General features: G+C 39.2%; 3 protein-coding genes and 1 long non-coding RNA gene across 18 annotated transcripts; 2 read left to right on the top strand and 2 right to left on the bottom strand.

Moving 5' to 3' along the window:
* Positions 1-23,596: 23,596 nt before the first annotated feature.
* On the bottom strand, positions 23,597-64,347 carry LOC147871957 (ryanodine receptor-like). Of its 9 annotated transcripts, none has more exons than XM_087359814.1 (13): positions 64,210-64,347; positions 63,829-64,029; positions 62,297-62,575; positions 61,626-61,846; positions 60,583-60,673; positions 59,996-60,136; positions 58,322-58,491; positions 56,082-56,251; positions 55,579-55,716; positions 51,479-51,602; positions 49,729-49,805; positions 35,647-35,778; positions 23,597-26,883 (listed from the first exon to the last, which is right to left on the bottom strand). In XM_087359814.1, the coding sequence occupies exons 1-8, from the start codon at positions 64,210-64,212 to the stop codon at positions 56,152-56,154; spliced, it is 1,206 nt and encodes a 401-aa protein (XP_087215940.1). In that variant the 5' UTR covers positions 64,213-64,347; the 3' UTR covers positions 23,597-26,883; positions 35,647-35,778; positions 49,729-49,805; positions 51,479-51,602; positions 55,579-55,716; positions 56,082-56,151. The 9 variants fall into 9 exon arrangements, with proteins under 9 accessions (XP_087215940.1, XP_087215941.1, XP_087215939.1 ...); XM_087359815.1 differs by lacking the exon at positions 23,597-26,883 and adding an exon at positions 36,263-38,074 and having other exon boundaries at positions 30,778-35,778; XM_087359813.1 differs by lacking the exon at positions 23,597-26,883 and adding an exon at positions 30,778-32,580.
* LOC147871956 (uncharacterized) lies at positions 35,772-65,450 on the top strand. Of its 3 annotated transcripts, XR_015538144.1 has the most exons (5): positions 35,772-35,913; positions 36,751-36,822; positions 52,325-52,466; positions 58,338-62,837; positions 65,103-65,450. It is a non-coding gene; the product is annotated as an uncharacterized LOC147871956 (long non-coding RNA). The 3 variants fall into 3 exon arrangements; XR_015538142.1 differs by lacking the exons at positions 58,338-62,837; positions 65,103-65,450 and adding an exon at positions 53,784-54,128; XR_015538143.1 differs by lacking the exons at positions 58,338-62,837; positions 65,103-65,450 and adding an exon at positions 53,784-54,128 and having other exon boundaries at positions 51,494-52,466.
* Positions 65,451-70,350: 4,900 nt separating this feature from the next.
* On the bottom strand, positions 70,351-83,387 carry LOC147871955 (uncharacterized). 5 transcript variants are annotated; one of them, XM_087359822.1, is made up of 13 exons: positions 83,278-83,387; positions 82,659-82,819; positions 82,309-82,447; positions 82,027-82,203; positions 78,273-78,985; positions 76,085-77,189; positions 75,785-75,964; positions 75,295-75,411; positions 74,747-74,979; positions 73,827-73,980; positions 71,077-71,169; positions 70,657-70,719; positions 70,351-70,400 (listed from the first exon to the last, which is right to left on the bottom strand). In XM_087359822.1, the coding sequence occupies exons 7-9, from the start codon at positions 75,852-75,854 to the stop codon at positions 74,768-74,770; spliced, it is 399 nt and encodes a 132-aa protein (XP_087215948.1). In that variant the 5' UTR covers positions 75,855-75,964; positions 76,085-77,189; positions 78,273-78,985; positions 82,027-82,203; positions 82,309-82,447; positions 82,659-82,819; positions 83,278-83,387; the 3' UTR covers positions 70,351-70,400; positions 70,657-70,719; positions 71,077-71,169; positions 73,827-73,980; positions 74,747-74,767. The 5 variants fall into 5 exon arrangements, 3 of the variants coding, with proteins under 3 accessions (XP_087215948.1, XP_087215947.1, XP_087215949.1); XM_087359821.1 differs by having other exon boundaries at positions 77,046-77,189; XM_087359823.1 differs by lacking the exon at positions 76,085-77,189 and having other exon boundaries at positions 83,278-83,386.
* LOC147871954 (uncharacterized) lies at positions 81,641-95,570 on the top strand. Its single transcript, XM_087359811.1, has 4 exons — positions 81,641-81,685; positions 89,500-89,899; positions 91,797-91,916; positions 92,298-95,570. The coding sequence occupies exons 1-4, from the start codon at positions 81,641-81,643 to the stop codon at positions 92,426-92,428; spliced, it is 696 nt and encodes a 231-aa protein (XP_087215937.1). The 3' UTR covers positions 92,429-95,570.
* Positions 95,571-110,730: the final 15,160 nt, after the last annotated feature.

Genomic DNA, 110,730 nt, shown 5'->3' with positions numbered 1-110,730 from the left:
ATTGCGACAAATCTGTACTTAAGCAACAGAAATAACCAATTCCTAATAAGGATATAGAAGACAGCGACAGTTGTAACAACTTGTAAAACGCTTAGAATTTCAGATAATACATTTTATCTTTTTGTACTAGTCCAGAATTCTAGCCCGTGGACTAAACTGCATCTCGTATTACCTAAGTATGACGTTCGTAAAACAAGATTTGCAAAGCTCGAAACAAAGTTGTGTAGATATATATCTTATAAATTACGTACACCAAGTAATTCGCGATATAAATACAAAATAAAGAACTTTAAACTATTCTACCCTCTCTCTAATAAATTTGCGATAAGAACAGCTACGAGCATTAAGAACGCAATGGCGCAATGGACGTATGTAGGAACTGCGTGTACTCCCCAAAGGAGTGCACCCTTCCAACTTTCTTATGTATCTTAAAAACATCTATCCCGAAATGTCGCTGATAAGAAGACAAATGCTTATCCGCCTTGAGCCCTTCTAGCGTACAGCTTACAGAATATGATAATCACGAAGACAGACGACATTTTTGTCGTGAATCGACCCCTAGATCGCGTAATACCAATCACTCAGCGGCAGTATTCGGCCGTATTTCTCATCCACAGCGAACGACGTGAGTCTGACAAGGTAGCTGACGTCAAAGTGACAGACTTCAACAACTACGAGGACTCACAGCCACGAAGAGAGCCAAGGGCAACCAACCAATGGACAGATTTTTACGAAATACTGCACGACCTCAAAATCGTAATTTTTAATATCCTACGAGTGGCGATAACAAAAGGGACGAATGAGGAAACTCACGAGGTGTGTATTGAGATGCTGCAATCTGGTCGCCATATTTCAAATTTATTTGTTTCCATGGTCACTATTAGCAAACAGAGTTACGTGTTCTTTAAACGTTTACCGCGGCTACTGTTGACGTAATTGTGAATCAGCCGAAGGGTTAGTGCATTTTAAGATTTCTTTTGAGGCAGGTTAGGTTAGGTTAAAACATATTATTTTTGATTAGGTTATGTTAGAATTTACAGTGGTTGAATTATGTAATTTTAATTAAGGATTTTTAAAAAAATTAAATTGGAAACTTAGAAAGAATTAAACAATTTTTAAATTTCGAATCTTTAAAGGAGATGAGACTGCTACTCGGGATATCTAGCAGGAAAGGAGAGGATAACACAGAAATTAACTTTAAGTGAATATCCTATGACGATGTGGACTGGACTCAAGGTCTTAGGGTAGTGTCCAGTGACGCAATTTTCTGACGTGGCGATCAGAAGCGAGGCGACCATCTTCACCAACTGAGCCAGCTTATGCAGAAACATGGTTAGTTAGATTTTAGCTTCATGCAAAGTACGAATTATATTTGCGTGATGCGAACAGGCCTTCTCCCGACAACGTTTAGCGTAGACACCAATAAGAAATATAAACAAAATAAGTTGATTCCTTTCGGAGATGAAACATGCAAATGCACGGAGGCAACCTCCGCATATTTTGTTCGTATTACAGTAGAGCCTCGTCCATTGAGTGTTTGTCCACCGCGGATTTGCTTATACACACAAGGACAAGCGAGAGGTATCAATCGACGAATTCGGAAAATTTAAATATATGCAAATATATATAAAGCTCGACATGTTTGTACTCTTACGTATCTCACAGGGCCCTTCCCTTGGAACAGTGAGTCGCCACACTTAAATATCCCTATTTGAGGCACGGGTTTCGTCCACCGCCGCGGATCTACCCGTCGCAAATTCTAGTGTACGAGGGTTTACCGTACGCAGCGAAATGCGTGTGATACGACAAGTACTTAATTCCATCACTAAAGCTGTTGGAACGTACAGTTGCATTGCAGCAATTCAAAGAATCTTCGCTCTGATTTCGTATTTATCATTTCATCCTGACAATTACGATAAACTGCATTTCAGATTTTTCTTTTTTTTTGAAATTCGATATATGGGGATGTTTCGCGGTTTGGAATAAGTGTCATAAAAAGAAAAGTAAGGCAGAGGATCCTCTCAACTTCACGCAATAAAATGGGGCAGTGGCAGAAGAGACGACGAGGATTTGCTACGTGTGGGTTTGCAACCGCGAAACCTTCGTCTGTTTCTCGAATTATTCAAGACTGAGGTCTCCCGGGCATTATCACGCTTACGTGTCCGTGGGCCTTGCGCTCATAACTCAGCAAGCCGAAGGAAGTTAAACTGACATCACGTCCTTGTTTCTGTCGTAAGTAAACAAGCAGCCAGAAGCACTCGGCATTCATTTGACCGCGGTGCAAACCAACGACACGTGCTGGAGGCTCGCGGACGGGATGTTTCGAGTTCGATTTCCGTTCCGAAGGCCGGCCACGGCAACAGAAAATTCCCGTGGTTTTCTCAGTCCCTTCAGGATAATGCAAACAGAGTACTTTCAAGTACCTCGCGACTAATTCCACATCCTTTCGAATTCGTCCTTCACCAGACGTCGACATTTTCCTGCTGCGTCTTCATGGAGTTACTCACAAAATCCTTCTACTTCCGGCGTGGTTCTCCACGATCTAATGAATGACACTGTTGGCCATCGTTCACACTATGACGCCGTATACGGCAGGGGTAGCGGCGCTGTCTGCCGAACACCACGAAACATTTATTGTTTATGGTTCCGTTTGAACCAGAAACAACAACATTGGCGACATTACAATTAAACTCCGTAACTAAATATGCTGTAATAACAGAGCAAAAACACGCTTATCAGGCTAGAAAAATCGTTAAAACAAATTAAACTGACTTATGAGCCAAATGCCCTCAGAAGATATCACGTGCGATATTTGAGAACTGAATTTACCTTCTGGAGACGTCGCTAGAAAATCCTGTTTCCCTCAGATCGCTACGACGTTGAGGAAGTGAGAACATTCTGTCCCTTCCCTGGGGAGTGCGCAAAGAACGCCACATCTCGGTTTGAGAGGGGGAATCACCAAGGTGTAGCCCAAAGAACAGCAGTGTTCCCGTGCAGAACGCTTTGGGAGAAACTGGTACAGGCCCTTCATAAAGCAATTTCTTCCCGTCGCTGCATCGGAGTCTCTCAGCAGCGTCGAATCGCCTGTGCTCTTCAGTTCGCAGCAGGAACTCATTTAAAAAGCAACTGTCACTTTTACTAAATGCCCAATTAAAAAAGTAATTCAGCGATATGCTAAAGACAAAGCACAACTACCTTAAAAGAAGGCGTTCAATGAGATTCAGAAGAGATTAAGTAAATGAAGAACTATATCGACTTATATAACATCACGACAAACTTTGCAACGAGGTTGCCCCTCGTGTGGTTGGACATCGAAATCGAAGAACCTACGAAAGGCGGAGAACGTAGCCCGAATGCTGTAGACAAATTTATGATTGCAGAATTTTGTGGGAAAGCATTTTTAAAAGCTGGCTACGTCGAGATGACTCTTTGAAAAACGCAGCTCGGAACGACGTTTCGTGGCAAGCTCTGGTACAACAGATTTACCGACTTCGTCAGAAGAAGAAATATTTCGATGGAAATTACAGACGGAACTCAGTTCTCCACGGGACTGTGCCACGTGTAGCCTCTGTGCTGTTCAGTTGCTCCCAATGCCTTGATCCTCCAACGCGAAGATAAAAGTCCAATGTTCTATTTTAATATCTAGAGAACAAAAACCGTCTCCTTTAATTAAAAATACACAGAATTCAGGGTTACTATCTATAACGTTAATCTTCTTATTATTATTTATATTTTATTTAGTGTTCTGTCTGACGACAGGTCCATATGAACAGGATACTTCCATTCTTTTCTCGGACTGGGACCTGTTCATATACGTTCTTGGCAGATGATCCAGAAGTGGTTTGCCATTGCCTTCTTCTGTGTGTGTGAATGGAGTAATTGTTGGGATGCCACGGAGGAAAACTCCGTGTTGCCTAGACCACGGCCTTGCCCAACACAAGTTATAAATTCGGGCACCGCCGGGAATCGAACTCGAGACCCCCAGGATTACAAGACCAGCGTTCTAACCGCTAGACCTCATAAAAATTTCTCGCCTCCCTTTAATTAAAAATGTAATCACAAAGATATTCTTTGGTCCCTGAAAAGTGGTAAATCCGTCAACTGTGGATTCTGTACCTCAGACAGCGTCCAGAAATCGTGTTGTCTGCCACCACGTACGAAGTCCTCCTTCACGAGCAAAGGGTGCCCCGTGTGTTCGCTGGTTCCCGATTTGTCGCAGCAGTAGTTTTCACACTTAATGCTACTTAGCATACATTCTTCGACCTGTTTTGTCAGGAACTCACGGGGTTAAAACTAAATTTTGATCGACTTCACAAACGTAAACATCGATCTAGGAATAATCTGATTCAAGCGACGCAAGTGAATGAACTATCGACAAGAGTATACAATCGGAACATGACATGGTCTGCATTGTGACCAAAGTACATATTACGCTGTGCAGAGATGTTGAATTGCACAGCGCAAAATGCGTGGTCTTACTTACAGTTGTAAAGTCACCTTGGAAACGTCCAGTTACATACGACACCTCCCGCCTCCCCCCTGCCAATGTTAAATCGCGAATCGAGCAGCTAGCCCGAGCAAGCGTATCCACAGACTGGCGAAGTTATTGGGGGTCAACGCAAGCCGATTGCGACTTAAGACATTTCCTATAAATTCGTTTTAACCTAACCCGAAGCCACACAACGCAGTAAATGACTATTATTAAACCAGTAAAGAAATTAAATTCCGCCAAACTTATTCCTTCTTCTTCATTACGTGCGTAAACGTACGGCACCGCTCAGATTTCTATCTAATGTGTACGAGGCTTACCAAAAATATCTTCTCCATTGACTGCTTTCATAACTTTTCCCCGATAATCTGTCTACAAGTTCTGCCCACTTCTGTCACTGTCGTGTATACGCACCATCTTTTTTCGTCCGTGAGCATCATTTTACATTTTTCCAAAAATAAATTGTTCCTTGCTTCTTCGGAATCTCTCCACCAGAACGTAAGCCTCACTCTACAAAGTTGAGTAACACCTCTGTACTTTTCAAGTGCTTTGTAAAACTGAAATTGTGCCTTCTTCCTTGCTGTACGCTTTGCTTTCTCCAACATTTCTAAGAAATAACCGATTAGCAGTGCATTCTACTGTGTATAATTCGTCGAACCAATAAATTACGAAGACAATAAGATACACCTAATTATTTATTCTACCCAAAACCCCATAATATTTTAAACGGGCGATGTTTAATAATTAAACGAAATTTATTAATATAATCACGGAATATTCAGACAATAAAAAGTAGACCTAATATTGAGTGACTCTGATTTTGGTTATTCTTCGATAATTTGACAAATACATTTAAATACAGACGACACGTGTATTAATTTTTACGTTGTTTAACGACGCTTAAAAGTGCCGGTATTATACCGTCGTTGCCGTGGACGCTCTGAGCAAAACCACAAAAAATATCAGCAACTTTCTTTCCCAGAAAATATTCAGGAAGTGTAGGAATCAGAGTTCAATCAAATCATTTCATATTTTCTATTTAATTTTAGAAATCAGCCAAATTCTAATAAGCAGACATAAGACAATTTCCAGCCATAGAAAATAATATCAGAACACAGTTACATCCTAAGAAATGCAAATATTTGTAACCCAGAGACAATAAATTTGTTCCCAGACGTTAATAAAACGATTATCTTGCGCTGCGTGCGTGTCTGGATACGAACCGCGTGCTCTATTGCGAGATGCAGGTTGCTTTTTTACACTTTGTCTGTCTAGTGTACTAAACCGTTGCTTAAGATTATTTCACTGTTTCACTACGACACATCACGTGATGAAACCTATAAAACCAGAAAATATCTGACAGGGTGCGTATGAAGGGGGAATCATTCGCCGACTATAAATCGACGTCTTCCAGGAGGAACTAAGAACATCCAGAGACAACATCGGGCAAGACAGCTGGACTACAGGTGGCATTCGAAGCAGGCAGGCGAACGCCTTACCGCTGAGCGAACCTGCTATGAGATTTGGATTTTACGCCCAGCTACGTGACGTACGGAAACATTCTGAACGCTAAGAAGTGAACGCAAAGTCTGGAAACATTTGGATCTACGAACAGAAATGAGAAAACACTAATTTCATCGAAGACCATCGCCTCGCATGGCGAAACTGGAGGAACCGGAAGTTGCATTAACTGTTGCCGCGTTTCATTCCGTTGCATAATATTCAACAGTTTCCATTCCGATGACCTGTCATTCATGACATCAGAGATTCGCAAATTATAACATATGGAAAAAGTTCCACAAATGATTTGTATGTATGATTACGATCTGCCTCTTTGCAAATTATCGCACATGTCAAGCTCAAATGGTTCACAATCGACCGTCATCAGACACAGACAGACATACAGAGCTACACTTGTTAATTCTCACCTAAGGGCGCGCGACATAGTAGCAGCATTGCCACGTCATGTTCTTGCCACTGCTCCGTAGTTAAGTCAGCATAAAACATTTTTAAGTACTGAAAAGAATAACACAGGAACACGATGATTTTATCAAGACGCCTCGCTGTTCCGGTCTCACAATTACAAGAATCACTGTACTCAATTTTTGTTCTGAGCTGCAGTGGCCTCCTTCGGAATAGTTCGCTCCTGCGGCTATAGATGATTTACGACGTTGTTTCCGACTGTCGAAGCTTTTCCGGAAGTAATTCTGCTGTAAGAACTCCAAACCGGTCGTCGTAATCTTCCGAATCTCTTCCGCGGGTTTAAAATATTAGCCCTTCATATAATTCTTCGTGATAGGGAAGAGGGAGAGGTCGCACGGAGTGAGATGTGGTGTTTCAGGACCTCGATTGATTTTTCGCCAAAAACTCCTTGACGGAAATCACTGTGTGCGCGACGCGTGTTATCATGGTGGTGAATCCGCCTGTCAGGGAACATTTATAGTCTCACGCACTGAACTCGCCGTCTCAGATGCTCCAAAATTTGGAAACGAAACTTCTGGTTGGCAATCTGGTCAGGTGGAACAAAGTCCAAAAAAAGAAAAATTATGACTTTTGATTTTGACAACTGCGCCTTCGTGGGGGGTGAACCTACAGATTCACATTTCCGCTTATTCTCAGGGTCATATAAAAACAGAATTTCCATCCCCAGTTTCATGTTGATTCTTTGTTCAAAATACTTACGATATCTCCCACTTTTCATGACACTACTGAGACTGAAGACTAATTTTCTAATACGCAGAGTTCGGACGTTTACCTGTAGCGCCCGCCATCGACCACAGAGTGACTCATGCAACTCACTTTAGTCTGTTTTGCGCGCATCGAGTCACTTCGGCATAAAATCCGGTTACACACATTCGTACGACGGGCAGAATGTTTATCGCAACACAACTCAGAAACACGCAAACCTTCTGGTCCGACTGGGATTCGCACCCAATACGCAAGTCTTCCAAGTCTCTTATGCCACACGCGTCTTCGATAAAGCGGCCACTGAGATCGACATATCTCGTTTCTTTCGATGTACTGTTGATTTATTTATAGAAGCAGCTTCCAGTTGCTAGGGGAGACTCTATTTAGCATAAAACAGTGGAGCAGTGTTCTACAAACATTCTACATAGGCGGTGGGTGGGCCCCAATTTGTCAAAGACACATGACGGCACACCGCAAAACTTCACTTGAAAAAAGGGGGGTTATGAAACTCTACATGACCATAAATATATATCTACATATAAATCCCTGCTCTTTAAAACGCAGGCTTACGAAAACAACACATATCACAAGCGGAATAAAACTATTGATGATGAACCAGCGATTACGAATTCTTGTAACGTGTATATATATATATATATATATATATATATATATATATATATATATAAAACGAAAGATAAGATATTGTCTTTATCTGTAACGTGCGAATATATAATTTATTAGAAAAATTCGCGACACGCCAGTTGAGGAGCACTGGGAAAGAAGGAATTAGTGAAAATGTATTTTTGTTTGTGGAAAGAGGCGATCACCGCCAAAGTTCACGACGCACAGTAAAGATGCGCCTATTTATACCACCTAATTCCAAACCCATAATTCAGTAAGCCCATCACAAAGTCTATTGGTTAGGTTTCCAGAATAAGATGCTTAATTTTCCTCACGATTATTAATACAGGCAGGCTATTTACATTTCTAACATCACCTGGTGATCAACCAAGGCAGCCCTTTGCCCTGCCAGTGAACAGGCGCCAGCGCATTTGATTTGCAAGACACTTTGCTCATCCCAACATTTCCGACGTCAACAGCATCCATTCATTATCCATCTCAACAAAATTTATGTTTTGTGGTATAAGAAGAAAAGAGCGGCAGATGTTCCCAAGGCGTTGCAAGATGATTGAGACAGCATCTAAGGGCCAACGGAGCTGGCCACAGACAACATGATTCTGCATTCCGATGATGACTGTCTTCTGGGTTGCAGCGCCGTGTAGTATGGTAGAAGTTTACCAACGTTTCAGAGGTACTTCCTACCTCCATCATCAGGGCGATTAACCTCTAAAACGTAGGTAAACGTTAACCAGGCTACACGGCGCTGCAACCCACAAGACAACCATCACAGGTCTCACCGGCCTAAAATCTAAGATCTTACCTGTACTCCGAATAAAAAGGAGAAAAAATTGAATATTGTAATAGAATTTACATTTTATGGTTTGCTGAAGACCTTGACACAAATGCTGAAGAGAAACGGGTCTAGTTATTCATTTATAATAATATTATTAAATTTGGCAGAATTCAAAAGGCTAATCTTAAACAGCGCCTTTATTCCATGTGTGATTGGACAGACAACATAAAGACGATAAAACGGAAATTGCCTCATTTTTAAGCCGCTGTTATAGAATGAGATGAATTTATATAACCCGAAAGCGAAGACCAACCAAATGTACACAGAAATAAGAATGTTAATTAGCCGAAGACGGATTGAACGCGACATGAAAGCCGTTCATCTTCCTTAATGAAATCAAAGGAATCCTTGAATGAGTTCGTGGAATTTACGAACATCAGCAGAAGCAGAAGCAGAATAAGAAGAAGTGTGACGTAATTTGGCTACAAGAGACGGCTCATTACTTCTTCAAAGACGAGAGACACGTCGAACTCTCATTCAGACCACCAGTTAACCGTAGTTCGTCGTAACTTCTGTGAAACAGGCAGCAACATGGCGGTCTAAAGCGTTTGTTCACGAAGAGCGGGTTTGAAAACGAAGATTAAGTTTTGTATGACTGACAGCTTAAGTAGACATTCTGCTGTTTGACTTCTAATTATGCCGTGTAATCAAATTACCTTTATGTTCTAACCTAACCTTCACTCAAATTACCTCGTATGTTTCAGGGGAAAGGTTAACCGAGAACAGATTTTTTTTCCAGAAATAATACAACTTACACTGTTAATCCGTCAAAATGATGTTTATCTTTGTTATTACACTGCATAACAAAAATAGAATGACATCAATCACTTTCAACTACACGCGAGGAATCGGACGTAAATTTGAGAGCAGTTGTCTTGAACAGCTACAAGTCTATTAACTCACACGTTACGGATAACGTTGATTATAAGACTGCCTGAATATAATTTTGGGATTAGCCAGTGATCACAGCCTGATATAATCTCATATGCGCGACGTTTCGGGAATTTCAACTTCTCACAACTTTAAGTAATTAAATGCTTGCCTACATTTGAGCATTTTCATTAACTCTTATTCTGATATGAGTGGCACCGGTTGAACACAAAAGCGTGTCTTCTTAAATATTATGATAATATTAAAAACGAACTGGCTACGATAAGAAGTCCGTCGGGAGGCCTATAATGACGTGACAGGGATAGGACAAACACCTGAAACGTTTTGTAGGCATAAATGGGCATTGTGCAACATAACTTCTGTAGACGACTGTCTTCTGGGTAGTAAGTACCTCCGAAACGTCGGTAAACTTCTACAAGACAACACGGCGATACAACCCTGAAGACAGCCATCTTCGGACTCAGCGACGTGAAAGCGTCTGATTTGGTATTGAGTCACTGCCATCAAATATTAGAGAATGATTTTTTTAATTCTGAAATTCTTAACTGTGGAGCAAGGAATCGAGACACGTGAGATCCTTGTTGATTGCGTGTTTAATTTTTGACTTGCAACAATATCATTCAACGGTTCAGATATTTGTTACAGAGTTCAAAGAGTCGATATTCTACAGTTTCGTTTGTTATATTGCAGATGCTTATACGTGAATTGTTGAATAATTGTAGGCTATAAGTACAATTAGCAGTGAGTACAAAGACTTAATTAACTTTGTGTCATCATGTATGGATACAGAACTGTAACATTACAACAAAATATCCATTAGGATTGGAAAATGAATTAACAAATCCTAGCCTCTATTAAGTTAATTGTGTAATCAGAGAAAGAAGACATTGTTGAGGGGGGGTGGAATAATTGTTTGAAATTACAGTTAATAATTAATTAATTTACGTATTAAGGATTATTGGAATTTCATAAAGTATTACGCGATGAGACACAGAGAATGAAAATGTTGCTTAATAGCAAATCGAGTGTTAAATCCGCATTAGAAAGCTGGTGTGAACCATTTTACTAGCCAAAATACTGAATCCAGTAATAACTCAAAATTGAATCCGGAATGAATTTAAGAACGGACTGAATTCGGCGAAAGTGTCAATTAATAACATTCAGCCTCTCTTTCTGTCGAAAAACTTCAGCGATAAGATATGCAAATTTATAATGTTGCCTGTCGTTCTGCAAGGTTCCCTCCACAATGAACCCATTTTCACAATTTCATAAATATCTGGACTTTCATCTGCATTCGTCCTTATTTTGCGACAGGAACACTTTCTCCATACCACAGACAGGAGACGCAAATTTAATAAAGGCCCGTGTTATCAAAACAACAACCGAATAGTTCGTTCCGCCGGTCTGCGGTCTGCCGACCTCTGGGGGGCAGTGCATGTATGTCTCTGAGGTCTGAGGCCTCCACGGTCTTCCGGTTCGTGACTCAGTCTCTTCAACCGTGAACACATTCGTATTGTACGCGAAGGAACATACGAAACTCGTAGGAGGCACTGCGTACAGAAGAACTCTAGCTGGCATTAGACAAAAATTGTTTTCGCTGTTTTGAACGCCACGAACTGAAAGAAATGTGCAAAATTCACGCTGTCCGCTCATTACAATTTTGTAGCTCACAGATTTTTGTTGTCCTTTTGCGGTGCATAATGACGTTCAGATCTTTACGGGAGTTTATATTTCTTTGGGATTGCAGGTGTTTGAGAATCGGGTGTTGAGGAGGATATTTGGGCCTAAGAGGGAAGACGATGGGGCGTGGAGAAAACTGCACAATGACGAGCTTAAAAATCTGTACTGCTCCCCCAGTATTGTGAGGGTGATTAAGTCGAGAAGAGTGAAATGTGACATGTAGCGCGCATGGATGGGACAAGAGGTGTGCACCGGGTATTGGTTGGGAAGCCTGAGGGGAAGAGACCTCTGGGGAGACCTAGACGTAGATGGGAGGATAATCTCAGGCGGGATCTATGGGAGATAGGAGTTGAAGGCGACTGGATTTTGTTGGCCCAGGACAGGGTCCGGTGGAGGGCTTTGGTTAATTCGGTGATGAACCTTCGGGTTCGGTAAGCCATCTAGTTGGTTAGTTAGTTAGTTGGAAAATGTCATCGTTAATCATTATCTCCCGCAAAGCTTATAGTTTTAGACGGAGGTTATGCTGAGGTCAGAAAAGGGCCTAATCTTCGAATGAGGTTCCAATCCGAATCCTAGAACACGGGGAAAGAACAAATCCCAAAAACGCCAATAGCAGGCCTAGAATGTCATCGCCAGAATCTTGGAGAACTGAAATGAACCTTTCAATTTCCTGAAGTTTTATTATGAAACCTACGAGACGGGCTCGTCACAAATGCGATGATCCAATGACTAGCTCAGTTGTACCAAATCTTCGTATTGAATTCTCCGGGTTTACGTACCGGCTGAGGGACTGGAGCCTTCGACTGTTTTTCTCAAGTTTCGCCAGGTAAGATCCATAGGCCACAAAATCCCTTATCTACGTATTTATCCTATTTGTATTCATCATTTAAAATAATCCGTGGTGTGACTGGTTTTACTTAAGCGGCTGAAAGTGAACTCAAATATGCTAATAATTAATTTACGATGGAACAATATTTGGCCTGCTCTATAATTGCGCCGAAGACATACAAAGCATCTCTGACGAATCCATACTCATACTTTAATTTCTAAGCAATTTTGAGTCTTCTCACAGGGAATTCCCTCATCAGATGAAAACTGCCTAGTGGTCCAGGTGTGTGTGGAATTATTTACTTTGTTTGCTGGCTGTTAGCTACACAAAGGAAACATATTGGTGTAATGCATAAAGCGATCTACTTGATCATATAACGATGTGGTTAGTAATAAATATTATGCGAAATGTCAAACCCTCCACAATCTGAATTTAACGACAGGCTTTAGGAAGATGGCTTATTGTTTGTTTCTTGCCGTTCGCTAAGTTTCATCTTCTAAGTCTTCCTGCCATTTAACATCGTTTAGAAGTTTATTTAAGAATAATCGGTACAATATGCACACATTCATTAGAATTAAGTTATAATTTCTTAATTAAGTACGCTTGATTTAGGACGAAGAATGGGCACTTTGAGTGCGTTAATTATGTTTGCACGACGGTGAGCGGATGAACAGGCCCAGAATAATTCGTGGTATTTTCTTGTATTGTTTATTTTCTTCCGTGCTACAAAGCCACAGCGCCGTGAAAAGGACTTCCTGGTTTCAGAGATAGAAAAAGACCTCGTAAAACGGCTATCCTGGTATATTAGGAGCCCACCGTAATCCACTCCTCCAACAAAGAGAGGAAATTGGAAACATATGAGGAGCGGTAAGTCATCGCCCACAAAAGGCTAATGACAAGCCCCGTCCATCGATACGAATTAGAACCAGAGAGAATCATAATGGAGTATCCATCGATTTAGCTTACTGTTAAGCCCGGAAGCGCGGAACAAGGCATAAACTAATTTACAGGACTCAGCAGAACCGGCTGAGCTACGGTCGTCGTAACTGTACGGCGGGCCTTCGACACGAGGAGGATTAGGGGCTCGGACACGGGTAAGTGGTCAACGAAAGAAGTAATTAATAAGCCCGCCCGCAAAGACGTGGAGGGGGGGGTTGGAGGTATGGTTCCATGTATTCTTAACCTCGTCACAGGTACTACATGCGTTTATTCGGCATTGTCTCAAGAAACATTTATGGATTAAGGTTTAAATGCGTCATGTTTGTGTTTTATAAACAAAATATATAATTTAATTCAGGTCTATACACAAACTTTATTTACAGATGTTAAAATTTAAAATTTAAAATTTGCGCTATTCATCGTTACAACGATGTTACAATACTGCGCCTTCATTTACTACATGTTTCGATGCGAAGCATCATCTTCAGACAGTCAACCTGCTCAGACGTAGATACACCGTACATCACGATTCATGGTATGTTATTGTGTTCTTACTTTTACAAATATAGAACAATATTCCAAACTTATTTACATATAAATAAATAACTCATATGTTTATTAATTTTATTCACAGAATAATGAAAAACAAACATAAGATACATAAAATAAGAAGATCAACAGAGCACATACTATAATAATGTACAAAACGGATGAATAAATTGAAAGACTTGCATTGTAATATAAAGTAGTTTTAAAGGAAAAAACCTGAAGATGATGCTTCGCATCGAAACATGTAGTAAATGAAGGCGCAGTATTGTAACATCGTTGTAACGATGAATAGCGCAAATTTTAAATTTTAACATCTGTAAATAAAGTTTGTGTATAGACCTGAATTAAATTATATATTTTATTTATGGATTAATCAGTTTTCGAAGGAGAATCGAAGGGGAAAACCAAAATTCCTAACCACTGTCCTGTGTTGCCTGAAGAATTAATGCCATTAGACTGGGAGGAAGGGACGAAATGGGTTGACGAAACAGCCCACGCCTCGCTATTCTATCGCGACTCAGAGCGAACGCTCACGAAACTGCAGTAAATTTTGGTGGAGGTTCTCAACGTTCCTTGTCAGACATCTCTTCGCAGCTTTTACAAATTTTTTCGTACGTAGCCTTATCAAAGTGTTATGGACGTCTGCGCTTTCGAGAATGAACGAACTTTACAAGCTGTAATACTCCTGCACTAGATGTGGATTTCAACCACAGCGCCTTAAAACTCTCTTCTCGAAGGCGAAGCAACACGTGGAATTTGACAAGACGTGACGTTTCCATTATCAAAATAAGAACTTCGACGGTACAAAAGTCGTTTTAATTCATCTGACACTCGATAAAAGGAAGACCATTCTTCGGACGTCATGTTTAACAAAATTTAATTGATTAACTCAGCTCTGACAAAGAGAAGTCTTAAGTCTTCATCTGAAGCTGCTGTTGACTTCATGCGACTCACACGAGAGAAAATTATGCAAATAACTGCACAATTAAATGAAAACAGTAGATGTTAATCCTTCATTGTGAATATTCACGAAATTTGAGTTTTAATAAAATAGGTCGTCGACACGTATCGATTCTGGCTAAAATCGGACAACAATAATCAGCACTTCACATGCTTTGCTTGAGGGCACATATCACTGAATGGGCTAAACACGAGCTGCCTTCATTACCATGGTTACTATCGTTATCACAACTAAAAGTCAAAGGTCGAATCCTCTCGAATGCTCCAGAACTGTTACGCTGTGCGAAGGCAACATTCCTAACTTGTTTAATGACGGTGTTACATGTTCAATTCCATCAATATTAAGTCTTATACGAAGTATAGTATTGCAGATATTTGCGGTATAGTTTATTGGCAAAATAATTATTTATAAATGGGGCATATTCCAGTCGAACGGCATAAGATTGCAATCGAAGGTGGGGAATGAACCGACGACCTTCTGAATGACTGGCCAATACGCAATTGTACAGTGGTCAGGAAACTAAACTCCGTAAAATCTGAATTCGTTAATTTTTCCAAGAAATAGTTTCTGCTGAAGAAACAGAACACGATTAAACGCGGAAGCCTCCACTCAGGTGTCGCTCTTCTACACTAATTCCATGCGGCAGAGACGTTCTTAAGAAGCAGCTAACCAAACATTTCCCTTATTTTATGAAACCCGCAGTTTCATTACCGTGTTCACAAGAGAGCGCCACCGGTCTCTATTTTCAGCCACATAAATTTAACCCAGAACCACAAACCCTATTTCCTCAAACACATCTTCAAATTATTATCCCTTCTACGCCCAGGTCTTCAGGGTTATCTCTTTCTTCCAAGTTCTCCAATCAAAATTTTATAAGCACTGTCAGCCTCGCCCATCTTCTCCTTCTTGGTTCGATTATCCTAATAATAATTAGCGAAGAGCAAAATGTATGAAGTTCTTAAATTACGGAATCGTCCTTTTACTATACAACTTACAATTTAAAATATTCCCCAAAGCCCCAAGCCCCCCCCCAAAAAACCCCGCAATATCCGCTCCTCCCCGCTGACCAATTACGTGTTTCCTTTTTTAGGGGGGGCTAGGGTTCTACTCAATTAATACCTTCAATCGAGCAAAATAATATAAATCTCATTAAATTCATATTACAAACTAAACACGAAAACTTCACACAATCGAACAACGACCATTAGGGAAACATTTTCCACAAAAATATGAAGTAAATCCTTATTCATAAAAAACACGCCTGATTCATATCTGTCCAACAATTCCAACAACGTGTGAACTGAAGGGGAGATACCTGACGACGGGCAAAGCAGCCCCGAAACATGTAATGTTACATTAAGGACACAAGGAAAGAACACTTGCGTTTTGTGTAAAGGCAATGACAAACACTTGAATCCACGGTTTACGTGTGACGTCTTCAATTGACTGCTTCCTCTTTGTCAAGTTGGCCGTCGCGTACGAAATCTGAAATTCCGGACCAGAACGTGCCTGAGGAGGACACAGAGTCCCTTTCCAGTACTAATCAGTCCGAACTTCCACTACGCCGGAGAGATGAAAAATCTTGATTCAGCATTGAACATCTGCGGTGATCCTGAAGTTTAATGAGTTTGAGTTAAGAGCACGAACGCAAAAGAACGAAGATTCGTCATAAACGAGAGTAGACAGCAAATGTTAAACAAGCAAGTGACTGCCTAATTAAACTAAATACATGGAGCAAAGATCTTCGTGAAGAGAAACCGACAGTCGCCCAACTAGCGAAGAAATCCTCCTCAGCCTCTCATGGAACGGAATGTTCATTACAGTGTCGACATGAATCTGGCGCCGTTCCCTACATTAAACCAAGATACATCCCTCATCCCATTTTAATATTATCTTCCCATTTACACGTAGGCCTGAATAGTCGTCGACGTCGGGCACCTCAGTCAGTATACTGAGTCACTACGGACTGGCCGACCGAGGTTCGATCCCCGACGGGACAGAGGATTTTTCTTCTAGCCTCCAGCGTCCAGACTGGCTGTAGGGACCTCTAAGCCTCCTGCACAATGGGTACCGGAGGTCATTTCTGTCTGGTTTTCCGCGTTGTGTTCGCTGTTATAAGCCGTTTAGAAAAGCAAACAACGATAGGCACTGGTAACCTGATTACTCTTCCGCGCCTGAGCAAACATTCAGACGAAGGGGTGGGGCTTCAGCAAGGAAGGCAGAGGTAACTGAGATGTCCAGAACGACGAGCAGGGCACGCATATAATCTCATCCTCACCCCCACCCCGGAGTTCCCATTAATCTCGAGACCTTGCTCCCTCGCCTTGCCAGCGCGAAATTCCCTGCACCTGTCTCAGACCGGCCGGTAATAAAGGGAGCTGCCACGCTGTCACGTTCTCGTGACCCCCAGGAAGAGCTGCAGCCACGCACGACACCGCAACCGAGAAGTTAACTGCATACCACAAATCCGAAAGAAACATAAGATGAAATTTCGTCAACCAAGCATAAGGACGAAAGTGGACGAGCGTCAGTGAAAGTCGGAATTAACCCAGAAGCATCTGATTTACTTTGAGTTGAGTAGCCTCCGTGCTTCAAACTTCCTTGATAAATGGAACCCCCAGTTTTATGGAACGAAAACCACGATCTTGTTGGCAAAAGCACGTCATTAAACCTTATTATGAGCTACGTGAATCCGCTCCTCACCATCGTACGACATTTCTCCAGGATCCATTTCAACATTTTCGCCTATTCCCTCCAATCTAGGTCACGGTCTCTCAACTGGTACGTCCCCCTTCACGATCTCCGAATTGCATTAATGTGCATCGAATAGCAGATGTAACACGTTCTGTAAGCACGCAATTTCATCTCTTTATCTTATTAAGCCGCGAAATTCTCAGATAACGGATTGTATTTCTGTAGTAGGTACAGAATACGCCAATCGACAAATCTTGCAACTGATTCCACTGTTCTGTACTCAGAGCCTGTGTACCAGTTTCATAGTCGACCTCAGCTAGTGTTGGGGTCTTACGAGAACGGCAATGAAGGCGATAAACTTCATTATTATATGAAATTGATTGTAGTATCACAAGAAAGATTCTGCAAATGTGATTAGTTAGTTAATTACAATTAAATGAGTTCACTCAGAAACAAAGAAGCATCTGTACCTTAGGGACGAAACACTTGCAAGAAGAATTCGTGACGAGCAGAGCACTCCCGGGTTATTGATTTCAAACTGCTCTCTGCTAGTGGTTACTGGGGTAGAACTTCTGAAATGATTGGCGCCAATTTGACCTCTGGTTAGAAGAAAAGTAAATAAAATGAAATAAAAAAACATAGGAAATGACAGATACAAGATGGAACTACCGTAGTACGGTGTCTGACCCAGAGGGACGTGGCAAATGTCTATTGATTGTCCACGCTCAGGCCAGTTCAGTGCCCTCGGGAACACCACACGCTTGTCACTTCAACTTCTTCGAGGAAAACTTATTACTTTCTCTGCACTTATGTTTATTTTGATCTCGTGCTGGAAAGGAAAACTTATCAAAACGAATGAAATTTATTTTAAGTAATCTCCTGCTTGAGGCTGAAACAACCAAGAACTTGGTTAACAGGTGTAACAAATGAAGTCAACAGCGAAGAAGCGTTCTCATTCTGATATAAGCCCGACCACGTCCTTTTATCATCTGAAAATTAGATTGTCTGACGTAAAACAGGATTACTTCAAAGGAAATGTCTCCTTCCCCCCCCCCCCCCCCCGAGTTCCAGACATGCCTAACTGAATGGAACGGAGCACATCTTGAAAAATTGATATTCTCACGGCTCACCAAATACTTCCTTGCAGTTTATGGGACCAGGTTCATTGCCTTGCTCAACAGCAGTCCTTATCCCGTGTCATATAAACATATTGCACACCCTCGTATCACGTTCCTTTAAGATGCATTCAACATTATCCTCCTAACTATGACCGGATTTCCTCAAGGGTTTCTGCATGCATAACTCACGTCTCTTATGCGTGCTACGTGTCCCGTCAATCTCACTCTTATTTAGGTTAGGTTAGTCGTTCCTGAAATTCGTATAGACGCAGTTCGCATTTCTCTCAAATGTTGTGTTCAAAAATGAAGAGAGGTCTTGAACAGAAATGTTTGATGTACGACGTATTTGTACGGTGTTCTTCGTGGAGAGAATTGCCGTGTACAGGGACGATATAACAAAAATACGTTCTACGGGATCAGGGCAGCAGAACGCACAACTCACATTGGTACAATTTTCTTAAGGGCCAACCTTACAGAACCACAGTTACATACACAGGCTTTTGCCTCCAGATTGCGAAGTGAGATTACGATATTCTAGGTGGTTTCAGAAATCCAAATTCAAAAGACTCTTCGACCTTAAATTACTTAACGTGTGTATGGACACGCTGAAAAAAATAAGTGTAATGCAGAATTCGCTCCCTTTCGAACAACTTCAAGCAAATATCAAACACGAAATTTCGTATTTCACCACAGCAACTTTTAAGCGCGTATAGAAATATATTCTCACTACGTGAGGCATGTTTAGAGGCAAAGGATCGTCACTTCGAGACTCTTATATTAAATTAGGGAAGTTAAACCATTAGACAGCAGAATAGCGGGCTGCTGTGTGAGAATGCTTTTGTGTCAACTGTGGGATTCAGCATAACCATCAAATGTTTCCGCGTTTCGATGTGGTATCTCGCTACTGTGTTCTTTGTCCAAACAGGAAATTAGCGGCTACATCCGGAGCCAGTTGAAGCTCGGCTTTCAGTAAGTAACTCACGTTCACTGTCAATACAAACGCAGGGCCAGAAACAATACACTTCGCCGCCTTCAAGGGCTTTAAGGACCAAAGGATTCGACCTAAATGTTTACACTCCCATTAAATGCAAGCCCCCGAGCACAAAGTTACAATTTAAATTTCAAACGTCCTACGTTAAAGACGGGCGGTTTCCGTGCTGTCCTCAAGCTCTGATACATGTTTCAATATTTCAAGCGTACTTCAGGCTCCTGAGTTTCTTGAAGCTGTTCACAGGAAAACCACTTCATGAAGTTATGATGCCTATATTTGTCACACTGCTTCAGTAGCAATGGCAAGGCTATAAAGATTGAAATCAGTAATTATAAAATGTAATTACTCACTTATAAATGTAATTTAATTGAATAAAAATTTACTTGGATATTATCCATCGTCTAGTAATAAAACGTAAAACGACGTTTCGGAGATGGGGATTAGCTCTATCTAGTGGGCCCAACTGAGTAGGAACCTGAAGACGGAAATAGAACCCCATCTCCGAAACGTCGTTTTACGTTTTTTACGTTTTATTACTAGACGATGGATAATATCCAAGTAAATTTTTATTCAATTGACTCTTCACCATCGTCAAGAAGTTTTAGATTTGATATATAAATGGAATTTACTCGTATCTTAGGAAACAGGCTATTCAGACTTCATTAAACGTGCTCGCCAAGATACTGAAATCCCCCAACACAGACATTTTTATTACTAACTAAGAGCAATTTACTTTTTATTTATTTAACAGGTTTTACGATGTCATGGAAATCTTTCTGCGTTAACTTCGAACAGACCGAACAGAATGTACAAACACAATTTTTCTGTCCTCCTATTGTCTTCCTAGTCACCTTCTTCCAACTCATTCTCCCGCATCATTCTTGATACTTCTTGCATAATAATGCACAGAATTTAGAGGTCCTATTTTCGTAAAGCCCCCCCCCCCACAAAACTTTACTCGCGATTTTCTGTATAGCCCTAAAGCGAAGGGGGAGAAACGATTTATGATGGAAGACATTTTGAAAAATAAGTTGAAACTTCATAACTACGAACTGGACATGAAGCGTTGTTAACGCTAAATACAGCACTTACGTAAGATCGCTTTAACAATTTAACAGTAGAAATCGTAAGTAATCTCTGGCAATCGATCTTTGTTTGTAGTGAAATGCTGCTTACTGGTAGGAATTGTGTTTAAATACCCCAGAACAATTAGAACAGAGGATCGGAGAAATAAAGTACCTACGGAGGAGGAAGGAGACTCCGAGGACCTTCCTGTGTCCTGTTTTCTGTACACTGTACCAATTCTTACAGAAATTTTGGCACATTTATATCATCGCTAAATGGTTTTTCAATTCTAATTTCATTTCTTAATTCCTCCCAAACTTTTCCCTCGCAGCTTCAGATCATCCATGAGGAGCAAATGGCTCGTGTTCCTTCCGGTCCCACGAAATCGGCATTCACATTTGGACCACATTAACTCATGAATTAAGCGACAGACAGTCGCCCTGAAATATTGCTCTATTTATCTTTATGCGCCCTGATTGCATCAATTCCTCGTTTGCTTTCGACTGTATTTTTTCTGAATTTCTCCATAAACAACTTGCAGAATTTAACAATTTTACTGTTCACTCCTGTCAATTCCATTGACTTTGCTATCCAGCTGTGAGGAATACTACAAAGTGTCTTTTGATATTCAATCCATGCAATGTTTAGATAATTTCTTCTCTTATTGCAGTCTTCCAATTTTGATTTTGATATCAACAGTTGATTCTTCAAACCTTTATTTCCTAAATGGAACCCTTCTGCCTCACCTGGTAATAAAGTACCTTCTTTCATTGTCAAAATACTTCTGGGTTCAGTCTGAAAGAACCTTGTCGAAGACAGACATTTTCGGATTCACCGCCGTAAAAACCAAAATTCTACAAAAAAAAACCCTTAGCATTATTATTATTATTTAGCGTTCTGTCTGACGACAGGTCCATATGAACAGGATCCTTCCATCCTTTTCTCGGACTGGGACCTGTTCATATACGTTCTTGGCAGATGATCCAGAAGTGGTTTGCCATTGCCTTCTTCTGTGTGTGAATGGAGTAATTGTTGGGATGCCACGGAGGAAAACTCCGTGTTGCCTAGACCACGGCCTTGCCCAACACAAGTTATAAATTCGGGCACCGCCGGGAATCGAACCCGAGACCCCAGGACTACAAGGCCAGCGATCTAACCGCTAGACCACCGTGGCGGTGTTCCCCTTAGCATTATTGAACTATTATTGGGGTTATTTAATAATACTGCATTTTGGCGCGACCTGACATCTAAATAGCGCAAATTCTCTACTCCGGGCAGTGCGTAGTCCACCCATATGTTACACATATTTTAATTAAATTCAGTTACATAACTTACACCCTCGGGACTCCATTTCTACAGAGTCGCGTGTGAAATTGCTGCACTGGGGCGGACTGCCCTTTTCATTCAATCAGAAATTCAACCATACGTGAGTATAGTCTATTAGCTTGCTCACACTCTTCTATTATACCAAGTTCTGATACGTCTGATGTTTTGAATGAAAGGATCTTAAAATAAAATATAGAATTTGAAATATATTTTTAAATACAGTCATATATGCAAATCTGTGTCCCATTTCGTATATAAATATTTCTGACTTGATTGAAGGCAAGACTAATAATAATACTTTGAGTAACTAAAATTTCTTCCGTCGTCCTAACGCAGTCTATGACTCGGATATCCGCAACAAAATACGACTGTGAAGGGAGAACATAGACGTATCTACATAAAATCACGTACGTAATGTTATCTTATATTAAATTTATAAAATCGGTCTCAGTGGGAGTCTTTGAGGTTATATTTGGAAAATTTAAAATAGCTAGTATTTGTACTAGTGAAAATTATACATTGGAAATTTATAATTAAGCTTCAATAATTGTTCTGTGTATTAAGCATCTGAAAAATTTTGGCGTCGTGATTTATTCCTAGAACTTATTTCCCTCAAAATCTATTCAGAGCATTTCAGTTTTGCCTTGTCTGTATTTATTTTGATCCAGGGCTCAGTTTAATTTTGAAGGTGGCTGAAATCGACTCACAATCGTGTTGAGTGACTTAATTTGGGATAAGGGATGTCGAATCTTCTGGTTACGGGATTACAAATGAAGATGTAAGCCTGTAACATTTTAATCATCTGCTGTTATTCTTGCGTTGGTTGCAGATAAAACACAATGGCCTATTTACAGAAGGCAGCTCAGACAGTAGATCGATTTAGAGTAAACGTTTCAGCTGAATGTCAGAATTACCTCATTTCTGTCTTCTGCCGAGGGACTACATTTTGCATCAAGAACAAAGGACAATTGAGATCTGACTAAGGAAATTTAAAATCAGACTGGCATCAAGATAAAGCAGGCCACGTTCAATCAGCGCGACCCATGAACTCCTGTTATTTGGTGAAGTGATGTGATTCGATTACTGGAAGGAAATCTTTCAGATCCTATTGATATATCCACTACTTCGGAAGGAAACTGGAGTCAATGCTCAAGTTCCTCCTTTATCTTCGATGTCTTCCACTGCTCTGCATGAAGTTCCAGCGAGAACCCATCAGGCAAGATATTTGGAAAGAGCGCACGAATCGAGCAGAGGACGAGGCTTGGTGAGAGGGTTCATTCAGTAGCGACAACAAGAAAAATCATTTTGAATATTCAGCTAAGAGCGGTTTGTCCTTCACTTTATGATCCGAATCTTCCGGTAAAGATTTCTGAATTCAAAGAGAACGAAGCCCTCCTTATCTTACGAGTGACAAGGCTCTATTTTATCCATTTTCTTCTGCTCTTGTCAATACGCATTGAAGTCTGCACACTGCTCGCTGGCTGATGGCGTCCCTGAACACCTTCCATGGTTTCCCATCCACATTAAAATATAAAGCACTATTAACTGGTGTTTTGTGTGGGTATGAAACTGATTCGCTCGCCTTGAACATAAACTCTGTTTGACGGCGTATGAGAGGAGATTGCTGACGACAATTTCTGGACCGAAGTAAGAGGAAGACGGAAGAATGTTTCACAATCTATACCTTTTACCTAATACTTATACTGAAACAGAACGAGTGCAAGGTTGGCGTAGTACACTTCTGGCATGGGAGACATAAGAAATGCGTGTAAAATATGAGTTGAAAACCTAAAAGTAAGACATAACTTGGGAGATCTAAGCCATGATGGAAGGATATTAAAAAAAAGGATCTTGAAGAACAGGGCGTTTTTTGATACAGACGTTTATCTCAAGAAACGAGACCTTTTAAACAATATATTTAAATTCTGAATTTTGTACAAAGCGGGAAAGTTATTAACCAGATGAAAGACTACCAGTTTATGAAGAAGGGCTCCCATCTTATTCTTTTTGGTTTGATAACTCAGTGTTAATAAGGTTAGGTTCCAGAGCTCTGAATTCCACACTTTCATTTGTTTTGTTGCTTACCAGTTCCTTCCCGTCTTAGATCCAAATATTTTCGAGATCAGGCTATTTCGAAACATCTTAAATCCGTGCTTTCATCAGCTTTACCTGCACGAAACAAACTCCGTGGGGCTGAGTCCTTCTCGAAATCCGAATGGTCGCTCAGCTAGCCAGGAACTACGAACGTTTATTTATTACCGTGTTCACAAGAGCCAGCCACCGGCTCCTGTTTTGAGTCAAGATGAATCTAGCCGACATCCTCACACCATATTTACTGAGACCGATCTTAATATTTCAAATTTTTACCTTTCGATTCTGGATTTGGATACATTTCGGCAACCATCAATAGAGCACGGCGACCGGCTCGATGCAACGTACACAGACAGCGCCGATCTGTCGCTTCAGCGTTATTAAAATGAAAAAAAAAAATCTTGCTCCACGTAGTCGGAAATTATGACTCGATTAAACGCATCATGTTTCGAGAGGCCTCTGCAATATTCTGGCAGTGCCCGTAGGCCGGATGAACTGACGCAGAAACTGTTTCTACGCTAAAAGCTAAGCGTCGTCTGTCACATCCTGCGGAACGCGCTCTCAAAAGCCTTATTTAACGTGCATTCCGTCATCGGAATTACAAACACTTTGAAATCCCTCCATAATGACATCAAAGAACCACTTACATTACAACAGACGTAAGAGCAGGAGAGGCGAGGTACAGGTAGCGATCTTCAGCACTAAATTCAGGTAATGTGGCCTTATTTGGACGTCACCAGATGGCCAATGGCCACAGTTTAACTTCATGTCTTAACCGATATGTTGTGAAATACATGCAATGAGACTCTCTGTGCAATTTAAATTACACTGTTAAATGGTCTACGAAATAAAGTTAAAGGGGCCCGGGAGGGGGGGATACCAATGGCAGCTTCAGAGCCCTTGCGAACCACAAGCCTGAGTGCGCAGAAGTTACCACTAAGTTTCAAATGTCGTGGGTGCAGGGAACATAAGTTCTTGTAACACGTGTAAAATAAATATGGCGTCAGTCTGTCCGCCCCCAACTCACCCTGGGGCAGTTACTTTGGCCCTACAATGCGCATGACAGACTTCAAAATATACCCACGCCTCTTTGAGTGACAATCTGTTAAGGTCAATTGTACCGACACATTTGCTTAATAACCTCAAACACGTCTTATTTTAAGATAGATCCGCAGTGAAACATGTTTAAGAGATATATAATGCCAAAACGAAACATTTTTTTTAAGATTCGTTATTTTGAAATTATCGAAGATATTTTATTTTTGTAAATAGAACTCTACAGAATTTGTGTGCGAGGATTAAAATGAAATTCGAGAAGAGCTCAATTTTCCTATCACTTTCATTCCGATAAACCTCTAGTAAGACGTCTCCTTTTAAAGCACTATTTTGTGAACTAGAAATTGGGAAGCACTTTCAAAAGTGCTGTTAAAATAATGTCTTGTACTTTTGTTGCCAAGTCTTGACAAAGAAGTTTTAATAAACACCTCCCACACCCAAAAAGATTTAGAGACCCTAATCAACTGATGAGCATAAAATCTAATTTAATCCCTGTTTCTTGAGCCATATTGGAGATAAAACACGCGAACCGACACGTCCTGTTCATTGCCTTGAGCAGTTCTTGTGAATAACACGTGTCTGCTGATGCAAATGATTTTGAAATATAAAAACCACAAATTCTCACGTGCTTTCCAATTATAACAGAAGGAAGGCACACAGACATAAAACCCATTATGAACGTACAGTAGCGCGTAATAAAAGTTACCAAATCAACAATTCGCCTCATCAAATATTCAACATTCACAATGTCTGGTTCAGATACACAAACCTCTCAGTCAACAAAACCACATCGTTGACACCTCAAAATTGTGAATGTGTCACCTCTAATAATGGTCTGGAAGGACCGAAACTCGTTTGGCTAAGTGAATACACGCCTAAAAGAGCAGGTAAAAGTTGCTGATTTGATAATTTGTTGCTGTTATCACTGACAGTTCGCGCCTCGAAATCCTGCGGCAAAAACTGGAAACATTCTTTTAAAGTGTCCACTTTGCAATTCAAAGCTTCTTGTCTCTGAAATGTAAGGATTAATTAGCGCACGCAAACAGAAATCAACACGTGTACATGAATCGCGTAAAAACTGGAGGGATTTACTAATTTTGCGACGCTGTATCATGTGCAGAGATGTGGTGTTCAGTCAGACATATGAAGATGTAGAAACAGCGGCCTCTTCAGGAGGATTCGTGCCAGAACGGACTGACGAAAGGCGAGAAGTACAGCCGGCCATTGCTCGGATATTCCCATTCGATGTCTTGGTTTGAACAGTAAATGAATTTGTTTTCTTTTACCCGCGAACTAGTGACGTACTCGAAACGCACAGTTTCGTCCCGGCTACTGTAGAGTCCACGTTAAGCGCTTGAATTGGTTCCCATCTGGTACGAAGCCCCACAGCGCACAGATGCGCGTATTTAACGTGTTTCAACTTAACCGCAGTTATTAACACGAGCAGAAATATTACGTTCGGTTTGAAAACCATATTTGGTGAGTAAACAATAATACACGATTTGATAACACATCTGCCATATTTCATAGCTCTTTGTGGGGGGTAGGGGGTAGGAAGGGTAATTATTAAACACGAATTGCATGGGGTAGGCTGAAACACCACAACGCACCCCAATTATGTCGGATTAGCCACGTCACGTGTTTTAAACTCGCATACAGCGTATTGTAGCAAGCGATAGGAGCGTTTAAACATGTTTCCCCAGTTAATCCGTCGTTTGCTTATAAGATACAACTCCCTGAATTATTTGATTGTACAGCCCTCGTTAAAATAGTTTACTTGAAAACGAACCTACGGCAGACAAGAGTTAGCTGATACACGGGCGGTCTTTTTGAAGTACAAGACAAACAGCCAGGAAATACATACAAGCCCACGATGTGGATCATCAGCTTTACTGCAAATTCCATTTCTCCCCTCTCCCGTAGTCAGAGATGAGGCAGCGGGGGCTAAATCTGCCTCGCCGTCTTCCAGCACGCGAACAGTAAAATGGATTCTTCTTAATTGGTTCCTTGTCACCGTGGTTGAGGATGGCAGTGGTTTTCTTCAGTGCGACCGGAATCAAGCCACAAAAGAGGAGAGGCAAGGACTACATTAGAAATAATTACTTATCGGATGTGATAATTGTATAACCGGACTGGTTCCGCATAAACCCCCATGGATGTTGTGTCCTTTTTAAAGAGAAAACACTCACTCAGATAGTAAACAAGTCTTCCGCAGATTTTGTAGCCAGAACTTTCATTATCGTGCTCACAACCTCCCACGCTGCACCCTTGAGATTCATTTTAATATTATCCTCCCACCTGTGACTAGGTTTTGAAAGCCGTTTCCCACCTTCAGATTTTCCGATCAAAATCTTTTAAGGATTTGCCTGCTCCTTTCTGTATGCCCAGCCCACCGTGTTTCTTCCTGATATCAATATCCTAATAGTATGAATACAGGCCTACTATTTGTCACGCGTCTGGTTTCTGCTTGCAGAAACAAAAGCCCGCGTTCATCCCGCATTGAAACTGCTCTGTAATGCGACTGAAAGACATCCAGATTCACTCGTGAGCTCCCCCGCAAACTGTTTGAGAGAAAATCAGGTTAACGACGCATTTACAGAAACAAACGCATCGTAATCCAGCAAAGTGCTTCAGTCTAAAGCGGGGATCATCAACCTGCGGTCCGCGGGCAGGATTCGGTCCACAGCACCTCTCCACGTGGCCTCTCCAAAGTACAATACAAGGCACAATGTAATGTACTGCGTTTTACAGAGGGCGCAGGTCACGTCAGAATGTCTTCAGGAAAGAATCCGATCAGCGTTCCTATGCACTGTGGACAAGTTAACGTGTTACTCACTTGTTGGTGTATGTCGCTGTGAGCTCGACAAATCAAATTTTGATTTTCGAAACATTTGGACAACCTTTGTACAGCTATCAAATAATTTCCACAGATTATCTTTCCTTATGAATACTTAAACATTTTATCACTCAGTCCAATACAGGTCTCAGGTTATTCATAGAACTGACATTCAAATAACTACTAATCCGTTCCGACATTCAACTCCTTGACAATTGTGGACGTGAGGTTATTTTAAACCTGTCAGAAAAATTGACACTTCCCAAAATCAGTACAGAACTTTCTAAACAGGAAAAGTAATTTTTAACTCTGCTGGAATCAGGTGTTATATAAAAATATGGCCGTGTCATGGCCTGCGGCATGTCTGTACAGGTCAGAGTATGGCACATCACTCAGTGTAACGTCAGAGAAATTACATGCTTTCCACGTACGAGGTGCGTCCTCAAAGTAAGTTTCCCACTCGTCCCACAGCTAGCAAACCTTATATTGCGCGAAGCGACTGTGCGTACGTGATAGAGCAATGACGTAGCATGGCGCATGCACTAACGGCACTTCCCGCGTTCTCACATTAGCATCGTTGCAGCTGTTGAAGATGGAGGTTCTTATTCCAGCTCCCGCCGACTGTGAAGTGCCGTCAGTGATAACGCTAGGCCGCACACGGCTCGACGGACAGCAAGTCTCCTGCAGGAGTTCAGCTGGGAGGTGTTTAATCATTCACCCTAAAGCCCGGACCTCGCTCCCAGTGATTTCCATCTTTTCCTACACCTCAAGAAATTCCTGTCCGGTCAGCGTCAGCGTTTTGAGAATGACAGAGAGGCGGAGATGGTTGTCACACAGTGGTTCCAATCCCAGGCGGCAGACTTCTACGACACAGGTATTCAAAAGTTGGTCCCACGGTATGACAAATGTCTCAATTCCGGTGGCGAATATGTTGAAAAATAGCTGGACACTTGCTGTATCTGTTGCAATAAATATTTCCATGAAATTGTGTCTTGTTTCTGTAAACAGCCCCAGGGAAACTTACTTTGAGGACGCGCCTCGTATTAAAACAAAACAAACCGACGTCCCGTCTAAGAATCACGGATGTGCATTTACTTGATATGACGCGAATTGGAATTTGAAAAGCGAACCCAGATTGTAATATTAGGTTTTGTTTCGGTTACGTTGAGATAATTGTATGATCCGTCTGTAGTAGCAAATATTTCAATATGGCCCACTTCCCGTTCAGGCTGGACCAGCCGAAAACATAAAGGGCCGCCATTGTCGCAAATGACGTGTCATGTTGCGATTTCACTGGCATGATGGAATAATGTAATCAAATTCCGTTTTTGGGAAAACTCCATCATATTTAGCCCCAGTTATATTAAAATAATTTAACCCGAAATTTGATAGTCCTTGCCAAAATCTGTCCCAACCAATATCAAGCGGCATGACCCAAACGTAACAAACTGGCGAAAGATGCAGATTCACGCAGAATGAAATTCGCAGGAGGAAGTGGACCGTCAGAACAACGAAGCTTCACCAACGCAAACGCGTGTCTTAAACACCACGCATTACAGCAGAATGAAGAAGCTTTATGCGTCTTCTGGGTTGTAGCCAAGTGCAGTCTGGTAGCCGAGACAGGCGAGTTCATTAGTAGCGGAGGGGGGGTCTCAGCTGCGGTGACTCACCGATCTGTACACGGCTAGAGCTACAAACCAACTGAAGCTGACACCCCTCTAGCGCGTGATTCGGACGAGTCCATCTCATACGACGCATGCGCATAGCTTCTAAACAGGCAGAACCAACTTCGTTGCTAATCTTGCTCGCTTGTTTTTATGAACGACAAACCTCAACTCTGCTACTGTTGTCTTCCATAACACTTGGTGTCATATAAGTCTTTTTGGCAAGAAAAGTATCAAACTCCAGATGGCCCTAATGCACTTTGTTTACGTCAAATTTAAAGACGACTGGTGTCCATAGTAATAAAAGTTTTTTGTTAGTCGTGATGAATAATTGGTTGTCAGCTTACTGGCTTGTACTAATACGCTATTGTAGAAACGGAAATTTTCGCTACGTGTTGTGGTTCAGAACAGCAGTTGTCAGGAAAATGTTGGGAAGGGACGAAGCCTAACTTCCGCACCTTTTATAGCCCCAAACGTCGTTGTGCAGGCTTCAAACCCAGTCTGCTGAAAAGTCACGTGTAACTGTAATATAGAAACAAACATAATTCTGTGTCATGAGTTGGACGCTACAAATATCTTCCTGGTAACCATTTCAACACTCGCCTATTTTTCGCATTGTTGGGTTTGTGTTGCAATAATCGCGTTACCTTGAAGAACATATCAGTTATTCGTTTTTATTCCTTAAATAGAATGGTTCATTTTAAAGGAAAATCATATGTTGGCCGAGATTGTTTGAAGATAATATTTTAATGTAAGAGACGGATTGAGAAGTAAGGACCTTCATAATCTTTACTCTTCACTTCATATTATTATAATGGTTATGTACCTGGAGATTTAGGCGAAGGTAGAAGGATAATATTAAAATGTAATCTCAAATAAACTTGGTGTGATCGCGTTGATTGTTTGAAATACCCAGATACTGTCCAGTGGTGGGTCTTTTTGAAGTCGGTTAGGTTAGGTTAGGTTCACGAAAAATTAAGATATTTCGATAAACGTTCCTAAAAGATCCTACGCCGTTGGAGTTTCTCAGTTTTGTTACTGATAACGTCTGATAAATCCAGTCATTTACCCTGTCTACGAATATTGTGTGACGTGTTCATTGTCTGATAGTTCATGAAATGAAAGCCACGTTTCATCTTCAAAACTTAATTTATTCATGCTCTATTTTCTTTGTAAACGAGAAAATATGTGATATATTCAATTTTTAGTGTTTAGACTAAAAAATTATTTCTACTCTGATTTTGCAGATGATGTAACGTTTTCGTTGAATATGTAAACATAACCTAAATTTATTTACAGTTAGTTACGTATTTACGAAACATGAGTTGAAAACGTGCTAATGACGGGGGCAAAGCCCCTCCCCCTTCCCTGACCACCTGTTCCCTGAATAACACTGAACTCAGGCACATTAAACAGTTGAAGGAAAATGTTAATAATCTTGAAGAATTTAATTCTGTAAAAGAAGCTAATTTGAAGTACATTGATGAACTGATAATGTCAGAATGCTGTTAGCGAATGAATCCTTGAATGATATTTAAGAATCCAGTCCGTACCGCGAAGAAAACACTTCACTTCACCATTACAAAGATCAACTGGCTAACGCTGTTTAAGAAATTGATCGCTGATTACGGCGAGAACCACACAAAACCCATAAAGACAAGTGTTACTGATTGTTGGAGTAGGTGGTACGTATAGTTACCATTCCATTTAAAGGGTATAAAAGTAAAGTTTGGTGGTATTACTGCATCCATCTTCAGGCCGATATTTAAAGATTTCACAGCGGTGAGTATGAAGATTTCTGTCTTCTTTTGATGTTGAGCTGTGTAGTCAGGTAGATGTTTACTAACGTTTCGGAGGTCATACTGACTCCATCTTCAGGGCGATATTTGAGATTTTCACAGCGTTGAGTTTGAAGATTTCTGTCTTTTGGGATGTTGAGCTGTGTAGTCTGGTAGGTATTTACTAATGTTTCGGTGGTCATACTTTCTTCCATCTTCAGGGCGATATTTGAGATCTTCACAGCGGTGAGTTTGAAGATTTCTGTCTTTTGGGATGTTCAGCTGTGTAGTCTGGTAGGTATTTACTAATGCTTCGGAGGTCATACTGCCTCCATCTTCAGGGCGATATTTGAGATTTTCACAGCGTTGAGTTTGAAGATTTCTGTCTTTTGGGATGTTGAGCTGTGTAGCCAGATAGATTTTTACTAACGTTTCGGTGGTATTACTGCCTCAATCTTCAGGGCGAGATTTGGAGTTTTCTCAGCGGTGAGTATGAAGATTCCTGCCTTCTGATATGATGCGCTGTGTAGTCTGGTAGATGTTTTTCTAACGTTTCGGAGGTATTACTGCCTCCATCTTCAGGGCGATATTTGAAGTTTTCACAGCGGTTAGTATGAAGATTTCCGTCTTCTGGGATGTTGAGCTGTGTAGTCTGGTAGGTATTTACTAATGTTTCGGTGGTCATACTTTCTTCCATCTTCAGGGCGATATCTGAGATCTTCACAACGGTGTGTATGAAGATTTATATTTTCTCGGTTCTTGCGCTGTGTAGTCTGGTAAATGTTTTCTAACGTTTCGGAGGTCTTACTGCCTGTCATACAGAGTCAGTTCCGTGCAGAGCTCGAGTCAGCCAAAGACCGCATTCCACAACCAGACTCATGCATAGGAACGAACTACATCTCCTGCAATATAGGCATCCCTTCCTTACCACCCCTAAACAATGTACGTGACTGTAGTGATCAATGGCGCCCGACGACTAAACCGCCTATATATATCACACCAGTCTTCCCTCCGCCACATACAAACAGACGTGACGGAATTTGTTATTTTTCGAAACCAGAAACAAGTGTCAAGATCCGAGTTTCTTTCGACACTGCGCGTAGAAAATAAGTTTAAATATTGCAGAGCCGAGTGAGAATTCCATATGTCAGTAATGTTGAATTGTTCCTTGTCCCTTGAAGCGAGATCTCGTCTGAATCGTATTTAAGAATTCGGTCCGTACCGCGAAGAAAACACTTCACTTCACCATTACGAAGATCAACTGGTTAACGCTGTTTAAGGAAATAATCGCTGTTCGTAATGAGATTTGTACAAAACCAGACAAGGCTGTCGGTGTGCTTAAAAACCGCGCTGAACGAGTGTGGTCCACACTTTCTAGCTCAGATGGATGTGGGTGGTTAACTTGCCGCTGCCGGGAGCTTCATACTCGAGTAAAAGAATCTCTTGTAAACTTAACAACTGGAATGCAGAATGACAAATGCATGGATGATGTAGCTAAGAGAGAAATCTCTGTCCATTACGCATGTGCAGTTGGGTCACTGAATGAACTGTCCTTGTACACTGCGAGGTGTAAGCAGTAGCGACCGCGATGTACAGCCATGCACAAAACTACCGCATCCAACCGCTTGTCTGCAGGTTAGCCTAGCTTCAGGGACTAGCTAAAGGATCGGCATAAAAGATAGGTGAAAAGGAAAAGATTGACAGTGGAACCACGGTTCCGGAGAATCTGACGTAAATACGTCTTTGTATTTGAGTTATATTTAGGCAATGAATACAATGAAAGGAAGTTTATATATTGGCTTTATTCTAAATACTCCCTTTATAAATGCTTTTCAATTGAGTATCTCTGCATAGTATGACGGAACTGCGCAGACTTCATTTACTGATCATTTTACATATAAGTTACATTACCCTTACTCTCAGCATTCAGGAGGAATGAACGTTTAAATGTGTCTCGGCGCTGGATCATACAAACGCTGATTTGCCGAATCACCCTTCCGTATGGACGTATTTACGTCATTAAAGTACACGCTCCTTCTCAACATGGCAACGCTGGAGACTGAAGGCCAAGCAGAGTAGCGAAGCGATTTCCCCCCCCCCCCCCCGCCGGTCAGCTGACTTAGTGATTCATGTGCGTGTTGCAACAAATCTGGGCTTTGCCGGCCGTGAGATAAAATCTGGTTGAAAAATAAGAAACACGTACACGGCCCAACAAAGCAGAGGACCACCATCTGTAATTTTAACACTTTACGAAAATTATTGTATAATATACCTCGTGCGCCTGACTGCTGCGATCGTGGGATCGAGTCCCACTCAAGGCCGATCACTCATGCAAGGAGATCACAAAGAGATCAGTCATAAAATTAACGAAGAAGGAAGAAAGAAAGGCCTAAAGAGAGAGAGAGAGAGAGAGCGGAACAAAGAAGCAACGAGGAATCCTAGGAGGGAGCGTAGCTTCGTCAATGTAGAAAGGCGAGAGAGAAAGAGAGAGCCACACTTGGCCCAGCCGATCAAGGCCACATAATTGTACTCCTACACGGAACTATCAGCGTCACAACGCACTGCAGGTCAGGGCTGAAGAAACCCAATCATACACGATGGGAGATTGGCTTCGATTCCCGGCACCATTGCTACTTGGAAAAATGTCTTCGCAAAGACCGATTGTGGACAGTGACACTGAGAACCAGATGCGTCGTCAGAATTTGCAATCAGACGAAAAAAAAACACTTTCAAAATTCACAGCCGTAGTTCGGCGAGTTGCCACAGAATCGCTGTGACCCAGACAGTAATATACGAAGCAACGCAAAATCTCTTATCAACCCCGATCGTTATCATGGAGACGACTTGTGTTTTCTCTGAGATTATGAACTGAATTTGTACACAGACGAACTTCGGTCTTCAAGAAACGTATCGCCTCCATCTTCAGTGTAGAGTTTTCTACAACAGCGTAATTCATATTGGTAAGTCCCGAAAACAAGTCACGCTTAGGCCTATCTGCTCGTACCGAGAATGAGACTTCGCGTCCCTGACGAAAGCTGCGTCGTTAGCCTGAACCTCCGACCGATTTACCCCGTTCGAGACAGCAAGACGTAAACTCAAACAACGGACGCGAGAGCTTTGCAAGGAGCCACGTACCTTATCAAACGCACGGACGCAAATACTTTCCTATTGATGGAGTATTTCAATAATTCAGAACACGCTCCGTCCATTTTGTTGAGGAGAGAAGAAGGCACGACGTTTTAAAACGCGCCAAAGCTCGGCATCGACGTTCGACTTTTATATTTTTGACATAAATACGTCTATATTTTCGGGTCAGTTCATTCGGCAAAAAGTGAAACGAAAACAAAACGAAAAAGTGAAACGAAAACGTGTAACTGCATTGTTATGTTACCTTGGAAACGTCAATTGTTTATCAACAAATTGACAATAATGGTCTTAATCAAACTTTACTGAATTGTAAAGCATGTATAAAGGTAAATATTTAGAATAAAGCCAATATATAAACTTCCTTTCCGTATAGACGTATTTACGTCAAGTTCTCCGGAACCGTGGTTCCACTGACAACTTTCTCCTCGCAACTAAAGCAGATGGCGTGAGAGAGAGTTTAAAGCAGAGAATTCAACGTAGAGGCGGGACAGAGACCGGTCTACGGTCCACTGCCTGCAGCGAGCGATACCACGTTCTGTCCCGCTGATATTAACGTGCGAACTCTGGGGATTGCCACAATAAATTTTGACCTGGGACGCTCAATCAGATGTTCCAGGGGCGCTGTCATCACTTTGCGTGCGTGGAGAGGGCTGATAAGGGACCTGTTTCGGGATGTTGTGAACACGGTAATGAACATTGAAATGCCGTAAAATATGAGTATTTTGTGGAGTCATTGTCAAATTCCACTAAGTACTTTACTCAGAATCACACTAGATCTTTTTTTTCTTTAGGGGTTAAATACCAAGTTTCACACTCCTATAAAGTAATTTGCTTTTGCATTTTGAATGAGAGAAATTCAGATGGAAGATTCCGAACTGCGGGTGTTCTCCGAATTTAAATGCCTTTAAGGAATAATTTTATTAACACTGTCCTTCGTCAGATGCTTTTGATTTCGAAATATCTGTCGTCTCTTTGTGTGACGGGTACTTAAATGGGATTTTAAATACTGTTAAGTTGGCTTAATCGTATTGATGGAGTGGCCTAAGACATGAATGTGGTTGCACGCGGTCCGAATCACTGAAGCGAGAATCGAACTCAGGACAGGGACCCCAAGTCTAGCCCGAGATCCCAGGAACGTCACCGACCTTGCAAAAGCGATCGTGGAACAGGTTTTCGTTGTGGCAAGCGATAGATGGGCGAGCATCGAACTCAGGACAGTCTCAAGTAGTCGCAGATGGAAATACAAATTATAATTCGAATCTTTAGGATGCTTAAAGTTTAGATTAAATATTATAGTAAAAGGTAGACGTAATAAAATCATGTGGATGTGCGTTCGGAGTATTGGTGACACGCAGTCTGCGTCGGGGACAAGACTACCTGTCAGGGGCGTGGCTTTCCTTCCTCTCTCGTGATTGGCCGGCTTCAGTTTGTAGTTGCTAGCCGCCATGATGGGTCGTCCTTGTGAAGCTCTAGTCTTTCAGATTGTGTGGTGGTGCTCGTGTGTTTAAACTGTGAACAAGTGTGCGTAATTATGCAGTGATACATCATAACAGAATACATAAATCGAGAGTTTTACCTTCTTTTAATTCTTGAAGATCACCCAGCTCGCTTTGTAGCAGACCTGCAGCTATATCAGCAGTTAAGGCTGGTTATTACATACAAGTGTTTCTTACTGTCTGACTGTACAGCATTAATTTCGTTCTCTCGTTATGTGATTTATTTGTTCTGGTTACGATTCCTTTCATAGTTCGTGCTTCTCGATTAAACGTGTAAAAGAGGTCCATAGATCTGCGTGTTTGAATTAGCTGTAGATGAATCATAAGACGGATTTCGCGGCCCTCCTTTTGTTGTTCAGTCTTTGGATCCTTACCAGAGTAAAGAAAGCCGTGATTTTAAGTGGAAATTTTATGAAAAGGCTCGCCTGAAACACGGCTGCCCACGAAACCCATTAAATTACTGGGTGATGTGTTTGAAAATTATCATTTCGTGTTACCTCGTACGAAGCGTGTGTATGCCTCCTCGCCCTGATGATGGAAGGAGTAAGCTCATGTGAAAAGTCTGTCATCTTCAGTGCATGTGGTTCTTGTGGTGGATGAGGTGGCACTGGGGCATGTTTATTCTTTGATCATTTCGGTGTTCCTCCGTCTGTATAATTCCGCTGCCGCCTCATTCCATCGCAAGTACCAAGAATATGTCTCTTTCGAGTGGGTGCCGCGTAGCTGTTAAATATCGCCGCTCGACTGTACTTTTGTAACTATTACACACGATCAAGTTCACTGGCGTAGGTTCGTAGAACGTAAATTATCGCATAAATAAATTCGTCTGCGCTACAAATGGCTTGCTTATGCCCCCCCCCCCCCCCCCCCCCCCCCCGATGCAGAGTTTTTCCTTTATCATGCTGAGCAGATACCCTGACGAAGTATTCTGGAATGGATGCTAATAATTTTCTTCTCACTTCGTATTATTCTGTGTTTCTTTCAGAGATGTCCTTATCGTCAACAGTGCGGCCGATAACGCGTCTCTTAAGTGATATCTGGATACCAGGCAACAGCAGTGAGTGTTTATTTAACAGTAGTTGAACCTATAACGAATAGTTACGTCATTGATCACAAAGCATTTTCGTTTGTATAGGACAGCGACAATCCTGATAGGTTTTCGTGGTTTTCCACAGTCCTTCGAGGAGCGTTCCGTAATTTTTCCTTGAATTAGACCACGACCGTTTTCTCTCAAATTCCTTCCAGCTTATTAATCGTAATATAATTCGATGTTGTGCATCTCGAGCTACGATTAGCGTCGTTAAATAAACCACAAGTAATAATAATCCGCGGTATGATTTACGGAAAGTAATGTTGTCAGTTCATGCATTGCACATAAAATTAAATTTTACAACCACGAAATTTCTATTGAATTACAACTTCGATCTTTCAGCTTTTCTGCACTGGGATGACAAAGATATGGATATTTAGCTGGCAACGATGAGTCTAAGGCTTATTGTAGCTCTGTGCTAGTCTCTTGTTTTAGAAGATTGTACCATAAAATCAAAGTTAGCGAATGTTTACTCCATAAATGCGATTGTGTGTGTTGTACATCGTGGCGTCACAGAAACCCGTATAATTACAAGTACGGAGGAGTTGTGTGTGACTTTCGACTTTCGATCGGCATCTTCCAGAGGCACAAATTCTAACAATCGTCGCCCGAAGGCTACGTGCATATTTCAGTCTACTGATAATTCGTATTCTGTAAGCAAATGCGCAGACGTCAAATCGAGGTGACTAGACACAAAGATGAATGCGTGGACAATCTATTTAGGTGTTCTGTACTTTGCAGGTAATGTGGAAATGCGACTAGAACGTGTTTGTCGGAGGGTTTTTTTTAATTATTAGCTGGTTTTTCTGAGTGCTTCCAAGCAAATACCAGGAATGTGCAGTGGTGTACAACGATTTGCTTAGAACGACATTTTACATTAGTCTATCAGTTCTTCTAAATAATATTTAAATATACAGTTAGTACCTAAATAAAAACGTCTTTATAGCAACAATCCATTTGTTAATGTTGTTTATTTTGAGCACATAAATTCATTGTGTGGGGGAAATGTAGATTTTTTTTTACCGTTAAAGTATATGGTGCATATAATTACCACTGAGACTTAAGGGTTATTAAAAACGGTCGCATACTCTTGAATAAAATAAGGTAATTTATTTCAAGTAACTCTCCGGAGAAAGAGCGCTGGCATATGTGATTTTGAGACGACTATTAGGCGTAGCTGGATAAGATCGTCATAAGAATTTTTGCCAACAAAGAAAGCCTGGAATGAAAATCGGAGAAATCGTTTCAAAATGTAAGCAGACCAACTTTGGCAGGACCGAAGGGACTTAGGCCACGATCTTGCGATTCATGGAAAATAATGTTAACAAATTGACCCTAGTGAGTTTTCAGCGAACCCACTGAAACACGAAGTAGATTTGTAGATATTTAAGAATCCAGTTAATACTTCAAAGAAAATACCAAACATCACAACTAGTTCAAGCCTCCCCAACTACCAAAATAAATTCACAGAAATAACAGCTACTTTAACGTTCTTGACGAATACATACGTACAAATACAAAGCGAGAGAGAAAATCGCCCAGGAGTGAACAGAATGTCTCCCATTTAATTATCCGTCAGGCTGCCTGTAAAAGGACATGATGCAGCTACTAACCAGTGAAATGTAAATGGCTACTGATATAACTGTTATTGTCAGTTACCAGTTCCTGTTATTTAAATAACAGCAGCAAACTGGTTACTGGTAATTCAGCTTGCCGACCTCAGCTACTGTTCAGTGAAACGTGATCGGTACCTCCACTAACAGCTACATGGCAGATACCAGTTCCACTAATTCAGAGAGTTGCTACAAATAACCAGTTATTGGAAAGTGCAGCTACTAACCAGTGAAATGTAAATGGCTACTGATATAACTGTTATTGTCAGTTACCAGTTCCTGTTATTTAAATAACAGCAGCAAACTGGTTACTGGTAATTCAGCTTGCCGACCTCAGCTACTGTTCAGTGAAACGTGATCACGATCTCCACTAACAGCGACATGGCAGTTATCAGTTCCACTAATTCAAACAGTTGCTGCAAATAACAGTTATTGGAAAGTGCAGCTACTAACCAGTGAAATGTAAATGGCTACTGATATAACTGTTATTGTCAGTTACCAGTTCCTGTTATTTAAATAACAGCAGGAAACTGGTTACTGGTAATTCAGCTGCCGACCTCAGCTACTGTTCAGAGAAACGTGATCACGATCTCCACTAACAGCGACATGGCAGTTATCAGTTCCACTAATTCAAACAGTTGCTGCAAATAACAGTTATTGGAAAGTGCAGCTACTAACCAGTGAAATGTAAATGGCTACTGATATAATTGTTATTGTCAGTTACCAGTTCCTGTTATTTAAATAACAGCAGGAAACTGGTTACTGGTAATTCAGCTGCCGACCTCAGCTACTGTTCAGTGAAACGTGATCGGGATCTCCACTAACAGCGACATGGCAGTTATCAGTTCCACTAATTCAAACAGTTGCTGCAAATAACAGTTATTGGAAAGTGCAGCTACTAACCAGTGAAATGTAAATGGCTACTGATATAACTGTTATTGTCAGTTACCAGTTCCTGTTATTTAAATAACAGCAGCAAACTGGTTACTGGTAATTCAGCTTGCCGACCTCAGCTACTGTTCAGTGAAACGTGATCACGATCTCCACTAACAGCGACATGGCAGTTATCAGTTCCACTAATTCAAACAGTTGCTGCAAATAACAGTTATTGGAAAGTGCAGCTACTAACCAGTGAAATGTAAATGGCTACTGATATAACTGTTATTGTCAGTTACCAGTTCCTGTTATTTAAATAACAGCAGGAAACTGGTTACTGGTAATTCAGCTTGCCGACCTCAGCTACTGTTCATTGAAACGTGATCACGATCTCCACTAACAGCGACATGGCAGTTATCAGTTCCACTAATTCAAACAGTTGCTGTAAATAACAGTTATTGGAAAGTGCAGCTACTAACCAGTGAAATGTAAATGGCTACTGATATAACTGTTATTGTCAGTTACCAGTTCCTGTTATTTAAATAACAGCAGCAAACTGGTTACTGGTAATTCAGCTTGCCGACCTCAGCTACTGTTCAGTGAAACGTGATCACGATCTCCACTAACAGCGACATGGCAGTTATCAGTTCCACTAATTCAAACAGTTGCTGCAAATAACAGTTATTGGAAAGTGCAGCTACTAACCAGTGAAATGTAAATGGCTACTGATATAACTGTTATTGTCAGTTACCAGTTCCTGTTATTTAAATAACAGCAGGAAACTGGTTACTGGTAATTCAGCTGCCGACCTCAGCTACTGTTCAGAGAAACGTGATCACGATCTCCACTAACAGCGACATGGCAGTTATCAGTTCCACTAATTCAAACAGTTGCTGCAAATAACAGTTATTGGAAAGTGCAGCTACTAACCAGTGAAATGTAAATGGCTACTGATATAATTGTTATTGTCAGTTACCAGTTCCTGTTATTTAAATAACAGCAGGAAACTGGTTACTGGTAATTCAGCTGCCGACCTCAGCTACTGTTCAGTGAAACGTGATCGGGATCTCCACTAACAGCGACATGGCAGTTATCAGTTCCACTAATTCAAACAGTTGCTGCAAATAACAGTTATTGGAAAGTGCAGCTACTAACCAGTGAAATGTAAATGGCTACTGATATAACTGTTATTGTCAGTTACCAGTTCCTGTTATTTAAATAACAGCAGGAAACTGGTTACTGGTAATTCAGCTGCCGACCTCAGCTACTGTTCAGTGAAACGTGATCACGATCTCCACTAACAGCGACATGGCAGTTATCAGTTCCACTAATTCAAACAGTTGCTGCAAATAACAGTTATTGGAAAGTGCAGCTACTAACCAGTGAAATGTAAATGGCTGCTGATATAACTGTTATTGTCAGTTACCAGTTCCTGTTATTTAAATAACAGCAGGAAACTGGTTACTGGTAATTCAGCTGCCGACCTTAGCTACTGTTCAGTGAAAAGTGATCGGGATCTCCACAAACAACGACATGGCAGTTATCAGTTCCACTAATTCAAACAGTTGCTGCAAATAACCAGTTATTGGAAAGTGCGGCTACTAACCAGTGAAATGTAAATGGCTACTGATATAACTGTTATTGTCAGTTACCAGTTCCTGTTATTTAAATATCAGCAGGAAACTGGTTACTGGTAATTCAGCTGCCGACCTCAGCTACTGTTCAGTGAAACGTGATCACGATCTCCACTAACAGCGACATGGCAGTTATCAGTTCCACTAATTCAAACAGTTGCTGCAAATAACAGTTATTGGAAAGTGCAGCTACTAACCAGTGAAATGTAAATGGCTACTGATATAACTGTTATTGTCAGTTACCAGTTCCTGTTATTTAAATAACAGCAGGAAACTGGTTACTGGTAATTCAGCTGCCGACCTCAGCTACTGTTCAGTGAAACGTGATCGGGATCTCCACTAACAGCGACATGGCAGTTATCAGTTCCACTAATTCAAACAGTTGCTGCAAATAACAGTTATTGGAAAGTGCAGCTACTAACCAGTGAAATGTAAATGGCTACTGATATAACTGTTATTGTCAGTTACCAGTTCCTGTTATTTAAATAACAGCAGCAAACTGGTTACTGGTAATTCAGCTTGCCGACCTCAGCTACTCTTCAGTGAAACGTGATCAGGATCTCCACTAACAGCGACATGGCAGTTATCAGTTCCACTAATTCAAACAGTTGCTGCAATAACGAGTTATTGGAAAGTGCGGCTACTAACCAGTGAAATGTAAATGGCTACTGATATAACTGTTATTGTCAGTTACCAGTTCCTGTTATTTAAATAACAGCAGCAAACTGGTTACTGGTAATTCAGCTTGCCGACCTCAGCTACTCTTCAGTGAAACGTGATCAGGATCTCCACTAACAGCGACATGGCAGTTATCAGTTCCACTAATTCAAACAGTTGGTGCAAATAACCAGTTATTGGAAAGTGCGGCTACTAACCAGTGAAATGTAAATGGCTACTGATATAACTGTTATTGTTAGTTACCAGTTCCTGGTATTTAAATAACAGCAGGAAACTGGTTACTGGTAATTCAGCTGCCGACCTCAGCTACTGTTCAGTGAAACGTGATCGGGATCTCCACTAACAGCGACATGGCAGTTATCAGTTCCACTAATTCAAACAGTTGCTGCAAATAACAGTTATTGGAAAGTGCAGCTACTAACCAGTGAAATGTAAATGGCTACTGATATAACTGTTATTGTCAGTTACCAGTTCCTGTTATTTAAATAACAGCAGGAAACTGGTTACTGGTAATTCAGCTGCCGACCTCAGCTACTGTTCAGTGAAACGTGATCACGATCTCCACTAACAGCGACATGGCAGTTATCAGTTCCACTAATTCAAACAGTTGCTGCAAATAACAGTTATTGGAAAGTGCAGCTACTAACCAGTGAAATGTAAATGGCTGCTGATATAACTGTTATTGTCAGTTACCAGTTCCTATTATTTAAATAACAGCAGGAAACTCGTTACTGGTAATTCAGCTGCCGACCTCAGCTACTGTTCAGTGAAAAGTGATCGGGATATCCACTAACAGCGACATGGCAGTTATCAGTTCCACTAATTCAAACAGTTGCTGCAAATAACAGTTATTGGAAAGTGCAGCTACTAACCAGTGAAATGTAAATGGCTGCTGATATAACTGTTATTGTCAGTTACCAGTTCCTGTTATTTAAATAACAGCAGGAAACTGGTTACTTGTAATTCAGCTGCCGACCTCAGCTACTGTTCAGTGAAACGTGATCGGGATCTCCACTAACAGCGACATGGCAGTTATCAGTTCCACTAATTCAAACAGTTGCTGCAAATAACAGTTATTGGAAAGTGCAGCTACTAACCAGTGAAATGTAAATGGCTACTGATATAACTGTTATTGTCAGTTACCAGTTCCTGTTATTTAAATAACAGCTGCAAACTGGTTACTGGTAATTCAGATTGCCGACCTCAGCTACTGTTCAGTGAAACGTGATCGGGATCTCCACTAACAGCGACATGGCAGTTATCAGTTCCACTAATTCAAACAGTTGCTGCTAATAACAGTTATTGGAAAGTGCAGCTACTAACCAGTGAAATGTAAATGGCTACTGATATCACTGTTATTGTCAGTTACCAGTTCCTGTTATTTAAATAACTGCAGCAAACTGGTTACTGGTAATTCAGCTGCCGACCTCAGCTACTGTTCATTGAAAAGTGATCGGTATCTCCACTAACAGCGACATTGCAGATACCAGTTCCACTAATTCAAACAGTTGCTGCAAATAACAGTTATTGGAAAGTGCAGCTACTAACCAGTGAAATGTAAATGGCTACTGATATAACTGTTAATGTCAGTTACCAGTTCCTGTTATTTAAATAACAGCAGGAAACTGGTTACTTGTAATTCAGCTGCCGACCTCAGCTACTGTTCAGTGAAACGTGATCGGGATCTCCACTAACAGCGACATGGCAGTTATCAGTTCCACTAATTCAAACAGTTGCTGCAAATAACAGTTATTGGAAAGTGCAGCTACTAACCAGTGAAATGTAAATGGCTACTGATATAACTGTTATTGTCAGTTACCAGTTCCTGTTATTTAAATAACAGCAGCAAACTGGTTACTGGTAATTCAGCTTGCCGACCTAGCTACTGTTCAGTGAAACGTGATCAGGATCTCCACTAACAGCGACATGGCAGTTATCAGTTCCACTAATTCAAACAGTTGCTTCAAATAACCAGTTATTGGAAAGAGCAGCTACTAACCAGTGAAATGTAAATGGCTACTGATATAACTGTTATTGTCAGTTACCAGTTCCTGTTATTTAAATAACAGCAGGAAACTGGTTACTGGTAATTCAGCTGCCGACCTCAGCTACTGTTCAGTGAAACGTGATCACGATCTCCACTAACAGCGACATGGCAGTTATCAGTTCCACTAATTCAAACAGTTGCTGCAAATAACAGTTATTGGAAAGTGCAGCTACTAACCAGTGAAATGTAAATGGCTGCTGATATAACTGTTATTGTCAGTTACCAGTTCCTATTATTTAAATAACAGCAGGAAACTCGTTACTGGTAATTCAGCTGCCGACCTCAGCTACTGTTCAGTGAAAAGTGATCGGGATATCCACTAACAGCGACATGGCAGTTATCAGTTCCACTAATTCAAACAGTTGCTGCAAATAACAGTTATTGGAAAGTGCAGCTACTAACCAGTGAAATGTAAATGGCTACTGATATAACTGTTAATGTCAGTTACCAGTTCCTGTTATTTAAATAACAGCAGGAAACTGGTTACTTGTAATTCAGCTGCCGACCTCAGCTACTGTTCAGTGAAACGTGATCGGGATCTCCACTAACAGCGACATGGCAGTTATCAGTTCCACTAATTCAAACAGTTGCTGCAAATAACAGTTATTGGAAAGTGCAGCTACTAACCAGTGAAATGTAAATGGCTACTGATATAACTGTTATTGTCAGTTACCAGTTCCTGTTATTTAAATAACAGCTGCAAACTGGTTACTGGTAATTCAGCTTGCCGACCTCAGCTACTGTTCAGTGAAACGTGATCGGGATCTCCACTAACAGCGACATGGCAGTTATCAGTTCCACTAATTCAAACAGTTGCTGCTAATAACAGTTATTGGAAAGTGCAGCTACTAACCAGTGAAATGTAAATGGCTACTGATATCACTGTTATTGTCAGTTACCAGTTCCTGTTATTTAAATAACTGCAGCAAACTGGTTACTGGTAATTCAGCTGCCGACCTCAGCTACTGTTCATTGAAAAGTGATCGGTATCTCCACTAACAGCGACATTGCAGATACCAGTTCCACTAATTCAAACAGTTGCTGCAAATAACAGTTATTGGAAAGTGCAGCTACTAACCAGTGAAATGTAAATGGCTACTGATATAACTGTTAATGTCAGTTACCAGTTCCTGTTATTTAAATAACAGCAGGAAACTGGTTACTTGTAATTCAGCTGCCGACCTCAGCTACTGTTCAGTGAAACGTGATCGGGATCTCCACTAACAGCGACATGGCAGTTATCAGTTCCACTAATTCAAACAGTTGCTGCAAATAACAGTTATTGGAAAGTGCAGCTACTAACCAGTGAAATGTAAATGGCTACTGATATAACTGTTATTGTCAGTTACCAGTTCCTGTTATTTAAATAACAGCAGCAAACTGGTTACTGGTAATTCAGCTTGCCGACCTAGCTACTGTTCAGTGAAACGTGATCAGGATCTCCACTAACAGCGACATGGCAGTTATCAGTTCCACTAATTCAAACAGTTGCTTCAAATAACCAGTTATTGGAAAGAGCAGCTACTAACCAGTGAAATGTAAATGGCTACTGATATAACTGTTATTGTCAGTTACCAGTTCCTGTTATTTAAATAACAGCAGCAAACTGGTTACTGGTAATTCAGCTTGCCGACCTCAGCTACTGTTCAGTGAAACGTGATCAGGATCTCCACTAACAGCGACATGGCAGTTATCAGTTCCACTAATTCAAACAGTTGCTTCAAATAACCAGTTATTGGAAAGTGCAGCTACTAACCAGTGAAATGTAAATGGCTACTGATATAACTGTTATTGTCAGTTACCAGTTCCTGTTATTTAAATAACAGCAGGAAACTGGTTACTGGTAATTCAGCTGCCGACCTCAGCTACTGTTCAGTGAAACGTGATCGGGATCTCCACTAACAGCGACATGGCAGTTATCAGTTCCACTAATTCAAACAGTTGCTGCAAATAACAGTTATTGGAAAGTGCAGCTACTAACCAGTGAAATGTAAATGGCTACTGATATAACTGTTATTGTCAGTTACCAGTTCCTGTTATTTAAATAACAGCAGGAAACTGGTTACTGGTAATTCAGCTGCCGACCTCAGCTACTGTTCAGTGAAACGTGATCGGGATCTCCACTAACAGCGACATGGCAGTTATCAGTTCCACTAATTCAAACAGTTGCTGCAAATAACAGTTATTGGAAAGTGCAGCTACTAACCAGTGAAATGTAAATGGCTACTGATATAACTGTTATTGTCAGTTACCAGTTCCTGTTATTTAAATAACAGCAGGAAACTGGTTACTGGTAATTCAGCTTGCCGACCTCAGCTACTGTTCAGTGAAAAGTGATCGGGACCTCCACTAACAGCGACATGGCAGATATCAGTTCCACTAATTCAAACAGTTGCTGCAAATAACCAGTTATTGGAAAGTGCAGCTACTAACCAGTGAAATGTAAATGGCTACTGATATAACTGTTATTGTCAGTTACCAGTTCCTGTTATTTAAATAACAGCAGCAAAGTGGTTACTGGTAATTCAGCTGCCGACCTCAGCTACTGTTCAGTGAAAAGTGATCGGGATCTCCACTAACAGCGACATGGCAGTTATCAGTTCCACTAATTCAAACAGTTGCTGCTAATAACAGTTATTGGAAAGTGCAGCTACTAACCAGTGAAATGTAAATGGCTACTGATATAACTGTTATTGTCAGTTACCAGTTCCTGTTATTTAAATAACTGCAGCAAACTGGTTACTGGTAATTCAGCTGCCGACCTCAGCTACTGTTCAGTGAAAAGTGATCGGTATCTCCACTAACAGCGACATGGCAGATACCAGTTCCACTAATTCAAACAGTTGCTGCAAATAACAGTTATTGGAAAGTGCAGCTACTAACCAGTGAAATGTAAATGGCTACTGATATAACTGTTATTGTCAGTTACCAGTTCCTGTTATTTAAATAACTGCAGCAAACTGGTTACTGGTAATTCAGCTGCCGACCTCAGCTACTGTTCATTGAAAAGTGATCGGTATCTCCATTAACAGCGACATTGCAGATACCAGTTCCACTAATTCAAACAGTTGCTGCAAATAACAGTTATTGGAAAGTGCAGCTACTAACCAGTGAAATGTAAATGGCTACTGATATAACTGTTAATGTCAGTTACCAGTTCCCGTTATTTAAATAACAGCAGGAAACTGGTTACTGGTAATTCAGCTGCCGACCTCAGCTACTGTTCAGTGAAAAGTGATCGGGATCTCCACTAACAGCGACATGGCAGTTATCAGTTCCACTAATTCAAACAGTTGCTGCAAATAACAGTTATTGGAAAGTGCAGCTACTAACCAGTGAAATGTAAATGGCTACTGATATAACTGTTAATGTCAGTTACCAGTTCCTGTTATTTAAATAACAGCAGGAAACTGGTTACTTGTAATTCAGCTGCCGACCTCAGCTACTGTTCAGTGAAACGTGATCGGGATCTCCACTAACAGCGACATGGCAGTTATCAGTTCCACTAATTCAAACAGTTGCTGCAAATAACAGTTATTGGAAAGTGCAGCTACTAACCAGTGAAATGTAAATGGCTACTGATATAACTGTTATTGTCAGTTACCAGTTCCTGTTATTTAAATAACAGCAGCAAACTGGTTACTGGTAATTCAGCTTGCCGACCTCAGCTACTGTTCAGTGAAACGTGATCAGGAACCCCACTAACAGCGACATGGCAGTTATCAGTTCCACTAATTCAAACAGTTGCTTCAAATAACCAGTTATTGGAAAGTGCAGCTACTAACCAGTGAAATGTAAATGGCTACTGATATAACTGTTATTGTCAGTTACCAGTTCCTGTTATTTAAATAACAGCAGCAAACTGGTTACTGGTAATTCAGCTTGCCGACCTCAGCTACTGTTCAGTGAAACGTGATCAGGATCTCCACTAACAGCGACATGGCAGTTATCAGTTCCACTAATTCAAACAGTTGCTTCAAATAACCAGTTATTGGAAAGTGCAGCTACTAACCAGTGAAATGTAAATGGCTACTGATATAACTGTTATTGTCAGTTACCAGTTCCTGTTATTTAAATAACAGCAGGAAACTGGTTACTGGTAATTCAGCTGCCGACCTCAGCTACTGTTCAGTGAAACGTGATCGGGATCTCCACTAACAGCGACATGGCAGTTATCAGTTCCACTAATTCAAACAGTTGCTGCAAATAACAGTTATTGGAAAGTGCAGCTACTAACCAGTGAAATGTAAATGGCTACTGATATAACTGTTATTGTCAGTTACCAGTTCCTGTTATTTAAATAACAGCAGGAAACTGGTTACTGGTAATTCAGCTGCCGACCTCAGCTACTGTTCAGTGAAACGTGATCGGGATCTCCACTAACAGCGACATGGCAGTTATCAGTTCCACTAATTCAAACAGTTGCTGCAAATAACAGTTATTGGAAAGTGCAGCTACTAACCAGTGAAATGTAAATGGCTACTGATATAACTGTTATTGTCAGTTACCAGTTCCTGTTATTTAAATAACAGCAGGAAACTGGTTACTGGTAATTCAGCTTGCCGACCTCAGCTACTGTTCAGTGAAAAGTGATCGGGACCTCCACTAACAGCGACATGGCAGATATCAGTTCCACTAATTCAAACAGTTGCTGCAAATAACCAGTTATTGGAAAGTGCAGCTACTAACCAGTGAAATGTAAATGGCTACTGATATAACTGTTATTGTCAGTTACCAGTTCCTGTTATTTAAATAACTGCAGCAAACTGGTTACTGGTAATTCAGCTGCCGACCTCAGCTACTGTTCAGTGAAAAGTGATCGGTATCTCCACTAACAGCGACATGGCAGATACCAGTTCCACTAATTCAAACAGTTGCTGCAAATAACAGTTATTGGAAAGTGCAGCTACTAACCAGTGAAATGTAAATGGCTACTGATATAACTGTTATTGTCAGTTACCAGTTCCTGTTATTTAAATAACTGCAGCAAACTGGTTACTGGTAATTCAGCTGCCGACCTCAGCTACTGTTCAGTGAAACGTTATCAGGATCTCCATTAACAGCGACATGGAAGTTATCAGTTCCACTAATTCAAACAGTTGCTGCAAATATCCAGTTATTGGAAAGTGCAGGTACTAACCAGTTAAATGTAAATGGCTACTGATATAACTGTTATTGTCAGTTACCAGTTCCAGTGATTTAAAGTAAACAAGAAAAAACATAATCAAAATGAACACAGTAGAGCGAGAGGCAATGTACAGAAAGTTCAAATGAAAGCTTATGCATATGCAAGTATTATGAAATGGATTACTGACGAGAGAAAGGAACTACATCTGAAATGGCAGATATAATACCTCAATCAACTCGTTACTATTTAAAGTAGACACAACGTAGAATGGGACTTTCATACTGGAAAACGTGTCGTACTTCCTTAAATCTTAGCAGCCCAGGAATTATATTCCAGATATCAGTGTGTCTAAAACTATCCGACAGAGATTATTCATGCCCATAGAATGATATAAATTTTCATACAGAGATAATGGTCTTATAGAATACTTAGGGCCACAATTATGAAACTTCATTCGAACCATCTTAATTTTTTTTTTAAAATTCCAGACTGCGCATACAATTTTAGAAATACTAATCTCTGAACTTGTGTTGGACTTCTAGGCAGGAACACTGTGTTTACTTTGAAGACAGATACACAGATACCAGCAGTCTGGAGAAAAACAATGCCACGCAACTTAAGATGGCTGTCGTCTCGGTTGCAGTGCAATGCGTTGTCTGGTACAAGTTTACAGACGTTTCAGAGGAACTTGCTGCCTCAGACATCAAGGCGATGATCAAGGCAACATGTATCTCCGAAACGCTGGTAAATTTCAACCTGACTTCACAGCGCTACGACCCGGAAGACGGCCATCTTGTTACTCGCTGCCATACAATTATTTTATTAATATAATTTGTAGTCTTCAGATACTGCTTTAATTAGTTACGAGTTATCGGAATAGAAAAAATCACCACTTACCGCATCTAATATCTGAACTTTACTCTTCTGACGAGACGATTTCATTCTTAATCGTGTAACGCTCGCAGTAAGTCCCTCTGGAATATGACATTAGTAGTTCTTATTTCTATGCCCCATTTATTTTAACATTTCTCTAGTTAATTTCATTTGTAAAAAAAATATTAAACATCCTTCAATTAACTTCAATGTGTTAATAAAACGTAGCAATGAGAAAATATAAAAATTTCAAATTTTTCATAATAATACAAATTTTGACTGGAGTAGAATTTGATCACGATCTCTCTTTGTATCTGCCGACATATTTCGATCTGTGATTCAGATAATTTCTATTAATTATGTTGCCTTCATATATAAATCTGTATATGTATAAAATATAATATACCTTGCACACAAACATTCGATCGATTCGGCTCACATTCGACGAAACACGTCCCGATCACTTTGAGACACCGTAACATACTCCCGCTTTACCATATCAGGCTTCTAAATCACAAGTGAACGAGTATTTCTGCACAAATTGTTATCACGGGCCAAAAAGTTATATAAAATTATAAATTATATTCATCACGATATGGAGGACGAAAATTCAGTAGAAGTTTACTTGTAGGATATAAATATAACTTCTTAAAATTGTTATACGAGGTGCGATCGGAAAGTTTACAGACTGTGTCAATAGAGGGCGAACCGGATGTAGTACGAGCTTCTGCCGCTAGGGGGTGCGGCCTACAATCATAGTGAATCAGTGTGCCAGCCGGCATCATCGAATTAGCATTTGTTTCTTAGTTACGGGCGTTTTGGTAGTGCATTACACCGACCCTCCTGCGATTTCGGAATGGCATGTGCATCAAATTTTGCCAAAGACTCGCCAAAACGGCTACGGAAACCTATGAAATGCTAAAGCAAGCATTTGGGGAGTCCGCAATGGGTCGTGCACAAACTTTTGTGTGGCATTCACGTTTTAAAAATGGCCGAACCTCTGTCGATGATGACGAGCGTTCTGGACGACCATCTTCGAGCACAACGCCCGAAAATGTTATGAAGATCGACGTCGTACCATCAACGACTTGTGCGACATTGTTGGGATAGGCTATGGGACCTGTCAGCTGATTCTAAAGGAAGAACTCCACATGCGACGCATCCTGTCTGAGGACCAGAAGCAGAATCGACTTCTCGTTTGTCAGGAGCTCAAAGATCTTGCAAGAACCGACCCCAACTTCCTTTCTAAGCTCCGTGTGACTTCTTCCTCTTCCCAAAGATGAAAAATCAGCTAAAGGGAAGGAGATTTGAGACGATAGAAGAGATTCAGGCAGAATCGCAGATGGTGCTTGACAGGCTGACAAAGAAAGATTTCCAGGGATGCTTCCAGGCTTGGCAGCGGCGCTGGGATCGTTGTGTTCACTCCCAGGGGAACTACTTCGAGGGTGATGGATGAATTTAATACCTGAGATAAGTGTACGGGTTTTTATACGCGCAGTCTTGAAACCTTTCGATCGCACCTCGTATCTCTTAAAGATAGAAGATTAATTAATGAATATAGCTGATTAAATTAATAATTACAATTTAAAATTAAACATTAGATCTGCGTATTTTATTCAGGTCGGCATTTTATCGAATTACTTTAGTGATATTTTAAAAATGTGCCTACCTGAACACAAGAAATATGTTACGTCTAGATAATATTCCCTATATTTACTAATATTATAAACATATAAGAAATTGTATATATAATAATACCATAATCATGACTCACTTTTGACATTGCAAGCTTGGAGTAAAGATAATGTTGCCATGACATTTCATCTGCTGGACCAATCTTATCAGGGAAAGCGAGCTGTATCTTGGCAAAATTCCATTATGTCAGTCTCCGGCAGTTTCTGAAATACAGTCGCAAGTAGTTTATTTTATCACAAGAATTAAAATGTCCCCTGCACATGTCAAGAATTTGAGAAATACAAATTAAAAATGAAAACAAAAACTGACGAGAAAATGCGTAGCCACTAGAGTTTCTGGCATGCTGTCACAAGGCTTACGTAAGAGCATATTCACATTAATCGCATTGCTGTCAATCTTCATTCTAATTACAATCATCCCCCCTTCCCCCCAAAACCCCAATTTACAGCTCCGCAATGAGCTGATAAGCAGTTAATGCGCTACGCAAACCACGTGACCAGAAATCGAGAAAAGAATCCCTGAAACGAGACAAAATTTTCCTCTACATGGCTTTTCATAACCTAAAGATTCATTACTGTATTCACAAAAGCCCACGACTGTATGATGTCCTCCGACAGGTAATTCCAAAAAATTCTATTTCTGTAAGATGATAATCGACTTAAAAAAAAAATATTTTAATATTTTCCGTCAAATCACAATTTTTAATAAGATAATAAAATATAAAATATTTAAAATATCATTTCACGTTCCGCATCGAATGATCGATTTACAAATTGGAACGTCTCTTACGACATTTATAATTTATACCTGAGGACGGTTAAATATAACCGAAACATCCTCAAAATTATAATTTGGGTAGTAATTTTGAAAACAAAGTCACAGTGCATTCCTGTTGGATATTTCTGATTCTTAGTTTATTTCTCAGCTGTACAGGTTATGGGATAATGAGTACCAATAATGAGTTTAGGAGGAGGAGGATATGGAAGAAAGCGAATGTGGCCGATTTTAAGGCAACTGTCACAGGATTCAACTGGAAGGACTACAGAACTTCAAGAAAATATAAATACGTAAGAACAGTCTGACCTCAGGCAATTAAACCCAGAATCTTCAAACACAAATATAGAATAAAAGTACCAAATACTTAATAGTATTTGATTTATGATTTACGGAGTAAGATATTAAATATATAACATTTAATACTGCGACAGTTAGTAAATAAAATAGTTATAGTAAGAGACAACTACAGTTCTGAGTTTGAAAAAAGTTAACGAAATACTAAGATTTCCATGTATCTGTGTCAAATTCAGAAAAAATAATATCAAGTTATGGTAGGCGACATACAGAAAATTACATTCTTTTAAGTCCAAGAAGAACAAATTTTTAATAAAAATAAGGAAATGAGATGATAATGTTGCGTCATATTGTGTTGAAATATATACTTGTTCAATTTTATCAGTCTAAACACAATAAAATATTATTACAATTAACATTTAAATATTTAAAATATATTAAAATGACGCTCTCCATCGAAATGCTCGATTTAGATGGAGAGCACCATTTTAATATATTTTAAATATTTAAATGTTAATTGTAATAATATTTTATTGTGTTTAGACTGATAAAATTGAACAAGTAAAAATAAGGAACTCAAGTTTATCAATGTTTCAAGCCATTAAATTCCAGCCACCACTTTACTGTCCACATCTTTCTCTGACATACTGGTATCTCAAATAATTATATCTTCGTAAACCGCCTGTGAATACGATGGCTCTTGGTGGTCGGGAGTTTAAATTCATGAAGCCTCGTGGACCAAATTCAAATTTATTCTGGCATCACAGAAAAGATTTCTGCTGCACTGAGGATAACAATATCCAGGCAGATAAGACGTAAAATATTACCAAGCTTATTATCCCAGATTGAGAAGAAACATAGGAGTAATATTCCTATTAATCAGATATTAACAAACCTTAAATGGAACCTAACGAGGTGAATATATATTTAGAGACAGAATCATTTCACAGTAGAGTAAGAGTGTGATGATGAATTGTAAGTATATTGTTTACCATATGCGTGCAAGCTGTCAGAGCTGAGTAAATGAGATATAAAAATTAATTTTTTTTTTGCAATATTACAAAATTACATTTTATTTCACCTCAGTTATCTGAATACTGCCTGAAGCTGCAATTTCAATATTAGTACCGTTGATAGTCCCCCCGTAAGTTGTGCATTTCCTTCCCTGTCATCCTGTACCTTCGCTTCTTTTCTTTATGTCAACCCGTTCCCAACCTTCATTATTTTCCCATCTTCTGTTGTTTTCTTAGGTCATATAGGGGCCAGTCTCTGCCCAGTGGTCGTACGCTTCATGCTGCTTTCATTTATTTCAGAGAAAATTGGGGTTTTATTCCTGGATTAGAAACTGCGGCTGACAACCGGCACAGGTCACAGGGACTTCACGTTCATTCATTCTTTGTTACTTGCCTGTATTTGTCTATAAGCATGTGTACTCTTGTTCAATAACATAGTTTGTAAATAAACAATTTTGTTATAAAGGGTTCTGGACCTGTGTACGTATCAATGTGATAATGTGTGTAGAGATTCATACTTCCACGTGTTAATATTTATTTCTGGCTATGTCATGAAAATGATGTAATTTAGAGATAAGGTACAATTACAATACATACTCTCACTGGCAATCAACACCAATCAAATAAATGTTCCCTGAAAGTGTTCTCATAGATTTAAAATTTTTAGGGTAAAATAATGTGAAAGAAACCAAAAATTCCAAAGTCATTACCACGTTAACTCGGTGGAAAGAGCATGCGTGACATTTTTCTTTTTTGCACAATTCCTGAAAATTGTTAATGCATGTGAAATGGTAATATCAGAGAAGCTCAACGCTCGTGTGCTACTTCATAAGGTATCACGCATTAAGACTGGCAAGTGTCATTGAAGTCCGTGTACATCCATTTCTTGACTTGACGTGGAATGACCAACACTGACCTCAGTTGGGAGAACGCTCAAATGTTACTGTTCAACTGTTAACAGGCCTCATCCTGTATTCCAGGAGCGTTGCAATCATTTCTAAACAAATCTCATAATTAATTGAAATAATCACGTTTTAATAACTAAAGGAGACACAAAATGAGACATTTAATTCCACGTAGGTAACTTAATGTGGGACATTTAAACTTAGTATATCAGGCAAGTTAAAGGTTAAACAGAGATTGACGAAAAAGTGAATTTCTTGTGACGTTCAACAATCTACAAACGGCAGAGGATGCGCTTTTGAAATCTGGGTAATACGGTTTCATAAATCAGGCTATCCAACCTCACAATGGCTTGTCAGTTCTTACCACAAGTTGTCAGCTCCTCTTTTTCCTTCTTTGCCCAGATGTCATGAGCATTTTCCGCCAGCCTCTCAGCCATGTTCTGCATTTCTCTGCTTAGTGTCAGATTAGTCATATCCACTGGGTGTGGGTGGTAGTTAAATGGTGTAGCTTTATCAACCTCAAAGAAACAAAGTTGTATGTTCAGTGGAAGATTATTAATTATTATTATTATTATTAAAGCTCTGAATGGACCTTGTATTGCCCATGGCAAATCATCATTGCTGCGCTATCTGTTGGGTTTTTGTTATACTGTTTGCCCCATTCGACACTGAAGCATTGCACTTTCCATTTCTTCCATCGCTTTGTTCATAGAAATGACTTTACACGAGGTATTTTCTTTGCTTTCTCGACACTCCTGCTGTTTAAACCAGGAAGCAACTTGGCCTTTCGCCCCGCCTCAATTTGGAAATGACGGAAGTGTTATAGGAACCCGTTAACAGAAACATTGGAATTTGTGGTAGTGGGAGCGAATTCGACAGCGCTGAAGATGAGAAGAGTGTTGTGGTTGAAAAACCATCAGACAGCGAAGCAGATATTGTGAGGGACGCAAAAGACAAGTTAGTGAGCAATTTTCTATTGAAACAACTGCAGGGCGATTGGAAGAGGGAAAAACTTGACACTTTGTATGTCACGAATCTGTTACTGACAGGCCATTTAAATACTGTCACAGTGTTAGCTTAGTGGATATATAAATATTAGCATGAAGGGTTAAAACAAGTGCTGAATTCTGTGGGCACTGGAAGAGGTGAAATAAGAGCGCATACTGTATCATAAATGAATTAATACTTACTGGGCTCGTTTTGGAAGATATTCTTGTGGAATTTCTATTGTTTGACGGTACTTCAACATCTGAGTGTTCCACAGTCCAACCAATAGCAAGCAGGGCTTTCAAGGACTCTCTCACTGGCTCCTTATAACGCTCTTTCTCCTGAATATAAGACGACAGCTTTATTTTAGAAAATATTTTCCACGTCATACACAGATTCATGTGTGTTCAGAAGTTTCCATGACATCAAATGTACAAGTAGTTTAGAATTAATACAATGATTTATACTCGTCACCTCGCATTATAAAAGTGAATTCTGGGCAGCTGGCGGGGCAAAGAATGGATGCGGAACATTTGTACGGACATCTCTTCGAAAATGGCCTTTAGGAGAACTGATAAGTTGACGGAATGGAAGGTAACGGAACCGACCGATTGGGCTGAGCTCCCAGTGTAGGAGTTCTTTGTTGTTAGAAGCTGAAATATAATCTTGCATGTCATAGCGAAGCGTCCATTACAGTTTTACTTACATAGTCATTCAGCATGCTGTATGGTTCCAAGCGAGGGTGAGCTTTATAAGCATCAGACCACTGTTCTCCATTATACCCAACCATTATCCAATTTCTTACTGCCCCATGAATCATGATAATGTTCTGAGAACTGTTGGACAATATTGTTGAGATCGTTGTTCAAAACCACACTGAAACAAAGTTATAACATGAGAGAATTCAATCTATGCCATCAAATTGTGAGAATGCATATAAAATAATCATATTCTCAGTTTTCTGTAATGTATTATAAGAGAGAATCAAACTGATTATAAGAAAAAGTCATATAAACTAATAACATATAAGGTATTGCATGTGCGTCATATTGTGATTTATTTAAATAGTATTAAAAATATATTAAAATTGGCCATCAATCACAATATAAGATAATTAAAAGATTAAAATATCATTTTTACGTTCCGTATCGAGTACTCGATTTACATGTGGAACATTTACGACATGTTTCGGCTATATATAGCCATCATCAGAGTCGGTAACCAGCCACGATCCGATACAGTATAACTCCAATCTCTCCTAATACTGCTACGATATTACTTCTTGGTCCAGTATACACAACATTGGCATCACTACGAAATACAATCATATTAGTGACATGTGACACAACAACGGATGAAGATACAATATGAAGGACGTGAACATCATAAGAAAAATGAAAACTAAAAATCAGTAAAAATCAGTAATTCAGTTAAAAAGTTTATAACATAACACCTGATGATGGCTATATATAGCCGAAACATGTCGTAAATGTTCCACATGTAAATCGAGTACTCGATACGGAACGTAAAATGATATTTTAATCTTTTAATTATCTTATATTGTGATTGACGGCCAATTTTAATATATTTTTAATACTATTTAAACTAATAACAGTATCTAAATCTGTGGTTCCTGCCCAAGCCATCTGATCATGAACACACTGTGATGAAACCACTGATTATAATCACAATCAATTATTCTTGTTTTCTGCACCAGAAAATACTAAAACAGAACCACTGGAAATATTTGTCCTTCTGTTCATTTTCCCTTCTTGTCATCCAGTCTACCTCTGCGTCGCACATGGCTATTAACGGGTGAAACATGGCACTGTGCCACTACTAGTTACACTGCAGCTTGTATGGCTGTCGTCTGTACTGGCTAAGAACCACTGATTCAAGACATTACACTAAATGTTCATGATCTTATTTGGCACTAACTTAACAAATATTACTCTGCTCATGCCACCGCAAGATAACTTTTCATCAACTCGAAATGTTTCTCAGAATTAGACGGTGTTACTCGCACGGTCTACTTACTTCTCCCTACTCTGCAAATGGCCTTACTACAAATTTCGAGAAAGCAGAAGGGGGTACAGAAGCCTAGACCTAAGCAAACGCATTTCTCTGCCAGCTGGCAGAATGTCACTCAAGATGTGTTGTGGACAGAGAGAGAAGGAGACCTTGCGGCACTCGTATTACGTGGAAAATTCTCGTCACAATATTTTGCAACATCACAGCCGATTACCTTAAGATCAGTTTTAATATTGTTGTCTCATATGTTACTTGGTCTCTGAGATTTTCTGACCATAGTTTTGTTTATATTTATTTTTTGGCCAAGTATGCAACTTTAATAAAAAAAAGTTATTTTTTTATACATTGACCACTTGAGGAAACAAAGATGTTGGAAACATAACTTACTTTGTTCCACTTCCACACCTTCTATGGAGCCTTAAGGTTCATTACCATGTTCATACCAGTCAACAGTCTGCCACTGAACCCTCTCCTTAGCCAGATGGATCCAGTCCATGTCCTGAAACCCTGTTTCTTTAAGATTCATTTTCAAAAAAATCTTCCTACCTTTCCCTAGGTCTCCTAAGTGGTCTATGAATTTTAGATTTTCAACAAAAATGTTGTAAGCATATGGTATTGACATAATGCAAGCTACATGCCTTACCAATCACATTCTTTTTTTATTTACTCTCTCTATAGTAATGTTTTATAAGATTTTTCACTTATTTATGGCATTCGTTAGCTCGTCTTCCGAAATCCCCAAGATACAGAACTATTTGTCACATTGCCCTTGCATGTGTTGAAAGAATGTAATGGGTCGTAGAAATGTATAAAATTAAGGTTAAAAAATTATGTCTAATAATTTACAATGGTGTCCAAACATGTAACTTTTGCAGTTGTTACTGTGGAACAGAAACTTGCAAAAACAATAGATACCTGCTGGTATTTACAGGCTGTGGGTTGTACGGACCATCAGGATCTGTCCCTGTCTTTGAGCTGTACCATTCATCATCATAATTTTTGGAAAGAGAATAGTCTGGTGGTAAGGCACAACCAATGGCAGTCAAGCATGGAAGCGCTTTTCCAAACAGCTCTGGATCATAATCCTAAGATAAACAAACACTTTGTCTATTTTCTATTGATACAGCTGAGTAACATCTTCACAGCATGTAAGTACTGTCAAACAAATACTAATAAATACTAGTGGATGCAGTCTAGACTACAAGCTCCCTTTTAATGTCAGATGAGCTGAACCCATCACAGTTGGCCTTCTGAATTAGCTCCCAACCAGTAGCTATTCTATTCCTCAAAATTTGCTCGAATATGGGAAGAAGAAAACTGTGTTTTGTTGAGAGAAATGCAGTGTTATGCTACTTCCCACTAGCATAACTGGAACACATACGAGGCGCGTCCACAAAGTAAGTTTCCCTGGGGCCGTTTACAGAAACAAAACACAATTTCATGGAAATATTTATTGCAACAGATACAGCAAGTGTCCAGCTATTTTTCAACATATTCGCCACTGGAATTGAGACATTTGTCATACCGTGGGACCAACTTTTGAATACCTGTGTCGTAGAAGTCTGCCGCCTGGGATTGGAACCACTGTGTGACAACCATCTCCGCCTCTCTGTCATTCTCAAAACGCTGACGCTGACCGGACAGGAATTTCTTGAGGTGTAGGAAAAGATGGAAATCACTGGGAGCGAGGTCCGGGCTGTAGGGTGGATGATTAAACACCTCCCACCTGAACTCCTGCAGGAGACTTGCTGTCCGTCGAGCCGTGTGCGGCCTAGCGTTATCACTGACCGCACTTCACAGTCGGCGGGAGCTGGAATAAGAACCTCCATCTTCAACAGCTGCAACGATGCTACTGTGAGAACGCGGGAAGTGCCGTTAGTGCATGCGCCATGCTACGTCATTGCTCTATCACGTACGCACAGTCGCTTCGCGCAATATAAGGTTTGCTAGCTGTGGGACGAGTGGGAAACTTACGTTGTGGACGCGCCTCGTATATCAGATTATGGGTCTACTACCCTCAAAATATACTGATCACCTCATTCCCTCACCACCAAGCGGATTACAGACACTAGATATGGTAAACTACAAACATATCACATAGGTCAGTTCCTGTATTCAAAATTTCCAATAGCATTCTCACTCCCACCCCTCAAATTCACCCACTGCCTCATCTCCTCACGTAAACTTTACATGCAGCAAACTACAAATGCATAATATAGGTCAGACTCTACATTAAAGAATTATAATGTTCTGGTTTAACCCACCTCAAACTCACCAACCAATGGTAAACTACAAACACATGAGTGGATTATTATTTGTTCTGGCATCTTTTAATATTCTTTGTGGCTTACATTCACATACCACTGACAAGATTTTGAATGCCTGATACAACTTCTCAGTGTATAGGGTTGATAACTACAAAACAAAAAACAGCCATAAAACATGAAGGAATAACGCACAAGACTGTGAATAAAATAACTTTTATAAAGTGGCTCCAAGTAAAGGCCTCTGTAGGGTGACACACACATCCTACTGGAATCCACTGAACAGTATGATGGACAGATGATAAATTTTGAAACTATAAATTACCATTTTGGACAGAGAATCAAAGATGTTGCTGAACAGCATCATGGTCAACCTCTTCTCTTCATCACTGGATGCGCCGTACATCCCTTGCCCTGAAGTAGAACCGTAATACTTGGCACATCGGTCATAATGCAGCATCAGCAACTGGAAAACACAAGTTAGTTGAAAATGATAAGAAATAACTAAGAGTCTAAATTTTGTTTAATACTGTGATAAATATAATTTATAAAATTTTGAAGAAAATTGTTTAAATATGTTGCAGAAATTACTTATTACTTTGATATCCAAATCCATTTCCACTGTATATTCATTATAAATTATTTTATTATAACAACGAAAGACAACAAAGATTAGTTTTGGTGGTTGTATTAAAATAATGTATATTCTATTTTATTTTATTTCATTATACTTGACTTTACTTCAGTTTACATAAAAAAATATTTCTCTTCAAAAATAAATTTTTCGTGAATTTACACTCTGGAATTTTTATGTAGTAGTAATATAAATGGTCAAGAATCTGCATATAACTAACAAGTTCTTCCCCAAAATATGATGATGAAGAAAAAACATTTCACACTATGTATACATACTCTGAGGGCTACAGTGGTGTACTCTGACAGCTTGGAAACGTCAATGGTAAGCTTCCTCAGTAACTTTAGTAACATGCTTGGTTGCATTTGGCTGTAACAGAAATTATATCATAAGAAATAGGTGTTTTAAACACGAAATGGAGTGTTCACTGTCTGATAAAGAAAACAGTGTTTAAAAATTTCAGCATACTTCCAGCAACAAATGTTAATCCACGACTGACATTTCTACAGCAGTATAAAATTCAGGTTCCATACCTATCGACCTTTGAACCTGGTAACCCAAGAGCATACTTGCAGCTAGAATCCTCTTTATCAGTGACACTGAGAATGTATTTGCTGTTGGCCAGCATCAAGACAAATTGTCATCGCCGCACCATCTTTGTAACATTGTGCTTCCCATTTCAAAAAATCTGTTCATTCATATGTATGACTGCACGAGTTATTTGCCTTGCTATCAACATCAACACTGTATCAGCCACTAAGCAAAATCCAAAATCACAAGTTTGTTCATTTCATATTTTGTACAATAACATTAAAATTAAAATCTTCCTAAAACTTTGGAAATGGTACACCAAATATCTTTGAAATGAACGTTTAATACCGCTAAAATACTAAAGGAATACTGTGTTAGACATTGGTCATGCCTGAGGTACACTCAATACACGTGATTTTTTCAGTAGTTGGGCTCTACTCCCACCTTCAGCTGATTATGCAGACAGATCTTCAATAACTTTTTTAATTCTTAGTGACAGTGGTTGGGAATGAACCCAGGACTATTTAAATACTATGCCAGTGCTAACTACTAGAACACCTCTAAAACATATTTGCCTGTGAACAGGTTGCCCTTATACAAAATTAAATTCTCTCCAGCATTGACAGCGTCTTTCTCTGTATGCTCTTGCTGTGTTACAAGTAGGTTGCATAAGAGAGGCTCAACCAACAAAGCGAGGCAACAGAAACATGCCGTGCATCATTCTTACAAATTCTTCACCCAATTTTAATTAAATCTGACTGTCATAAGCGTACTTAATTATGATACTTACCTGGTAAGAGCCACAAGGAAGTCTGACACGGCTTCTCTCTGGCCCTTGGTAAGCATTCTGTTTTTGGACAGTCTGTACACTGTATGCAGAGTGGCATCCAGCAAATTGGCATAATCATCAGCTTCATTGTAGAACGAGGAGTGTTTGATGAGGAGTGGCAAGATGGAATTACCAATGTAACGATTCATTGCCAGTGCCATGTCAGATTCATAGCCATCATTCTGAAATCAAGCAGGACTTAATGAATATGGTTTAACAGCTGAAAATCTTTGAAATCAGTTAAGGTGTATAATGTAACAGCAACTCAGCCATAATTACAAATATTCTTTTCATTACAGAATTATCATAATACACTTCATAAGAAATGCTACTGTTTCCGCACCCATAATTCCAATTATATGTTTCTGTTCTTCAAGGACAAGGATCAGTGTTGATGTTAGACGATATGAGAATTGGCGCTTTTTAGTACAGAGAACAGGAATATATATGACAAACTTATTAATTACAAATAATGGTTTTAAGATTTTAGTATTGAAAGAGCTATGGGAACAAAATTTTCCATAATCATTTCTAAAATTATAATACTTACAACTTCATTAACAAATAAAAATGCTATCATTTGCGATTTCAAAAATAAAATGTATTAATTAACTGTACGGCAAACAGCTTACTCTGTCCAACATAGTCGCCGCACGGAGATCAGGAAGGAACGCATCTTCCAGGAGTTTGTAGAACAGTTCTTGGGTCTCAATACCATAAACTCTCTCGAGGAAGAGTACTATGCTTTGTTTATTGCCAGGAATGAGATCAGATGGCATATCACTCTTAGGCCGTTCCTCTCCTGCTGCAGGATTTGTAAGGGTGAACCTCAGACTCAGCACCCCCTGTAGGTCTTCCAGAGGCACCAGCGACCGCAGAATGGCTCTTGCTCGAAGAGACTCATTTTTGCCCTGGGAATTAACAAGCAAAGACCTGATTAAGCGACATACACACTTTTTTATCACACCAAAACATCTACTGTCTATATTAAATTCTAAGTCGTGTCTGCTAGGCATAATTTTCACTGTCATCTTATCACTGCAAGCAGTGGAATTTCGCTCATTGATCCTGATACTCCAGAAATAAGATTTCTTCAACCTGACAGACAGGAAGGGATAAGGAAGGCTAACATGACCAAGACTGAAGAGATGCGTCATAAATGAAGAAAACAGCGTATGTCCTATTGTATTTTGATTTTCATTATTAATCAAAAACAGCAATATCTCTGAAACAAAACAAAACTTTCAACATCCTGTAATCACTCAGCAATTACTATCAGTTTCTGAGCAAAATTATATATAAGATATAAAAAATTGTCTTATAGCTTTATTTTGTTTGTTTCAAAGGTTTCACATTTTAACTCTAAGACCGAAGTAATTGGTGTTTCTATTTCTTTGCATCCGTCACTTCTCATACCGCAAAATGCGCATGACACGTGGTACCAACTGCGACAATGTAAATAAGTCACGGCATGTTTTTTACAGAGATGTCACTGTATTTGTTACACTCATGCAAAGCTTTCTAGTGTGTTCTAATACAAAATGCAGTTTCATGTTACATGTGAAGAAAAATTAGCATTTTGGTGCGTGTGAGTGCTCACTACATATATATATATATATATCTCACAAATAATTTTTACGTGTTGTATGTGTATGTTAAATGGACTAGACAAAAAATGTAACAGTTATGCCTATTTGCAGTCCCAGGCATGGAATACTGCTTTGTCAGAAAATATAACTTTCATCAGACAGACATTTTAATCTCCTGTCCTCATAGGTATCAACCTAAAACATTCAAAACAAGAGTGTCTGGTCTTACAGTTTATAACGTGTGATTAAAAAAATTTCCAGATTGGCTGTAAGGTGACACTACTAGTCTGTAAAAATTTCTCCTTAATGAAGGCATAATACAATCTGTTGAATCGTTTTCCATTTTTAAAAATATAAGATGCATAATTTAAAAATAATGTGTTACGTGCTATCAGCCACCTGGTAAGTCACAGGTTTAACATTACTCTGTTAAGAGAAAAATTGTGTAGCTGAAAGCACAGGAGTTTCACGGATGCTTACAACAAAGGCAGAAACACTGGATTTTCTGTAACAGGACACCATGAAATGAGCATTTAATGTATTTTATAAAAAGAGCATAAATTTTGTTAAATAACCTGTGCAATAACAGAAACATCTGGAGCACAGCGCCCCAGCAAATCCACCAAAGTACAGTAGAAGTTCAGAATGGCAGATCCAGTGTCAATGTAGTCTTCATCTTCATCGCTCTCAGGCAGTGGATGTTCAAACTGTAATATGGACATCGTTCCTTCTGCTTCATCCATCAGCTTCCTCCTATCAGCAATGCGCTCTGACATCTGGAATGACAGAAACTCGCCGATTACCAAAAGAACCACAATACCAACAAAATATAAAACAAATCTGATACTTCTCTTTCATAAACATTCTCAATGTAAACATATTGATTCACTCAAGGGGAGTGATATTTCAAGCATGTACACACACACTCACCATAATTACTGGTGAAACCAACTTACCATAGTCGTTCTCTCATCAGGCCCTCCTCCTCTTGCGACATCTGCACAGGCAACAGAGATCTTATCTGACTCAAACCAACCCACATTTGAGCGACATCATCCTTTGTCTTACTGTTAATTATGTATGTCTTCTGTAATGATCTAATGAGCTCACCAATGCTGTCATACTGTCGCACCAACAAGCTGAAATATTAAACAATGCTTAACATATATAATTTTTTACATCTGTAAAAAATTATATATGTTGAGAAGCCTCTAGAGGAGGCTAGGGCTCGATTTTGGGCTGTTACGCCATAGTAGTAGTAGTAGTAGTAATTCATAGCTTAGACTTTTTCCAAAAAATGTCTATGTGTACATGAAAGTACAATGTTACGTATCTTGCAAATAATAAGAACTTTAGTGAGAATGAGTGTTATGTAACACCACATATGACAGTTACCATAACTGATTCTGGGGGGGGGGGGGGGATCAGAAACCTTTAGTCATTGTCGTCAACATTAATCTCTACTGTCTGTATGTCTCAGCTTATGTACAATTCAGATGCCATTATGCCAATGTCATTGCTATACTGCAATACCGTGAATAGGTTAAAATCATTTTTTGAAGTTTGCTTGGACATCCACTCAGTTTATGAATTATGAATTGACACTAAGTGTTATCAACCATGGACTATTAAGACAGCGTCAGTAAGTAGAATATTCACCTAGAGTATTATAAGTCTCATTATTTCGCGTGACAATAACTTGATTCACGGAACCAAAGGACTGGTCTAAGGAATAAAAATATTTATAGAATTTTTTGACTTCAATTTAAACACTTTCCAATGGAACACATTTGCAGAACCAAGAGCATAAATTGCCTAGTTATACTTGTAGGTTAAAATTTTTTCACAGAACTTCAAGTTACTAAGCATAATTGCATTATAAGCCAACAATTCTTGGAATAAAGAAAGACAATAAAACAGAGGAAACAAATGAAATGAAAATGAAATATTCATGAACAAGAGGGACGCGCGGAAGAGGGTTTGTGTCACCGAGGCAACCGGCAACAGGAAAAGTGTCTGAAGAAACAATCACTGTCAACTTACCTGAACATTTCTCGTACAAGCTTAGATGTTTCAATCTGAGACTCTTCAGCCCACCTTACAATTGTACTAATTAATATTTTTCTGAAAACCTCTGTAACAGTTACATAAGATGGTTAAACAAGATATAATAAAACTAGTAAAAAGCCCATTTAAATTCAATGGGGAATCTTTCATATCCAAATCCCTCACTCTCTCTTCTTCTCCTTTATCCTTTTGTATCTTCTTCAAACCTTTCTCCCATCTCTCTTTCTTACTTTCTTTAATCCATTTCATACCTTCTTTCCTTCTTTTACTTGTATTCATTTCCAATCCCTTTCACATATCAGTATTCTTGAACCTTCCCATCCTTCGTAATAACCATATTTGATATGGAAAAATTTAATCTCAAGATGCTACATAATGTGGAAATTATCAAATTTAATCAAAATTCACTTATTCCGTTCTTGAGTTGTTTCATGAATATGGGCAAATGGACTGAAATGATTTTAGAAGGTGTTCCTCAAAGTTGCAAACACACCTAAACACGATAATAAATAATGATAAATACCAAAACAATCACAGCTCATGATAAGCAGTAAAACTGTCCCTAACACATTGCTGGGATTATGTAATAAGACTTAGGACTAACAGCTTACCTTCTGGTGATTTCTTTAAAGGTTCTTCTACTTCTATTCTTCTACTTCTATTTCCAGTTCTTTCACAGCGTTGATAAAATTAAATAAACGCTTGAATGGGTGAGACTTCGCCACATCTGCTGCGGGTTCCTGAAGAAAACATGAAAATTCTTAACTGTTGACCACTCTTGACAGCTTATCACAGCAATATGGACTTCCCTTACAGCAAAACAATACACCATCTTCACCTCACCTCAGTTTCTTCAGGCTCCTGCAGAGCACTTAGTGAAACGTAGGACATAAGCCTGTCGTGGAACTTAGCCAGACGCTCGGCCTTGCTCTTCTCCACAGGGGCAATTCTCCCTCTCTTCTCCCTCCAAGTTCTTAAAGCCAAGAATTGCATTCATCTGCAAAATATCAATATAAAACAATTATTCTGCAATTTTTCCACAAATTTAGAATTCTGTCAAATGAAGAATCTTTTTAACAATGATTTTTGTACAAGTTATGTTCTCCAGTTTTATGATTAACCTTCAAAGGTTGAAAGGGATGTGTGTGAGTGGATGAATGGCACTATATTGTAATCATATATTTTATTTATTAATATGAGCTCAGACGTTGAAAAATGTCCTATACGCTGTTTAGCGTCACGTATAAATGTTTTACGTAGCAATTATAATTCACAGACTTCAGTTATGTATATTCAACTGAAGTTCATACCTTTCCATCAGTAATGGATGTAAAATTAAAACAAGGCATGAATTAAAACAAACCTTCAGAATAATGTCAGAGTCCTGAAAAAAAAAGTATACTGCAAGACGAGATTTGTTTAACTTCCGAACAGCATCCATAGTGACCAACAGTTCTAGCTTGTTTTATACAATTCATGCTGAATTGTTAGAGAGAAAGAAATCCAGCAAAAACTGAAAGTACGAAAGCACTTACTTGCTCTCGAGGTGGGCATCTGAATTCTCTGGTCTTCTTAGCTGCAACAGCTGATGGCATGTCAGACTGCTTGATTTCAACGTTTCTTCTCAGTTGATCCTATAATAAAAAACATTATAGGAAACAATAACATGAAACTAGCACATTACTCATAAGATTTGCTATGACCAATCTTATGTAAGAACCACAGTAACATCCCTTCTTAGAGTGAGCTATATGATGAAATAGACAGTTAGGTTTCTTATTATAATTCTAATATTTGATTCTCTTAAAGAATTTCTTGAAGGCTCACTCACTTACGTCAAACAAGTTGCATCTTATTCTGTTTAACTACGAAACTTCAATATCATTCTAAAGCTTAACGACAACAGGATAATATTAAAAACTATACAATGAACAAACTAGTAATGAAGAAATAATTATTTCAGTATTTTTCTTCCCACTGAAAAATATATTTAACGTTCTGTGACATTTTCACGAAAGGCCCCCTTAAAAACTACACGGTTTCAGTAATCTTGATAACTTGTAAGCAGTTACTTAATCAGTCGGAAAGATAAATTACTTCAGTTTAGTTAGTGTGTAATGTAAGTCAGTGTTTTTATAATAATTTTAAAACTTAATTTCAATATAAACTTGAAACATTCTTTCACTCTAAATTCCAAGTACTAATAACAATATTTTGTGTACAAAGTTTAGACAATTATTTAGAAAATGGAGTAGTTTGTAATTTATACCCTAGGTTCATAAAAGACTTGACAAATCTTGCAAATTTCTTGCTTTAAATAGAAATTTGAACCAGCAAACTATGGCATGTAATTAGAATAAATTATAGTTTTCTGGCTATTACTGTCTAGAAGTAGAACTTACAGTCTGAAGATCACTAATAAAATCATGACTGAAGGCGATGGTGGATTCCACTCTGTGCCGAAGCTGAATATCACAAAGGTGATGAAGCAAGTAACACATCTGAAGTTTAGCTCCTTCAGCCATCTTCATTTGTAACAAGCCCTTCTTATGCTCATCCTTACCATCTGCAAGGCACATTTTATACATGAGCATATTTTTTACTGAAATTTGGGACAGGCAGGTACATACAGACAATTAAATTTTGTCAAAATTCTTACAAGCAATCCATCCAGATAAATTCTGGCCTAGTGTACCGCTGAAGTAGGTTTTCTTTTATTTATTTAAGACCATATTAAACAGTCCAATGTGATAAGAGTTCATTTCAGATATCAAATCATCATGGAAAATGTGGGCATTTATGTATCGTGAATTGACAGGAAAAGATCAAAAGTTATTCATACAGCTAACTCAGTCTAGAAATAACTTCACAGACCCTGTGTCGAGGCACCAACAGTCAGGTCGTACAACACGACTACAAAACTGAGGGTTCGGACCTAAAGAAACCTGAAATAACTGAAAATAAATGTAAAGTAGTTACGTATATAAAGACAGATTTTTACAAAAACTTTACGTTCAGGTAAATGGGTTCATTCTCAAGAACAGAGCTTTCATTTGACATTCTAAGCTTAAAAATGCAATAAATACACTGTATTTTGTAACAAGGATCACTTTATATACATGTGCGTAGACCACGGGAATTTAGATGTCGTACCTAAAACATTAATGGTTTAGTTGTATGCTAGTGGCCAGCTCGAACGCACATAAGCCATAATGCAAGGCCAAGAAAGGTTAATATTTAAATGCTCTCTCTTCCCAGCTTTTATCTCAAATTATTATACACGTACAAAAATTACCTTTCTGAAATGATTCATCCCAAGTCCCTGGATCAATCGTGATCAGCGACTTAACAACATCCTCAACCAGCAACGAACGGTCCACCAGTTTCAGCGCGGGCCTGAAATAACATCGAACATTTTCATCAGTACACGCACGGCTCTTTATAAAGAATAAATCGAACCAAACCATTCCACAAATGCCCAAGTTTATACAATTTATACGCAGTAGTCTCTTGTAACTGGTCCCACAAAAACTATCTTTAATCGCCCTGATGACGGAGACAGTATGACCTCCGAAACGTTGGTTAACATCGACCAGACTACACAGCACAACAACCCAGAAGACAGAAATCTTCATACTCATCGCCCTGATGACGGAGGCAGTCTGACCTCCGAAACGTTGGTTAACATTGACCAGACTACACGGCGCAACAACCCAGAAGACGGAAGTCTTTATCTTTAATTGAATTCATTGAATACGTAAATATTCGACTTAGAAGCAATCTGACTGATAATATGATACAAACATATCATTTATTAAAATTTTATCATTAATATAAAAATGGGACCCTGTGGAACCAAACATGCAGTTTAAGAAATATTTTATCCAATTTGTTGCTTTACTACGAACAGGATTCAACTGTAACTGCGAGAATAAGAACCAATCACATCACAGACTTCAATAAATTCGAATCCCAATATCAAAAGAAATGTAATCCTGATTCAGCATTATAAAGTTTTTACGTGCACGTGTGTGTACGTATTTTCTCTTTTTTCACAGAGTACAACAAGTTTAACAACATTTTATTAGCAAAACAGAATTCTAATAATATTTTCTATTCTTCTTACAATAATTTAAAAATGTACGTCTGTCATATTCATCTGTGGTCTTAACTGATTCTGTTTTTAGGCAGCGCAGATTATGGTCCATTGCAGGATCTTCATATAATTCCTTTAACTCCGGACCCAACGGAACGATATATTCATTTTTACAAACCTCCCCGAAAGACAAAATCATTACTTCAGATGATTACCTAAAACTCAAAATTTAATTAACATATACTACAGTAACTTATGAATATACAATCAAATTAGGCCAAACAGATGAACACAAAATTTTTAAGACTCGACGTCTTTTAGTGAATCCTGGTTATTAACCATTCCCTGTACACCATTACATCGATTTAAGTCTACGTCACTTGTGGATCGATGCATTTTACCTACAACGGAGACTGTAGACGAGATAAACATTGAATAGATATTGATTAATTTTCAAATGTACTTTTTACTTTTTACAAAAATCATAAAAAGGAAAGATTCTACTGAAAACACAGTACTTTTATAAGATTTGACACACACAATCAACAGCAGTAGCATTGAATACGCTTACACAGATATGTACTTAATGTTTTGCGTCTGTCATGTTGCTACCACTGATTGTAGGAACGTCCATAGAATTAAAAAGAAAAAAGGGGAGAAAAGAGAAAGAGGCCAAAATATTCAAAAAAGAAGGGAAGAAAGACAACATTGTAATCTCAGAAGCCCACTACTTTCCTTAAAAAAAGGAAATTATTATAACAAAAACTGTAAATTAATAACCACTCATTTAAGACATAAAGAAACATGAAAGTGCACCAAATGAAATCCTACCTGTGAGTGCAGCAGAAGAAATGCATCCTGCTGACAGCCGAATCATTTCATCACGTACACCCAAAACTCTTGTCGGTGTTGAACGATCGGCTACGTCAACAACACCCAACTGTCCGTCACTGTTGCTCCCCCATGAAAATATTTCACCTGAATCTTAGTTATAAAAAAGAGAGTGAGGAAAAATATTTAAATGCATGAACTGACATTTATACAGAAATTAAGTTACAAGGTGAAGAGACAAAACTTTTATGTGCACACTGTACTCTTAGAGAAATGTATCACCTCCACCTTCAGATCCTCAAATCTCACAACTTAAGACGTTTATAAACCTTTAAAAAATCAAGTCAAACTTTATTTCACCATTTGTTCACATACAAAGGCTTAATTAATGCAGCACAAACAAACTAACCTGTACTGAGCAATGTGTGTGCTCTTCCACATGCAACATGAGTAGCCTTTTCTGGCTTCAAACCTAAAAATTAATGCACACACAAATATTAGGCATTAAGTAATAATTACATTTTCACGCATAAACACAAAATTACATTTCCAGGAGAGTTAACCTTTTTCATACTATAATAGGTGCTTAAATCCCCAAACTAAAGGCCGCCAGTGCAATGCATTGACAGCTGGCACAAGGTCAATAAAAGTTAAATATGGAATCACAGAGCATCCTCCAAATTACCCATAATTTAAACAGTTGTAAATAAAATGGTTCTGCAATATAATCTGAGAAAGACTGGGTCAGTCTTTCATTACAGATGCTGTAATGCAGGTGTAATATTTTCAGTAAAACATTTCAATTCAGTGCAGGCAATGATGCACTTACTCTTCACACAGCTTGGCTTCACAGTAACATTCTTGTGACCGAGACCAAGTTGTCCATAATCGTTATTCCCAAACTCAGACACTCTTCCTTTCTCTGGAATTCAAACAAAATTCTACAAATATTCATCAGTCACACATCATTAATAAAACTTCCAAGTCAAATACTATATGAAATAAAAATAGCACCTCTAATAGTATTCTTAGTGTCTCTCGGGCATATCTATATTCATGTATATTGCCAGCCTGCTAATGGACCATATACTGAGCCAGTTCAATCCAGTCAACATCCTCAGTTTCTTTAAAATCCATTTTAATATTATCATCTATATATAACTGGCTCAGTATATGGTCCAGTACATAAATATAGAAAAACCCCATAGACCCTAATAAGCAGAGTGTAGGACAGGTCATAGAATAGCACATTTTATTATAAGAACATAAAATAAATTTAAAAGGTGTCCCACTATATGTCATGTAGGTGCTTGAGGGGGAAGGAGGTATAGCTCCTACTCATTCTTAACCTCGGCACTAGACAGGGTAAGTGGTCAGCATCACACCCCAGCTGTGCTTCACCCCTGGAAAAAGACCCCTGTACCCATTAGATAAGAGGCTGGGTGAACCCCGGAGCCGGTCTAGTCTCAAAGGCTGCCCCTGTCACAGATTGAACCCCGGTAGTACAGTCCGTAGTCAGTCACTATTCTGGCTGAACTACCCCAACTCACTTATTATAAGAACACACACTAACATACTAAATGACATAACAATAAAATTATTTTGGTTTGCATATCAATTTTACCTATTTGAAGATGGCTGCATTTTCACTGCACTGAAAAATATGTTTTATCACAATACACAATTTACATATCTACAAAATAACATGCACGTATTAGTTTCACTAATGAAATTGTATGTGCCCTTAACAATAAAATCCATGTGGGTGGAATATCTTGTGACCTAGCCAAGGCATTTGATTGTGTAAACCATGAAATATTACTAATGAAACTGAAATTTTATGGGATTCGAGGTATAGCAGGACAATGGTTTAAATCCTACCTAAACAATAGAAGGCAGAAAGGAGAAATTCAAAGCCCCCATACCAATCATAATACCTATTCAGAATGGGGTATCGTAAATCACGGAGTGCCACAAGGTTCAGTTCTTGGGCCCTTACTTTTCCTCATATATATCAATGACCTGCCGGCAACTGTGAACTCTATATCCAAACCCATTCTTTTTGCTGATGATACAAGTATCATTATTGCACACCAAGAATTGATCTATCTTCAAAATATCATGAATGATGTCTTTGCCAACATAAATTAGAGCTAACAAACTGGCACTAAATTTTGAAAAAACAAACTTCATAAAATTTGTTATTGAGCACAAGACATATCCTAGGTTAAATATAGGTTTTGAAGAAAAATTAACTGTGGAAGTTGAAACAAACAAATTCCTTGGCTTACAAGTTGACAACACCTCAGATTGGAAGAAACACATTGAATATATTATTCCCAAATTAAGCTCTGCATGCTTTGCCATGAGAACAGTCGTACCACCCATGACAACAGACGCTATAAAGCTAGTTTACTTTGCATACTTTCACTCTGTATTGTCATATGGATTAATCTTTGGGGGAAATTCAACAGACAGTAATAAAGTCTTTTACATGCAAAAGAAAATAATTAGAATAATGGCCGGTGTCAAAAGCAGCTTACCTTGTAGAAAATTATTTCGTAAATTTAACATACTTCCACTTGCAAGTGAATTTATACTCTGCTTGCTATCATTTGTGGTGGAAAACATGGATAAATTTAAAAGAAATACAGATGTACATAATTTAAATACAAGACGTAAACATGATCTCTATGTGCCAAATAATAACTTTACTAAATATCAGAAAGGAGTGTACTATACAGGTATCAAGTTGTTTAATAATCTTCCACCAACAATTAAAAGTCTAAATTATGATATAAAGGTATTCAAGCCTGCATTGAAAGATCACCTCTTTACTCACTCCTTCTATTCTGTAGATGATTTCATCTCTGCTGAAAATGTTTAAGCTTTATATCCATAATCTACGCATATGTAAAGCAAGTTTTGTATTTATATTTAAATGTATATTAATTTGTAAAATTATTTTTCATACTTGTATTGCAGAATCTGAAATTTATGTACATTGATATGTGAAATACGTTCTTGTACTTGTGTTGAAAGTTCTGAAGTGTATGTATATTGTATGAAATGACATGTTGTACATCCTTTGGTTGAGTCCTAAGAAGGATCAATGGAATGTAAATAAACTCTACTCTACTCTACTGTGAGATCCTGCACACTGCTTCCCTTATATTTTGAGCATTATTATTTATAATATTAAACTGTGGTTTTATTTTGTCAGAAACTAACAACATGTCACAAAATTAATAACTGATTATGTGTAATTCTGTTATTTCACAGAATACCCACGTATTTAAAAAATATGCAATCCGTGTTCCTCTCAGAGAGTGAGAGACCATGTTTTGCAGCCACACAATAAAACAGGCAAAATTATTGTTTTATAAATTTTTATTTCAGATTCTTATAAATCAGACGGGAAGACAATATATTTTGAACCGAGAAGAAGCAAGCATTTCTGGAATTTAGTCTCCTCCTAATTTCCTCATGAATATCATTTTGATATGTTATTGTTATTCCCAAATATTTAAACTTTGTCACACTTCCGAGTTTGAAATCCTTAAAATGAACATCACTTACACTGGCATGTGTATCATATAGTGCTCAGGATGAAGACTCTTGCTCTCGCAAGTGGCGCAAAGATCAAAGTCAGGGCACTGAATGCACCTGTAGCGAAACCCTTGCACTGCCCTCTCACACGCATCACATGTCACACCAACATGCTGCTGCAGACCTGAGACAGAATTATCACACTTTGCTCCTTAAGCTGAATGTGATAACAAAAAGTACACAAAATTCCTACTTTTATCATTAGCCAAACTGCAGCAATGAAGAGAGAAAGCACACGTTTTCAACAAAGTTTAAACACAAACAGCACAACTCAAGCAGACTGAATGGTTTTTCAAGACTTCTCAATTCAACTTGCTGGAACATTTTCATTTGCAATACAATAAATAAGATATTCTGATTATTGCATAACAACAAAAGGTAGTGCTGTCTAAAAGCCTGCAAAACAGCATCACATTTAAAAACTGATCCTTGTGGCACTCCATTTTCTTCAGGATAACTTGCAGATAAGACATTCACAAGGACACAGAAATAACAGGCGCCTGCATGAAGTTGAAAAGAAACAGTGGCACTCAATCCCAAAGACTTCACCAGTGAAGGGTTCTGAGGACACCATAATTCAAAGTTGTGCCTTATGCCCTCTCCAGGTCAAAGAGAGCAACAATGTGCTGGCATAGAATAAAGTGGCTGAAAGGATGAATAATTGATATGCTTAAACTCTACCGATTTTAAACAAAATCAGACCCAAGACTCAAAAGAGAAAAAAAGTCCTTTCTGGGAGAAAAGCTCATTTTACACATTTTCCATACACGGCCGGAAGAAATCAGCAATGCCAAGTATTTTGCTCCCTATAATAAAGTTCTTGCAAAAGGTTTTGCTTATTCTATAAAGACAAAGTAAAGTGAAATGGAAAATTTCTAATTCCTCCTCACCGACCAATTGTCCAATGATTCTCAGATACTGAATATGGGCATCTTCTTGCTGTTCTTGTGATTTCTGCTGCTTGCTACTGGAAGGGCCAGCGGAGTTATCATTAACGTGGGGTGGTTCTTCTTCGCCTGAAAGATTTGTCCACACGATGTACAAAGCAAGGGCTTCCAACCACTCTGGTTCTCCACCACGAGGTCTCCATGGACAATGGCCTGCCTCAGGCTCCCACCCACACCTCACAGAAGAGAAGCAATTATTCACTCAACTAGTCAACAGATATTGTTCATTGTGACTTTTCTCTTGTCTCCTAACTTTAACATTTACAGTGTAAACAGTTTGTTTGAATGCTTATTTTTATATCCAGAAAATTAGTTTGTGAGGTCTTCCATCCACATGCACAAATAGGTCAAATAACAAGTCTACTTTGAAGGTCATTAAACTTCGATCACCGTAAGTGCAGTATCCTAATTTCTACATTAGTCTCGACACTTGATAATACAAAGTTGATCCTTCACATGTTAAATCACATAATGCACTAATACACACTGACCTTCGGCAGATCCAGCTCCTGGTTTTAAATATAGTTTGCGCACTTCAGTCTGTGATTCAGTTAATGCCAGCATCAATTCTTCGTCGCTGGACATTGTAATTTTATCACCTTCGGCATCTGTGGACAAAGAAATAAAATGAACTTAAAAAGCATGGGCTAAACACTAACATCAGCAAGTACATATTTGATCAGTGATGTAATATAGCATCATAAAAATGGAAAAATCCTGTCAATGAACAAGAAACCAAAATTTCCCTGTGTTCTACACACCAATTCTTCTCCAATATGAGCACGAGGTTAAACAGATAGTAAAACAAAGATATTAAAGGATAAGATGAAAAATGTTAATTTCTGAAGTGTAAATTAAACCCCATGAAAAATGAATAAGGAACAGAGTTACATCATTCCCCATATTTACTGTTAATTCATGAGGAAAAATGGCTAAGAAAATTTGTAGCTCCGTGTTCCATCAAATTTCAATGCCGGTTACCTTTCCACGCAACGATAAAGTTGCATCCGTGAAGGGATGGGAAAATAGATTGTAGTTTCTCCCTTAGCATGGCGAAGTTTAATGCAGAAGTGAGTTTGAAATTAAAACGACGTATTTAACGTTCATTTCCCTCTTCAAAGTAAACTTTAAAACAAACTTTCATCTCTTCATCCATGACACCTGAAAATTAGAATTATTAATATTCAGTTCATGTTATCTTTAATGCATTTACTTAAATGACATCAAATACATATAACGTATTCACCGAGTCATGAGGAGCTGTTGTTGAGAAATACGTACCGCTGTACTCCTAGACAATGGTGGAGAGGGCTGTCAGTTGGAATGCGTGTCCAGCACATATAAGCTCGAAATCAGGATGGCCAACTATTATAAAATTTATTTGTATACCTGTTTCTGTGGATAAAGGCTAAAAATCCTGGGATGCTTGTGTCCGTCAATTTAAATATCCACACACAGGTTTGGTGGCAGTGGTTATGGAGAATGTTTAATGGGAAAAGCCAATATATAAAAATATGAACACCACAATTCAACTGGGCGTGAGGTCTCTTTGTACGGGCACTACTGTTATTCTGTGATTGTGAGGCCTTTCATAAAGGCACAGACTCAACAAGAAATTTCAGATGTAAATTGTAAGTTGCACAGAGTAGATGAGAGTGTGAACGAAAAGCCTGACGCGCACATGGAGAAGGGGCTAGATGTTGCCAAAGTAGAAAGCAGAATTAATACTAATATCACTTCTAAGTTAGACGAGTATAGAACTGAAGTGGAGCTGTCAGAAAGGAAGTGTTAAGTTTAAGGCACAACATTTCTAAATGGGAAAGTACTGCTAATATGGAAGAAATTACTATTTGCTCAGATGGCATACAAGAACAGGTAACAGTAGCAACTAGACAAGCAGAGCCTGTTAGTGGGTAACAGTCAAACGCCACTGACAAATGTAACAGCTGGCACAGACCAAGGCTCTTGTTCGTCTGGAATAGTAGATTTAGCAGTCCCACGCGCAAAACACTTGGGGAAGTATGAATGGATTAAAATGTACCAGTGTTATGCACTGTTACACAAATAAGGAAGAGGAGGAAAAGAAACAAGTAATAAAAACACAAGAAAATGAGAATCATAGGAAGAATGTGAAATGGTGATTCCAATTATTATGCTCCCTATAATAAAGTTCTTGCAAAGGTTCTGCTTATTCTCTAATGACAAAGTAAAGTGAAATGGAAAATTTCTAATTCCTCCCCACCCAACGGATCCAATACAATGGCCACCAACTGTCCGATGTTTCTCAGATACTGAATATGGGCATCTTCTTGCTGTTCTTGTGATTTCTGCTGCTTGCTACTTGAAGGGCCAGCGGAGTTATCGTTAACGTGGGGCTCTCCTTCACCTGAAAGATTTGTCCACTCGTTGAAGTTCGAAGCAAGGGCTTAATAGAAAAGAATATTCTGAACAAAAGATTTATATTTAGGAAGGTTCTAGGAATTGTCACCACCAAATTGCAAAATTTGCATTCACAGAAGCATGCACTCAACGGAGTAGAACAAGCCCTTATGTGTGTGTGTAACTTGAAAATATCATGAACGACATAAACAAATGGTTTACAGCCAACAAACTGGCACTAAGTTCTCTCTCTCTCTCCTTTTTCTTTTCTAAAAAGGAAACTTCATAAAATTTGTTACTAAGCACAAGGCATATAATAGGTTTTATGAAAAATTAATCGCGGAAGTTTAAACAATTTCCTTGGCTTACGAGTTGACAACACCTCAGATTGGAAGAAGCACATTGAGTATATTATTCCCTAATTAAGCTCTGCGTGCCTTGCCATCTGAACAATCATGCCACCCATGACAACAGATACTATAAAGCTAGTTTACTTTGCTTATTTCCACTCTGTGGTGTCTTATGGATTAATATTTTGGGGGAATTCAACAGACAGTAATAAGGCTTTTTACATGCAAAAGAAAATAATCACAACAATGGCAGGTGTCAAAAGCAGCGTATCTTGTAGAAAATTATTTCGTAAATTTAATATACTTCCACTTGCAAGTGAATTTATACTCTGCTTGCTATCATTTGTGGTGGAAAAGTTGGATAATTTTAAAAGAAATACAGATGTACATAATTTAATTACAAGATGTAAACCCTGCTAAATGTCAAAGAGGAGTGTACTTTACACGTGTCAAGTTATTTAATAATCACCAACCAACAATTAAAACTCTAAATTGTGATATAAATGTATTCAAGCCTGCACTGAAATTAGCTTTCATACTTGAATTGCAAAATCTGAAGGTTTATGTACATTCATATGTGAAACACGTTCTTGTAATTGTGTCAAAAGTACCGAGGTTTACGTATATTGAATGAAGTCCTGAAGTTTATGTTTACTGTATGAAATGACTTGCTCTGCATCCCATGGTTTAGTTCTAAGAAGGATCCATGGAATGCAAAGAAACTCTACTCTCTAACATACCTGAATAATGCAATTCCTTATCCAAGTCACAAACACTCCAGGTGCTTCGTTCTGTCTGGTTCTTCACAACTCCAACTCAGCTGCTTCCCCATCACGCACACAACTGATCTTCTCAAACGCTTATATTCAGACAAATTGGTCTGCCATGTCTTCGTTGAAACCAGTCCACACACACTACAGCTACAGTTCACATGAAAGTTGCTACTCAGCACATCCCCTGATCTCAAACTCCTCTTTGAGACAGACTAGGCACTCCCACTAAATCTATAACAGTACACCTCCTCGGAAAGCAAGGTATATAATCGCACGAGGGCCTGAGGTCTTCCTTGTGGCATTGTGAGGCATCATACGAACACCCCATACTTGGTCACTAGGAATCAAAAGTGGGCAACTGTGGTGTGGTGTGGTGTGGTGGCCACATAACCAACATTACAACCTGTAACCCTAGCTGCTTACTTCTAGCTTCTTCACTGCGATAAGCTCTTGCACAAATTTAAATCAACAGCTACTGAATTTCCACATGCAAGTCACAAAAACAGAGGCTGCCACCACGAGTCTGTGGGTCATCCCAACCGCATCGACTGATGAATTGTGTCCATCACGCACAATGATCATGTCAGCTACCGGAGCAAAGTCTTGCTACCTCCGTAGTAATGATGGACTCGAAACTGCATAACGGCTGAAGTATCCCATATGCTTGCATTCACGCCTACCTGAAACAAAACCATGTACAGAAATAAACATCCGCATTGAGAGACCAGTATTAATTCTTACTACGAAGGCACTCTACACCACATTAATAACCTACTGGCAACTAATCCGGCCTTTCGTGCAACCAAAATATTTCCCACTTTACGTACTTCACACGGGAGAAAGATGACAAACATCAGATCAAATAAACTTGCAAGCCCTGGCAATATAAGAGAGTAAAGCTGCACTCGACTGGGCATGCATCCTACCATCACGCCGTCCGAAGGAAACAATACCAGCAGAGGAGCTGCGCCATTTTCTCGCACGCAGGGACGGCAACGTCTGAAAAACAGCGAACACATCCCGCCACCGCCGGAGCACGAGGGATATTCAATGATCAATATGTGCGCACCCTGACGAACTGTCCTGTCATCTACCGACAATACCCCTGAGGTACATGCCCGTCCGCGAACACTACACGGCACTGCCGAACCAAATGCTGACTGAAATACCACTCCAAAGACCGTAAACTGATAAACACAAGGCAGGTAGCTCCAAAATTGACTTTCGATATCACGCCCGTGCGCACAGACATGTTTATTTGTTACCATGCACTTGGGCAAACATTACACTGATCCCTAGGGTCAAATCAACAGGTCACGCCGCCATTGTGCCAATTCTTTCAAGTACTGCATAAATTTTTGAAGGAGTCTCCACGAACAGCGGAGAATTTTATGGAAGTGCATTAAGACGCACTCTTTGAACCAAGGTCAACAGTTCATGACACGAAATAACAGAAAAAGATAATTATTTGTCTGAATTCGATTCTACAAGGAATTTAATCCATGCTTACACGTGATATGAGCAATGCGACAAAGTTGGAGAATGTGTAATATTCCTAAGAATTCCATTCACGCAGTGCATTTATTGAGACTATCTGCTGGTTTCTTCCAGCTTAAAACATGTTTTCAAACACGGCAGCAATTTCTTTCTCGTACTGAACACGTACAGGTGTTCAACTTATCAAATGGGACACGAAGTAAGTGCTGGAAACAGCGACTTCTTCAAGTTTTTCTATTATTCTCGAGACAGTATTCAATGGCGCAACAAATATTCGAGCTGAGGAACGTCTGGATTTTAGAGCAACACACACCTGAACGCGGTCCTAAATTCGTCAGAATCTATCGAGAATCGATGAACCAATTACTGTAACCTGAGTGTCAACCCATCCTAATCTTCGGAACTTATTAAAAACACAGACAGAGAGAGAGAGATGCTTCAACTAAGTTAACAGTCCTATAATATTTCTTGATGATTTAGACAGGTGTAATACTTCGTTTCTCACTCTGTAAGACAATCCGAACTTGAAAACACTTAGGGAAAGAGATTCAAGAAGATTATTTACAAGCGAGTGGGGCGAAGTAATACTGATAAAGAAAAAAGTTTGTAAACGGTACATTAAGCCTTCAACAGAGAATGCTAAATACCAAGTAGTTCAATTCTGAAAGTTTACTTCAACATATGTACCAAGTGCTTTAATTATGATGACTTTTATATTTATGGCTTTTCTATGATTCTCACTATAAACAGCGATCATTTCCTTAAACAGCGTTAACCAGTTGATCTTCGTAATGGTGAAGAGTTGTGTTTTCTTCGCGGTACGGACTGGATTCTTAAATATAATTCAGACGAACTATGATTCTCGGAATAAACAGCGATCATTTCCTTAAACAGCGTTAACCAGTTGATTTTCGTAATGGTGAAGAGTTGTGTTTTCTTCGCGGTACGGACTGAATTCTTAAATATAATTCAGACGACCTACGGCTTCATGGGGTTAATGATGCTTACTTTTTACATTTCAAAGAGCACACAAAAAGTTAAGTTATGAACCCTCTTAGGAAAGGAATGAATTATTTCGGAAGATTTAGTAGCGGTGAGACTTAATATTAAACTGTGTTATTGTATAAAGAGTATCTAGAGATGTGAATCAGACTGCAGTGACTCACGATAGACTCAAATTTCGGTTTCCTTGCACTTGTAAACCTTCAGTTTCATTGATTAGGAAAATAGATCAGGTACTCAATTTGACGATATTTTATATTACTATACACAGAATAAACTGAAAGTCGACAAAACTGCAATTTTTATTAGCGAAGAGTAATTATAACTGTTATAAATTACGCCTTCATAGTTTTCTGACTCGAGATACTGTAAACTGGTGCAGCTTTAATTCAATATATATCTCTACTGTGTTGCTACAAGTGGACTTGAATATCAATTCTTGAGTCTTGGTCTACGCTCCTGTATCCCATCACCATCCTTCGGGATAAAACGCAGAACGATACTTCGTTCTGATGACTGCCTCAATCAAGCAAAAGATGTTGAAAATGTTTCTCCATATTTTGGGAACCTCTGCTCTATACAGCAGCTCTGTCTAATTCCATCACAGCGTAAAGGACGCCTACTCAGTCGCGTCTCTGGCAGACGGCTAATCCAAATCAATACAGACTCCATACGCAATACTCGGTCCACCTAACACCACAGCATTTCCTTACGAAATTTATCCAACAGAAATGAAGTAAGGACGACCAATCAGTTTTTAAAATTTCTGTGTCTATACACGAAGAGAAAGGCTTTGACCAGTTAAACGACTGTCAGCTACACGATGACTGCCGTACATGTTTACATCAAGAGAGACGGAAGAAATTGGTCTCATACCGCAAGTGTGCGTGTCTATCACCGGACACGCAACGTCTCTGTGATTGTCTGCATTTTCTCCTTTTCCAATCTTTCCCATCAACAATTCTCAAATGATCTGTAACTTTTCCTTTCTGTTTCCAACTCATAAAAGAACTTGATTCCTTACCGTACGTAGGGGGTTTCAAACATTCTTTGATTTTGGCGATATCGGTACCTTCGCGAAATCCCATCCATGCAGATCAGGCTTTACTCAGACACTACATTGCCGTCGAGACATACTAATTTTTAATTTCCCACAGAACACTATCTACGAAAGTCATTATAATTTTGAATCAACCTAGAAATAATACATCACCGTACTCACCCGAGTCCATCGCTCACTGGTGCCTCATCGTTTCAGACGTCTCGTGCAAGACGACGTCACAGAGCAGCGTCCAGGAGCGAGACGTGGAAAAATCTTCAGGTTCAGAGGGTTCACGACGGCGATGAAGAATGATGATATCATAATCACCGTGAATATGAAGAGGGCTCCGCCAACCACCTCAAAGCAGACATAATGACAAGAATTTATAATTACGTCGCTTCTGTATGTAAGCTCTGAAACTCGATCAGTGGGCATTATCTGACAATTTCTCATTGTACTCACCGGAGTCCTTAGTTCGCTGCTGCTGTAATATAATTTTCGGGTTGTCGTGTTAGCAAGCTCACGATGTAAGCGGCCGTCATCCTCACCGCTCCGTAAACCTCAAGTCTTGAACGAGCGTCACGTGGTTGTTACCACTGACCTAGAAGGAGACGGAATGCGTGGGCAGTATCACAGAACAATCAAAACGTAAAATAGAATATCTCAGTGTTGCAACGTCATTTCAGCCATCTTGTCTTGTGTGACGCAGGCCAAGTCACGTTGTATCGGTAACAGCACGCAATATAAGTTTTTCTCTCAACGTACTTTCAGAACTCTCTACTTCAGAGGACGGAATATTTCATGCAACTCACCTTGAATGACTTAAGTAGGCTCGCGTTGTACAGGACGTAGCACCCGAGGACACAAAACAGGACACATGTACTCTCGCATGTGCGTGTCACAGTCCTTGAGAAAAATATATAGACGATCTTATATCACTCCACTTTCTCCATGGAAAAGCGACGTAATTCACCTGTAAAGCCGCCAGACAGAAATGCCGATAAGTCAGGGTCGTTATCTATCCGACCAGGTTAAATCTGTATTCATTATGATAAGGTCAAATCCAGGAGTCAATTATAATAAATATTACAATTTTCATCGATTTGTGCTTACATTACACGTACAGTGAATGGCAAAAGAGGTGGAAATCCACACAATAAGAATTTATTATTATTTTCGCTTCAGATTCCAGGATTAAATTTTCAATGGTGCAAGGGTTTAAGTCGAATAAAATCTAACTCAACGATTTTTGTAATTTCTAGAGAAAATCGGTTAGTATTTTCATTATCACGAATTCGCCTGCATTCTTTAGAGCCTCGTACTACCACCACGAAAGCTTCAACAACTCTTTGGCTGTCGAACAAATCGATAATTAAACCAAACACAAGCTGAGACGTAATATCAAAATGGCTGACTGAAGCCCCAACTTACGTAAAGACTGGACACGTACGCGCTGTACCGGAGCAGGAGACAGACAACCAGAAACAAACTCAACTTGTCCGTAGGAAACAAGTTTCGCGGAGCATGCCGGGAAAGGCGTGTCGGCAGAGATGACTAAGGGGCAGATAAAATTATACGTCCAGTAATAAAACACTAGAAGCGAAAATACTACGAGCAGCGAAAACTCAATGATTTAATCGAATGAAACCAAATCGCGGGACGGAGGGTCAGCCTCAGGTCGTAAATGGTCGTAGAGAATAAAACAAGGCTCGAAAAACGTAAAATAAACGGCAGCGTCCTCTGTGCGGGAACATCGGGACCCACCAAAAGCGCCGTTACCCACAGAGGGCGCAAGTTATTATTTTGCTTTAAGAGGTTTGTTTTAAGTTCCTATGACCACTTAGCGGCTGGGGTTGAGCCCCCCTGTCGTATTATTCCATATCAATTACCGCGCTTTCGTTGCTGGTACTATTTTCGAATTTTGAGTGGTCCTCTTATTATACCTAATCTTACTATGCTCTTGCTATATCCCCTAGACAAGATCTGTTGCCAGGTGGGTTAGTCGAAAGAGTTGAACGACTCGCCTCGCCCACGAGGTCCTGTTTTGCATAGCGTGCGAGCGCAAAGCCAACGAGTTGGACTCGTCCGACTCGGGCGGTTCGTTGGAACCCGCCACCAGGCGCCCGGCGCCCAGGCCATTGTCCGGAGCCGGGTCCGCGCCACTGCTCGCTCAAGAAACGGCCTGGGCCTCCACCACCTTTCGTGGGGGTTAGGGCCGGGGGGTGGGGTTAGGTCCGGGGGGGGGTTAGGGCCGGGGGGTGGGGTTAGGGCCGGGGGGGGTTAGAGCCGGGGGGGGTTAGGGCCGGGGGGGGTTAGGGCCGGGGGGGTTAGGGCCGGGGGGGTTAGGGCGGGGTGGGTGGGGGTTAGGGCCGGGGGGGTAGGGCCGGGTGGGGTTAGGGCCGGGGGGGTTAGGGCCGGGGGGGGGGTTAGGGCCGGGGGGTGGGGGGTAGGGCCGGGGGGGTTAGGGCTGGGGGGGGTTAGGGCCGGGGGAGGTAGGACCGGGTGGGGTTAGGGCCGGGGGGGTTAGGGCCGGGGGGGGGTTAGGGCCGGGGGGGGGGTTAGGGCCGGGGGGGGGGTTAGGGCCGGGGGGGGTTAGGGCCGGGGGGGGTTAGGGCCGGGGGTGTTAGGGCCGGGGGGGTTAGGGCCGGGGGGGGGGGTTAGGGCCGGGGGGGGTTAGGGCCGGGGGGGGTTAGGACCGGGGGGGGGGGTTAGGGCCGGGGGGGTTTGGGCCGGTGGGGGGCTCTAAGTTGGTTATGGCGTTTCATGCCATTTGCAGAAACATTTAATTTTTTAAAAATTTCGACATTTTTGAAAATTTCAATTTTTCGAAAATTTTCGAAAAATCGAAAAACGTGGGAAATCGTCCAAAAAGCTAGGTTAGGTTAGGTTATGTTACGTTAGGTAAGGTTAGTTTTTTTAAATTTCAATTTTTTAGAAAATTCTCGAAAAATCGAAAATCGTGGGAAATCGTACAAAAGCGCACAAAACCAAAATTTTTTGAAAAATTCTGAATTCAAAATTTTTTAGAAAATTTTGAAAATCTTTAGTTTTCTTCGCGTTTCATGCCATTTGCAGCCACTTTTAATTTTTTGGAACTTTTTGAAAATTTTTGAAAATTTCAATTTTTTCGAAAATTTTCGGAAATTTCGAAAAACGGGAAATCGTTGAAAATGCTAGGTTAGGTTAGGTTAGGTTAGGTTATTTTTTTAAATTTTCAATTTTTCGAAAATTTTCGAAAAATCGAAAAACGTGGGAAATCGTCCAAAAAGCGCACAAAACCAATTTTTTTTGAAAAATTCTGAATTCAAATTTTTTTTCGAAAATTTCGAAAATATTTAGTTTTCTTCGCGTTTCATGCCATTTACAGCCAATTTTAATTTTTTGAAAATTTCGAAAAATTTTGAAAATTTCAATTTTTCGAAAATTTTCGAAAAATCGAAAAACGTGGGAAATCGTCCATAAAGCGCAGAAAACCAAAAAATTTTCAAAAATTCTGAATTCAATTTTTTTTCGAAAATTTCGAAAATCTTTAGTTTTCTTCGCGTTTCATGCCATTTACAGCAACTTTTAATTTTTTGAAACTTTTTGAAAATTTCAATTTTTTCGAAAATTTTCGGAAATTTCGAAAAACGGGGAATCGTCGAAAATGCTAGGTTAGGTTAGGTTAGGTAAGGTTAGGTTAGGTTAGGTTAGGTTAGGTTAGGTTAGGTTAGGTTATTTTTTTAAATTTTCAATTTTTCGAAAATTTCCGAAAAATCGAAAAACGTGGGAAATCGTCCAAAAAGCGCACAAAACCAAAATTTTTTGAAAAATTCTGAATTCAAAATTTTTTTCGAAAATTTCGAAAATATTTAGTTTTCTTCGCGTTTCATGCCATTTACAGCCACTTTTAATTTTTTGAAAATTTCGAAATTTTTTGAAAATTTCAATTTTTTCGAAAATTTTCAAAAAATCGAAAAACGTGGGAAATCGTCCATAAAGCGCAGAAAACCAAAAAAATTTCAAAAATTCTGAATTCAAATTTTTTTTCTAAAATTTCGAAAATCTTTAGTTTTCTTCGCGTTTCATGCCATTTACAGCAACTTTTAATTTTTTGAAAATTTTTGAAAATTTCAATTTTTTCGAAAATTTTCGGAAATTTCGAAAAACGGGAAATCGTCGAAATAGCTAGGTTAGGTTAGGTTAGGTTAGGTTAGGTAAGGTTAGGTTAGGTTAGGTTAGGTTAGCTTACGTTAGGTTAGCTTACGTTAGGTTAGGTTAGGTTAGGTTACGTTAGGTTAGGTTAGGTTAGTTTAGGTTTAGGTTAGGTTAGGTTAGATTAGGTTAGGTTATTTTTTAAAATTTCAATTTTTCGAAAATTTTCGAAAAATAGAAAAACGTGCGAAATCGTCCAAAAAGCGCACAAAACAAAAAAAATTTGAAAAATTCTGAATTCAATTTTTTTTCTAAAATTTCGAAAATATTTAGTTTTCTTCGCGTTTCATGCCATTTGCCGCCACTTTTTTAAATTTTTTGAAAATTTCGAAAATTTTTGAAAATTTCAATTTTTTCGAAAATTTTCAAAAAATCGAAAATGTGGGAAATCGTCCAAAAAGCGCACAAAACCAAAACATTTTCAAAAATTCTGAATTCAAAATTTTTTCGAAAATTTTGAAAATCTTTAGTTTTCTTCGCGTTTCATGCCATTTGCAGCACTTTTAATTTTTTAAAATTTCTACAATTTTTTAAAATTTAGATTTTTTCGAAAGTTTTCGAAAAATCGAAAAACGTGGCAAATCGTCCAAAAAGCGCACAAAACCAAAATTTTTTGAAAAATTCTGAATACAATTTTTTTTTCGAAAATTTCGAAAATCTTTAGTTTTCTTCGCGTTTCATGCTATTTGCAGCCACTTTTATTTTTTTTAAAATTTCTACAATTTTTGAAATTTCAATTTTTTCGAAAATTTTCGAAAAATCGAAAAACGTGGAAAATCGTCCAAAAAGCGCACAAAACCAAAATGTTTTGAAAAATTCTGAATTAATTTTTTTTTTTACGAAAATTTCGAAAATCTTTAGTTTTCTTCGCGTTTCATGCCATATGCAGCCACTTTTAATTTTTTTAAAATTTCGACAATTTTTGAAAATTTCAATTTCTTCGAAAATTTTCGAAAAATCGAAAAACGTGGGAAATGGACCAAAAAGCGCAGAAAACCAAAAAGTTTGAAAAATTTTGATTTCAAATTTTTTTTCGAAAATTTCGAAAATATTTAGTTTTCTTCGCGTTTCATGCCATTTACAGCAACTTTTAATTTTTTGAAAATTTTTGAAAATTTCAATTTTTTCGAAAATTTTCGGAAATTTCGAAAAACGGGAAATCGTCGAAAAAGCTAGGTTAGGTTAGGTTAGGTTAGGTTAGGTTAGGTAAGGTTAGGTTAGGTTAGCTTACGTTAGGTTAGCTTACGTTAGGTTAGGTTAAGTTAGGTTAGGTTAGGTTACGTTAGGTTAGGTTAGGTTAGTTTAGGTTAGGTTAGGTTAGGTTAGGTTAGGTTACGTTAGGTTAGGTTAGGTTAGTTTAGGTTAGGTTAGGTTAGGTTAGGTTAGATTAGGTTAGGTTAGGTTATTTTTTTAAAATTTCAATTTTTCGAAAATTTTCGAAAAATAGAAAAACGTGCGAAATCGTCCAAAAAGCGCACAAAACAAAAAAATTTTGAAAAATTCTGAATTCAAATTTTTTTCGAAAATTTCGAAAATATTTAGTTTTCTTCGCGTTTCATGCCATTTGCAGCCACTTTTTTAAATTTTTTGAAAATTTCGAAAATTTTTGAAAATTTCAATTTTTTCGAAAATTTTCAAAAAATCGAAAATGTGGGAAATCGTCCAAAAAGCGCACAAAACCAAAACATTTTCAAAAATTCTGAATTCAAATTTTTTTTCGAAAATTTCGAAAATCTTTAGTTGGGTGTCTTATAGATGCTCGTGAAGTACAACCTGGTGGCATACGGGCTGTGTAGTGGCGACATATGCAATAATCGTTTATAGTGCTTCTTTCATTGAGCTGTAGTTTACGAAATCCCACCTGTTTTCATAAATGATGGAAGATATTTAGGTTATGGAAATGTTTATTAGTTGGTGTCTTATAGGTGATGTTGGTCGGACTTTTCAAATGAGTCAGCTCGCGAGACGTTTTCGCCCTTCTGCAAAATTACTTGTGAGAAATTATCGCGCAGGGAGAATGTCGGTGCTGAATTTGCGTGATGTCTTGAGTGCCAACATGAAATGTGACGAGGATAAGTTCGTGTTGGAAAGGACGTGGACGATTTCACTGGGTGATTTATAGGTAGACGTGCAGGTATTCAAGAGTTGTGTCTGGTATCAATCTGAGCAGGGTGTCGAAGGTTGCTCTGTGCAGTAACATAACGGCGACCGACAGGTTATGTGACAAATGTGCCCTAGGATATAGGCGATGTAGATGCAAATTGTGGGCTACTTGTTTCATAGTGCTTCGTGCGAAGTTGATTGAGCTGTAGTTTATTGGGTGTGGTTGGATTCATAAATTATTTTATGATTTTTGAGGTTGTGGAAGTGATTGGTAATTGGTTTCTTATAGGCGAAGTTGGTAGCTCGTTTCGCCTTTTTTTTTTTCTTCCTGTCGTTTTTAAGGGAGAAGATGTGTCACTAATGGTAGTCACGGAATAAAGTTTGAGGTCTTCATAATTTTACAGTCTTTCGAGTGGTATTTCAGTCAGCATTTGGTTCGGCAGTGCCGTGTAGTGTTCGCGGACGGGCATGTACCTCAGGTGTATTGTCGGTAGATGACAGGACAGTTCGTCAGGGTGCGCACATATTGATCGTTGAATATCCCTCATACTCCCCCGGTGGCGGGAAATGTTCGCTGTTTTTCAGACGTTGCCGTCCCTGCGTGCGAGAAAATGGCGCAGCTCCTCTGCTGTTATTGTTTACTTCGGAAGGCGTGATGGTAGGATGCATGCCCAGTCGAGTGCAGCTTTACTCTCTTATATTTCCAATGCTTGCAAGTTTATTTGAACTGATGTTTGTCATCTTTCTCCTGTGTGAAGTACGTAAAGTGGGAAATATTTTGGTTGCCCGAAAGGCCGGATTAGTTGCCAGTAGGTTATTAATGTGGTGTAGAGTGCCTTCGTAGTAAGAATTAATACTGGTCTCTCAATGCGGATGTTTATTTCTGTTCATGGTTTTGTTTCAGGTAGGCGTGAATGCAAGCATATGGGATACTTCAGCCGTTACGCAGTTTCGAGTCCATTACTACGAAGTTAGCAAGACTTTGCACCGGGAGCTGACATGATAATTGTGCATGATGGACACAATTCATCAGTCGATGCGGTTGGGATGACCCACAGACACGTGGTGGCAGCCTCTGTTTTTGTGACTTGCATGTGGAAATTCAGTAGCTGTTGATTTAAATTTGTGCAAGAGCTTATCGCAGTGAAGAAGCTAGAAGTAAGCAGCTAGGGTTACAGGTTGTAATGTTGGTTACGTGGCCACCACACCACACCACACCACAGTTGCCCACTTTTGATTCCTAGTGACCAAGTATGGGGTGTTCGTAGCATGCCTCACAATGCCACAAGGAAGACCTCAGGCCCTCGTGCGATTATATACCTTGCTTTCCGAGGAGGTGTACTGTTCTAGATTTAGTGTGAGTGCCTTGTCTGTCTGAAAGAGGAGTTTAAGATCAGGGGATGTGCTGAGTGGCAACTTTCATGTGAACTGTTGGAATTATCTGGATGCATTATACTTATAAGATTGTTTGTCTTTATAGAGGCTTATAAGAGGTTGTGCCATCCGAGCCCTGGTGACATCACGCAGGTGAACGAGTGTGCTCTGCGAGCCAACATTTGTGGCAATGGACGTTGCATTGATACTCCTGATGGATACCGGTGTGACTGCTACCCAGGATACTTTGCCCTTGCAGATATTGATGAATGCTCTGAACTAAACTGTTGTCAAGGGGGGCAGTGTACAAATACTCCTGGAAGTTTCAGCTGTGTCTGCCCACCAGGATTTGATGTGTCTTCTGATGGAAAATACTGTACAGGTTGGTTCTGGTTATATCATATTGTTTTGTTTGTGTTTTAATTTAAAGTAAAGTTGTTCTATTCTGCTCAAGTATAAAGTGTGAAAATATTATAAAAATTTAATCAGAATTGAAGAGAATGACAACTAAAAGCAGTGGATTTTCCATGTCAATACATTTTTTGTAAGACTTGAGGTTTTCACAGCGGTGAGTATGAAGATTTCCGTCTTCTGGGTTGTTGTGCTGTGTAGTCTGGTCGATGTTAACCAACGTTTCAGAGGTCATACTGCCTCCGTCATCAGAGTATGAAGATTTCTGTCTTCTGGGTTGTTGCGCTGTGTAGTCTGGCCGATGTTAACCAATGTTATATGACCAAAGTCATACTGCCTCCGTCATCAGGGCCCTGATGACGGAGGCAGTATGACCTCTGAAACGTTGGTTAACATCAACCAGACTACACAGCGCAGCAACCCAGAAGATTGAAATCTGAATACATTTTCGTCACATGAGGAAGATTACATTTCAAAATAGCACACAATTCTATGTGATATTGGTTATGTTGTATTTTTTAAAGCGTTTTACTCTTTAGTATGAAAATTCCTGATTTAAACAGTTGAAAGCATGTATTGTTTCTTCAGTTAGGGAGAAAAAAAATTAAACCATCTTCTCTGATCTCTTGCATGAACCTAATATTAAACTGGTGTGGTGCTACAGTTTTATACCATATTATTTAAATACAAGTAATTGTACTTGTGAAGTTTCCTATTTTGAATGTTTCCGAGCTTGACAACATTCTGTAGCTGTAGTGATATGTGATACCAACGGTTTTGATTGTCGTGTTTCAGACCACGATGAATGTAGTCAGACTGGAATGTGTGTATAAATATGGATGGTTCCTTCAAATGTCACTGTCACAGTGGATTTATTCTCTCACCATCTGGACATGCATGTGTTGGTAAGATGTTGTTTGCCAAATGTACAAAACTTCCTAGGTAACAAGTCAGTAGAAAGTTTTAGTCAGATTAAGTAATGAATTACCAGTAATTAACTGACCGTGGAGCGGAGTCCTGCTTGGGAAGCTAATAGTCACTTAGACGGCTGTCAGAAGCCATACCTTTCTTTTATTCCAAAATATATATAGAACATTTTGTTCTAAATAACAGTTTTTAATTTTTGTTTCGGATATTGATGAATGTTATGAGAACGCAAGAGTCTGCCTGAAGGGACGTTGTGAAAATATACCTGGATCCTACCGGTGTGTGTGTGTGCCAGGATGGTTTTACGCCATCATTGGATGGGACGTTCTGTGTAGACTTGGGATGAATGTTCTCAAACAGGGATGGCAAATGTGTCAACATCGATGGTTCATTTAAGTGTGTCTGTGATTCTGGTTATCGACCGGGCAAAACATTAACCAACATGAATACCTGCAAAAAATTAAATTAAACATTTGAAAACTAATGACTTAAAATTTTTTTAGAGAACTTATCATCATATTTAAGGTATAGAGATGATGTTTTCACAGATGCGACATGTAGATTCTGTATAATAAAGACGCGTCAGTCAAGCCAGAAATTAAATGTCTAGCGCTGCACTGGTCACTGATTTTCATTTGAGTTTTCAAAGCACCACTTTGGTGAGATTTGACGTTCTTATGGCATTGAAGATGGTGATTGTTCTGGGTTGTGTTTCCAAATGGGCTTATAGGTAGATACCAACATTTCAGAGAAACAGCCCCTAAGCTGTAGACAGTATCTTTCTCTGATACATTGTATGTACCTTTGAGTCCCCATGGCATTACAACCCACAAAATAATTATCATCAACAGTTTCATGTTGTTTCATAATAAAAGGTAGAATATAAACTTGGGTGCTTTTAGGTGGTTCAAGATACAGCACATCCTCAATTTTTGTTTCAGATATAGATGAATGCATAAGCAACCCCTGTCAACATGGGTCCCGTATAAATTCGCAAGGCAGTTTCCGTTGTGAATGTACCACAGGGTTTATACTTGGTCCAGATGGAAGATCATGTCTTGGTAAACATCACTATAATATATTAAATTACTCATAGGGAGTGACATTACTGAATTCTACACATATTCAAAATGCACATCATATAAACACACCATATGCAGTACAACGACGCATCCTTCCTGCCATGACCCTCTAAAATTATACGTGTTTGTCATACAATGAATCATTCTTGATTTTGAGTACTGCTGTCGAATGTGTTGCACGGGCTTTCCAAGGTACCGTACGAGTGTCCATTTTGTATCCTACGAAACGGACATTTTAATTGTAATCTCATTTGAAGATACAACTGATAAAGTTAATTATATATATATATATATTGATAATTAAGAAATAATTTCTAGAAAATTAAGTCTACTATTTTAGGGTCTCTGATGGTGTTGCAGTCTGTGCCACTGTCACACTTGAAATTGTGCGTGTTAGTACATCTGTCAATAACCTAAGCAGGGGACGCTACTTGCTGCAGATACGCGCCGTGATCTGCGCTACTCCCAGTTCCGAGATGGTCAGTGCTTGAATCCAACTGCGATGCCAGTAACAAAGTCAAGTTGCTGCTGTTGTACTGAATGACGTTTAATGGGGATGGTATGTGTTGTTCAGTTTATGTATTTCTCTGAATTTTATTAGAAATTTTACTCAGTTCTGAATACATAATAAGGTCTGTCTGTCTGTCCACACGATTCATCTCCCAACATACTCACTGAATTTTAACAACATGTAATATGGGAGATCTGTATTTTGGGAAGGATATTTTGTAGTTGGACATATGAAAAGGGGATACAAAAAATAGATTTCAATGTAAGTTTTTACACATATGTACCTTTAACTCCTGTATTATGGATATAACTTAAAATGAAGAAACATCAGATCACAGAAATCCATGATATGAGGCTTAGTAAAGAAGAGGTCTCAAGTGTTGATTATATTAATTTCATTTAGCCGGAGCGCAATTGAAGGTGTGTTGGTGTATAAAAACTGCATGCCATCTGTGTACAGAATGAATGATATCCATAAGAACTATTATTCTATTTATCTACATATGGGTTTCAAACTCACAATAGATAACGAGAAGCCTGAGGGAAAGAGACCGCTGGTGAGACCTAGACGTAGATGGGCAGATAATGTTAGGCGGGATCTATGGGAGATAGGAGTTGAAGGAGACTGGATTTTGTTGGCCCAGGACAGGGTCCGGTGGAGGGCTTTGGTTAATTCTGTGATGAACCTTTGGGTTCCGTAAGCTATCTGGTTGGTTGGGTCCACTATTTGGGAAGCCTGAGGGGAAGAGAGAGCTGGGGAGACCTAGACGTAGATGGGAGGATAATCTGAGGCGGGATCTATGGGAGATAGGAGTTGAAGGAGACTGGATTTTGTTGGCCCAGGACAGGGTCCGGTGGAGGGCTTTGGTTAATTCGGTGATGGACCTTCGGGTTCCGTAAGCCATCTGGTTGGTTGGGTCCACTATTTGGGAAGCCTGAGGGGAAGAGACCGCTGGGGAGACCTAGACGTAGATGGGAGGATAATCTAAGGCGGGATTTATGGGAGATAGGAGTTGAAGGAGACGGGGTCCGGTGGAGGGCTTTGGTTAATTCGGTGATGAACCTTCAGGTTCGGTAAGCCATCTAGTTGGTTGGGTCCACTGTTTGGGAAGCCTGAGGGGAAGAGACCCCTGGGGAAACCTAGACGTAGATGGGAGGATAATATCAGGCGGGATCTATGGGAGATAGGAGTTGAAGGAGACTGGATTTTGTTGGCCCAGGACAGGGTCTGGTGGAGGGCTTTGGTTAGTTCGGTGATGAACCTTCGGGTTCGGTAAGCCATCTGGTTGGTTGGGTCCACTATTTGGGAAGCCTGAGAGGAAGAGACCACTGGGGAGACCTAGACGTAGATGGGAGGATAATGTCAGGCGGCATCTATGGGAGATAGGAGTTGAAGGAGACTGAATTTTGTTGGCCCAGGACAGGGTCCGGTGGAGGGCTTTGGTTGATTCGGTGATGAACCTTCGGGTTCCGTAAGCCATCTGGTTGGTTTGGTCCACTATTTTAAAAGCCTGAGGGGAAGAGACCTCTGGGGACTTTTGGGGGCCCCGATAGGGAAATTCTGTACGTCACTACTTCTCGACTGGGACTTACCGCTGAGGAACAAAAGCAGAAACCCTTGGCAGGCTCTGTGTTTGCTGCCTGGTATAGGGGTGTCTGCCCTCGCACCTGCCAACAATGTCATTCTTACCACCCCCAGCAAATGATATTATAAATAGAGAAAATTGTTTCACATAGTTTCCTGTATTTTCTGGTCAAAGCCAACATGATAAATCTGATTCAACATTATTATCAGTGGAACTTAAACATGTAGTTGTAAAAGAGCCCCCTTGATTTCAATTAGAATGAAGAATATTTAACAGCTCTCACACAGTCGCAAAATTTTCTACCAAGGGGATTGAAATACATAGATCCCAAAATCAGTCCTTTCAAAGACAGTCTAATTCATTTGAGTTTAAACTAAACAGTTGATGCAACTTTCATTACAATCCATACAAATGTTTTCCTCCAGATTATATAAAATTATTATTGTCTTGACGATCTTTCAGCAAAGTATTCAAATTGTATATGGCCTATTCATTGTGTTTCAAATTGTTACTTCCTCATATTCATAATCGCACTCACGTAAAAAATTCAGTTACAAGATTTAATTGATTCAGAATTGTTAAATGCCCCATCCTAACCTACCAAATAATAACCCAGATCGTGCTGAAACTCTTATGCTCATTTAAGGTACAATATTATGCTTTCAAAGTTTTCCTACGCATGTTCATTATGAACAGGGAATTGAACATTGAACTGTCTACAATGAGTCCACATGTCAGGTTAAGGGAAACAAAATTAATTCAAAGTAGACAACCAGCAGGACGACATATCTCAATCTGACTACTCTCTCCTTTTTATAACATTCAAGACAAAGATCTGACACCAACATGACAAGTGGGCATTAAACAACTGTTTCTGTGTGTGTTTACATTCATAGTTGCTCAACCTGGTTCACACTCTCACAACCATTTCAGTAACATCCCTTCTTCTTCAAACTGCTTGTTAATACGATCTTTGCCATTAGCTTTACATAATCTGTCTGTCCGTTAAGCAGTACAACTGCTCGATGTTGCTAAATTATGAACATTATTGCTAACAAAAATTGTAAAACTGCACACGCATAGCTGCAAAGACATATAACTTTAAACAGAGTAATTCTTTGCTTCATTCCTAAAAAATTCTACACTTAACCTTACTGTGCTACATAATGACTGTGGTGCCCCACCCCCTCGCATAGGGGAAATTAAGATTCGAGGTGGACTGCAAATTAATCCTTACAACAAGCAGTAAAAACTTTGACAATTAATAGTGGGAATTACATTTTAACTTTTACTTTGCAGTTAACATCGTCCTCACATCACTCTTCAGCATTTTAAATTTGCCTTTCTCCTTATTTTTCAACAGTCAATTGACTATTATTAATGTATAAAATGTTTTAATTTCCTGTATTTTGCAACTCGTAATGTATTAAATGCAGAATTGGGAAATGAGCACATTTTAAGACATAATTAAATGAAAGATTATAAGCACTCTATTATAAAACACCTAAACATAAAATAAACTGTTCTCTACAAGGAACAGAGCTATGGATTTCTGAAGATTAGATGACAAGAGGAGGCAAAATGAAATAGGTGAAGAATCTGTTATAAGCTTCACTTCAAATTTTTCCTTCCAATCTACTTTGCAGTTTCAAAATATATGTAAGTATTAAATGCTGAACTGGACTCCGAGCTCAATTAAGCAGAAAAAATTCCATATTTTTCTAAAGAAAGAGAAATTTAAAACTACAACCCTACATTCTGTGGAAGGGAAGCAGCCTGAGGATTTTGCCTGGAAGGGGGGGGGGGGCACAATAAAACAGAGAACCGTGGTTCAGATTTCTGCTCAAGTCCTTCTGGCTGTCCATGAAGAACTCAAAGACTTTGAAGAACCACAACAATCATCACAAGTACTTATCGAGGTGTATGCACATCACGGTTACAAATTAAATACAGTGTTGTAAAAGCATTGCAGTGTAATACATAAAAAAAGAAATTGCCTCACATCAGTTCAGTATTTAAAGTTACTGAATCAGACTTTTGTGTTTTAAAACTTGTGTAAATGGCTGGATTCTTTCTTTTTCAACTCCAGAGCTTTGAACAAGTGGTTTTGGTTAAAGATTGTTGATTGATATGATGTCTGTTTGGACCAACTTTGCTGCTCCCTCATAAATATATTTTTGCATAACCCCCCTCTTTCTCTCATCTCCTCTTACACACGTTGGATGTGGTAATTCCAAGGCTGAGAGATGAGAAGTTAGCTTCTGTTAGGGACAGACAAAGTCAAGGCCTGGAACAGGTGTTCTTTTGCTTGTATGCACATCCGAATAAGAAAACCAAGGTAAAATGTTTTCTCTAACAGATTCAACTACTTGCGATAATTTTGTTGGTTCTGTTTATCAGCTCATCAAGGCCGTGTTTTAGTCACGTGTCTCTTTAGTTGACTGGATTGTTCACTGTATAGTTTATTCATTTTTGTTTATTTGCATCGTCCAGAATTATGTTCAGAGTAGATTCATCATGTGATTTTAGGTGTCAGGACACTGAACCTACAGTGCACTTGCAGCTCCCTGCACAGTACAGAACAAGGAACAGTCCATTGCATAGAACAGCCACTTGCATGAGTGAAGAAAGAACTCTGATAGTCACTTGTTTATAAAGTCACCAGGGAAAGGTACCTACTAACCTAACGTAATTAGGATACGACAGATATTAGAACTGTGTTTGAATCATGAAAAAGTTTGTACTCTCAAGGGGCTACACAATGTTGACTTACCTGCTTCTGCCCCATCTATATCGGCTACTGCGAGCACGTACAGAACTGATATGAATTTGTGTTGCTTTCAGCACATCTGGTGGAAAAAGTGATGGCATATATCGATGGGACGAGCCCGTCTTTTCCCGTATTGGGAGATGCTCGTAGTCAGTTGCCTCGCTCCATGTCAGCGATCTTCTACCTCTTGGCTGACTAGTATTTCAAAGTTAATGAATGGGTAAGTAGTTGATAAGATATGTGAATTGTGCTTCCTTTAATCTTAATTTCTTTGGATTCTCTTTTTGAATATTCTACCTTCCTTAATGCCCTCGCTTCACTTCTGTACTGTAACACCAAGACAGACATTTCATTACAAAACTTTGTTAGCATTTCTTCCTTGATTTTGTCTTCAGTGTCCTTGTAAGTATGAAGCTAGTAATTTAGTCCTGTCAGTAACTGTTTCAGGTCGTGTGGGGTAATTCCTGTAAAACCCATATCTTACTTTTCTGTACTGAAATTTTAAAATTGTGCCATGCACATGAAATGTTCAACTCGAACACGAACCTTTGAAGTTCCTCTCCAGAATTATTAATGGACATACATAAGTGTTTGTGGAAGAGTCCTTAGTGTTATGGGTGCAAATATCTGAATGATTTTGACACCGATTATTGCCGTGCAGTGTGGAAACAGTGAACACAAGTATATATTTATTTTCACAGTCTATACACAAACGTTGTAACTAAATGATGTTGTTAAAATTATATAATATTAAAACATTATGTAGTATAAAATATTATATTTTGGCGCTTTTTATCGTAAATACGATTTTACATTATTTAGCGCTTTTTTACGACATGTTTCGAATTTACAAGAAATAACCCAAAGGAAGCAAACAAAATTTCAATGGTTGCAGAACCCAAAAAAAACAAATGCGGATAATCTATGTAACGTGAGACGTGAGGCTAGTAGAACCTTTAGGACTAAGAAAAGGGAATACCTGAAGGGCAAAATTGCTGAACTTGAGACAAATAATAAGGAAAAAAACATCAGAGACCTGTACAGAGGCATTAATAACTTTAAGAAAGGATATCAACCCCAGACCAATTTGGTAAAGGATGATAGTGGCTATTTGCTTGCAGATCCAATAAAAATTGTGAATAGGTGGAAAAATCTCTTTAGCGAGCTCTCAAATGTTCATGATACTGGTGGTATTAGACAGATTAAAATGCATACAGCTGAACTGTTGGTGCCAGAACCTAGCTTAGATGAAGTGGAACTAGCCATTGGGAAGTTGAAAAGTTATAAATCTCCAGGAATTGATCAGATTCCAGCAGAATTAATTAAAGCAGGTGGCAAAGGGTTGCATATGAGGATCCATAAGCTTATTCAGTTAATTTGGGATAAGCAAGAGATGCCACAACAGTGGAAGGAATCCATAATTATTCCTGTTCATAAGAAGGGGGACAAGACTGAGTGTGGTAATTACCGAGGAATATCGCTGCTATCAACCTCATACAAAATTCTATCAAACATTCTTTTGGCAAGATTAATTCCATGTGCGAATGAAATTATTGGGGATCATCAGTGTGGGTTCAGACGAAACAGATCAACGATTGATCAGATCTTTTGCATTCGTCAGATACTAGAGAAAAAATGGGAGTTCGGTGGGACCGTACATCAGTTATTTATAGATTTCAAAAAAGCCTATGACTCTGTGAAGAGAGAAGTGCTATATAATATTCTTATTGAATTTGGTATACCAAAGAAGCTAGTGGGTCTAATAAAAATGTGCTTAAATGAAACCTGTAGCAAAATTCGAGTAGGTAAATATGTATCTGAGACATTCCTCATCAAGAACGGTCTAAAACAAGGAGATGCTTTGTCTCCCTTGCTCTTTAACTTTGTGCTAGAATACGCCATCAGGAAAGTCCAAGGTAGGCAGGAGGGTTTGCAATTGAACGGGACACATCAGCTATTGGCATATGCTGATGATGTTAATTTATTGGGGGACGATATAAATACAATAAAGAGGAACGCAGAAGTTTTACTAGAGGCTAGTAGACAGGTGGGGCTAGAAGTAAATTCAGAAAAAACTAAGTACATGTTAGTATCTCGTTATCAGAAGACAGGCGGGCAAAATTATCTTAGGGTGGCTAATAAATCCTTTGAAAGGGTTACAAAGTTCAAATATCTGGGAACAACAATAACAAATCAAAATGATACTCGTGAGGAAGTTGGGAGGAGACTAAATTCCGGAAATGCTTGCTACTTCTCAGTTCAAAATATTTTGTCTTCAAATCTGATTTCTAAGAACCTGAAAATTAAAGTATACAAAACAATAATCTTGCCTGTTGTTTTGTATGGGTGCGAAACATGGTCTCTCACTCAGAGGGAGGAACACAGATTGCAGGTGTTTGAGAATCGGGTGTTGAGGAGATTGGAGATAGCTGTCATCATATTTATGTTCTTTTTGTTGGTCTTGCTTAGTTGAAGCATTTGTAGGTCCATCTTGTTTTATGTTTTTCTTTTTCTTAAAATTTCTCATTTTGATTCAATGATCTATTATACGGTTTCAAGAAAACAAGAATGGCAGATACAGTATTTATTGATACTTAGTTTTTATATTACTAAGATTGATAAATAATCAACACCTTTCTGCTCCCAGCACAAACTTTCTGAAAACTTAATGCAAAGTGATAAAATGTATTGGAAGAATTGTCATTCAGTGCTAATTCCAGTTTTCACCAATGTATAGTATGACGGGGGTTCAATCCCCAACAGGGGCAGGGGATTTTGCCTCTAGCCTCTGTGTCCAGACTGGCTGAGGCCCATCCAGCCTCCTATCGAATGGGTGCTGGGGTCCTTTCTTGGGGGTAAAGCACTGCCAGAGTGTGATGTTGGCCAGTCACCCATATCTAGTGCGAGGTTAACTGAGTAGGAAGTACCTTCTTCCCCCCCCCCCCCCCCCCCCCCAAGCACTTACATGGTGTGTAATGGGACAGCTTTACTTTACTTTTTACAGATGTATAGTTGTATACATTCTAAAAGTGCACATCAGCTGATATACTGTCCACAGATCAGGAGAAATGCCCTGCGAGGGGAAGTCGTTTCTGGTGTGGTGCAGGGGGTATGTTTACTATCAAGTGGACTAGAGGGCTGATATACATTATTTAGTCTGTTGGTGCTACTGAATTTATTCCAACAGTGTTTAATAAGATTCCCATCTGAGAATAAACACAAATAACAAATAATATTTTGTTAACTGTTTTATCAGCAGGAATGCATATTTGTAAGTCTGTCATAATAAATAAGCAATTTAATTATTTCAGTTAATTTTATTTTTATGAAGATCTGAGAAATAACAGATGCTTTTACTGGATTTAAAAATTACTTCTGAGAATAAACACAAATGGTTATACTAAAATATCAGTTAATGTGGTACCTGTTTAGTGGAGTTCTTAAGCCTGCAATAGAATGGATTCATACTTACTAAACCAATATTAATTTCATTTAGGTGTGAGACATCCAGTTCATTGAGATTCCAGATTTAATGAGAATTTTCTTTCTGTAACAGCTATGTTTGCGAGATCGTGACTTGGTGGGTGGTCTGACCTTTGAACACGAGGCCATCATGCGCCTAATTGCTAAGCGGTGCAACCGGTTGATTGTTATCGCTTCACCTAATTTCCTCAAAAGTGAAGCGAATAGATTCTTTGTGACTTTGGCTACAGCACTTGGAATTGGTGAGTGTCGAGATTCTTTCAGTGATTGAGTGTTTCAAGAAGTTATAATTCCTAGATGTTCCTCCTCTTGACTTGTGATATTGTGAATGGTTTACCTGGACCATACATAATTATTCTTCAATGTTATTCAGCACTGAACAGTTCCTGTAGTTACAGCATTGAAATTAAAGCATTCTGAATAGTAAGAATTAATTTGCAAAATCCAGAAGAAGAGTTAATGCAGCATTGATAACCTTTTCATATTAAATTTCTCTTTCTATTTACATGCTTAACCCACATTCCCCCCCCCCCCCCCCAAAGTTTTAGTAGCATAAGAAAATTATATATTTTTCCTTTCACACATGTCACAGCTGTTTGCATAATTGTTTGTTCTTTCTTACAGTTTATGATGAAAACATTTTTGGGTGAAAATTTAAAATTTCTGCCATGGGTTATGGAAAGCAGATAAGTAGAAAATACAGTAATATTACGGCACATACTGTTGTTATGGGGAAAAAATAATTGCTGTCTGTCGTGAAACAACATCGATCAATTGTAATAGAAAGCTGTTTCCATTTCATGCATGTTGGGTATAACACAGTCGGAATAAAGTAAATAAACGTATTCAGAGAAATAAACCCTAAGTGCACGTATGAAAAATTATTACACAATTAATGCATTCAGATAAACAATATGATGAACCACTATAGAAAAATGTCATTCATGATGGTGAATCCAAAATCTCTACCCCTAACCCCTAAATTCCAATTGATCCAATGGTATCTATAACACACTTTTCCCCACACCTTGGAGTTTTCCAGGAACACTACTGTCATGTAAAAGGAGAAATGGCTCTGTATAATAAAAATAAAAGTAAGAATTTTATCTTATAGTCATTTAAATTTAGTATATTTCTACCACAAATATTATTAGAAGCATAGGAAATATAATCCTTCTCGAAGGTATCACCACCTTGTCGAAGGCAATCTGCCGGGTGAGGAGGCTTGCGTGCTCAAATGACCCTTAGGGCTATGCCGGCCTGAGCTTTGGCTCATGGTAGGGTCACCCAAGCCGGACAGGTCTAAGGAGATGCGCTAGACTAAGAGTGATACCCTGGTCCTCCAGGTTGGGGGTTGGGTGTAGGGCTAACAACCTTTCACCTTTAAAAAAAATATGTGTTACGAAAAAATCAACCAAGCCTCGGATCAGGACGGACTCTTTGGCACGACCACGGCAATTGAAAAAGGACATGAGATTTGGTACCTGGAACATTAGGAGCCTCTATAGGGCTGGGGCACTGAAATCAGTGTGTAGGGAATTAGGGAATTATAAGTTAGACTTAGTGGCAGTGCAGGAAGTGCGATGGGAGGGGGAGGGCACGATCCCAGTGGACAATTTTACATTTTTCTATGGAAAGGGGAATGACAATCATCAGCTAGGGACGGGTTTTTTTGTTCATAGCAGAATTAGGGCAGCAGTTAAGAGAGTAGAATTTGTTAGTGACAGGTTGTCTTACGTAATTTTGGAAGGACGTTGGTGCGACATCATTGTCCTTAATGTTCATGCCCCAACTGAAGACAAAAGCGATGATATCAAGGATAGCTTTTATGAAGAATTGGAATCAGTATTTGATACATTTGGCAAGTATCACATGAAAATTCTGCTAGGAGATTTCAATGCAAAAATTGGGAGGGAGGATGTCTTCAAACCCACAATAGGCAGCGAGAGTCTCCATGCACTTAGTAATGATAATGGCGTCAGAGCAGTGACCTTCGCTACGTCAAAAGATTTAATTGTAAAAAGTACAAAATTTCCACACCGTGATGTTCATAAATACACTTGGACTTCCCCAGATGGCAGAACACACAATCAAATAGATCATGTTTTAGTAGATAAGAGAAGGCAGACAAATGTAATTGATGTGAGATCATTCAGAGGAGCAGATTGCGACACTGATCATTATCTGGTGGTAGCAAAAGTGAGGGAGCGGCTTTCAGTAAGTAGACGAACTAAACAAAATTTTGACACAGAAAGATTTGATTTGAAAAAATTAAGTGAGGGAGAGGCAAAGGAACAATATCAAGTTGAAATTTCGAATAGGTTTCAAATTTTAGAGACAAATGAGGATAATGAAAGTGTGGACATCAACAGGGAGTGGGAAAATGTCAGAAACTGCATCAAAATTTCAGCAAAAGAGAAACTAGGATACTACAGGAGAAAGCAAAATAAACCGTGGTTTGATGAAGAATGTTCAAAATTAATAGATCGAAGGAAGCAAACAAAATTTCAATGGTTGCAGAACCCAAACAAAACAAATGCGGATAATCTATGTAACGTGAGACGTGAGGCTAGTAGAACCTTTAGGACTAAGAAAAGGGAATACCTGAAGGGCAAAATTGCTGAACTTGAGACAAATAATAAGGAAAAAAACATCAGAGACCTGTACAGAGGCATTAATAACTTTAAGAAAGGATATCAACCCCAGACCAATTTGGTAAAGGATGATAGTGGCTATTTGCTTGCAGATCCAATAAAAATTGTGAATAGGTGGAAAAATCTCTTTAGCGAGCTCTCAAATGTTCATGATACTGGTGGTATTAGACAGATTAAAATGCATACAGCTGAACTGTTGGTGCCAGAACCAGGCTTAGATGAAGTGGAACTAGCCATTGGGAAGTTGAAAAGTTATAAATCTCCAGGAATTGATCAGATTCCGGCCGAATTAATTAAAGCAGGTGGCAAAGGGTTGCATATGAGGATCCATAAGCTTATTCAGTTAATTTGGGATAAGCAAGAGATGCCACAACAGTGGAAGGAATCCATAATTATTCCTGTTCATAAGAAGGGGGACAAGACTGAGTGTGGTAATTACCGAGGAATATCGCTGCTATCAACCTCATACAAAATTCTATCAAACATTCTTTTGGCAAGATTAACCCCATATGCGAATGAAATTATTGGGGATCATCAGTGTGGGTTCAGACGAAACAGATCAACGATTGATCAGATCTTTTGCATTCGTCAGATACTAGAGAAAAAATGGGAGTTCGGTGGGACCGTACATCAGTTATTTATAGATTTCAAAAAAGCCTATGACTCTGTGAAGAGAGAAGTGCTATATAATATTCTTATTGAATTTGGTATACCAAAGAAGCTAGTGGGTCTAATAAAAATGTGCTTAAATGAAACCTGTAGCAAAATTCGAGTATGTAAATATGTATCTGAGACATTCCTCATCAAGAACGGTCTAAAACAAGGAGATGCTTTGTCTCCCTTGCTCTTTAACTAGAATACACCATCAGGAAGGTCCAAGGTAGGCAGGAGGGTTTGCAATTGAATGGGACACATCAGCTATTGGAATATGCTGATGATGTTAATTTATTTTGGGACGATATGAATGCAATAAAGAGGAACGCAGAAGTTTTACTAGAGGCTGGTAGACAAGTGGGGCTGGAAGTAAATTCAGAAAAAACTAAGTACATGTTAGTATCTCGTCATCAGAAGACAGGCGAGCAAAATTATCTTAGGGTGGCTAATAAATCCTTTGAAAGGGTTACAAAGTTCAAATATCTGGGAATAACAATAACAAATCAAAACGATACTTGTGAGGAAGTTAGGAGGAGACTAAATTCCGGAAATGCTTGCTACTTCTCAGTCCAAAATATTTTGTCTTCCCGTCTGATTTCTAAGAACCTGAAAATTAAAGTATACAAAACAATAATCCTGCCTGTTGTTTTGTATGGGTGCGAAACATGGTCTCTCACTCAGAGGGAGGAACACAGATTGCAGGTGTTTGAGAATCGGGTGTTGAGGAGGATATTTGGGCCTAAGAGGGAAGACGATGGGGCGTGGAGAAAACTGCACAATGACGAGCTTAAAAATCTGTACTGCTCCCCCAGTATTGTGAGGGTGATTAAGTCGAGAAGAGTGAGATGGGCGGGACATGTAGCGCGCATGGATGGGACAAGGTGTGCACCGGGTACTGGTTGGGAAACCTGAAGGGAAGAGACCGCTGGGGAGACCTAAACGTAGATGGGAGGATAATCTCAGGCGGGATCTATGGGAGATAGGAGTTGAAGGAAACTGGATTTTGTTGGCCCAGGACAGGGTCCGGTGGAGGGCTTTGGTTAATTCGGTGATGAACCTTCGGGTTCGGTAAGCCATCTAGTTAGTTAGTTAAACAAGACTGGGTGGTATTAAGCATGAACCTCTGATACGTCTGTAAATTTCTAACAGACACGGCGCAGCATCCCAAAAAACATAAGTCTTCTTATTCTCCGCGTTAGAAACTTAAATTTTGTGGAGAAAGTAGCGATATCACATATTTTTAAAAAGTTGTATATCATAAACTTGCTGTGGATACTCCATTTTCCAGTCTCCGGATAACAAGAGGAGGAAAAAGGACGTATTTGAACTTTGCTGTCGTGTCGTAATTCAATGGAAGAGTACGTCTTGGGACGCCGTAATCCCTCAGCTTATCGATAAGACACGCATATTTTGTGGAAACAGTTCATTAAAGTGTTTACTATGGCCAACCATTTGGTCCATCCTGAGCTAGACGAATCCACTCAGTATCCTGTTTATTTAAAATCGATTATATTACGCGCACGTTTAAAATGTTGTATATATTTCTCATTTCCCCCACACGTAATCGTCATTTTATTAAAATTGAATTTGTTGAAATATTTTCTTTGTTATTTTTAAAATTTGTATAATGTAATTGTTTGTTGCTCGGGGTCAGAGGTCTGATAAAACCGACTGAAGAATATCGATTTATAAAAGTCCACATCTGTGCATGTAAAACATTATCAGCAGCAGCAGCAGTAGTATCAGAATAATCTTCATTTACATGCATTTATAATATTAATCTTTTTTTATTATAGAGCAATATGATAAAGAGAGAGACGCATTATGTCATATGGCATGTAGGAAAGTAATATATTCTAAAATTTTTGTATTAATTATTACTCAGTTCAGAAATCGTTATTAGGCTGCAATCTAAACTTTTCAAAGTTGTTTGCTAAGATAATCTTTTGGGCCCAAACCATATTATCTTGGTACACAAAGGATTTTTATTATAATCAAGACAGTTGTCTTTTAGTTTCTAAAGGATACGACTTGCTGAATTACAGTTCTTTGCTTTAAATCAACAGTTTTTAAGAACTGGCCCGAGGTAACTTAATCCATATCAACGTGGAATATGATTTATTTCCACAATGAAAGTCAGTCTACAAACGTTTCTGCGCCCTAATGTTGAATGTCACGCTAATTTGAATTTAAAAGACGTTTGCAGGAATGGAAGGGCGAGTTTGAAGTTGGGGTGATCCCAAACTCTTTGAAAGACAAACAGACACAGAGCATGCGCACGCTTGCCAACACATTTTATATCATTCCTTTTATGTTTCTTTTTCGTGTCCTCTCACCCTAGAGGGAAACAAGTTTGTTATTTTAGGATTTGGTTTCTTTGAGATGAGAGAGTTGGTAAGAAAACAGTGCTATAAACTTGATTGATTCTCATAAAATCTTAGCTTTCTTTCCGCAAGAATATTTTGATGTCTGGAATTGTGTGTGCATTTATGTAGTTCTGATCCTGTGGCTTTTTGGTATTGTATTTTTTACACTTGCGTTTTCTGTTTTCAGTGAATTATGTCAATTTAATTGAAGTTAGACTGGAAATTTCCATTTTAGTGCACATTTTGGGGTTATAGGTAAGTCTTTTTGGATAAATATTTTGGAAATTTTATTACAGACGTCCAGTTTCGTAATGAAGTGGACAACTCTGTTTCCATTTATATGTCAAATATTCGAAATTACAAGCTTTATTGTACTATTATTGAACGGAACACGAATAAAAATGCAGAAAATCAATTTATTTTTCTTCTGAATTATTCAACATTTGATAGTGAAATTAATTACTCCCCAATATCACCCATCAATCTTAGCAACTTTTGTTTCGTCCCTAAGCTCATATCGACCAGGGTTCGATTTCTGATAGGGTCAATGACTTATTTTTATCTTAGCTCAGTCGGGATAACGATGACTACGGGCTGGACTACCGGGGTTCGCTCCCCGACGTGGGCAGAGGACTTTTCCTCTAGCCTCTGCGTTCAGACCGGCTCTGGGGCTCACCCATCCTCCTATCCAATAGGTACCAGGGTCCCTTCCCGGGGGTAGAGCTCGGCCGGGGCGTGACCCTAACCACTCACCCTTATCTAGTGCCGACGTCAAGAATGAGTAGAAGCGATACCACCTCTCCCCTGTGCGTTTACATGGCGCGTAATTTTTTACCGAGTCCATGCCGACTTTGGGACTTCAACGGGTATTTGGGGATCTTTTATTTTGGGTAGAGTCGCCAGAGTGTGAAGGCGACTGTCTAGTACGAACGTTAAGAATACATGGACCTTTGCCGCCACTTTTCCATACATCCTTATGATTTGGTGTTTAATTAAGCACAGAGATACCTTTGAGTCTACTAGAGGAACAAATAGTCCGCACTGTACTTGCAACCAAAAACATAAATTAGAATTGGTTTCAATTATTATTACATTATAATTGATTTTGTAATTTTTTTATTAGATTCCTGTACACGCTGTGGTACAAGTACTCACTGTCAGTACTTTTTTTTATTTTTGCACTTTTGCAGAACTCGTTTCTCCTTAAATTCCTGGGAGAGGACTTAGCACTATCAAAAGCCTTCCTTTAATTACATTTAGCCCTGAGCAGATCCTTTTATATGCCTCAGAGGCTTTTGGAAAGAAAGTTATCTGCCTTCACTGTGCTTCACCGTTTCTACTTCATCTTACGGAAGTCTGCATCATTTTTGAACTTAATTTGCAGTCATTAATCATGTCGCAGATTTCATGACACTTTTGGAAATGAGAAAAGTTATTTCTTCTCTTTTTATATTTTACGTTATTTTTATGTTTTGAAGTCATTCGTTTCGCAGAATCCTTTACAGTCTGAAGTAAGGTTAGTTGTGTGAAACAATGAAAGAAGGTCAGTTAATTTGTTATGTAGGCTATAAAGTTTCGCAGAGAACGAATAAAGTATGGACCAGAACTTAAGCTGCAGTTTCTCTTGGTAAAGCTGTCATTCACTGAACTGTCAGTCAATTGCCTGATTGGAGCAAAGCTTTGGCTGCAAAAATTCTCAGTAGATTTAAGTATAAGGCTCGTTTGTAAATGAATTATCAAGCCGTATCCTCCTTTTCAGAGATCAAATACGATGGAAAGGCAATGTCGGGGCAAATTGTGTAGAGCCATTAGATTTGATGCACGCAGTTTTCAGAATGAAGGCCCCGCGTCGTTTCCTGTAACATCTGAAGCCACTATGAGGTCACATGAACTGAGTCGAGATAGGTGACGTCATGTTTCGTGCCTTAATTGTTAAAGTCTGCTTAAACCGATATTTGCACAGCAAACAACCGTCCATAACAATCCTCTGCAAAAATATTAAAATATTTTTTCGTAATTGATCTTTCTTGTAGCAGTCAAATCAGTCGCGCTTCATCGTTTCCTGCACAAATTAATCGCGGCTGTAAGAGTTGAGTGTGAGGGCCAAAAAACCCCTCATTTTAAAAACTTACTTTGGTACTGAGTGTTTAAAAGCGCCACGGACCTGGACGGATACCTTGGCTGACACACATGCTGCCTTTATTGTTACTGGTTTACAGTCATAAAGTTTTAACTGCAGGTACGCATCATCGAAGCTTCAAGCCAGAAGTCCTTACTGCCTGCATCAACAGGGCGATCTTCCTGATAATGGTGATGCCGATTGACCTCTAAAACGTTGTTTAACTTCTACCAGACTACACGGTGCTACAACCCACAAGACAGCCATCTTTGTACTATACTCCGTGAGAACCTAAAATCATCCTCTGAGGTACATAATTTGTACATTTACCAAATAATATTATGGCGATGACATGATTGGCGCGGAATGTAGCAAGTAAAGTATTTATTCGGGAAACCTGAAGGTACAATACCATGTGTGATATGTGTTATAGGTGTGAAGTTAATAATTAAATTGATATTAAGGATATAATATATGAGGGTTTGGACAAGATTTATCTGGCTTAGGTTTCTGATCTGATCTGTTGTGAATTGTTTCATAAAACTTAAAACTGAATAAGGCGGGAAATTTTTTGACGAGCTTGTGAGTATTAGCTTCTCTAGGAGGACTCTGCCCCATGGAGGTGGTAGACTCAGTCTAACACTTACGAGAATTAAAAATAATTATATTAGCTTGCTACATTTCAGATAGGCTGAACAGTTTAAATTTCATGCATATTTGGGGTTCAGAAAATATATCCTTCACCCACAATACTCACAACACTCACAACGTACCTCAAGAACATCTAATTCTCATCACATACGGAAACAGGCATTTTTAGTCAAACATTCCCTTTAAAGATTAACGTCTAGTCTTGTGTATGGATAGAATATAAAGTTAGAGTCTCAAAGTTTAGGAATGTTTTTAAATATGATTTGATCAGCGGTGTGACTCCAGTTTAACAAGGGGCTTACTGTATTTTCTTATTCATTTTGGAATTTTGAAGAAGGGACAGGCAAATATATCGATATGTGGATATATGTGTATCGATATTTTGATACTGATGTATCGCCTAGGTATCTTATATTTTCTGTGCCAAGGGGTCAGATAAAATGAACAAAATTATCAACGGGCTTGTGTGAGCCCCCCGGTTACACACGTCTGGATTTTAATTTAGAATTCGTTGTAATTTTTTTTTTTTTCATACGTGTATCGATAGTTTTCAGGTAAACTTAGGCCTATAGTCTTTGATTACCGGAAGCCAGGAGACGAATAGTCTGACTGGAATTGCCCTTGCATCCGGTCAAGTGCGTGTTTTGAATTAATTTGGCCTTTTAGTCAGGTAGAATGTTTGTGTGTACTTATCCTGGATCTCAATTGTATTTAATACTATCCCACATTCTTATTGTGTGAGATTTTTGGTTCTCACGGCGACGTGTATGAACTTTGCTGTCTTCAAGGTTATTTACCGTGAAGTATGATAGAAGGTTTCGGAGGTACTTGCTGCTTCCATCATCAGGGAGTTCTTATGTTGGAAGCAGCAGGTACTTCTGAAACGTCGGTGAACTTCTACCAGACTACACAGCACAGCGACCCAAAAGATATTCATATTGAATGTGATGTAGACTTACTACTCATTAAACTCAACATAAGCCATTTATGTAGACTTTGGATAAACGTTTGATTTAGTTATGAGGGAAGTGTTCTATTTTATTCTATTATTGAATTCCGTGAACCAATTAAGCTGGATGGACTCTTTAAAATGTTTGTAAATCAAAAGTGTATTCCGCATATTTAAACACGTCTGATGAAATTTCCTATTCAGAATGGTTTAGAATAGGAAACGAAGAGTTTGTATGCCGATGATGGATTTTTCCCCTGAGAACGTATATATCAGTAATAAAAATGTAGAATCGTTGTTAGATGCTTTTAAAGAAGTTGGTATAGAAGTAAACGCAGAGAAAACTAAGCTTAAGAGTGATGTGAGAAATGTGTAGAAACTTTTAGTCAGGAAATCTGAATGAAGTCGACCTAGTCGTAGATGGGGAGATAATACTAAAATGGATCTTAGGAAATAGAATGTAAAGATGTGGACTGGATTCAGAATTTGGATCAGTGTCGGGGTCTTGTGGACACTGTAATGAACCATCGGGTTTTATAAAGGTCTAGAATTCTTTTAACCAGCTGAGTGATTGTTAGCTGTTCAATATAAACCCCGCTTCATTGGATTGTTTCAGGTAAATTACATATTACGTATACTTAATAACATTTAGGTTGAAGAGTTTCTGAGAAATGTGAGAGCTGTTTTCAACGTAAGCCTTAGGCGTATTAAAATGTCGTTGAAGCACTTTCGTCTCAAGCTGAAGTACTTACTACCATCCATTCACTTGGTCTTTGCTAGTACACGTGTTCTGCATTTATTAAGACAGAGAATATTATGTAAATTCTTCTTCTTGACTTACAGGTATGTAGAATCGTTATGTGGTCGGTTGAAAGTCGTGTTCTTTATTAGACGAGGACGTCGGTATCTAGACAAAATTAAAAGCAATCGTGTCATCTGTCTTCATAATTGTCTACCAGCAGTAATTGGCTTGTAGACTTGAGACTTTCTGTTAAGTACACAAGTGATTAATCGTTTAATATGAAAGAGTGGAGTTTGTATGGAGCTGTTC

The sequence above is a fragment of the Zootermopsis nevadensis genome, unplaced genomic scaffold (assembly GCF_977971745.1).
Source record: "Zootermopsis nevadensis isolate Lab colony 2312 unplaced genomic scaffold, Znev_1.0 Znev_ptg000035l, whole genome shotgun sequence".
NCBI lineage: Eukaryota > Metazoa > Arthropoda > Insecta > Blattodea > Termopsidae > Zootermopsis > Zootermopsis nevadensis.
The sequence above is the reverse complement of the archived record's forward strand: the minus strand, read 5'-3'. Positions and strand labels throughout refer to the sequence as shown.

Excerpts from the sequence above, each read along its gene's own strand:
- LOC147871957 (XM_087359814.1), bottom strand. Across the intron at positions 60,137-60,582 it reads ACACCACTGTAGCCCTCAGA|TTGCTGATGCTGCATTATGA; the intron begins GTATGTATACAT and ends TGTGTTTTCCAG. Across the intron at positions 56,252-58,321 it reads CAGCCTGTAAATACCAGCAG|TGTGGTTTTGAACAACGATC; the intron begins GTATCTATTGTT and ends ACTTTGTTTCAG.
- LOC147871955 (XM_087359822.1), bottom strand. The coding sequence starts at position 75,854 with ATGCTAAGGGAGAAACTACAATCTATTTTCCCATCCCTTCACGGATGC. Across the intron at positions 75,412-75,784 it reads CTTTATCGTTGCGTGGAAAG|ATGCCGAAGGTGATAAAATT; the intron begins GTAACCGGCATT and ends CTTTGTCCACAG. Across the intron at positions 74,980-75,294 it reads AGGAGCTGGATCTGCCGAAG|GTGTGGGTGGGAGCCTGAGG; the intron begins GTCAGTGTGTAT and ends CTCTTCTGTGAG.
- LOC147871954 (XM_087359811.1), top strand. The coding sequence starts at position 81,641 with ATGTTTACATCAAGAGAGACGGAAGAAATTGGTCTCATACCGCAA. Across the intron at positions 81,686-89,499 it reads AAATTGGTCTCATACCGCAA|TGTGAGTGCCTTGTCTGTCT; the intron begins GTGTGCGTGTCT and ends TTCTAGATTTAG. Across the intron at positions 89,900-91,796 it reads TGATGGAAAATACTGTACAG|ATATAGATGAATGCATAAGC; the intron begins GTTGGTTCTGGT and ends TTTTTGTTTCAG.